This window comes from Anarhichas minor, unplaced genomic scaffold, assembly GCF_050575085.1.
Source record: "Anarhichas minor isolate MPS153535 unplaced genomic scaffold, ASM5057508v1 ptg000026l, whole genome shotgun sequence".
In the NCBI taxonomy this organism is placed as follows: domain Eukaryota; kingdom Metazoa; phylum Chordata; class Actinopteri; order Perciformes; family Anarhichadidae; genus Anarhichas; species Anarhichas minor.
In genome coordinates, this window is record NW_027466472.1 from 6,276,849 (window position 1) to 6,418,535 (window position 141,687).

At 42.3% G+C, this 141,687-nt stretch overlaps 10 protein-coding genes across 26 annotated transcripts; 5 read left to right on the top strand and 5 right to left on the bottom strand.

Annotated features, from left to right (window-relative positions):
- Window positions 1–875: 875 nt before the first annotated feature.
- On the bottom strand, window positions 876–52,373 carry egfem1 (EGF-like and EMI domain containing 1). Its single transcript, XM_076100308.1, has 38 exons — window positions 52,297–52,373; window positions 50,797–50,931; window positions 50,483–50,592; window positions 50,181–50,285; window positions 34,836–34,958; window positions 32,186–32,308; window positions 31,105–31,230; window positions 30,521–30,643; window positions 29,583–29,705; window positions 28,495–28,632; window positions 28,264–28,386; window positions 27,691–27,813; window positions 27,332–27,571; window positions 27,069–27,197; window positions 24,218–24,346; window positions 23,647–23,775; window positions 18,636–18,770; window positions 18,031–18,165; window positions 16,897–17,022; window positions 16,436–16,567; window positions 16,048–16,176; window positions 15,828–15,959; window positions 15,341–15,469; window positions 11,793–11,921; window positions 10,966–11,094; window positions 9,310–9,438; window positions 9,081–9,209; window positions 8,581–8,709; window positions 8,337–8,465; window positions 6,987–7,118; window positions 6,575–6,703; window positions 6,246–6,374; window positions 4,306–4,434; window positions 3,919–4,047; window positions 3,614–3,742; window positions 2,267–2,395; window positions 1,661–1,789; window positions 876–955 (listed from the first exon to the last, which is right to left on the bottom strand). Exons 1-38 carry the CDS (start codon window positions 52,371–52,373, stop codon window positions 876–878), a joined length of 4,863 nt encoding a protein of 1,620 aa, XP_075956423.1.
- LOC142959125 (EH domain-containing protein 2-like) lies at window positions 20,618–23,200 on the top strand. The gene is made up of 6 exons (XM_076100309.1): window positions 20,618–20,838; window positions 20,958–21,134; window positions 21,377–21,474; window positions 21,874–22,286; window positions 22,388–22,552; window positions 22,640–23,200. Exons 1-6 carry the CDS (start codon window positions 20,618–20,620, stop codon window positions 23,198–23,200), a joined length of 1,635 nt encoding a protein of 544 aa, XP_075956424.1.
- Window positions 52,374–53,534: 1,161 nt separating the features above from the next.
- Window positions 53,535–58,201, top strand: mffa (mitochondrial fission factor a). 5 transcript variants are annotated; one of them, XM_076100174.1, is made up of 9 exons: window positions 53,535–53,597; window positions 53,694–53,722; window positions 54,418–54,635; window positions 54,973–55,142; window positions 55,257–55,348; window positions 56,206–56,370; window positions 57,143–57,199; window positions 57,416–57,500; window positions 57,607–58,201. In XM_076100174.1, exons 3-9 carry the CDS (start codon window positions 54,422–54,424, stop codon window positions 57,736–57,738), a joined length of 915 nt encoding a protein of 304 aa, XP_075956289.1. In that variant the 5' UTR covers window positions 53,535–53,597; window positions 53,694–53,722; window positions 54,418–54,421; the 3' UTR covers window positions 57,739–58,201. The 5 variants fall into 5 exon arrangements, with proteins under 5 accessions (XP_075956289.1, XP_075956288.1, XP_075956290.1 ...); XM_076100173.1 differs by having other exon boundaries at window positions 53,536–53,722; XM_076100175.1 differs by having other exon boundaries at window positions 53,536–53,722; window positions 54,456–54,635.
- A 157-nt stretch (window positions 58,202–58,358) lies between these two features.
- dnaaf1 (dynein axonemal assembly factor 1) lies at window positions 58,359–60,779 on the bottom strand. Its single transcript, XM_076100179.1, has 2 exons — window positions 59,828–60,779; window positions 58,359–59,749 (listed from the first exon to the last, which is right to left on the bottom strand). The coding sequence occupies exons 1-2, from the start codon at window positions 60,765–60,767 to the stop codon at window positions 58,833–58,835; spliced, it is 1,857 nt and encodes a 618-aa protein (XP_075956294.1). The 5' UTR covers window positions 60,768–60,779; the 3' UTR covers window positions 58,359–58,832.
- Window positions 60,780–60,931: 152 nt separating this feature from the next.
- Window positions 60,932–63,759, top strand: mrpl44 (mitochondrial ribosomal protein L44). The gene is made up of 4 exons (XM_076100172.1): window positions 60,932–61,235; window positions 62,070–62,538; window positions 62,685–62,863; window positions 63,077–63,759. The coding sequence occupies exons 1-4, from the start codon at window positions 61,060–61,062 to the stop codon at window positions 63,249–63,251; spliced, it is 999 nt and encodes a 332-aa protein (XP_075956287.1). The 5' UTR covers window positions 60,932–61,059; the 3' UTR covers window positions 63,252–63,759.
- A 982-nt stretch (window positions 63,760–64,741) lies between these two features.
- Window positions 64,742–81,315, top strand: agfg1a (ArfGAP with FG repeats 1a). Of its 13 annotated transcripts, XM_076100219.1 has the most exons (16): window positions 68,033–68,082; window positions 68,257–68,349; window positions 69,743–69,836; window positions 71,413–71,528; window positions 72,372–72,537; window positions 72,866–73,028; window positions 74,337–74,450; window positions 75,832–75,903; window positions 77,133–77,348; window positions 77,925–78,105; window positions 78,255–78,323; window positions 78,413–78,492; window positions 79,024–79,131; window positions 79,719–79,871; window positions 80,081–80,175; window positions 80,381–81,315. In XM_076100219.1, exons 3-16 carry the CDS (start codon window positions 69,783–69,785, stop codon window positions 80,438–80,440), a joined length of 1,647 nt encoding a protein of 548 aa, XP_075956334.1. In that variant the 5' UTR covers window positions 68,033–68,082; window positions 68,257–68,349; window positions 69,743–69,782; the 3' UTR covers window positions 80,441–81,315. The 13 variants fall into 13 exon arrangements, with proteins under 13 accessions (XP_075956338.1, XP_075956330.1, XP_075956333.1 ...); XM_076100212.1 differs by lacking the exons at window positions 68,033–68,082; window positions 68,257–68,349 and adding an exon at window positions 64,744–65,108 and having other exon boundaries at window positions 74,340–74,450; XM_076100211.1 differs by lacking the exons at window positions 68,033–68,082; window positions 68,257–68,349 and adding an exon at window positions 64,745–65,108.
- A 109-nt stretch (window positions 81,316–81,424) lies between these two features.
- slc19a3a (solute carrier family 19 member 3a) lies at window positions 81,425–83,978 on the bottom strand. The gene is made up of 7 exons (XM_076100225.1): window positions 83,832–83,978; window positions 83,213–83,448; window positions 82,541–83,102; window positions 82,318–82,396; window positions 81,916–82,108; window positions 81,681–81,822; window positions 81,425–81,580 (listed from the first exon to the last, which is right to left on the bottom strand). Exons 1-7 carry the CDS (start codon window positions 83,976–83,978, stop codon window positions 81,425–81,427), a joined length of 1,515 nt encoding a protein of 504 aa, XP_075956340.1.
- A 1,088-nt stretch (window positions 83,979–85,066) lies between these two features.
- Window positions 85,067–89,102, bottom strand: slc19a3b (solute carrier family 19 member 3b). Its single transcript, XM_076100557.1, has 8 exons — window positions 88,953–89,102; window positions 88,654–88,833; window positions 88,177–88,342; window positions 87,705–88,020; window positions 87,305–87,456; window positions 85,775–85,967; window positions 85,450–85,591; window positions 85,067–85,219 (listed from the first exon to the last, which is right to left on the bottom strand). Exons 1-8 carry the CDS (start codon window positions 89,100–89,102, stop codon window positions 85,067–85,069), a joined length of 1,452 nt encoding a protein of 483 aa, XP_075956672.1.
- Window positions 89,103–89,755: 653 nt separating this feature from the next.
- daw1 (dynein assembly factor with WDR repeat domains 1) lies at window positions 89,756–96,621 on the top strand. Its single transcript, XM_076100558.1, has 13 exons — window positions 89,756–89,795; window positions 90,013–90,085; window positions 90,763–90,907; window positions 91,539–91,597; window positions 91,702–91,824; window positions 91,926–92,025; window positions 92,316–92,423; window positions 93,025–93,131; window positions 93,282–93,384; window positions 93,808–93,922; window positions 94,061–94,137; window positions 95,756–95,918; window positions 96,095–96,621. Exons 1-13 carry the CDS (start codon window positions 89,756–89,758, stop codon window positions 96,127–96,129), a joined length of 1,248 nt encoding a protein of 415 aa, XP_075956673.1. The 3' UTR covers window positions 96,130–96,621.
- A 211-nt stretch (window positions 96,622–96,832) lies between these two features.
- Window positions 96,833–120,879, bottom strand: sphkap (SPHK1 interactor, AKAP domain containing). The gene is made up of 13 exons (XM_076100841.1): window positions 120,845–120,879; window positions 118,746–118,848; window positions 117,429–117,539; window positions 107,951–108,010; window positions 107,499–107,639; window positions 106,545–106,815; window positions 104,353–105,932; window positions 102,575–104,298; window positions 101,035–101,196; window positions 99,953–100,036; window positions 99,137–99,186; window positions 98,255–98,442; window positions 96,833–97,786 (listed from the first exon to the last, which is right to left on the bottom strand). Exons 1-13 carry the CDS (start codon window positions 120,877–120,879, stop codon window positions 97,634–97,636), a joined length of 4,662 nt encoding a protein of 1,553 aa, XP_075956956.1. The 3' UTR covers window positions 96,833–97,633.
- Window positions 120,880–141,687: the final 20,808 nt, after the last annotated feature.

Consider the following 141,687-nt stretch of genomic DNA (forward strand, 5'->3'; position numbering starts at 1 on the left):
AATACAAGGCAAATGTGTGAAATGAAAAGATAATATTTCCGCATGAAATTATAAGTGCTGGAATAAACGCACACATAAGACATATGCAGGTAATACCGTTCCTTCTGTATGATGGAAGTGAATTACATAATAGTTTGAGGATGCGAGAACTGTGCTTTGCATCTTTGCATGTTGATAGATACATTTCTAGAAATTGAGTCAGATGTAATTTGACTTTTTGTGGAAAAATCTCTCTGTCTTCTTATTGAACTATATTTTTGTAGCTAACTTGCCTGCAGTCCCTCCATGTGTAGAGCTCGGTGTTTTATTTTCCAGAAAGAGTAAATATGTTATCCATAACTTTCTAAATCAGTTTTAGAGGTATTTGATTTTAACCAGAAATATGCTTCGTATTGTATTATTATTATTTGGTTAAGCTAACCATTAGGCTTCTCCAGTGACAAGAGAGTATCAGATTCAGTCACATCTTGTCCAAATGCCCTTAAGACGGAAACTTAAACGGCTCATTAAATGTAAAACTGGAAAGCAAATGAACCGCTTTCCATCAGCAATAGTCACAAATGTGATGCAGGTATTTGTGTGTATTGCTAAGAAGTCTTTGTAACCCTGGACTTTAAATCTATGAGAGACAGTCTGGGGAGGGTTAAGGGTTCATGGTCCTTTTGAGGGCCCCTCACATGCCTTGTCCACTGGGTGATGATTACCTCGAGCTCCAGGCTCAGGGATGGAGTGCCAGTTTCTGACAGCTGAGTACCAGTTTCACAAAAACATAGTATTACTAGCATCACCTTTTACCAAGATGATCTGAGTAATGCTTCAACAGAGCCAAGTCCCATGTTCCAACGTCCAGTCAGGACTCTGCACCTCAGCTTGGGTTATGTGGTCGTGCTGCCTGCTCTTCTCTTTCTTTGGGACACAGAAAAGTTCAACGGTGCTGGGGTTTGGTGTAGCAGTGCTGAAAAGGGGAAGAAAAGCAAGAAAGACATCAGCACTATTTGAAAATCAAAAGCAAATGTTCTGGGGTTTTGGAGGAGAAGTAACTGGTACGTAGTCTCCCGTGTGCTTGGCTTTGAGGAGGTAAAACAAAGACAGCCTCGAGCCCGGCTCCATGCTGGGTGCAGATTAAAATAACTGTCAGGAGACAGGAGCAGCTATTGAGGGTGACAGGGTGACACACCGAGTGATGGGGCTCAGCCTCTCGCACTTCATGACACAGTATTTCACTAAAGCTGGTTCAGCTTTACAGCCTGTGACCTTGTGTGTGTGTGTGTGTGTGTCTATTTTGCCTTAGCTTGACAACCCAAGTTGTGTGTGTGTGTGTGTGTTTTAGCATTCACAGCTTTTTAAACGTTTTATTTAACCTTTCTTTCTCCAGTGTAATCCATTGAGATTTGAAATCTATTTCATAAGGGTTCCTGATCTTGATGGCAGCGTGCATAAAAACACAGATAACAGACTTCAAAACAAAACAGATAGTTAAAAAACATCAAAACTTCACATAAAAGTGACAGCAGACTTAAAACCAATTAGGAAATCGCATCTATCAAAGAATATTCATTCCACGTAGGGTCAAGTACATTCAGTGCTCAAATGATCGCTTACTCTAACATGAAATTAAAATGATTTGAATAGGGTTAGCTTAGGTTTAGCTTAGGTTTACCTTCGCTACAGGTGGGGCCCAGCCAGGTGAGCGGGCACAGGCATCGCCCACTCAGCCCATCACAGCGGGCCCTGTGGGAGCACCGACACGGCAGGGAGCAGTCGGGGCCATAACGGTCTCCACCGCAGTCTGAGACAGAAGAGACAGAGTGGTAAGGTGAGAGAGAGGTTTAAAAAAAGGAGACGGTGTGCATGACACACTGAACCGATTACATTTTAAAGAAAACAACATGATGAAATCCCAGACAGAAAGTATCACCTTTTCAAATTTGAATAGTCATTGACACTGTGTTTGATTACCGCCAGTGTATTGCAAGCCCGGCGTAAGGGTTAGTGTGTGTACGATTTAGACTGGTTACAATTACTCAAATGCAACACAGAAGATTGTGTGTGGAAGAGAGAGAATACACTACTACAACTAATCATAATGATAATAATAATTTAGTAACTGTATGTCAGTACTTTATGAACATTTTCTGATAATGTTGTTCACTGTAATCGTGACATGACATTTTCATAACGTTTCATGGCTATGACACTCTTTTTCCGAATTTCTCCTCATTAAATCTGAACATTGAAAACATGTTTCCCTCAAGGCGGACTCTACCTTTTTCACATCTCTGTCCTGTCCTTCCTGGGGGACAGAGGCACCGTCCGGTCGATGGGTCACATGGGGAATCGCCAGCACAGTCACAGGACTGTCCACAGCTCAGTCCAAACCTGCCAGATTCACACCCTGACAAAAAAAACTGTATGGTTGTAGTTAAGAGCACTTTGATTGTCTTAACATACAAAATATAAATTGGATGCATAAAGGCAACTGGCATTCTTTCACATGATCACTTTCCATATAAAGGATAAGTTAACTAACTAAACATTGCCCCATATAATTCAATTCAGACCTGATGATGAATGACTGTGAGGATGAGCAACATATTCTCACTTTTCTATCTTTATGGGCATGTTAAAATGTAACACCACACTCATGCGGTCTTGGAACCTATTGGCTATTGCCTGACGGTCTATCGGCCTATATTTCTGTGGGCCAAGACTTCCTTTTCCATGCACTGCTCATTGTTGACAGTCCCATTCGCAATTCCATTGCGATTGGAGACCGTAATTGGAGTTGAGCGACAACGTGCACGACTGGATTGTATCACAAGCATCCAGTTTACGAGCTAATTCTGATGCCAAAATCTTTTCAATTTTCCTGAAGTTTGTGCACATGAGTGCAGCTCATATGTTTGTGCACGTGTGTGTTAATCAATACAATCACTAAATGAAAGCTCCAAAAATAAGTACATACACACAAAACGGGCGCAAGTGCATGTAGTTAAGAAAACAGATCCACTCGTGTGCACAAGTGCCTGTAGTGCACACAGACAAGAGCCAGGCTTTGTCTCTGGAGCCTGTGGCTGCAGCTGGTCTGCAATGCTCAGTCATACTGTAGCTCCTGCTGGGACTGAAGTGGCCATTTAGGCGCTCACACAGCGGCTGAGAGCCCCGCGAGCAGGCAGGAGGGCACAGGGATGTAACAGGAATGCATTAAGCAGTCGGGGAAACACCTGTCTCTCATCAAATAACCAGGCTGCTTGCCTGCCCACCTACCTACTAGCCTGTCTGTCTGCCTGCCAGACACCACTCTTTTTTTCCTTCTTTTTTTTTGCCGGGAAATCTCTTATTCATGTTGCTCGTATCTGCCCGTGTTGCAGCTGCGCATCCAGGTGGCTGTGTGCACAGATGTGTGAGAATGTGTGCTTGATAGTGTTTCTCTGCTCAAACCCCTATCAAGTACAGATATCTGTTTTCTTTAAAGGGGACTTTGTTTAATTCAATTAAAATCTCTCTGTGAATCTTACATCGATTTTTGACCCACCTTCCCTTTCTGGCAGCCCACTGAACATGCTTAAATGTGGTTTTATGGATTTTAGTAGATAGTCGTGTGTATACTCACGTCTTTGGCATTGTGGGCCATAGTAACCGGGTGGACACACACATTGGCCTGTCACGTGGTCACATGTGTGCCCCACTTTACAGTCACACATGTGAGCACAGTTCACTCCAAAGAACCCCGGTGGGCATTCTAAGAGAGACACAAGACAATGAATTCATGGTTGAGGCTACTTGTTTCAGCGTATGGTTAATAATGGTCATGTAATCATGTTGTATCAAGGTTCATTCAAGTTATTCAAGTGTCAGTGAGGCCACTGGGAACCTTATTACCAAGTGTTTGTGTATTACATGTGAGTGTTTGCATACTGTGTTGGCAGGCGTGGCCATAGAATCCAGCAGCGCATCTGCAGGTGCCAGTAAAACGGTCACATGTCCCATTGTTGAGGCATGGACACTCTTCTGCACAATCCAGCCCATATGTTCCCTGTGAACAGGCTGCACAAACACACACACACACACAAACTAAGTTATACATCTTCATTTCAGCAGAAATCGTATTATAAGAATGTACTGCGAGTATTGTCCATAAATGTAAACTTTAAATGAAGCTGACGAATTGAAGTGCTTTTCTTTTTCTCTTATCAGTTTTGATGTTGGTTATTGTTGTTTTTTGATTTCCTGTGAACAGCACACTGTTTTGTTCAGTTCAGACTATTTTCTGTCGTGTCCATGAAGTTGCCTGTGAAGTTGTACCAGTGTCACAGCGGCGTCCGGTCCAGCCTAGTCCACACTTGCAAGACCCATCGCCGGGGTCACACAGACCCACGTTCTGACAGCTGCACGTGTTCCTGCACTGCAGGCCGTAGCGCCCCCGAGGACATGCTAAAAGAAACATTCAGAGAATATCAGGACAAGACAAAACCTACAGGCCCTTCAGTTCTACTCGGCAATCAGTAACACACACGGACAACACACAGAGCAGTTTGTCCGTCTCTTTCACACACACACACACACACACATCTATACAAGATTGCACTGACCAAATGTATGTTTATTTAAGCAATAGTTCATTAAAAAGATGGCAAAGCAGTCTTAATTTGGCACTGATATAAAAGAGTAATCATGTTTCTCTGGGTAATTTAGATTGGGAAAACAATAAGCAAGCAGTCTTTGATTTTCCTGTTTATTTACTTGCTTCCTTGCCAAATCAAGCGACACGGAACACAGAGAACGAGCTACTTATAGGTTTCTGTAAACATTCAACAAGAGGGACTTAAGAGGCGGTACGTCCAATGCAGGAGACTAAAGGAGAGGACATTTAGCGCAGGCAGTAATGGAAATCCCCGCCTTGCAATCCAGCTGAATTGCTGATAAAAGGGAGTGATTAAGAAAACAGCCCTGTGATCATCAGAGGCCTCACACGGAGGAAATGGAGAATTTGTTACTTAAATATACAGCGAGAAATGTTGAGAAATGCCGCATCGTTTTTAGTGGTTTCTCACTTTCCAGCTGGGCTTCCTATTTCTGAAGAACTCATCAGGGCCAGTGGTTCCCACTGATGCATGTCAGCTACAGTGGTGACTCTTTGTGTACTCAAGAGAAGGATAAAAGATAAAAAGCTAGAAACAAACCATGTTTTATATCTATGATGCATTTTTAAAGTTGAACAATGAATTGTAATTCAGTAGATAGGGATTTATCCTTGCCTTTAAAAGGTGAATACTTTTAACCCTAATGCCTTTACCGTTAATACTACTTTTGTTTCACTTGAATCATTTGCTAATACTCACAATAACTAAGTATCACTACTGCTGCACATCTTAACTACTGACAATCCAACTATATTTAACAGAGTAGATATCATTTCCTGTTTTCTGGTGCATTGTAACAGGTGGTTGGATCTGACTATGCTTGCATGAGGAAATGATGTATACATTTCTGATTTCATCCAGAGGAAGTGGTTGGCCCCAGATCACAAGATATTAAAACAAGCTGGAAACTGATTTAATGACTAATTTAGAGACGCGCATTGTTTATTTAAACCCGAGAATGTCTTAATGCTTGCATGTAATTGCAATTTCTGTTAAATTAACTTCTTTAATGTTATCAACTCGATGAGTAAAGTGAAGAGGATGACTGTAGTCAAAGCTCCCCTATGTAACGCTTTACAGAACAGAAGATGAGTGAATATTAACAATAACATAGATAATACATTTTAGAAAAAATATATAACTGAGCTTTCGCTTGGCTGCCTGCTAGACCAGTCCTTACAATATTATACAATTGGCTTTGGAGACATGAGCCTTTAGGCTACGGCTGCAGCTTTATGTCTCAAATAGTAAGATAAAACCTATAGGCCTACAGCTGTGCAGGTCCTCTAGATTTCCCTTTATACATTTTCAAATATCAAATAATATTTATACTATGTACGTGCTTCTGTATTTGTGTATATTGTGTGTGTGCTATGTGAGAATCTGCCTTGCTGCGAGGTAGTAGTGCAAATATATTTCTTATATAACATACATATATATATATATATATAATTGAGACTAAACTTGACTATTAAAATGATTCATACACTCATAACATGCACCAAATAAACTTGGTAAAATTTTCAGTGATATCATAAACAATAAGGACTGGTGTGTCATAGTTAAAAGCATAAACAAGCAATACATTTGTTTTAGTGTTACCTTGTTGGCAGGACTGTCCCATCCTACCAGGGGCACAGATACACTTCCCATTTGCTGAGTGGCACTGCCCTCCTTCCCCACAGGAGCACAGCTTAGCACAGTCCTTCCCGTAGTACCCACTCGGACAGCCTGCATAAATAAACATGTCTTCATTCACACAAACGTTATGAAGATAAATATCTTCTTTTCATAAGCCAGAATTCTCCAATACAACGAAGAAACTGAAATGACCAACATCCCTAAAACACTAAGTCCCAAAAATGATAATAAAGGGGTGCAGGAGGACTTTCAATGTGGAGTACAGACAGGTGCAAGGTTTCCAGACTCACTTGAGCTGCAGTCAACTCCAATAAAGCCAGGAGGACAGTAACAGATTCCAGTCCTGAAGTCACAGCGACCACCATTGATGCAGCTGCATCTGGACTTGCAGTTTGGCCCAAAAGTCCCCGCTCGACATCCTGGAGATGAACCACAGTCATGAGTCGGAAAGGGAATTGAAAATAAGGGAAAAGGTCAATCGTTGTTATTGGACTGAGGTTTTTAGGGTATTTTACTTGCAGGATACAGCAGACAAGTAACAAGGAAATTATTTGTAAAAATATGAACATTTCACAGTCGATCATAAAAAAATGACTTTGACTTCAATGGAAATCTACAAGTTGGGCCAAATGTATACACAGCTACCACATTTCTCCCACCCAGCTCCCTGTTTTACAACAGAATGGTACATATTGCACTTACGCAGCTCACAGCGTGCCCCGTAGTAACCAGGTAAGCAGCTACATTTCCCCGTCACAGGATGGCACTGCTCTTCATCTCCTGAACATTGGCACAACTTGCTGCAGTTTTGCCCGAACATGCCAGCAGGACAAGCTAAGATGATACATCCACAAATATATCACATATACACAACAGTGGGACTGTTCGTTCAAATTTAGAAAGAAGTGGGCATATGATATGCTGACAGCTCCACAACTACAGTAATGCTAGCTAATGCTAGCTAGCTATAAAGTAGGGTTAGTTGATTAGAACAACTTTTTTATTTTCTTTACATAACTGTAAGCAACGTGTAAATGGTAAGTTAGTGAAAAGTTACAGTAGTTTGTGCGAACAAAGACTTGCGCCATTTTGCTCTCCCTCCTCTGTTACTCTGAACATACTGGGGCATTCGCTATTCACTGGTAACAAAACCAAAACTCCCAACTACCCTCTCCGTTGTCCAAACCCCAATGGACGCAGAGCGACATTCTTTCACACAGCCTTTCTGCATACATCCATATATACTCATCACAATAATGAATGGAGTCCACAGACAATCAGTCATGGCCAACAAGATGAATCTGTGAACCAAACATGTTTTCGGGTGAGACCGCAGTACTCAGTTACTCAGTCAGGCAGCAGCAGGCAGCGTGGGGGACAGATAAGCAAGGGCTCCAGACTAAAGAGGCAATTACAGCGCTGTCATTATGCATGTCTGCCTTCCAAAGGCCCTTATCCGCCGCCGAGGAGACAAAAACAATGCCTTCTGTTTTACTTGGCAACTGGTGTGTAACATTTATCAGATGTCTGGGGAGCGTGTGAGGAGAGGAAGGGAGCTGAGGTGGTGAGGGGGGGAGGTAGAAGTGGTGAAGCTACTTGTATACAGTCTTAAAGGGTATGGTCTACATAATGAAACATTAGCATAAAGCCCTGTGACAGTGAGGGTTTAGTGCCGGTGCAGAGTGCATTTCCCGGAATAGAATAAACGGTAATCTTTCCCAGGAGGACCAGGAGAAAAAAAAGGAAAAGAAATTTTTAATCAGTATTAACGGAATGATTCTTGGTGATCACTTTACTCCCATGGTGCCTTGCCTTCCTGATGGGAGTGGTGCGTTTCAGGATGACAGTGTTTTAGCAACAAAGCCCATATGTCAGCCATGGTTTTAAATGCATGACAGTGATGTTAGCCATGTGCCAAGGCTCTCTCAATCACCAGGCGTGACATTGTGCAAGAATTGAGTTTGCCTTTTACAACTGAGCAAATCAAAATGCTACAAATTAATACGCTTGCAAGACTTATTTTGCCAATTTACGTTTTCTTGTCATTCTTACTTTTCTCGCAGCCAGTCCCTGTGAGTCCAGCTGGGCACCCACATCTCCCCGTCTCATGGTGACAGGACACCCCGGCTTGGCACTGACACCGTTGGGCACAGGAAGCACCGTAGGACCCCGGAAGGCAGGCTGTGTGTCGACATACACGTGCAGGTACACATCAGCCAGTTTTTCTCTCGTGTTCAGCGCTCCTCAATTGCCACTTTCATTCCGTTTCAATTTCCTCGGCTCCTTACACACTCACGTCTGTCACACCTGGCTCCCCTCCAGCCTGGTTCGCACTCACAGCGGCCCGTCGCATGGTGGCAACTTGAACTACGGACACAGTCGCACCTCTGCTCACAGCCCCCTCCAAAGAATCCCTTAGAACAGGCTCCAAAAAATAAAAGACACAAACGTACGCATTCAGACAACACACAACATTAAACTCCGAGAACAACACTTTATGAAATAGATGGCTTTTATGATTATTTACCAGAGGCTAATTGCACCAAGAGTTTTGAGCCAGCAAGATGTATGATTCCAGGAGTGAACCTTCACTTTTGTTATGCTGATGCTACACGAAAATATTTGTAAATGCTGCACAGAGGGAAACTGCTGGATGGCAGGTTGACTATGTATCTATACATCTTAATGGGGCAGGTAAAACACTGGTTACAGATAAAACTGTATGTACTATACCAATAAAAAAAAGCTAAATAAGAACTAATATCCTGTAATACAACAGCATTGATGTGAAGTCACCTGACTGACAGAGCTCTCCTATCCAACCTGGCAGACACACACATCTTCCCGTCACTCTGTCACATCTCCCTCCATTCGTACAGCTGCAGGCTTCAGTGCAGTTCTCTCCATAACGTCCTTCCTCGCACTCTAGGAGAGCGGGAAAGGGTTTAAAGGGTTTGAATAGTTTAAGAGTCGTGTGTTTCCCTTTGCTTCCTCCCGATGTAATACATTGTGCTGTAGGACTTACCTAACTCACAGGCGGCTCCAGTCCAGCCGGGCGGGCAGGAGCAATGGCCAGTCGTTCTATCACAGGAGCCTCCATTTCGACACAGACATTGACCAGAACAGTGTTCCCCATATTGTCCTGCGGGACAGGCTGAACTCACACACATAACACAGTACAGTGTAGTGAGTTAATGACATGAATGGGTTTTAAGAAAATAATGCACACAATTGTATAAAAGTTTCGTATTAATATAAATACTAAGCTTGTATGATATTTGTATCAATGTGAGATTGATTATTAAATAATATTGATCATCCAACAGTATGCACCATGTCCATCTATCTAGCTCAGTACCAGGGGCGGAAGTAGCAAATTATATTTACAATTACTGTAGCAAAATGTTTTTGTGTACTTTAAGGACTACTTTTTTGAGTATTTTTTATTAAGTACTAACACAAGAATTGTACTTCACTACACTTCATGTCACATCCATGACTGAGTAAAAACAAAATTCATATGAAAAGGTCCTGCAGGTGTGTCTGGGTTCGCAGTGTGTGCTCTTTGCAGTGTGTAAAAACTGTGCAGTCTCTAATTTGCTTTGTGTTCGTGGCTGCAGCCGCTGTGGAGTTTGTATTGTTTGCGTGTCCACGTTGTCTGCTTTGGTGATGTTTTTATGTGGTGTCCATAGCTCGTTTTATTTATTGTTGATGATTTTTGTACAATTGGCTGAGTTTTGTCTCTTTCCCGGTTACTTCTTGTCAGGCTACACTAAGGAAGGCAGTTGTATCTTTATGCTATTGATAATCACTTGTATGCACAGACTGCAGAGTGTCTGTCTGTTGGTTTGGAGCGAAAGGGTCTCGCTGATGTTGTTCCACTTGTGTATGAGTTAACATTCAATGCAATCTATTTTGTAACCTATATATTAATGGATAGTGACAGTTATTTTACTTTTTCTACCTCTGCTCAGTGCCCCATGGTCATGTCTATTATCACTTATCATCATTATCGGGTCGGTATGGGTTTGCACATGAGACAGCTGAAAGTCAACAATTAGGAGGGAGCAGCCCACACGCTGTCCGATACACATACTCATATTGATGCTACAAGTAAACCTGTATCTGCAATTATCTTTCATGTTTTTACTGCTGAGGTGTGCATTGTTTTTATTTTTTTATGTGCATATATTTACACCCATGCAAGAAACCGGAAGGGTATTTCTACTGATCTCAACCTTCTGAAATGATCATGTGAATAGTGCCTCTAAAGGATGATACCAGTGTGATTTACAAATTGTGGCTCTTTGACTACAAAGTGTCTGCTTTTTCAGCTTTTGCGGACCGTTTTTGGAAACAGGCAATTCAATTGTAGGTAGCGATTGCTATCCATTGATTTATAAAATGTAGAAATAAACTATCAGACTCTTTAAGACTTGCCCAAGTTGTGTAACATCAAGTTTGTCGAGCCAATTTTAAGAGTCTACTCATCAATATATCTCATGAAAATGGATGAAAACCGCAGATAAAATACATCCAACTTTCCAAAACGCAGTAGTGTGGTTTGTAAGATGGATAGCTGTGATGTAAAGTATAGGTTATTTGTATTACATGAGCTAAGACATGCAAACCCACTGGTATTGCCCTTTAAGAAAACCATGCTGAGTGATTAGCTACTCACACAGTTGGCAGCTGACTCCAGTCCACCCTGCTGCACAGCTGCATCGCCCGGTGACGTGGTCACACCTGGCTCCGTTCTGACACTCACAGGTCTGACTGCACTGCTCCCCAAAATTACCGTCTGGGCATTCTACAAACACAAACCACACATGCATGATAGCAAAATACAAACAGAGGACAGCCAGTGTTGACTTAAAATGCAACTGCAGCTTATATTTGCAGCAAATGTATGACACCAAAGAGCTTAAGGACATTTTGAGACATTTTCATCACACATACTGTAAACGCCTCCTTAATGATGAAAGTCCAAGATGACATTTGGAGTCTTAAGACAGGGGAAAATCCACTAATGACAGAGATGCATCATTAAGTCTTGCGAGTGGCTTTCTGCTGACTCCAGCTGTAGTAGTCAGGACCACAAAATGGCACTGGCAAAAGGAAAGTCTTGAATAAGACTGCAGAATGACAGACTAAGACCTTTAGTGGGGATTTCATTGGCTTCATTAAAACAAACGGCATGAAACTTCAGCATGAGAACATTGATTGGTTAGCTACTAAAGAGTCTTCTCCCTTTCCTAATGTTGATCGCTATAAACACGTGGGTGCATTTATCCAGAATAGACCTCAATTCAACCATGTGTGCCAGAGGGCACTCTTGTCCCTCCTTCCTCCACCCTTACCCATCCCTAAAAAAAGTCATTGGCAATGTCTCATTATAGAGATAATTATCCACAAACACATCATAGTTGTGTTTAAGGAGAGGATGTCGTGATGGGCTGCAGTGAGGACCTCCCTCACACCCCGTTTTAATGATGTGGCTTCCATTACCCAGAATGCAGTGTGGTCCTGCCCAGCCGGCAGTGCATAGGCAGGCTCCTGTGATGTGGTGGCAGCGGGCACCGTTCCTGCACTCGCACATCTGGCCACAGTCAAGACCGTAAAAGCCGTCCGGGCACACTGTGGGCCAAGATAAAACATCCGACTGGTTAGAACTGGCAGCTTCACAGAAGAGGACAGGAAAAGGTCTAGATAGATGCCAACATTTTTATTTTATTTTTTTAGTTCTTTCTCTTCCCTTCCTCATCTCTCAATCGCTCCTCCTACTTTCCCTCTCCGTCTTACCACCTACTGGAAATACCAATATCAAATTGCAGTACCACGCTGCGGCTGTTCATTTGCAGAGCGTCTGCGTTCGTTAAGTGAGCTCATGTCCCACATGTGTGGTGGATCTGGGCCACATCAAAGTCGACGGCGGCTCGGAGGCCGTTCTGTTTTAAGGGGTAGAGGGGGCACAGAAAGCTGGTAATTAGAGCACCTGCTGAGTCAACAGGCCCCACCAAAACAAAGCAAAAGCCAGGTTACTCTGCCCCCCTAACACACATGCACACATACCTACAGTATCACTGCTGATGCAAGGAGATGCCAGTGTAAGAGTCTGTTTGTCATTCCCAAGGAGAGCCAGAGAGATTGTTTAAGTGTGCGTAGAGTCAATTGACACTCAGTAAGTTTGGTAAACACACTGCCTCCCATCCACAAGAACCAAGCCAGAGGCAGCGGGATGAATGAGCCTTTCCACTACTGGGACCTAAATATTGTCTGTAAGCATGACTTCACCAGAGCAGGAAAGAATGACTGTTTATTCACAGCCTATTTTTGATCGCTCAATTTCTCACTGTAGAGATCACATCCCAACTTAAGAATAATAGTTGTGTTTTGCAATAAAAAAGTTCTTCCATTCTGGTTTTTATTCACAGGAGCGCTGCTCTTTGCGCTGACAAAGTTTGAGTGATTGACAGCGGTTGCAGACGTTTCTCTCTGTTTTCTATTGGAGTAGTATGTGAGAAAATCTGGTAAGGGTTTGGGTAGAGTCTGTCCCAATTATTGCAGCAGCCAGCAGTTTTTTTATTTTTATTTAATGTATGCGCTACCTCTTCTTTTTAGGGAAAGCAGTGGACCGTGTTACCAAAGGAAGCCACAAATTGGGAGTGCGACAGAACTGTGTAACTTGGTGGGTTTATGTATTTTAAATGCCACAATACTCGGGGTGTTTCCCTACAGTTTATGCATCATACACTCCTTTCTCCTGCTCCAGTTGATGATGCTGTCCCACTCCTCCTTTTTTTCGCCCTGAAGGCCTCAAATTGTGAAAATCATCCTTCCTGCTCAGCAGTTTCTGGCATGGCCATCGCTGTGTTCCCACGCTGACAGCGTGATGTCTTTGCTTGCCTCTGTAGTGGTTAGGCTGCGATGTTATTAAAGCCAGCCCACTGAGGATGCATTTTAACCCAGCTGTACATTAGGTCTGTGGTAGTACTGTAGCAAAATCGTTTGTCTTCTGTTTATTATTATGATGGCAATCGCTGACACCATGGCAACATCATTCTTTCTTGCGGGAAAGTGTTTCAGGAATGTTTCTCTGAAACATAATTTATTAACAGATGACGCGGGCGCTCAACGCATCTATGATGATAAAAAAAATAAACATAAAACATCTCAGATGAGTGATGCACCCCTTTAATGAGGTCTTTATTCCTGGCACAGTAATCACCTCAACATGTGAAACACTTTTCTTCCTCTTCAAACGCAGCAGACAAAGGAGCACAGAAACTCTACAGTAAATCTTCAGGGGATGTACTGATGCCTCTGAATGGCAAAGTTTATTATTTGTTTATGCCAGCAGGGGGCGACTAGTTCCCATATTAAACACAGAGAAGCAATCTGTCATCTGATATTAGGACAGTGTCTGCAAGTGTTTGTAAGTTAAGACTCTTCCCTCTGAGTCTTTGTTTATTACAGGATTCGGTCCATCACCACACACACACACACACACACTGTGCCATCGCTGAAAGACTCCATCTCCAGACTAAATGAGCTCTTTAAGACAGGCGGATTATTTCCAGATCCCTGGTTGTGTAAGAGCCACTGCTGTCAGCCCATAAAGCAGGTCCAGGGACCACACAGCCGGGGGAGAGCAGACCACAGAAATAGAGCGGATAGAGAGAACATAGAATAGAACTTCCTGGTGCCATTCAGGGTCTATAGACTGGAAGAGGTCAACACAACAGCAACAGAACAACACTGTTTCTTCGACAATAGCGCGGATGTTCAAGTTCTTTTTACTGCGACCAAATGAACTATTTTGATGCAAACATCAAAGCAGCAGACCAGAAAACGGAACACTATTCACGTTAATTAAAGAGGGGGTCTGGTCTACAGGACCCATGTCAGCACAATTGCTTGTTTCCTCTGACAAAGCCCGAGTGAAATGTTTAGCATCAACCACAAGAATGCTCGGTGAAAGTATGCATTTTGCCGTAGCAACAAGCTCTCCGAGTCTTGCACTTGAAACCGTTGTGTGGACGAATATCGCCTGCCTAGAATCCAACACTGAAAAGAGAAAGTCATCTCTTTCCATCTTAATTCTGTGAAACAGATGAACTAAGCGAGATCTGGTCCTTCTCACAGCGCAGGCCTCTTCCTGACTTCTCCTGAAGGAAGAGGCCCAGCAGAAGACTGAGAAACTGGACACCTCTGTTTGAGGAGAAAAGGCCTTCAGAAAACCGAATCTGGTCAGACTGATAGCCTTATTTCCACACGCGACGTCCAATCAGAGTGACGTCTGCGTCTGAGGCCATTAGACTGTTATGGCTAGGGATGTGAAGCTCTGTTCTAGTGTGACACGGCCATGATTTACGATGCCCGTGTACTACGGAGGTGGTATGAATTTCTGGGCCTGGTAGTACACTTGCACTAAATCTTACACTTTGTAATAACATGAGGCCACTTCAAGTCAGAAGACTATAATCAAGAACAAATCTATTACATTAAGACTCTTGCACCGTTGGTATGTTTTGTAGTTTGGTAAAAATATGATGAGAATAATATTAGTTACATGAAAGGTTTCCTGTGGCAGGATGCTTGAAAAGACTGCTCCAAAATGACGAATAAAAATCTCGGGATTTGTGTGGTATTAAAATGGTTTTCATATGACATCACATGGACAATCTGATGATTCGTTAAATCTGTGGGATGATTCGCTCACACTGTGAATCAGAAGACTGTCCTGCAGCGCCCTCTAGTGTATTAAGACTAGTTATACTTGTGGAAGGAAAACAGAAACACACCTTTTAGTGACAGATGCACAGGACTTTCAAAAAATACTCTCTGGTACATTAATATTAACATTGTTGAATTCAATAAAAAGTGCCAAGTGGACCTTAAATCAATCTTTCAAGTCTATAACTATTTATGTTTGGGTTGTTAAAGATTGATTAAAGGTTAAAAAGACTCCAAACATATAGAAAATGTTGTATAGCTTGACTTAAGATACCATCGGGAATAGTACAGTCACTAATCAGAAACAAACTAAATCTTACTTTTTTCACAGTAAGTGCCACCATGTCCAGGTGAACATGTGCAGGCTCCACTCACGTGGTCGCAGAGGGCTCCGTTCTGACACTGGCACTGCTGGACACACCCCTCACCATAACTGCCATTCACACACTCTGAACATGTGAGAGAGGCAGATGAAGAGTGATTTAGCAAAACAATATTGTAAATCTTAAGCATTTAACCGAATGTAGGAATACTATCTTGTGTTATGTCATGTTGTACTAAATATAGCACCTGGAGGTACATCCAGAACTGTAGAAGCTTTACATAAGCTCCTAAAATCTCTAAATATATAGTATATTCCAAGTCCCTGGGAAATGTACAGAAATCATAAAATAAAAATATGTAACGATAAAATATAATATCCAGAAAATTACTTTCAGGATATTGTAGTGACAATCGCCCCATGGTGGCAGTGTGTGCTGAAAAATATCTTATTAAAACTGTGTGACGTTTAAGAAGTTAACTTACTCTTTTCACAGTGGTCTCCGGTGAAGCCGCCCTCGCACGCACAGTGACCGGTGACCGGGTCACAGTCCAGAGAGATCTCTTTGCACTGGCATTCACTGAGACACTCCTGGCCCCAGTAACCAGACTCGCATGCTATGAAGTTCAGCAAATGTTGCGCTCAGAGATATCTTCAATGTTGCATTTAGATTAATTTTTTTATGAGGATAATAACAGTTCTTACATGTTGCACAGTCGTGGCCTCTTTTGCCCGGAGGGCAGATGCAGCGTCCAGTCTGTGGGTCACAAGTAGTATCAGGGTGGCATGAACAGCGCCTTAAGCAGCCTGGTCCATGGAAACCTGGGGGACACTCTGTACACAACATGACATTTATAGGATGCTGCTTTAGTGCTGTTTTTAGATGCTGTTTTTGACTGACACATGGTTTGTAGGAACTGAAAATAATGTAAATGTGTATTGCATATATAAAACAAATCAGTCAATTGCAGTTTAATCACTTGTTCAATCATTGCTACATTTTTGTGTTTCTTTGAGACATACAGATTTGAATTAATGGTCAAAATAGTCCCAAAAATGTTTTTTTCTGTTTCTGGGTTAGATTAAAACTCACCATTTTGGCAGAGGTTCCCCGTGAAGCCTGGTTTGCAGTCGCACACACCAGTCTGCTTGTTGCAGGAGCCTCTGTTCTCACATTTAGGACATGGTGACTGGCACTTCAACCCCCAGAATCCATCAGGGCAGTCTGGGGAGCACCAAGTATCTTTCAGATTAAGTGAGCAGTAAGCCACGTATGTTAGTTATTTCTCATTAAAGTCCTATAGCCACGTATGCTTGGATGTTTTGGCGGAGGAAATGTATTAAATGGCAAGTAAGCCAAACAGCAAAGGAATTGGTTTGGTTTAAAGAGGCAGCAAACAACCCAAAAGTGCTGGTTATTCAGTGGGCTAATACTGAGGTCAGTGAGTGCAAACACCACAACATAATTAGGTTAACATTTTCTGAAATTAAAACACAAATTCAATGGAACATAAAATATATATATTTTTTTAAAAACATACAAAATAAATGTACCTTGGTGACAGGAGTGTCCCGTCTTCCCAGCAGGACAGATGCACTGTCCGGTCACAGGATCACAAGGAGCTCCTCCACAGTCGCAGGTCAGACGACAGCTCTCGCCATAGCTCCGGGATTGGCAGGCTAGCAACACACAACAGATTTAAAACGTTAAAAAGAGCAGCAACAGTTAGACACAAGACCGGATTGTGTAACATTCCAAAAAGAGAACTGCAGAAATACTAAATCATTTTCTGTTTATTTATTCAGCCTCTGCCAATAGCCTCTGCAGTAGTAACTGAAGTAAATTACCCCTGTCATGACCTGGCCTGCAACTTAAGATAAATACAATCCAGAAGATGTGGATTCCTTTTTTTTATTTTTTATTTGGCTTTGACAAACCCAGCAAGCCGAGGCGTGGAATGTGCATTAGTGCTGACATGCTGTAAAACTGCTTTGAGGCTCCTGAACAATATACAGTATCACTTTAGATCACAACACAGAAGGTTGAGCTTTCCATCAAGCAGCCGAGTAAACAGCCAGAGGACACCCTGCAGTGGAGACACACTCGTACTTTTGGTTTGTACAGTTTGCAATAACAAGAACACCTGCACTGACCAGGTGAATTAAAAAAGAAAGCGTAATTTATTTCACCCACTAAATCCACTCAATCCATCAAAGGAGGCAGAGCATGAATAGAAAAGGACAGAATAAAGATAGATTCAAAGGTGAATTGAAAAAGATTGTGACAAAGCTTGAAAACATTCCCGAAACCCATAACTCATAACAATTTGTGGTGACATCAGAAAGGGCACGCATTTACACATGAAGTATGCAAACAATGACCACACATGTAGAAACGTGTCGGTGTACAACCCCACGCACTTCACATATCCACACGTATGCGTAAAATAGGACAATGATCCTTTTCTATAAAGGTTATGGCCACTTGAGAGTGCTGTGGAGTCGAGCTTTGAGGGGGGACGTCATAATTTAACAGGAGTGTGATAAAAATATTGGAAAAGTAAAAAAACAACGATATCTTATTTTAAATGAAATTCTACTTGACTACTTACATTCTTTTACTGTAACTCACTCATAGTTTGATGCACAATGCCCTTTAAATTGCATTAAAGCAGCTCTTTGTCTCACCCAGCTGACATTTATGTCCATGTAGGCCTGCAGGACATCGCTGACTGCATTCTCCGGTCCCGGGGTCACATGACCCTCCACCTGGACAGTCACATGGCTGCTCACAGCCCGCACCAAAGAAGCCAAGCTCACATTCTACAAACACATAATCAAAGTGGGAAGATTAACGGACAATCTCAGCACACACTTCCAAACATTCTGAGACAGGTTATTAGGATTTTGACCGGCGATTGACTTGATTCCGTGATCACAGCAACTTCTTAAACTGCTTTTCCATTGTAGACCATTAAGTCCAACATGCCATTGCAAGGACGCCGCATGGCCCCAAGTGTATTTCCCCTCAGCTGCTGACATTGCTGCAACTGTAGTCCCATTACTGCGCCAGGAAATGCACTTAATGATGTTTGAAGCTGTGAAATGGTCAACACAGTAATATGTCCACTAAATCCACTTGTGGCTGAGAAGTGCAAGTTAGACAGTTGACCTGAAAACTGGATGAAATGTAACTAAACACAAATCATATCCATTCACTTCTTAGAATCTGAAGCGACGTGCTGAGGTGGTAGTTAAATAAATGAGTTGGGTGTTTTGAGAAGCGCTTATACCTTTCTCACACTGCGGGCCGTGGTGTGCAGCCTTACAGACACAGCTCCCTGTTTTGGGGTCACAGCCAGTGGAATGTTCTTGAGCACAGTCGCATTCCTTGGAACAGCCTGCACCGTGCGTCCACCTGGGACAAGCTGAGGGACGGACGAGATCAGTTAGAAAACAGACAAAGGTCGACAATGTTCTCATGTTTGTGTGATCAGTGGTGGGATGTAACAAAGTGAAAGTACATCTGACAGGCCAATATTGTACTTTTACTTTGTGGTTACTAGTTAAATTATTGTAGAGTGAAAAACATGTATCTCCAAATTTGGTGATTTTGAATTTAAATGTTTCTGACTAACTGGAGGATTGAGTGTGTTGAGAAAATTCTCCTACTTCTTAAAGCTAAATAAGCTATTTAAAACCTTGGAGTAGCTGGAAAATGCGTCGTCACAAAGCTCAACACAGGGCTGTTTTCCTTTTAGAGATACATTGTTCTTACAGATTAAACTAGACATCAATATATAAAGTCGTTAAAATTAGCACAACCATACAGCAGTGAAACAAATTTCACACATTTATACAACAGTAATATTAATCTACAAACATATAACAAAACACTAACGGTGACCATTTCATTGCACAATAAGTACTTTTACTTTTACTTAAACAAGGTTTTGAAAGCAGGACTGTTACTTGTAACAGTATTTCTACACTGTGGTGTTGTTACTTTTAAAGGCACAATGAGGAGGATTTGTCGGTTACGATGTGTAAAGACATCTTTCAAAGTTGGCCCCCCCTCCCCAGCCCAACAATACTGGACGAGCACGCCGCCTGACCACAGTTGTTACGATGCTCCCTAGATGGTGAAAGACAACCCCAGATTCACTTCTATTATGGAATGAGCGTTGTCTGATTGGCTCGCTTAGGTTTGCGTTATTTTTCTGTGTTGGGTCCGCCATTTTCCCAGCGTCCTATTGGATCCGTGCTTGCCTTCTGGCACTCGCTACGTTTTTTTTTATAGATGTTGACGCCTAGAAACATCCTGCAAAATAAGAAAAAACAAGCTGAGGGCAGGGTCTCTGCAGATGCAGACACCCTCACACACTTCTAGTGGGTCACAATAAATGAGTGAGAGGGATTATGTCTGTCTATTTTTGAGTCTATACATTGTTTTTTAGGAAAATCCTACTCATCCTTTAAGTAGGATTTGAATAATTTTTCCACCACTGTTTATAATATTTTACAAAAAATATATACATTTTTTCTGAGGTTAAGCAAAGAAAATAAATGATCATAGCAACTTTTGTTTGTTAAAGTGAAGGTGGTGGAAGTTAATTAAGAAAGGAATGTTGAAATGTAACCTCTACTATCAGATTTCATTTTACTATGAGCCAAAACTAACACGCCCAACCACCAAGTTATCACAACATCATACTTCTGCAAGTTTAAGTCACGTGACCTCCTGTTTTACTTGATTTACAGAATTTCATTCAAAATGTTGGCGCATCGTTCATCGTTACTGCTGTATAATTACAAATCGAATTTGAGACCAGGCTCACTATTTGGCAAAGCAATTTCCTACGAACTTTGTTGTGTTGTCTGTAGTGTTTTGCAAACTTTATCACATTAGTAGCAGCATTGAACAAATGGGTGAAAAGTGTTATGTAAGACTTTTAAGACTCAAGCAACCGCCACATAATCACTCGGTGTTTAGAACAATCTGCATGAATTTTGCCAAGATTCTCCCTACTCGGCAACAACAACAAAAGTCTGAACTCCACTCCACCCTGTCCCTCTCGACGTTGGCTTTATGTTAGGTCCAGCTGCAGGCTCTGGTTACACCCTCTCCACCCTCTCAATGTCCCGCTGCAGGATGGAGCAGACAGCTGTGAGAATCTGATAATATTTCTTGTGCACATTCTCCCATCGTTCGGTTTGATCTTAGAAGAGTGAGCAGCCTTTCACACCGAGAAATTAAGAGCAAAGATTCATCACCATGTCCATCCGGAGGCTTAGGAGCAACCCTAAAACACTGGGGGATGTGAATTTAGTGACAGAGGACCTGAAGAATCTTTATTTTAAGAGGCTGCTGCCGATAGAGAAATACTATTCTTTCCATCACTTTCATTCTCCGAGCTATGAGGACGCAGAGTTTGACAGCAAACCAATGGTCTTGGTGATGGGTCAGTACTCAACAGGAAAGACAACTTTCGTCAGGTAAGAATCAGAACATCCACGCTTTTTCAAACTGCAGATTTTTGCATGTATTCTGCTGAATGTATTAAACTGATGTGCTGAGGGGGGATAACATTGTTAATGGTGGTTTTGGACTTCAGGTATCTCATAGAACAAGATTTTCCGGGTAGCAGAGTTGGGCCAGAGCCAACCACTGACTGCTTCACTGCCCTCATGTATGGTGAGGTGGAAGGAGTCATCCCTGGCAATGCCCTCACAGTGGACCCGAAAAAGCCCTTTCGTCACCTTGACCCTTTTGGAAATGCTTTTCTGAACAGGTGATGCTGTAGGAATCACTAGACTGAAAGAGAGAGGGGAAGATATTCCTTTTTTTTCTTCCTTTACTTGGAGATATTTGAACATTTTTACCAATGTCCAGCTTTAATTAGCATAGAAGTACTGAAACAAACATTGCACTGTGAAGCTATTTCATGCTATGCATTCATTAAATAAAGGCTAGTGGGAAATAGTAAAGAGATTGTTTTGAATGCTTTATGTTGAGGCATTTTCTTCTTTGCAGGTTTCAATGCGTTCAGATGCCAAATCAAGTCCTCGAGAGCGTCAGCTTTATCGACACACCGGGCATCTTAACCGCTGCTAAAAGAAAACTGAGCCGAGGTGAGACAGAATACTTTTCTAGCTTCCTTTCAGTAGAATTATTGGGTCTTCTTCTACTTCCATATATTCCGTTTTAGAAAGTTGGAAAGCATTGTCGCTGTCAGGATGATTGACGTTCCTGGTAAGAGGAGAGTCATTGCAGAGGCAATGAAATAATAATATGTCAACACTTGAAGCCAGAAGCACAGCAGATGAAAGTAATATGACTGAGTTGGGAGGAGACGAGCAGTAAGTAACTGGGCAATCTTCGATTTGTTTTATGAATGCATTAATCTGTGGGTGTAACTGAAAGTGAGGGCCACTGGGATATGCATGTTCCTCGAGGTGTTCAGGCAGTGAGGCTTGCCCGATTACGTACGGCCTTAATGAAAACCCAGTGTTTTCGTTCCTTATCCCCAGGCTACGACTTCCCAGCAGTGCTGCGCTGGTTCGCAGAGCGTGTGGATCGAATCATCCTGCTGTTCGATGCACATAAACTAGAGTTCTCTGATGAGCTCACTCAGGCCTTTGGGGCCTTGTGTGGCTATGAGGACAAGTTGCGCGTAGTTCTCAACAAAGCTGACAGGGTGGACTCGCAGCAGCTCATGAGAGTGTACGGCTCCCTCATGTGGTCGCTGGGCAAAGTGTTTCGAACCCCCGAGATCTTGCGGGTTTACATTGGATCTTTCTGGTCAGAGCCCAGGCAGATGTGTGACCACTACCAGCTGTTAGAGCTGGAGGAGGAGGATCTTTTGGCCGACATAAGGAACCTGCCGCGCAATGCTGCCGTGCGCAAGCTGAATGACTTGGTAAAGAGGGCACGCTTAGTAAGGGTAAGAGATCTCATATGTTCAATTCAATCCCATTCTTTACATAAATATTTACAAATTGAGATGCAGTTATGATGATTTTTTTTTTTTATCTCCCCTCTTAGGCTCATGCTCATATTATCAGCTATCTAAAACAGGAGATGCCAACACTTTTCTGCAAAGAAAGCAAAAAGCACAATCTGATTTACCAACTTCCGGTGATTTTCACCAAGATCCAGCAACGGCATCGAGTCCCAGCCGGCGACTTCCCTGACTGCACCAAGATGCAGGTGGAACATTACTTTTTAATTGCTGTGCAAATACCATATTATCAGAATGTTCTGTGAGCTTAACATGTGATTGTTTACCTTTTTCAGGAGAAACTTTTGAGTCAAGATTTCTCAAAGTTCAAGACACTGAAGCCGAGTCTGATGGCTTCCTTGGATAAACTCCTGACCACTGACATAGCAAACCTGGTGCCTTTACTTCAACAACAAGAACTGAGGAAGAAATCCCTCCCTGGTGTGTTGGACGGTGAATTTTTGGGAACATTCAGGCCTGAGCATTACAAAAGAGATCCCTTCAAGGAACTCAAAAGAGACGAGGAGAGCAGTGAGACAGACTTTGACGAGTGGCTGGTGGAGAAATACAAGCCAAAGTACGATGAGATTTTCTTCAACCTCAGTCCAAACGAGGGCAAACTGAGCGGCAGCAAAGTCAAAGAGTGGATGACGACCACCCTTCTGCCCACCTCTGTGCTTGCTCATATCTGGAGGCTGTCTGATGTGGATGGCGATGGCATGCTGGACAATGACGAGTTCGCTTTGGCGGTCCACCTTATTGAGGGAAAACTAGAGGGCCACTGGCTCCCCCGAGAGCTGCCGTCTCACCTGGTGCCACCGTCAAAACGGCTAAGTTCAGCCAGCGATGAAGAGTAAAACATGACACTGAAAGGAGGCTAAGGCTCTGTGTACAGTATTTGTACAATTTGTACATAATTTCCTAAATGTAGCCTAATCTGTTAGTAGCATATTTAAAAAACTAACCAAATGTACAGTGCCTGTTAATGAACCTGAGAAGGTGTTATCCTTTTCATTTCACTTCTACATTCAGTCAAATATCCACCGAAATGATAGAAATACAGCAGCAATGATCTTCAATTAGGTGTAATTTCACTTTAGGTGATACATTTGTTTTGACTTACACATAAGAGTTGCTCATATCTCCCGTAATCCTAATGTGTTCTTTTATCAACGGTATTAAACTTGTAAAGATTACTTGCCAGTATTATTTCATTATTTGGGTTTGCATTATCATCGTCATCATCATCATCATCATCACCACTATGCAGTGGGTATTATGATGAGGTCAGGTTGGTACTCACGCAGGTGGCAGAACCGCCCATATAGTCCCGGAGAGCACAGGCAGCCTCCGTACAGACGATGGCAATGTCCGTTGTTTGGGCAGTTGCACTTGTTTCTGCAGTGCCTCCCAAAATAACTCTTTGGACAACCTGTAAACATGAATAATGCCACTTTAGGATAGGATGCCCACTTCTGGAAAATAAGCTCCTCTGTGAGAAGAGCAACATTTAAACAAGATAAGAGTTAAAGTCAAAGTCATGTGAATCGGGTGCCAACCTGGAATTGTAAGAAGATCTGTGGTAGTGTCAAGAAGTAGTTTGCAAGATTCATTTTTTTTCTCAAATGTGTGCTTTTATCTTGTGAAATACTCTGCTTTGATTCTTTCAGAGAATATTTAAACGAAACAATTTTAGAGGATAAAATCACTTCCATCAGACTTCTCATAACTAACAGACGTAGAGCAATATTGCTTCATATTAAGAAGCAAAAGGAAATTTTAAAAAATGCCTGGGACCACCAACTTAGAACCTGGTTCTTGTATTAACACGTGCGTGTGTTCGCACCTGCCTATAGAAATGTGTGTGTACCAACCATCCTCGCAGAGCAGGCCCTGTACCCCAGGGGGGCAGAAACACTTCCCGGTCAAAGGGTCACACGAGCCTCCATTCTGACAACGGCACAGGCTGTTACAGGCCTGCCCATAGGTCCCCTGTGGACAAGCTGGAGTAGGAGAGGGGAAAGAGCATTGGCACCTCACTTCCTTTTTCACAGAAACACAGACTTATAAATGAGAGAAGAGAAAGTACAGCAGCCAAACCGAGGGTTATTGTTCAAAAGTCAGTCAACACTTCCACCTTCCATCCTGTCTTTCCCCATGATGTGTGCCCTTCTGACTCCCTTACTCCCTCTGGCCTTGTTGACAATTACAACATGAACCAGCTGGCTGTTTTAAGATGTGCTAAAGTGTTACAATCTATCAAGTGAAGGTCTGCTTAAATTCCATGTCAAACTTTCTTCACAGCAGTTTTACATCACTCCACGGGAAGATAAGGCAATTCAAAATAATCCATGGCGGTTACGGCATTACAGATACTGAATACACATTAAGATGAATATATAAATGAAGGAGCAGGAAGAGAGAATAAGATAAACGTTTCAGATAAAAAGTTTAAATGGTGCTGTCTCCCTTGCATCAGACGTGATTCGTACATCTGGAAATGCAACCAAATTTAATGAATGGTGCAGTGGGCGGGGCTATGGGTCTTTGATTCTGCTTCATAATGATGGAAAAAATCCAGGGTGTTGGGGCATGTTGAGGCAACATGAAAAACACAAAGAGCTTTTTAAATAGCTCAAAATGCTTTTATTTCACCCCCAACTATGTGAAAGGTTGACAAGTTGCCTTGGATAGGATTCTAGGCCATTTGCTTTTCTGTTTGGCCTGAATTGAGTTTTTTTTTATCAGGGTTTAGATATAGAATAGTAACATTTTTAACTTGATGTATAGTACTAGCGACATCTAAAGAAGCCTACACTGATTATACAACCATCATTTCTTTTTTTAGTTTTGGAAAAGTGTTCATTTCATGGTCATTATTTTACACAATATCAGTTTTGCTGCGAGTAGATTCACATAGCAATATGCAATAGAATAATATGACTTTTGTTTTGGACTTTGAAGGAAAATGACAACCTTTGATATTATATACATGTAATATGTACTGTTGCTATCCATTCATCAATGGTGGGCGGCTCTGCCTTTTCCTTGTGACAGCCTTTTTGCTTGCTGCCAGATGTGTTTGCACAAGTCTCTTATGATTGATATTTCACTCTTCAAATGTGATGTCACCCATTTATGCAACATCACATCTAAAAGGGCTCGTCTCCAAATACATGTTTAATGCAGTTGAAACTAGTTGAATTCCATTGTGTTGGAATTAGCTCTGCGATGCATCCGCATTACTTCGCCTGCACGTATGCGAACGCTGGTGAGTGGCTTTGAAGTTGAAATTGTATTTCTGGTTGCTGTGTGTTTTTCTTCCATTTTAGCCTGGGATATTCATTGTTATTTGTTTGATCAAAACACCTTTTTTTCCCTGAAAATGCTACCAATGTCCAGATCATCACCTCCAGGTTGTGCATCTAAATACTGCCACCTCAGTAGCCTGTTTCTAAAAGTGATTACGTCTAACGGACTTGTCCCACATGGCTCTCCTCTTATGATTGCCGGCCTGACTCGGGTTCAGACCAAAGACAGCCATTAATCATGGAGCTGGATGGGAACAATGGAGCCTTGCTTTCTAACCCTGTAGTGGACATCCTTGGCCTCAGGCTGTGCTCTTGCTGTGGGCCCTGGCCTCGCTCCAGTAGCAGACAGATTGATTCCCCTGGTGCTCTTGTGTTCTGGAGCCTATAAACAACCCAGCCTCCCACACAGCGGGACCGACAGGTTTTGATACATGGCCCTGGATCAATGCACACAGGGAGCGATCTCATCTCTCTCTAAAACGAGACCACATAGCTATATGGGTAGTTCAGATAGACCTGTGGGGAAATATTTTATATTTTTGTGTGTGTGGGGGGGGGGGTAAATTGATCTGGGCATAAATTATTAATTTTGGTCTCCGTCCATGAACATGTCAGAGGGACAGTTTTTTACGTTCTACAAAATGAGATATTCAGTTCCCCAAACTTTTAAAGAGACAGTTTGCAATCTTTGTGATATAAGCTCATTCACATTCTCGCTAAAAGTTGGATGCAAAAACAATACAACCCATTTACCACTTACATGGTAAATAATAAGCTGCAGCCAATTAGCTTAGCTGAGCAAATGGACTGTACGGGGAAGCAGCTAGCTTGGCTCTGTGGAAAGATACCAGAATATGGCAGATCTTGTTACCTTTGGACAGAGCCATGTTAGCTGTTTCTTCTCAGTTTCCAGTCTTAATGCTAAGCTAAGCTAAACAACATGGTTGTACCTTCATATTTAACAGACAGATATGAGAGTGGTAACAATCCTCGTCACTATACAGCTGTATCTAGAGCCAGAGTTTGGTTTGTCAGTTCTGGGCTTCTGTAAAAACATGGCGGCCGACTCCTAGAAGAGGACCCGCTCCGTATGTAGATATATCAGCTCATTCTATTGTAACAAAAACATGAAAAACAATTCTTACTTTTAGGTGGTTATACACTGAAGAAAACATGCTTTTTAATACTGTATTCAATTTCTGCCAATAGATCCCCCAAATACTACACACTGTACCTTTTTAAGTGTATAGTTACTTTAAGAAGAAACACTATATTCAAGCATTTTGAGCGGAGTGGTGAAGGCGAGGTTGTGTAGAGTTTAGCCCACTGCAGTGCTTGTGAAGAATTTGTGTTGTAAAGAAAATATGTAACACACAACACACAGATGTACCTGTAGAATGTCCAATTAACTTACTCTTGTTGCAGATGATCCCAGTCCATCCAGCTGAACATTCACATCGATCTTTGATTTCACCACACTTTCCGTTCACACAGTCTTCACAGCTCACACTGCAGTCATCCCCAAACGAGCCATCTAGACACACTGAAAAAGAAACATTCAACTGAAAATAAGTTTTTCTTTTCCTTCCTGGTCTAAAGATTTAATAAAGTAATTAAATAATTAGATTTCTCACCAAGCATTCATCTGAGTGTCATCACTCATGCTCTTTACTGTACCTATGCTGCTGTCCAGTCTGAGCTCTCCTCGACGCTCCCTCTGGATCTCATATTCTTTTTCACTGTCACCACCATCGCTACCATCCTCATCACTGTCATAACGGGAGCGCAAGGCTGCTGTGTACTGCAGGAGTTGAGGAGCCTTGCGGTACAGCAGGTCTGGTAATCTGTGGACCTCCAGCTGTTCGTCCTCTTCTCCATCCTCATCACCTTCTTCTTCCAGTTCGCTGCCATACAGAGCTAAAAAACACACAGAACAAAGTTAGTCAAACAATTTTAGATGGCTGAATGAATTGTGTTTTACTTGTCCATGAACAACTATTCGAGCCAAGAATAACTACAATACTAATGTCACTCACAAACGCAGGAGTGCTGGTCCTGATCCAAGCGGAAGCCCCGATCACAGAAACACTCGTATGTTCCCAGGGTGTTGATACAGTCGTGTTCACAGTCGGACGTCTCTGCTAGACACTCATCAATGTCTGACAGAAGAATACACAAACAACACACAGCTAAGAGAATGAAAGGGTCACAATGATAGCAAAACCCAACTGAAGCCATTGTCATCGGATGGAGGTTTGAACACAACAGGTTTTTATAGTTGGTGAATACATTCGATGGCAGACTGGTATTGCAGATCAACTTCAGACAGTCCTTGTAATTTTTATCCAATCAGATAAATACACTTCACTTCAGCGTACTCAATTGATTTAACTTATTCCACGCATCTGGCAGTTCTACTAGTTTGTGTAAAGGTCGCTCCTTTTGTGAACAAAATGTTCTGTTTTCTGCTATGAAATGGCCTTGAATTCCTTACTTAATTCCTGAGCAATCGGTTAGTAAGCGACCACTGAGAATTTGTATCCTGCACAATCGTGCCATAACACAAAGAACAACTAAAAAGGCTCACGCTAACAATCTAGCCCTCTTACCATCGCAGTGACAGCCGTCTGGATTCAGTCTGTGGCCAGCTCTGCAGCTGCACTCGTAGCCACCCGGGTTGTTTCTACAGAAGTGACGGCAGCAGGACTCCCCACTGACACACTCATCGCTGTCTGAGAAAGGCACGCAGTGGTATAGAGTTGGTTTCAACAGACGGCCAGAAAGACAGAAGCAGAGAGTCACAAAGTGAATGAAAATGAAAGAGGAAGAGGAGTTCTTACCTACACAGGTCTTCCTGTCCCGGTCCAGCTGGTAACCGTGGTTGCAGGAGCACAGAGGGCCATTGGTGGTGTGCTCGCAGTGATGAGAGCAACCTCCATTGTTCTTCTCACAGCTGTTCACGATCTCCATCTCAATGCCTGGAGGAGATGGGACCAAAGCCACAATTAAAGTGCAGAGCTGAAACATCAGGACAGTGTTTATGGGGCCGTTAGGACAAATTTTTTTTTTGTTCCAGCTGCAATAGAGGAAAAACAAAAACCTTCTTAACCACAGTTATAGTAGTTTAAATTACAAAGGAATTATGTCTGCTTTTTTAAGCACACTTACTGCCATGAATTTAGAATGGACATTTTCAATGTATTAAGTGAGGAGTATAATTATCATTGCCATCCCAAAATATCCTAAAACTCTTGATGTTTAGTAGGAAAGGAGAATTCATGCATTTCAAGTGTGCTCTTTGTGCAACATTTGCTGTACAAATAAGTTGAAATTGCAACTGGTCAGCAATGACATGAGATGATTGGCGGTGTGCTTCTTCATGGTTATGGTTATTACCAGATGCGACGCTTGTATTGCTTTCATCTTGTGAGTCATGATAGCAGAATGTGATCCTGGAGACACCTACTGCATCAGGAAACTAGCACAGGGACGGGTTTGAGTACTTTGCTAGGTGTCTATATTTCTGTCTGTCTGTGGGAAGATTTTGTGTACGATGCAGTCTCGAAACTTTGCAGATGTGCAGTTTAGATCAAAATGAAGGTCTAGTTCAAGATGGATGTGGTTAGAGTAAGAGCTCCGGAGGTATGGGGGTAAGAAGTGGGGAAGGGGCCATTAGCCCCCCCATTGTCCTGATTTGGCGTCGCGGCTGGTGTGATCTTATTTTTGGTTTTGTTTATATCGTGTTGCATCCACACCATTGAATACATGCATTCCAGTTTCCTTCCTTTCTTATTTACAAGATAAGTAAGTTTTCGGATCAAAGATATAAGTTATTTGAGGGATTTGCTCATTTGCACAAGGTAATGTGTTAAACAGTAAAGCTGCAATTTGTGGAAGACTAATTTTAATTTCGATGGCCTTTACTTACGGTAGCACTGTTTGCCGTCAGCACCAAGTTCAAAGCCCAGACGACACACACAGCTGAAGGAGCCCAGCATGTTGAGACAGCCGTGGGAACACTTGGCATGGCCTGAACTGCACTCATCAATGTCTGTAGGAGACACGAAAACACAAAACAAAAATCACATGTGCATAAAAAAGGCATGATGGCAAAGTTCATATCATAGATCTATCTGTTTTCCAAAGTTGCACAACACAAGAATATATCTCTAGGTCATAGTGAGACATATCCCAGAGCATTTCAGAGTTGATGTATGTCTCCTTGTCCTCTTTCACTAGAATTAAGTAACCTAACCCTGTTGGCTAAATCGCAATTTACTCTCAGGACCAGAAGAGCCTGGGTTATTATGGTTCATACTGCAACAGAAACACACATTTTGAAACAAAGCACTGACGCAAATAGGTCATACATCAACTCAGAGCTACAAATATTAGAGGTCTCAGGCCCTTAGGGTCAGGTAGTGTTGCCTGTAAGGGGCTGAGATAAAGAGAAATGTAACATTGTCTTTGTTTGGAGCTGGTTTTCTTACACTAGAGGCTAATAAACCAAACACACGCACTGTTAAGCGAGCATAAGGCTACAAAACAATGTTCCCGTGAAAAAAATCTTCAAAACAATGTAGCGAATACTTCCTCCAGCTGGAAGGCTCTGTCAGGTCTCAGATTTCTCTGGCTTCTCTTTTTCCTCACAGGTGGAGCAGGATAAATGTTAGCAAGAAAAGTTTCCAGCATCAGCCTCTCAAATCAATACGGGTCTGTTGTAGTGCGTATTTGCTTTCAAACAGAGGTTTAGCGTGGCTGTAACTTATGGAAAAACTGTAGCAGATTCCTGGGAAAGGTATTTTTGAGCCTGTTTTTTGTGTGTGCATACAGTCTGGGTGTGTGTGAGAGAGTGTGATTCCTCACCTTCACAGTTCTTGCCATCTCCAGCCAGAGTAAAACCAGGTCGGCAGCTGCAGTGAACCCGGCCGTCCCCTGAAAGACACAGCTGGGAGCAGCCTCCATTCCTGTCCTCGCAGGGGTCCCTCACTGACACACAAAAATATACACAAAAATGAAGGCAAGTCAGCCCAGCAGGTGATTCTCTGACCTTGCTGGTTAGTTCATGAGCACAGAATTAACATGTAAGTCTAACTCCTGCACGTGCAGCTTCTTATTCAGAAACATTACAAAAGTGAGTCTGGTTATGATATCTGAAAGATCCCTAAAACCAACAAAAACATTGTCGAATCCAAGAGGAGTAATCTGAATTCCTGCGCTTCTGTTTCCAAAGCTGCTTCTCAAATTCCTTTTCCACTCTACATCTCCCTACCTTGCACACGAGCTGTAGCAACAAAAATCTTATTTTTGCTGTAATTTGATACAATTTGCTACATGAGAAGCACCTAACTCATTTCAGAAAGGTAACCTACTCTAATGAAACCCAGTTGGTCCAGCGATTTCTGATCTATTCTCACATTATGAGAACATCTATTGGCAAAAGGACTCACGTTCGCAGTGTCTCCCATCTCTCTTCAGCTGATAGTTCTTTCGGCAGTCACATTTGTAGTGATCGTTCCCCATGTCCACACACTTGTGCTCACATCCACCATTCAATACCGAACAAGAGTTCACAGCTTAAACGATAGACGGAGACAAGAACACAGATGGTAAATAAGCAAAAACACACATCGGCTCTGGTGCCCAATTACAGAATTAATTGACGAAACTCTGTTATAGGATAGTTAAAATCTGAACTCACACAGTACAACAGGTACAACTGCATTTGTTGGCACTCTAAAATGTCTTTCACACTTCAAACTCTGCAGCTGTTAAATTATGGAACTCTTGAGTAAAGGCTGGAAACTGGAAAATGATATTCAAGCAGTACCCCTGGTCACTCTAATTATCTTTCCATCCCATTACTCCTGTGATTTAATGATGTGCCAAATATGAATATTAGCCGTGTGCCTTCTGGGTGCTTTAAACACAGACACGATGACACAGACGGGCTGTAAAACTGAGAGAACGGCTGGCTTCTGACATTGATGATTTAAACAGATACAATTAGCTATCCCGCTGCCTCCATCCTGCACAGAGCTGCAGTCAAAAAATAAGAGTATTAAGAATGAAAAATAAGACCACAAGCAACAGAAGACTTCTGAATTCAAGTAGCAAATTCTCTCGTTACCTTCAGGTTTTATGGTGCTAAAATGGGGGGAAAGTGCTTTACCGCCTTTATTTCCCCTTTCAAGTCTGAATTTCCCACTAGACACTGAGATTAATCATGGAAGCCAAGCACTCCTAAGGTTCTGCTGCATTAATTCAAATACAGAGATGGGGAAATTTGTCCAGGTGATCTCACACACTGTGCTGACACTGGCAGAGTTGGTAGTTGTGGTTCTAAAACATGAATATTCTATAATCTTTGTATAACATACATATATAAGAATAGCGTCAATCTTTTCATTTAACTCTTGACAAGAAAGCCAATGAGCATATGTCTCAAAACTATTCCTCTACGGAGCAACTATCTAACCACAGAAGAACTCCACTCCACAAGTGCAATAAATACTTCTGTTTAGTACTTACCAATGCAGGTCCGACCGTCAGTGTGCATGCGGAAGCCTTCGCTGCACTCACAGTGATAAGAGCCTGGTGTGTCGACACACGTTTGCTGGCATCCTCCATTGAGTTCCTCACACTCATTTACATCTGAACACACACACATATACATAACCATACACAGACAAATGCACATTAAGAAAACTATTTATTCTCAGAACAGATTGAACAGATTGAGAGCTTCAGTCAATAGTAGGAAAATACTGCGGAAATGAATGGAAGCTTAAATTGAGCTGCTATTGAGAAACAAGGCATTTATTGTCATGTATCGTCTCATAGTGCCAAATAGTTGAAAATGAAAAATAAATTTTTGGTATTACAGATTTAAAGAGTTGTAATCGTAACAATTTGACCAGATCTCAAATATATTCTCTTTTTTATATTTTGCAGACATCTACTTTTGAGTATTACGTGTGTACAGTTCAGCTGTCAAGTTTAGAACCTACTGTCACCACTTCCCATTTTAATAGCGAGGGAAAATACAGAAACCTGACTTTGAAAAGTTCAGTGTGCCTTACCACAGTGACCTTGTGTCCTGGCTCCTCTAGAATAAATATGCACATGTTTAATGTCTTTGGGTTGAATGACGAATGGCTTATCACGCTGTTCGTGCAGTAGCATGCGTGCAATCAATTTCCTGCACAGGAGAGACTTGCATATGGCTGAACGTGTGTCAGACTGAAGCTTGTGTTCCACAGAGACAGAAACAAGCTGAGAAGACAACATACCTGAACACTCTACTGAAGGACAATCAGGCTTTAACACACATCTGGACAACACATCACAAATCCTCCCATACCCTCTTCCAGTTGTCATCTCTGACTCTGGCTTTTTTTTCGGTTTGCACTGATGACAGAGGAGATGTGTGCAAGGAGGGGAAAACAATGTTGCAATTTCCCTTTTTTTATGCAGGTGTTGAACACTAAACATGTGGTTCAGTTTAGTTGAGCATGCATCGCTCCTCATAGGTTAAAGGACTTTACTAAGTAGTGCAGATATTATAAATCATTTTTAAATAGTTTGCGTGGGCTCGTCTTTCTCTGCACTTTCATCACTCTGACAGCCCCGTGGGAACAGCCGTCTCCAAAATGATCTTGACTATTTTAATTAGCTGGTTTCCAATAATAGGAGCTACAGGGGGGGGGGGGGGGGGGGGTCAAAGTGGAGGCCTTTCACCAGTAAAACAATCCTTTTTGTATTCTGCACATAGATTAGTTAGATAAGGGTTTAAGGCATTTATATCCTTTTGCCCAATTTATTTAGACATCTGCACTAAATGAATAATCACCATGCAACCCGCGATGGAGAATAACATGTTCATGAACCGTCCTGCCATTGTACTTTAACACATTGGCAGCTATTGTAGAGGATGCCTTACACACAAAACAATAGACGCTGGGGGGAGTTTTGTAAAGGTTAATATACTTATTGGTCTCCTCGTGGGAGAGGATTTCAATGGCAGACACACAATGGCTGCTTTTCAGTGTTGGGTGAGGTGGTGTGTGGGGCAGCAGCGGCAGGAGTTGTGATGTCGGAGGTCGAGGGGCACGAGGTCTGAATGATATGGTGTGACACCGTCTGGCTGTTAGCCGAGCTGCTGAGTTAGCATCTACAACTAGACAATAAAACAGACTAAACATTTGGGAGCGCTGCTTTGGTGGGCATGCAGAAAAAAAGTGAACAGGTGGTCTTTAGAATGAACGCCACAGGAACTGAATTTACCAAAAACAAAAGTGGATCAGAGGCACTCTGATGTGAGAGCCAGCATTGTAGTGTCATAGGGTTTGATGTGTGTGTTTACTTTAGTGATTAGTATGACCAATATGATCAAATTACAAATTTGATCCCGTTTTCATCTGAATTAAGGTTAAAAACAGCAGTGCAGAGAGGCAACTCAGGGGACTCTAAATGTCAAAGGAAGTGATCTTACACATCTGTTTTCAGAATGGTTAACTAACATTGAAAGTTCCAAAATTTAAAAAAATATAAAAATAAAACCTTCTAAAAACAACTCCTTCACAGGTTTATTTTTCTTCAGCACTTCAAATGTAAACTTGCTGTTTTTCCCCATAAATAAGACCACACATACAATTCACACAACAGCCTGTAAAATAACAACTTCACAGCTGCTGAAGCTGCTTCCGTTTGTCTTCTCCACTGGTTAGGTCTCAGACTTTAAATTATTACGAGATGACAATATCCTGTCTTAAGGGTTAAAGGTCAGGGGCACTTGTTCACACCTGTAGCTCTCAAGAACAAATGGGCCTCAGTGCCCAACACTAACTCAGCATATTTCTGTCAGATGATACGGCCAAACTGAGAAAGCCTGCTGTCTGAGAATAGAAGCTTATTAGAAAGCTGCCTGTGTGGTTGGTTCAGCCCTTTACAGCCTGTAGTCTAGCCGGTTAAGTAAGTCTTAAATTGGCCAACTTAGGCAAGATATTTCAAATTTAATGACCTGACCTTTCTGCACCATCATAAGGACCATTAAATTCATTCAAAAAGATGACTTTGATGTATTATCCAAGCACATGTTCACTTTACACATCTAGAAAATATGGCAATCAACACACCAGTGTTATTGTTCTTATTATGTACGTAGCGTGCCAGCTCTTACCATGGCATGCCTTGCCATCTGGCCCCAGTCGACTGCCTTCAGGACACTTGCAGTAGTAGCTGCCGATGGTGTTGCAACAGTACCCCTCACAGATGCCTTCATCCACTTCACATTCGTTAACGTCTGAAAGAAAAGGATTAAAAGGACAGACTTACTAACATAATGCTCAGTTTACAAAAAAAGAAAGGTTTCCTTTCAGCTAGATTTTCTCGCTCTTTGAGGAGTCCCTTCATGTGTTGTTTAGTTCTTTCTCTTTTCAGCAGAAAGAAAATCAATAAAACTTTTACAACCTTCACTTTTACTCATCACTTTGTGCAGCATGACCCACTTTGTGCAGCATGACCTCTCGACACAATCTCTGTGACAGATATGCTTTGATGTCAGGGAGCTCCCAGAAGTAAAAAAACGGAACTGTCGTTAGCGAGTCTGTTGCCAATCTTTAAGAATCAATGAGTTCCTGGAGGCTAATAAAAGAAACAGCCAAAGCTATAACTTCCATCTTCCCACATGTTGCGAGATTAAGAGTTTTCTCCAGTCCCCAGAATCTTCTACCTTTTCACTTCATCGCATCGACAAAGTCTCATGTTGACTCGCTCTGTAAAGCATAAAAACGATTTTCATGGGCTTGCTATTGACGTCCCATGTTCTTACTTGTCTCTGAGGGTGAAATGGTTTCCAGGTTTGTTCCTTTTTTAGCTCTTGTACTCCAGCAAAAACCCTCAGGTGCCTTGTTCTTGTGCTGTATAATGATGCCTGTTAGCTGTGCATCACGGCCAAACACATCAGGTCTTCAAACACATCAGACTTTTTTATACTTGTAAAAGTGCTAGTATGATCAATCTGTGACATATGAGACATCAATATGGCTACCAATATCGCTTTCATATTAGACTGATCACTGGCTAAAAATCTATAACAGGAAAGATTTGTTGTTGGTTTCTGCAAAAATGTAGTTTTAGAAATTAATTTTAGTTTTCTGAGTAAATATTTGCAGCCGTCAAAGAAAGAAAAGCATTGATGCTAATTGTAGAGCTAAACAGAATATACTTATTTGTTAATTATGTGGTGTGAAATTCAATCTATCAAAACACTCCATATGGTTTATTCTATCTTTTCACACATTAAGTTAAAAAAAATAATGATGATTTTGTCAACTTTACCAAAATCGTTCTGGACCAACTATGATAAAAATGCATGCATCCCTTATATTGTTTCATACTTCTGCTATAAGTAGAAATGGTGTGTGTATTAGCAAGGAGTAAGAGGAATCCCTGATGCCTGCAGATGGGTGTCAATGAGTACTTTATTATAAATAATTTTCATTATAAAGTATTATCTTGAGTGGAAAGCAAGAGCAAATGCAAAATGTTCCTGTACACAGTATTTCATCTAATGTCAAAGGATCTTTGCACAAACTTTTGCCCGATCTTTGAAAAAACTGATCAAACTGCTGCTATTGCTTCACGGCAACAACATAGCCAAACCTTTCACAGATGATACAGTGTTGTATGTTTGGTTGAGAAAAAGGAAATGGTAATGCGTGGACTTTGCGTTTGCATGATAACCCCCTGTCAACGAGGAAGACGAAGGAGAGAGAGAGGAAAAGAAAAGTGATTAAGATGCGTCCCCCATCTGTTAAAAGACTTAATGGGACCCCTTAGCTGTGTGTTGAGCAATAGTTTGTTTATCTTTGAATAACAGGAAATTTCAGAAGCGCAACTTGGAGAAACAATTCGGAAAGAAAAGGACAGGAGTCAGCTGGAGTTATAGCTTAACAGTAACACAATGTTTGCCAGCTTGCCTATGTAGATGAAGAGCACATGAGAAGTCCAGGTCTGCAGATGGTTACTGAAATTCACTCACAGTTGCCTATGGCTTTTCTTTAATAAACAGGGAATCATAACCAAGCTTGTAACTTAGATTTTTAATATTTGTTTAGGATTTGTGGGCATACTAGTAGCAGTATATTGTCCCATTCCCTCAATCCCCTGACGTTTAAGCATTTATACAAGGGATAATCTAAAACACATACAGTTAAATGGACTACTAATAAGCAAAAGCCAACGTAGATGTGCTCGAAAGAAAACCGTTTCAACAGTTTCAACATAAACGAGTAGACTCAGAGGAGCATAGCCGGTATTCTCCTGTCGGTCTATTCAGGGAATTGTCAGTTATTCTTACACTGTATTTGATCTGTTTCACAAGACATGAAGACACTGGTGGAGCGTGGATACCTTGGCCAGTATTTTAAATAGATATGGGTAATAAACAGCCCCTACTGCTCAGATAGAATGTCCCTGTCTCCATATGTGTGCACATGAATAATCATGCACAAAAAATACATTAACATAAAATGTCTCACAACTGTAGCAGTCCATTAGGGCAAAATTGTGTCCAGCTGAACATGTGACGTGCATTATCGAGTCTCTCTTCAGATTGTTTTAATTGATGGGACGCGAAACACGGTAGTTTGGAAGAGTGCTGCTGAATTATTACAACCAAAGTATTTCAAACAAAGTATTTCCTATTTATCTTCCCAATGGAGAGGAAGAGATATGAACGCATTTGTTACAGTAGGTGAAACAAACCATAAAGGAAGAACAGCAGCTGAGATAAACAAGCTCACAGAACAAATGTTTCTCTTCTACAGTAGTTAGTAAAGGGTAATAGTAGTTTGTTTCCAGATCTACAATTCTTGTAAAAAATAAAGTTTGCAGCAGGTAAAGCATCAGCACTGTTGGTAAGAAGAAAAGAAACAAAGTACCACTATTAACACTGCAATATATACGTTGATGTTTTCTTATGTGGGATTGTTGGTAATGTGGCCCTCAAGGGCAATATGTAGAATTCCGCAGGACCTCAGAAACTAAGGATGGGTCGCCATGTTTCTTTTTTCAGGCCACACCCACGCTTAGTTTCTAAGGGCAGGCAGTGTTATCTGGGTCACTTGGAGTTGCAGACTTTTTCTTTCAGGAATTTCTACAGATGATGATCTATTGGGCAGATTTTTTACAGATTTAGGCCTAGCTGTCCAATCTTAATTGTCTTCCTAGGTTGTTATATGGCCTTGTTAAGATTATATGCATGCACTTTTTGTAATGTGCATTTTTTTCCTTATGAATAATTAAATGCCAGGGTGACATTGCTCACTGCAGTTGGCTACATTGCCCCGCCTTGGCCTTTGCAAGCCTTTACTTACTAGTAGTCCAGAGTTCAGCACATTCTCCTTGGGGGATGTAAGTAACTGTCCGTCTAAACCTGAAAAATGTGCACACACACACACACACACACACACACACACACACATACGTAGCTGCACACGGAGAAACAACCCTGCTCTGCAATCTTCATTAACTCATAGGGAAGTGTCATGGCCCCATAACCTCGCTGCTCTGCCCCCGGACACATCCCCGCTTTGATCCAGCACCTCCTTACAGCCCTAATGAGCCTCCCATCTCAGCTCAGGGTCATTTGCTATCATCATCAAGATGCCGAGCAGAGAGAGAAACCAAATGTCAACAAACATTGATTCAAGCCCTGTCATGGCATTGAAGACGGTTCTGGGTAACATGATGTTGACAAGGCAGAAAGTCACATGTTGCTTAAAGAGTGTAAAGTTAGCGATGCCTAGCATGTGGTGACCAAACTGCACTGCCAGAACTCGTCATCATTCCAAAAAATACTTTCTCTATCTGCACATATTCAATGACTGAAGACATTTTAATTCCTACAAAAAAATGATATTTCCTTGGCAAAAAGAGCCATACCTTGCAAATTGGATTTCATTTTTCTCTAACAACGGAAAAAGATGATGGAAAAGGGATAAACCCAAATAAGAACAGCAAAACATCTCTTCAGACTAACATGTCAAAAACTCTGTGTTAAACCTTCCCCTCATGCATACATCACCTCCATGGCCTTGAGTGGTTTATATCTTTATTAATCCAGTATATCTCAACGCACATGTGCATGTAAACAGCCCTTTGCTGTCTCTCAGAACCCAAAGACAATCCCATAAACTGAGACCCACACAAAGTTGAGGGGCTGTATTCATGGAAGCCATCCTATTTGACTTTGAATCTGAACAGTCTTACTCTTCCCCCATGAGTGTATGAAGATAACCATTTCTGCCTTGGATCAGCTGTTGCGCATTGGGATGCATTACACAGGCCGCCCACCCACATGCACATAAGCATGCATGCAATTATTTCTATGTCTCCAAAAACCTGCACAATATCACTCGGGGGGCCTTATAACCTCCAAGACAAAATGTCTAAAAAATATAACATTATCAAAACAAGTCAGGCTTTTTTCTCAATGCATCTTTATCAAAGATGCTTTTATTGCTACGATTTTTTGGGGTAAACATTCCTTCCATGATTCTCTTTCTGTCTAACGTACATGGTCAAGGACAACAGATCATGATATCATGGAAACCCGAAAGAAAACAAACGTATTACAATGAAGTATTGTTTTAGCATATAAGCAACAAATCAGTTATTTGAAAAATGTTATAAAGCACTGTGACCCTCCCCCTGGGTCCAAGTCCCCTGATACCCAAACACCTGCTGCCTTTTCCTCGATATTCACCAGTCCCGACCTCCTCGTGTGGCCTCTGAGCCTCTTACCTACAAATTTGAATGATCAATCTTCGTCTCGCTGATGGACTGACAGGATAGATGACACACAACACTTACCTTAGCACAGAGTCATTCTTCTATACATTCTGGGAACACATCTGTATACCTTTGAAAGTATTGTACACTCCTTCTTTCTCCTTCACCTTTTAAATCAGTTTTTCTCTGACAGTTTTTTTGTGCCATCTTATGAAAATAATTTCTTGCATTCAGCTTCATAATCCTATCATATCTTTCAAATTCATAGTTCAGAAACAAATGGAAAATGTTGGTCTCCTGATAGTGGTGGAATGGTGGTGATAATGGTTTCCCATCAAGTTACAGACATCTGCTTGAATGTTCTTGTGTTCTCCACAGACAAACATCGGCCACCGAGTCCCGATCCCTGCTTATCTCATTAGGTGTTATTGACATTACTTATCCTCTACAGTACAGTACCTCCCCTGTCCAATTTCTCCAAGGACCAACGCACTTCCTGACACTTAAAAAAACGTACTATTTGAAGTATTTTGACCTAAAATGAATCAACAAAACTTCAACCATGTGTCCATTCCCTCCCTGATGTTAAAAACATGAGGCAAAGAAAGTCCAGATCAATAACTGAATTAGCAGGCCTCAGCTGCATGGCATGTATCTCAACGCTGTTCAGTAAATGTGGAGGGCTTGGATCTCAGACCTCAGTGGTCGGAAGTTATACTCAAATCTGAAGTGATTTACAGTTTCTTCCTCACTAGATGGAAATTCAGTCTCTGGCAGGAATGATTTGTATTTCCTACATTTTTTAAGTCTCTATTCCCACATTTCTATTGTAACAAATGGTCACAGAAAAGGAATGCAACTTACCAAACAACGTGTTTATGTTTAAGAGGAAAGTCTGCAATGCTCATCTCAACAAATTGATTTTGCAAGCTTTTTTATTCAACGGAAGATGACACATTAGTAAAAGTAGATGAGATATTTGATACTGCACCATCCACTCTTCAAATAAACCAAAGGGGTACATATGATAATGTAACAGGAAACATGCATTTTTGCAGCAGAGCCAGCTAATAAGACTGTACAATCAGTGTGGTTTGGCTGTAATATTTTAAAGCAGAGTTGTTCCACCTGATGATTTGACAGGCTCACTCCCATCTGTCATTTCCTTTACGCAATCAGTTATTTTTCTGGCTTGTGATGCATTCATTATTTTAATCTGCAAGATAAAAATGCAGGGCAACAGAACTGATTTTTTTATTATGATTATTTATTATTCATTGGCTCTGTACAACTAGAACTAGAACTATTGCATTGCTGCAGCTGCATTGGTGTGATGTGTGCATTTACTGTTTTTTTGTCTTTGCAATTGTCTTGGGGAGCACTAAGTGGCACGCAAAAGGTTGTATGTGTCTAAATATTTAATCAACCAGTGCTCTCAGTTCATGTCTCTCATGTCACTGTAATACGAATGTGGGTCATTTGGGGATGGCAGTGTTGGTTTGCCAGTCAGTCCACCACTTTTCAGATTCCACATTAAAATGTCTCAATAAAAACTGGATGGTTTACCATAGCTGTGCTTTCATGGTAAACCATCCAGTTTTTATTAAGAAATTTCCCAGAGGAAATATAATGACTTTGGCAATCCCATGACTTTTCCTCTAACACCACCACAGAGGTGGATGGATCTTGGGAGGTTTGGGGTAAAATGTTAGGGTAGTAAAATGTAGTAATTTGGTACAAACATTTGTCATGAACACTGTCAACACTTTGGTGCTTTAGTGCCACCATGAGGTTGACATCACAATTTGCCCAGTTTTTTGGGTTTATGATTTATTTATTAGAGAGAATTCATTACTTTCACTTCTTGACATTTGGATACATTTACCGCGCTACTTTTACTTATTAATTTTTTTATGCGTTCATGATCTAACTTCAACAATGTTTATATCTATCAACTCATATTTCAACTTTTTTTTGCAGAGGAAAGAAAGGTCCATCAAAGGTTGTGGAAAAAAACACAAGATCCTGTGAACTAGACCAAAGGTCAAAGGTTGTTCATAGACAGCAGAGGAGCTTTAAGGAACCTGTCACAGAGAGGAAAGTGAGCTTCAACAATCAGCTCAGTAGTAAATAAAGACGAGACAAAGGTGGGATTGTGTTCAAGATGTTGCATTGAATGACATGGACAGCTAGCTTGAGAAAGGGATACAATCAATCAAGGCCTTCAACGCTGAGGAAGAATACCAGTTGTCACTGGGTTCTCATTCAAGCACAGAATAATAGAGTAAAGAAACATAGAGCTAGTGTTTGAGTCAATTTTTTTGATCAAGATGGGAAATTGCTTTGTGAAAACTGCATGTATTTTATCACTCTTTTCTCACCGCAGTATCTATGTCTGTCGTGTACATGTTGGACCACATGGACGCATGCTTGTAGCTCCTCACCCCAGCAGCTCATATGTTTTCCATTTTGTTCCTTCAACACAGAATTCATGCCCTAATATAATGGGGATTTTCAGAGACTGTATAGTTTACGCTTGAATCAGATGGGACAGTGTTAGTGGTACACCGTTTTACTACTTGCTGAGTACGTATTTCTTATCTTGTGTCTTTATATAGCGTTCATAAGATCTCATTTGTTTCCGAAACAAATGAGTTGAATGTTGACAGCTGGGTGCTGTTCTGTTTTTGTGAGCAGACATTTTAAACCAGTGGATCCAGGTTGCACACTTAGCCCATCAACTGAAGTACAAGCATCACTTGACATGATAACTTAATTACAGATGGAGATTTTCAATCATCGATCCTACACAGAACTGCAGTGATCACCACACCATGGTATATTCTTTCGTATGGAAAATGTATAATAATACAATGAACTGCAAACTTCATGAACTGATAAATAACGGTGAACAACATGACTTCCTGTAGACACGAGAGGTTTGCACACTGTGGTATTCAAATTAGTCTGCACTGTTATTAATCACATTCTTAAGTTTTGAGAACCTGCTTCGTCGCCATGAGAGTGTATCCTACCAGATTTAAGTTATTAATGATCAGATGTGTTCTGAAAGAGCACCGACACCTGCCCTAAAAGTCTAACTTTTTGCCCTCTGTCTCCATGAAAGCATCTGTCAACTTCTACATCTGGAAAAGCCATCCTGTTCGGTTCACCGGTCGATAGGATAGAAAATGTGTTTCACAGAAAGGATGAAACGTGGCTGAAGATTTAAATACCTTATGTTCAGCAGATAATGGGACTTCTTGGCATTTCACAGCAACCAAAGGCTGATTTTAGTTTTGCGCTTAGAAAGATTGTTTTAAAAAAAAAAGATTTCAATCTTGGACTAGACTTAATCCATGACTATAAATTTAACCATGAATCAACATTTAAATCAATTCTGAGAAACATCCTGTAACACAGCTTCAATGCTATTTGCCAGTGTCATAAATTTGACTATTAACCAGTTCCAATGATGCATACTGAAGGTGCCTGCTAAAGCAATAATTCACCCCAAAATGAAAGCCTTCTACAAAACAAAAAAGAGGAAACGCATTATATTCCAAAAAGAGCAAACACTGACAATAAAGAAACTCCAAAAAGCTCATATTGAAAAGTAATCATAGTCACTCCCTTTTTCTGTGTCCAGCCAGCTACACTATGGGTCCATGGTTGTACTGACATGATGAAAGTCAAAAGAAGTTTAGATTTTCTTTATCTATCTTGCTCAAATGTCATTATCAGTGCATTTTAGTGAGGAAGATCGATCCCTACCAGTGACCTCCCTTGTTTCCTAATGCTAACACTACATGGGCAAAGACAAATTCAAGTAAAATCCTTTAATCTGAGCTTCCTCCACTGCTGCTGTAGGAATCTCACAGCGAGCTTTGGGAGCACATGGCCAATCACACAGACCATTAGCTCTAACCCGCTCAGCATTAGCCTGGTAAACAATGGCGCCTTGATGCATTTGGAGAGATGAGGGTGTGCTTGTTTAGTGTGTGAGAACTTCGCTGACATATGGCAGCCATTAGGGCTTTAATGAGGTTCTTCCTCTGATAGGTATTCTAAGCATGTAGCACTTGCATTGCCCAGTCTGTCCTCCTGCCAGCCATGCAAACTCCAAGCCTGTGTCTTGGCAGATGATTCCTACATCCACACAGTTAATGGCAGACTTGAGGAATGAAATCAGAAAGGTGAGGTACACGGGGCTTAAAGAAAGCAACAAATGACAAGTGAATCCTGCCATCTTAGTCGCATGTTGTTGTTTTTCAGACAGACCTATGTTTATCTCAAGGAAGAGTTCCACAAAATGTTACTGTTCAACTTCTTTGTTATCCACTGAGTTATGACACATCCACATCCTGTATCCGGGACATCCTCAACCTGACTGTGTGTGGTGGATACACTGTTGATCACAAAACGTTAGTGTTCAGCTTCTTGTTAATAATGAAAAGAATAATGATACTGAAAGTGGAACAGCTGTGGCTGACATTGCATGTGGAAAAATGTCCTTCTTTCTTCTTGGTTGGAACAATAAGCCACCTGGCCTTCCAGAGGAAAAGTTTGTGCTGAAAAATCTGTCTACCTTTCAGCATGGCAAATGGTCCTCAAAACAAGCCTCGGTGGCCTTAAAATACTCTTTTTATTTTTCCATGTCCATTTTCTAACTAACACTCAAATATAGGCTCTAGTGGTTCAGTCCCCATTACTGGTAGATTTGATATATTCTGCCAGAAGCTGTAGCAGCTTTTAAGTTTTCAACAGCTGATCATTACCATAAACGATTGCCTTGAGTAATTTCTTCACAATGTATTTGCTCATGTGCATTTTTGGGTGTCCAAAGAAAATGTCTGAGGAAAAAAGTGCTGATTATTCTGTGATTAAATTCATATTACACCAGTCCAGCCAACTTTAAAGGGATCTGTTCCTCTCTGACGGCTTACAGTGTTAATATAGTTTTCAGTGAACCTTTTCAGTAACCTCTAATAAACAGAACGGGAGAGCTGCTAGCCTAAGCAAAGGCCGACCTGTCAGAGGTAATCATGAGGTCTGTGCTGCAGTTCTTTATGCAAATAAAGATCATCATGACATGCACACACCAAAAGCTTCAGTGCGACAGCAGCTTTAGCAACTACATTTTAGTTAAAGAAATCTTTGAAAAGAGACCAAAACTAACAATAAGGCCTGCCATCATATATGGTCCCCATCATAATTTAATTCAAAACACAATCTGCTGCACACTTTTGACAAAATGTTTAACCTTTAATCTGTTAACTGCCTTTTGATTAGTGTCCAGTGTCTAGGATTAAACAGTGTTAAGACCAAGAGAGTTTGGTGCATACATGTTATTGCAAACAAGATTATATCCTCACCTCATTTGCTGACAATGACTTAGCCCGAAACAATAACAATCCCATAAATGTGCCCTTTTGTCTAACAGCCAGAGAAATACTGAGGAAAATAGATGTTTAATTGGCTCATCTTACTCACAAATCAAAAAATGCTTATAATAGACCTGGACCTTTGCAGTGGAACTAACTGAATGGAAAGACTGGAAGAGGGGATAAACTCTATGCATGGTATGTTAGTTAACTTACGGTGGAAGGATCATTCCAGACCTGTAAAAGACATCATTGTTCCCTGAAGTTGTGAGAACAACCACAGGAGTTACAGAGACATCGTCTTTCCCATCCTGTTTTTTATACCTTATTTGGCACCAAAATGGATCTCTAGATGTATTCATTTTGTGTGCTTTAAAAAAAAAAATCTTGACTGCGTCTTTGAGTTTAATTACTTCCAGAAAGGAAAAGAAATGAAAGAAAATATGGTTTCTTTCCATTTTGAATTCTTTCACAGGCTCCAAAGTTCAGTGCAGGAGCAACCGTAGCAGTAAAATTAATACAGGGCAGATTTTCCCTCTCTCCAATAGAGTCACATGCAGGGATGTATGATGTTACTGCAGGCGTGTGAAAGCAGCGGAATAGATGGGATCGAACACTAGCTGACAATTCATATAGGAGGACATTACTAGATGGGTTTTTTTCCAGAGTTTTACCAAAATGCGAATATGTTTGAGCCATACCCAACCCACATTTGATTACTTTTAAACTAGAAACAAAAGCGTACAAATGGAAAATGCTATTCATCAAGTATTTTGCCCCCCCAGCTTCAAAACGAGGGAGATGTTGTAGTCTAACAAAGCTGTTTGCAATGTTTAGAGCATGTTATTCTTCACAGGAACACAAACATAACACAAAGGAACATGAGCAGGAATCCCCCGAGGATTTAAAATGTAGAGCTGTGAGTCAGCATCTTTTTCCCCATGTGTTTTAATCACCTCCTTCTCGCCACCTCTAACCGCTAGCAAGGAGCCCCTCACTCTCCATGTGGCCACCCCTGAGTCCTTACCACATCTCAGTCTACTATAAACTGTGATACGGTCACAGATAGCTGCTGTTGTATTAAAAGCATTACATGTTGAGTTTAACGCAGGCAACTTTCAAGAAGGACATACGTTCAATAATTTACCCAAAAGAAGCAAACATATATTGTCATTTCTCCCCAAAAATTCCAGACCTGCCCTACTGCAAATGCGAGGAGCAACCAATGAATGCTACTCTCTGCAACTCTATCACATTGGCACACAAATAAGCACAACTTCATACACATATACACATGTGTGCAGAGGTTTACATATATGGACATACACAAAGACAGGTGTGTTTAAGCTAATTGGGAAGGAAACCAAGCGTGCATGGGAGACAGCCCACGGTCCTGGGGATTAAACGCTCGAGTTCATATGAAGAAAGACTATTCCCATGTGAGAAAATGTGATTTATATTTCACCTGTAAAGCTTTCTGCAGAGTTCCCCAGAGTGAACACTTGGTGATAACACTGTCCATAGAATTTTTATTGCTAAAGATAATTTCTAAAACACTAAATTCTGTTTTAACGTTGGATGTGTGTGTGTGTATAGGTGTGTGCATGTTCGAAAGAGAAAGGTAAAGTCTTGTTGTTCCACATATTTCCCCAAAAGTCAAAATAGTATTAGAATTATGTAGTTACTTCTAACATCTAATACTTCTACTTTCCCCCAATATCTGCCTACGTTCTTAGTTGTCTCATTATATAGCTAAAACCTCCAGTACAACAGGATCCAGTCTTAGGAAATGTCCATAATCATTGTACTATAAAGTACTCTGAAAACAGCCAGGCTTTTTTTTTTTTATTGAGCACCAGATGGTTTCTGTCTTCACACTGTTATGTGCCTGCGCTCTCTTAATTTCATGCAGACCTATGCATCCATTTAACCAAAGCAAAGCCTAATCCAAGTCTTAATAGAGTGAGACAGAGTGGCATTCACAAGCAGGAGTAAATTAAACTATTACATAGCAGGCTCCAGTGTCTCGGCACATGCTTGGGCTGTGTCCAGGCTGTTTATTACCTTGCAGTGTCAACACCATGGCCTTGGTGTCAGCGGCTGACATACATTTCCATAGTGGGTGCCTTCTGTCTCATATCAGAGATTGGAAGCAGGTGGACGGTCGGCCCCCACAACACACAATGGGCTCTACCACCACAATTTGGCAGCGATACCAAAGAGAGCAACATTCAAGAAGCCAATCGACAATGAGTGCTGAAAAGAAGGGAGGGGGAGCAAAGCACGGATTGTCGCTTGAAATATTACCAGAAGCAGACTTTTCTTTAACACATCTCTCGGTGTACACTCTCCTTCTACTGAAGTCAAGCTGGAGTAAATTGCGCTGAGAGGGCGAGGCTGGTATTTTGAATCTGCAGCAACCCCTGTCATCCTTCATCCTTATTTATGATTTGTCTAGCATCTGAAGCCCTATAAGTGTTGATAGTGATAGTGAGTGATCATCTGCCACACAGTGATCCCAAAAAATATTATGTTCTCTGTAACAAACGCATTTCATGTCCTTAATTGCAGTTTAGGCCAAGCATCATGTCACATCTGCCTCAGAAAGAAACACATTCCTTGAACTGGTAGTAAATGAGTTTTTGGCCACTTGGGGGCATCGGATATCAGCTGTTAGTCAAACATTGATATATTATCACCTCTTAAGTTAATATGAGAAACTTGCCCATTTATACTTCCAGATGTTACAGAGAAACATTGGTATTCATTTGGAATCATGTTTCTGTCCATCTGTCAAATGTTCGTCCAATATTCACTTTTTTAGCTTTAGCTTTAGTCTCCATCAACTGTTGTATGTTCACCAGCTATTAGCTCACCTTTTTTTGTGTAATATAGAGCTGGGTAGTCTACAGCAGGTTTTAGAGCTTTTATCTGCCTGCTGAGAATAGAAACCAGGGTTGATGGGAGCATTGGGAATGAACGAAAACAGTGAGCTGAAAGACGCAACGATGAACTGAGTCCACTGCAAATTCTCTGCGGAATTGTCACTATGAGCAGCATCCGTCACATTCAGAAAATCAACCAGGCGAAGCAGACAACAGACAGAGATGCTCTTGCATGCTCAACAGGCTTTGCATGCAGAAGGAAAGGATAAGCAAATGCAGGAAACACCATAGTACATCTGATGAAGCCTTGAGAATCATCTTCATGACCAAACATCAAGTCCAGTTTGCTTTAGGACAAATATAGAGGTCAACATTCCTGCCTCTCTACTGTATCTGCTTCTTCTCTATCGTGCATGAATCACAGAGAGGACAGTAATAAGTCTGTCACTGTGGAATGTTAAAGCTCACAACGCAAATCTAATAATGAAGAGGATTCCCTGGTGAAACCCTGGTGGCTCAGTGTGTACACACAGATATCCAGGTTCCCTGTTTGAGCTAGAGTTGCAGTTTATCTTGGTAATTATGTTAAGCTGGAATGTGGCTATATCCACAGTACTCACAGCAGATCCTGCTGGTCATTTTGTCCATCGAGGAGTAAATCAAGGTTTTTGGAAATGGCCCTTTTATATATATTATTCATGATGAGAACATACAGCAAAAATACCTTAACACTGAACACTCAAGCCCTAAGCCCGCAACACAGGATTATTAGTGCATGTCTCTGCATAAAGCAGAGGTTCAGTGAAGGAACCAAGCTGAACACAGGAGCTTGGCTCCTTGTATAATGATTCTGGCAGAGTGAGGATAAATCTGTCTCGAGAGATGTGATGAGGAAAAACGTTTCACAAAAAGAGAAGAGCGGTATGACTTCGAAGCAAGGGATGTGTAGAAGAGGAAGAGAACCTAGAGGAATTCTGATTAGATCAAATATCTCAATCTGTTCCCTATTTGCCACTCCAATGTGTGAAAACCAAAGAGCCCATGTCAAAACAAACGCAATGGAGAGCTGCCTTTGACAAACAACAACACGTTCCTGTGAAAGAGGAAGAACTGCTTAACACCCCTGGCAGGCAGGTCCTTTCTTCTATAGGAAAGAGAAGGAATCAAACAGGAGACCCTCTCCAGTGGGTGTGTGTTTGTAAGCATGTGGGGGGTTGGAACCAAATATCCTCTGGTCACCATTCTGTCTCAGCGGGACTCCTCCGAAACGTTAACAACCATCCTCCTGTTTGCGCGTTGACGTAGACCGCAGGGGTTTGGACAGTAGAAAGAACAGACGTGACGGTGACGAGATAATGCTCAGAGACCAGAGGGATCATCGGGTTTTGTGGAAACCTTCTGGAAGTGTTTACCTTTTAATGAGGACAGACACAAGGTTCCCTCTCTGAGGCTCAAGGCCGTTCAGTTGGTAAAATGAGCATATTTAGAAGCCTGTGGTTATGGGGCAATAATGTACAAATTGTTTTTCTGTCCTCATTGATGTCCTCAAATTCTTTAACACAGAAATGTCCCGTCATTTTTCTCATTTTTTAAATCCTCTTAGCAGTTGCCAGTCAACTAATGGAGACTCCAGGATTTACTGCTTCCATACAGTCTGGCACATAGCCCCTCGTAAAACAGCAAATTGTCATTGAGCTATACAGTGTTAATTAGTTAGATTTAGGGGTGCTGGTAGGTGGATTTTGCTACTGTTCGGAGGAGCCAGGCTAGCTGTTTCCTCCTGTCTTTATGCTAAGATAAGCTAACCAGCTGCTGGCTTTGGCCTCATATTTACTGTACAGATGTGAGAGTCGTATCAGTCTTTTCATCTAACTCTCCACCTGAATGTCAATAAGTGTATTTCCCTATTCTCAAAACAATCCCTTTAAGTTGCTTATAATGACAATAAAACTAATTTGAGAAATCCAATGCAGTAAAGAAACGTTGGGTAACTCTTCATAAATTGAAATATTGCCATCATGTGTGACAAAATGCAATCTAACCTTTTAAATATTTTAACCATACTAAACCAGAACCGCATATACTGTCATTAGCATACCATTTTTATAGAGTGGAGGCTCAGCTGGGTTAGCCACAGCACTCCAGGCTCAAGCCTTCAAAGGAAACCATTTCTCCCAGAAAGCACTTCTTCTACCTCTACCCAGAGACCCCACAGAGCAGCCTCATCCAATCACGGCAACACTACAGGCTCATTCTGCTTTTGCAAAGTGAAAGCATAAGGTCTGAACTGGGCCTATTAAAGCTTTAACAACATGTTGTCCTGTAAGGATGTAAGTCAGTTCATTCTGTCACAAAGCTGCACTCAGCTTGTTACTACTTTGAACGGCTGCAATGCGAGGAGCGGAGTATGAAGGTTTATAAACATGACCAACTTTTTTAATCAGGTAGGAATTAACTCACCATATTGGCATCGCGTCCCTTTGAAGCCCAGTGGACATTGACATATCCGGTCTTCGGTCTTTGCACATTGGCCTCCATTGAAACATGTGTTGACGCCACAAACCCCTGCGGATATACCACATATCATACACCAATGTGTCCATATATGGATGATGGAGATCTCTGGTCAGCTACATTCCAGCCTAGTATTTCCAGTTCAATTACTGTACTGAATATAAAATTGATGAATACACAACTGCTTCATAGCAATATCAAAACTAGCCCTATGTGACATGCAGCATGTTCATAATGCTATTACTTACTATGCAGACAGCCCATGTCTTCACCCTCCTGAGTCCAGCCAGGGCAGCACTTATAAACTATGTGCAAATCTGCGCTGTACACCTGCCGGTACACTGTGTAGTAAGCTGTCCTGAAAAAGAGAAGTTCTGTTATAGTCACAGGATTTTCTGGAAGTTACAATATATGTTTATATTAACTATTTATTGTGTATGTGTAAAACACTCCATCAAGACTTAGTCCACTCCAGCTGTGCTGATGAGTGAGATGTCGTCATGGAATAGCAAAGATCACAAACAAAGTGTTTGTGCGTTTGAAAAAGTATGTTTGCTCTCACCTTCTCTCATAGTTCATACACCATCTGTGGTTGGTGCAGCCCTGCTTCCACACCTTAACCATGCGGGAAAAGGCCTGGACACAAGGCTGACGGGCCCCCAGCATGGACATCTCCTGGTCAGCACAAACATTTGGCCTGTGCATGGGGGGGGAAAAAAGAGAACGCATTGACAAACGGGTTCAAGTAATGTGACCAAGCAAGCGATTTACTTAAAACAAATATAATTTATTAAACTAAGGTTAAGCAATGACATCAGAGCATGTGCTGTGGAGGAAAAGGTGCAAAAGCAAAAGGTGACCCTCGTCTGACAACTGTCCCATGTCGGACAATTGACTACTGAGGTTTGCCAAAACGGTGGGAGGGGCGTCACAATATTGTGAAAATGTATTTAATGCCTTTGAGTGTAATGCAAACGACAATGAGGTGGACAGATGTAATTAAAATTGTGTTAGACTTGTAATTGAAGAAATAAAAACATGATATAGTGTTGTAAAGTTCAAAAGCAGCATGTGAGTATTGGCTACTTCATTTTCCATTGTTTTATACAGTATATTTTTGAGGTGGGTACAAGTTGACTGAGTTTAGAGGTGGGCTGTAAAGCTTCCAATATTGATGTGAGCCTGCTGTATGTGTGCCAACAAACATGAACCCCCACATGTTCTACACATGTTCAGTTGCATGGACTTCAGCTCATCACAGACACATTGTTTGTCAAACAATTATACAGCTTCCTGTTTGGTGCAATGTGCTTGATTAAGGTCCAGAAAAAAAAGAACAGTCTACAGGACCCTAACAGCACCCCATAAACAACCAATTAACTTCCACAGGAAATTAATTTTTTCCTCCAGAATTGTTTGCATGTTCATGTGCCTGAATGCATGTAGCCTACTGATGTGTGCAAGTGCATTACACAGCACAGAGGTTTGTACTGTACAGTACTCTGTCAGAAGCAGACTTCATCCAACTGCATTGTCAGTGCAGGTATCCTAAACTATCAAGAGATGTCCTCCTCCACAAACCATCTGGCTTCAATACACAGCAGCCTGAAGTTAATTAGAGGAAGTCTTCTGTTTCTCCTGTAATAAAAACGATTCTTTTAATCATGTCTAGCACAGTCTATTTATATTGGGAAACCTCTGTTAGAGCACTACAAAGAAAAATCACAACCCATTGGAAGTTATTTGGCAGAATCACGTTACAATAGAAACATATCCATCCTCATAGGGGACTTGAAAGAGCGACGCCTAGTGGGCATTGAGGAGAGTAAACAATAAAGTAACAGAATTACAGACAAGTTAAATAATTTGCAAAACGTGGACAATGTATAGAACTGTCTTTGTAAAATGAAATTAAAGGAAAAAAGCAGGCTATGACGCGTTGCTTCCGTCTTAGTTTAAAGCAATAATGCGTAAAACTCTCACTCACCTGACCGTTCAATACAAGTTAAGTGCAGGTCAAATTAAAAACTGGAAATTATATAAATCAAAAAGCGTCACTTACATGCCAAGTTGCAGCTCCAAAGATGATGCGATGTGCATAGTGCTGAATAATAGCACACACAAAATATCTGGGAACATAGTTTCAGCCAGTTACAGACACGGAGAGAAGTTCTCAATCGGCGCAGCCTCTGTGTCCTTCAAATGAAGAGTATCCTGACATTTATGGAAGTCCGTCTTAGGACATGACTCAAGCTGATGTTTTTTTTTATATATATATATTTCCCGAGATCCAGACGTGGTTTCCCGTCACTGGTGAAGCAGAGGGACGACTTGTCTCATGTCAATCGCAGCCTTTGAATGGCTCCAAGTAAACGCACCACCCACAGTCACTGAGGGGCCACCTCCAAAAACAAAAAACTGATGACATTGACCTGTGCATTCACCGTTAACACACCCAGACATGTTTTTATAATATCCCAAATATGCCAAATACATGATGTGAAAGTTGCATCTGAAAAACAATTCTCGCCAGAAGTTATCTGAATATGTCGTATTTAGATATTATGTTCATGGAAATGGGAGTGAATTAAGCATTGTGGAAAAACTGGCTCAAATAATGTGACATGTCAAAGCAAGCAATTTACTTAAAAACAAATATAATTGATTAAACTAAGGTTAACAAAACCAACAAATTGAGTGGGTACAGCGATGACAGCAGAGCATGGATGTGTGTGCTGTGGAGTTAAAGGTGCAAATGCGAAAAAGAATGACGGTCGGCTGGCGACCCTCCCATGTCAGACAATTGACTGCTAAGGTTTGCCAAAGCAGCTCAAAGACAGTGGGAGGGGCATCACAGTATTGTGAAAATATAAGTATCACCTTTGACTGTAATGTTTTCCAATATGCGCATACCACAGTGACAAAAGAGATCTGAGGACAGGATTGGACATGATTTTAGTATTTTTAAAAGTTTTCTATTGCATATACGTATAAATCAATACATATTCAACATGCATAATTCATTTATGATATGCATTCTACATTAAATATTAGATTACATTAAGACTAAATGTATTGATACCACTCAAGTCTCACCGAAGCAAAAGGAAGTACAACAAACAAATGTATAGTATAAGTAACAATAAAAAGTATATAAAATGAGGCATGATGAAAGATGTAAATACATACAACACATTTACAGTAAAACAACTGTTGAGAATGGCAAACATTCACCCCCATTGGTGTTGCGACGTCACTTCCGCCTGAGATTTGGTACTTCCTCTTTAGAGGGCAGGCAGCGGAAAAAGAGAGGAGGCGCCTCTCTCGTATCAACACTGGAGATGCATGACAGCTATACAATGTGTAATACTTGCACTTAACTGTACCAATTTGATTATATTTAGACGTGTTTAATTCCTTTAAGATTTAATGAGTAACGTTACGTTCTTCTTGGGAAAGGTTAGACATCCGTAGCGACAAACAAAACGGTAAGAAACCAAAACTACCCCGCTAGCTTGAAATGGCGATAGTGTTGTCTAACGTTAGCCTCAGAACTGTGTTGACTTAACTTAGATCTCCCAGCAGTTACTTAAATATTAGAGCTAGACATTAGCAGTTTACTAATTACTGTGAATATTGGTTCATGTTTTAAGGGGGTTGCCTAATCAAATAACTAGCTACTGTATCAGCTTCACTATTAGACAGTAGTATACACCATTGTTGATATTAGCATTATGTTAGCATTCATGTTAAATATACTATATAACGTTATGCTTTAATGGGTGCAGCAGCTGTATAAGCTATTATTTGACTACAGTCAAGACTGCTGTCTAATTGGTTCCTTTAGCCTCCCGTTGTGTCCGTGTTCAAAGTCAGAAGGCACCAAGTTATCATATGATAGTGTCACGAGAACATTTCCAGCTCTTAATCTTGCCCACAGCTCATCAGCTGCACCAATATTATCTGAGGAGATCATTTAAGAGATGTTCGTCTTGTGATCTAGTAACTGTAGGTTAATGGGATGTGCCAGCAGGTGTGCTGCATGATGAGTTAAACCGGTGTGAAACAATAACAACACATGGATCTCTCCTGTTGGCATGTTGTTATGGTGTCTTCCCTTTGTGACCTTTTTTTCGGGGCGAACAATTAGCTTGTGTGTTGCTGAACAAATCATTCCTCGCAGCAAAATGAACGGGGCAGCATTCCCTTCCCCCATGGCAGAGATGGCAGAGATGAACCGTATCCAGTATGAGCTGGACTACACCGAAGGGATCAGCCAGAGGATGCGCATCCCTGAGATGCTCAAAGTGGCTCCTCACGGCCGCGATGACCCTAATCTTGGATCTCAGGAGGTCCCCCACAGTGTCATAATGCAAGTCCCAGAGAGAATCGTGATGTCAGGTCAGTATGCTGGCAAGCATTCTGTCAATGTAGGGCTGTGTTTTTTGTCTTTTATTACTTTTAAACTATGTACGTCATTGGTGCTTGCCAGCTGACTGTAATATAGCTATTATGTGGTTTTGATATGACTGTTGACAGATACTAGCTGGACTATCAGTGACTCAGGACTTTGTCATGTGAAATATTTAAGACCTAAAATGAAACTAAAAGTCTTTAGGCACAACACATGTGAAGATAGAAGTCATTATTCAACCTCGGCATTCAAATCTCAGGAGATTGTTTGAATCAAGTGAAGTAGAAAATGCATCAATCTCTAACTCGCACCTTCCTTTATCAGGAGACAGTAATGACACCCAGTTCCCCAGACCCAGGGACCTGGACCTAATCCAGTCAACACCACTAGAAATACTATCACTGAAGACTCCACCCAGAGTCCTCACCCTCAGTGATCGGCCCCTGGACTTCCTGGAAGAGGAGCAGCAGGCGGCTCCAGACAGCGAGGAAGTGGTGAGCGATGAGGCAATAAATAGTCTTTTACCAGGACACTGAATGAAATACAAAGACTTTCCTTACACTAAACCATAACCTGAATAAATCAGTTGTCATTTTTTTTTTTTGTAGTTGCGGCCCCAAACACGAGTACGCCGGGAACGTTCAGCCAGTGAGAATGCAGCTGCCCGTCAAAGCAGTCAGCTGATGCGCAACGATTCTGCGTGAGTATTGGTCTGGATAAGCCATCATTAGCTTGGTACCAGCTCCATCTTGTCTTCTACATGCATGCACTTGCATCTTTCTTTTGGGTCTATGTTTCCTGTGTCCCTTTGTCTTCGTGACATAGCTGGTTGTCTGTTGTCACTACCACTGTAAGCCGTTCTGCTGCAAGAGCTTTGGAGCCTTCAGCGTCAATACTTAAAGCAGCTGTTTTTGTCACTGGAACTAATCCATTAACACCATGACTTTAAACATTTACGTACTCATCAGTTTTGATTTGATAATTTCCAAATTTTTTGAAGTATTAAATTATTTCAGGATTACTAGAAAATTGTCGAAAATATTAATATTTAGTGTATAAACTATGTGCCCTGCGATAGTCTGGGGACCTGTCCAGGGTGTACACTGCCTTTGCCCAATGTCAGCTGGGATTGGCTCCAGCCCCCCCCCCCCCCCCCCACCAGACACTTCATGTCCCCATCACTAAATGCATGTGACGTCCTGGTACTGTTGCTAAGGTCACCACCAGAACAAGACGGTGGTCCTGAGTGAGATCATTATCTTTTCAGTGCCTTTCGTTCTCATCTCTGTTTCTGTTTTTTGTTTGGTGTGTTCTATGTTAGTAAAGCACCGTGTCTCACTGTGTGAGTGGTTGGCAGGTTAAATGCCATTATTGCAACATTACTTTTACTTACTTTCACTCAGTTGCAATTTTTTACAAAGTCAGTAAAGTTGAGGACAGTTTCTTTTCCTTATTTCTCTCCTTCTCCCTCTCCTTCCTCCTTCCTTCCTTTCCTCTGTTGTCTTGTTCTTCCCTTGTCCACTGAATTCGCTGCTCTTAATGGTGGGCATTGGGCAGTGCGACCTTGTCCCCCCCAGCCACTGTCCACCCTTGCCCCACTCTCACCGTGACTGAAGAAGAACACAGCCTGTACAGCGCTAGCGGTGTTTTATCTTTCCTCCAGTCCACTACACGTCGGGCCTACCAGCAGGTCCTGGAGGTCTTGGACGAGAACCCTCGCAGGTGACCTCTCAATCATCCGGTCGTTTTTTTGCCTGAATAGAAACTTGGCTTACTAGATTTTGGTCAGAGAGGGCAAGAGAGTGCTGCAGGAATGAGTCCTCAAACCCGGAAATGAGTCCGCGTTTTTACATTTCTGGTTCCTCCATTAATCCAATGGAAAAATCCTGTTGGCGTTTTGTCGAGGGAACCAGTGCAATTCTGACTTCCTAGTTGGCCTACAAAAATACGTCCTCCCTGCAGCACTCTATACTGACCGCTTCAGTTGTTTTGACTTCCTCAACGTCTCATTAACTTTGATTTCTCCTGTTCATACAGGAAGGGGTGGTGTTTCCTAAATGTTGTTTTGGCCCTTAGTTATGTTGGAAGGTCAGAAGTGTTTTGTAAGGTAGATTCAAGCCTTACATGCCTATTTGTAACATTCAGTAACAATATTAATACAGCATGTATTAATCAAAATGTAAAGAGTTTGGAGCTGAATTGAACGTACCGTCAGGTGGAAGTAGCGATGGGAGTTGAACCCCTTGTTGAAGTTGTACTAGGCCTTGTCTACCATTGTCAATTTAGATTTGATTTTGGAAGAAAGTTAATGATGATGAAAGTGTCAATTAAGACATTGTGCTAAGAAGGATTAGCCTGTTGGCTTCTAGGAGAACTCAAAACAGTGTAGTTTTGCGAAGGACATGGAAGGTGTGTGCATGCATGCCATCAGTTTATGTTGCTCTATCTCTCTTATTTTCCCTTCTCCCAACCCTGTCTTTCCCAACCTCTATAGCAAACCATCCCTGCGAGGGGGGTCGGCCTCAAGCACCAACCCCCTGCATGACTCCAGGTAACTTCACCTGGCACTCTACCTTCATTCGGATCCTTTGTCCTTTTCTCTCCATCCTTTCCTACCTTTCATTCTCATTTCCGGGTCAAGAAACAAGATTACGCCCTGGTGGAAAAATCCATTGAAATTAGCGATATATATCTAAAAACCCTTAATGTAAACAATACACTCTCTTGTGGTTGAATTGATTCTCAGACTGACTGTTCTCTCTTCCAGGCTTGCACTATCAACATATGAAGCCACACTGGATGCGGGGTCTGATGACATGACTGTGGTCGATGCAACAACGCTTCGACGTCAGGTTAGTGCTAAATAAATACACTATCTCCATTTTGTTGCAAGAGAGCTAATTGTGGAATCTCTGTCACTGAGGAAACATATTTTTTTTTTTAATTATTTATCTCTAGCTCATCAAGTTGAACCGTAGACTGCAGCATTTGGAAGAGGAGAACAAGGAGCGAGCGAAGCGAGAGATGATCCTGTACTCAGTCACTGTAGCCTTCTGGCTCGTCAACACCTGGGTGTGGTTGCGACGTTGAAAGCCGGCCTGTGTTTCTGCCGTCACCGTGACAGAAGAACGTACTGTCCCTTACTCTGTGTCAAATGTTAGCTAACCGCTGCACTTAGTCCCTGTGGGAGGAAGACCGTGTAACTTGTGTACAAGGCCGGTTGACCACGGGGCTTATGGTTTTGATTTGGTTTATTTAATACATGTAAAGTTTTATTTTTTTACTCTTTACTTCATCTTGTCTCACGTTTGTCATTTTTTTTTGTTTTTATTACAAACCTTCTTGCTCAACGCTAAGCATGACTTGTTGTAAATATTTGTCTGTGTCACTCAGAGTTTTGAATAGACGCCATCCAGTCATAAAGTAAAGCATAGTTTACCAAAATGGGGAAAATGGAGCTGCAGTGTGGAGATGCAACATGTTGAATATTTATTGGGGAAAGAATAATATGTGACTCGAACTGGGAAATGTAATAAAATTTACTAAAATCATACATATGACGTGTCGTCCCTGATTTATTTATTTTTATACATGAGGTGAAATGTAAACATCAGCATAGTTTGGCTGTTACTTGAAGAACGGCCATGTCTCTCACATTTGGCACAGTTTTTATTTTCACGGGTTATATATATTTTTTATCATAATTTCTGCTGAACGCTGATGTTTCATTTTTCATAAACTAATACTGTAGATTCATGTCTTTAGATGCACTGTGTAACTAGTGTGCAATTGATTAAGAAATCATTTAAATCTAGTCCTTAACATCTGTGTTATCCTAATATGGTATAAAGATATTATTGCCACTCAATGAAAATATAAAACAAAACAGATCATTCAAGATTTATTCTGTTTTCACACAGTATTACAATTAACAACCAAATGAACAAGATGGCTTTGAAATTCTTTAACATAAACTTGCTCGACAATGAATAACATTTCACTAAACAATAACCGCTAAATATAATTTATTTTTAAATTATTGCTGTGCCCTGATTGGGCTGCTGATGGTCTCACACAGCCGGTCTATCGCCTGCCAGCATTTGGACACTTCATTTGAACACGTGTCCTGTGAGACTATAGTTCGGCACTTCAGTTGATCAAAAATGCTCTAAACCTTGAAAGCATCATTCAAGCTCCTCGATCAGGCAGCGGGGGGGAGAAGACGTGCGCTTTGGTTTGAACTTTCCCGCCGGTTCAAAAATACGTGGCTCAAGAGTATCCCCATCTTCTGGATACACCAATGACGAAGAATTGCTGCAGACCCCGGTTGATTTGTTGCAGCCGCTCATTAAAAACAATGAATTTCTATCTGAACCAACGGTTGGGAAGCCCTCGCTCTGATTCCCGATTGTATCATCCTCACCACTGCCTCCTGATATGACCTCGATTGTAGGTTTGTAAACTTGCTGAGAAGAGAACATTGCTGTGAAGTTGTCTGTGTCCACATCCTCCAGATCAGGCAGGTCATCAATACGCAGTGAGCGATGTGGTGGAAGGTGAATGGTTTCCAGCTGGTCTGCATCCTCCAGCTCTGTGACCAGTGGTCCGGGACCATGTGCTGCTACGACCTCGTCTGCTTCAGGAGGACCTGCCCTGAGCAGAGGAGGCTGTTTCTCTTCAAAGGGCTCGCTCATGTTTGCCTGCTCTCTCACCGCTTCATTTATAATAACCTGTTGTTTGTCATCTTCTGTGTTTTCTGTCTCTAGCATCTTTCCCGCTGTACTTTCTTGTTCTTGTGCTGAGTGCTCTGGATTCACAACCTCTTTCTCTTCTGTCACAGGCTGCTTTACCTGTGATTTCTCCTGGTCATCCTTCTCTAACTGATCCTCCTGGAAACCATCACCTGGCTGCTCTGCTTCTAGATTGTCACAGTTTGGCTGATGTCCGTTGGGTTCCTGTGCTGTGCTGTGCAAGAACTCTTCGTGGGCATCCAGGCAGTCCTTCACAAAGGCTTGGATCATCTCTCCTTTTGGTGAAGTCGGAAACTGGGTGTCATTTTCCTCACATGGAGTCTCTGGAGTGGTGGAAGCCTCAGTTGCCCCTGAAATAGAGCAGATTATAGGCTACCATTTAAAAATAATCCACATTGTATGTGCAGTAGGGTGGTAAAAGTGTTTACCTGTCTCCTGTAGCTCTCGAAGGTGTCGTTTCTCCTGGCCTGTCTTCCGAATCTTTGCCATGGCATCCAAGCTGTCCTGAATTTTCCTCCTCTCTTGTGTTTCCCATTGCTCCCTCTCTTTCCTCTCAGCTTCCAGCCCTCCCACTGCCCATGCCTCTGCACACGCCCTGTCTTTGGGGAACACGGGGCGATCGTCCAGGTAGGTGAGCTGCTTGAGACGCACAATCATGGTCTTCCTGTAGTTTGGGATTTGTCTCACCACCTCATTTCCTATTAGATTCAGCAGGCGCAGCTCTGGCATGGCTTCAAGTACCAGCAGGATCTCCGGGTACTTCAACAGATTGTCAGACATGTCCAGCGCACTGAGTGCCAGACACTGACTCAGATGCTCCACATCTTCCACAGTCTCCAGCTTGTTATGGGCGATCTGCAGAGTGCTCAAGTCGGGGAGGCAGGAGATGTTCTCGATGACGTGTATGTAGTTGTTGGAGACATTTAGGGTGGCGAGCTTTTTCAGAGGTTCTAGGTTTTCCAGCTTGTAAATGAGGTTCTGCTGAAGGAACAAGCAGCGCAGATCAGTCTGGGCATCAAGATTTGCAATGCGTTGGAGCCCGTTGCTTTCCAGCCAGAGACACTTCAGTCCTGTGTACTCCTCCAGGTTCTCAATGGTGGAGAAACCTTTGAAATGCAGGTACAGTGTGTCATTCAGGGAAGGTGTTGAGTAAAGGTTATTCTGCTTACAGTTGTCTTTAAGGAACTTCTTGGTCATTCGTGGCCAGGACTGTTTTTCCCTTCCCTCTTGAAGTGGGCTTTGCAGTATTTTGTTATTATTTTCTTGAGCTCCATCCTTTATCACGGCCTCCACTTCATCTTTGACAGAGGAAGTTATTTCGGCATTTCCACATTCCATTGGAGTCGCTGTCACCACTTTATCTTCCATCTTTTCCTCGACTTCAGGACAGGACGTCGTCAAATTGACAGGCAGGATAATTATAAATAATATATACCTGTTCTGTATATGTTTTCTATTAATTTGTTAGATGTGTAGTCCCGTAAAATCCACTCGGAAGTCCGCTGTGTTGCCTAACGTTAGTAAACGTTTATGTTTGTTTCCATAGTAACGCGCCTTCGGCCGTTACATGGGAACGGTCTGGCTGGCCGGATGTTGTTTTATGTTCCGTGTCGAGAGTCGGACAGTTTAAGCTGTTGCACATCTGCTGCCAGTAGCCACCATGGCGTCCGGATACATACTAAATCGTGGTGTGCTAACGTTAGGAATTCACTGTCAGCGTGTTTGCAGAACCGTGTCATTATCACAGGTTAGAGAGAAGAAGCGGTGGATGAAAGCGTACACGTACCTCATGGCCAAGAAGTTAAAGCTTGAAGGACCTCCACCACCGAAGCCACGGTGAGGATAACCGTGAACGATGCTAACACAAGAGTGGAATAGAGAGCATCTCAAGGCCATTAATGTAATGGTTGTATTGGTCAGCGTGTGTATTCATCTTAGCCAATCGAGTAGGCTGGATATATAGGATAGCATAATTACACTACACACATTTTGCGGATGGACCTGATTTGCGGTGGGGGTTGAAGCTTTATGAGTGCAACTGTATGTGTATATGAATGGATGTATGTATATGTGTGTGTATATATATATATATATATATATATATATATATATATATATATATATATTTTTTTTTTTTTTTTTTTTTTTTTTTTTTTTATTATTTGTATCTTTTATTATTTTATTTTATTTATTTATTAGTTTATTTTTAACATATCCAACTGTCTCACTGAGCTTTCTGTTATTATTGCCTTTTTTTCTGCTTTGTCTGTCAAAGCACTTTGTGAACTCTGTTTTTGAAGGTGCTATATAAATAAAGTTAGTATTGTCGATGCAGACTTGTGCGTGTAGTAACAATGTCCACAGTTTTAAAGTGAACCCAGTGGCGAAGCTGTCAATCATGGTTCCTTTGCACAGGTGCTGCTTCTCATTTATCACCATTTGAAACAAAAGAGTTTAAGCCGTAATCCTCAAAGACACTTTTCTCCTGATAGTACTAAAACTATTAATTCTAGTGTACAGTAAGTATGAATGTCTCTCAGCTCTTATACATACATAGGGATTATTTGGATATCCTCAACAGCACACACCAGAAGTAAGAACAAGGTTGTAATCTTTCCTTTTAGAGGAAGTCTGGACTCGGAGTAATCTTTATGTTTGCCTTTCTTTCAGCTCTCAGAAGCCTCACTGGGATTACCATGCTGAGGTCCAGGCGTTCAGCAGCCGCCTCCACGAGAACTTCTCCCCGGAGCTACTGAAAACAGCCTTCATCAACCCCTGTTACCTGCAGGCGGAGCTAAGGAGGAGACAGGGGTTAGGCGTGGACTCTGAGATTACCGCTCTCGTTCTGAAAGATAATATTCAGCTCAGTGAAAGGGGAGTGAGTTTCACTAAAAGCTTCCTGAGCGACTGGTGCAGGGCCAGCTTCCCGATCCTGCCGAGAGACGGGGTGGAGAGTGTCGTAAGGCACCTCGCCAGTTCAGCGGTCGTGACCGATGTAGCAAGAAATCTTGGCATTGAAGACCTAACCATGAGTGCAGACTGTCCTGTTCCCGATGATGTGCTTCATTCAACGTTCATGGCAGTAATTGGAGCTCTAACGGAAAGCAGTGGGGCAGAGAAAACCGGATTGTTCCTCAGGGTAAGAGACTTGCAGCAGAGTGTAATGGGGACTCAATATTCTGTTTAAAGTGACGAGAATTTGTCCTTCAGACTCTTTGAGTTGACGCTGCTTGTACAGCAGTATCATATTTTCTCTTCTTTTTCTTCTCCCCCCCCCCTCCAAAGGATTTCCTGGGCACTCAGCTGATCGGGAAGGACCTGTTTGATATGTGGACAGTTGTCGACCCCATGGGACTGTTGGTGGAGGAGCTTACTAAGAGGAGCGTTCCACTGCCAGAGCCTCGCCTCATCAGATCTGCTGGAGCCAGTACTGTCCTGCCACTATACTTTGTTGGCTTGTACAGGTATGTGTGCTGCTGTGGATGCCCAAATTCATTGCCCAAATAACAGTAATTGAAGATTTACTGTAAAAACAATTTAAAAAAGGATCGCAGTCAGAGCTTACATGTCCTAAAAATCAAGTTACTTCTATATTACACATGATGGTTAAGAGTGTTTTGTGTATAATATGAATAGTATAATTATTTTTTGGTATTTGTCTGCGTGTGTTAAATCAGCGACAAGAAGCTTCTGGCTCAGGGTCCAGGAGAGACGCTTGTAGCAGCCGAGGAAGAAGCAGCTCGCGTGGCCCTCCGGATACTCTACGGCTACACCGAGAACCACAGACCCCTTGACTTCTCTCCACTACAGCAGCATCAGCAGCCATTAATTCAATCAATCAGCAGCAATTAATGAAGTGTCAATACTTCTACAGAAGCGGGAAATAATTTCAGAGGTCAGTTGGACAGGAAAGTAGCGCGAATCTACTTAAGAGATAATTTGAGATAAAGCACATCTTTGTGTTTGTGGATTACAGACTTGCTACGGATTGTAGGGAGAAAGTTAAGGTAAATAAGGTCGCCATCTACCTTATTAGATATTAGTGTAACTGTGCACTTATCAGGATTGTTTCTTTTGTGTATATTAAAATCAGTTCCCCCAGACAAAGGAGAGCAAAATAAACCTTATTGTCCACGTTAATAATGTGACTATGATGTAAGATCCAGGTTTTAATTGTATCATATATTTTAAATAATTTTGATAACATTCAAGACCACAGCTTACCTTGACGAATAACTTATAGATTCAGCAGTCCATGACATACAATGACCCTGATATCTGGTTGTATAAATGCTGTTTGGTTTACTTGGTCTTCTGTTATATGTTTTTCATCTGTAATAAAAAGTCATACTTATGTCTACACCATGACTTTGTTCATTCACATTTTTGGGAACATGAATGTTATTCCATATTATTGTGTGTGCTCTTATGAAAGGTGGATATTTGTGGATGTAAACTTGATATTTAATTGTGATACATTACTTAAGTTTCATCTGTAGGTTCTTGCTTAAGGATTTGAAGAAGAATTTCAATTATTTTTTAAATAAGTCATCTTTTTTGAATGTTTAATGGCAAGTGTCTTTTACACATCTACATGGACCTTAATTAAGAGTGACAGTGTAAAAAATGGTGAATTGTCTCTGTAAAGGCCTAACCTGACCAGCACTCATACTTTCAAGCAGAAGAGGAGAGACATTTTGTACTATTTCATGATTTTCTTCATTAACAAGTCCACTGTCTTTACATGCACGTAAGCATTAGAAAGAAACACACCACCACAATTCCATATCCCTCATTGTTATTAGACCGTGCCCCGTCGTGTTGCAGTGACAGTGCTAATCCGCATGGTGGCGCTCATGTTTTAAAGAAAGACTAGTAGTAGTCTGTCATGACCACAACCCTAAGCGATCTCATTCAAGAGACAAGATAGTTCATGTCCCTTTCTAACCTTCGTAATTCCTCGGTCGAGCCACCTCGTGCGCTCTTAATTTACTGTTGTGTTTTCAAAATAACTTAATTATCTATATAAATAAAGTTATTATCTGATAACCACCGATAAAGTAATATACAGTAACTACCAACCACAGGAATATAAATACAATGGCATTGACGCCGGTAAAAAATGAGTAATATGTAGTACAAACAACATCGGAGCGACGTTGTTGTAGACTACTAGGTACAAATTACGGTTCCTAAAATAGAAGTGACTCAACAAACTAGACTCTAAAAAATATGTTAGAATCATCGTAGGACACAGTGAATACAAACACACCCCTGAACCAAAAAGAAGCGGTTGCATGAATAACGGGATTTACGCGAAGGCGGAAGTCGACGGTAGAAACCATCTTCTTCCGTTAGTCTATCGATCCAACGCCTCAAACTCCTTGTTCGAGGAGACGCAAGCCCCCCCCTAACACAGAGCCACCTACCCATTCCCTCTCTGTCTTACGCACGGGCCGGCGACCGTTAACAAAAGCTAAAACTCTAGCGGACCCTCCAGCCTAACCCCAGGTTTTATTAATCCTGCTGTGTAAACTTAACCATGGCGGCTAGTGCAAAACGAAAACAAGAGGAGAAACACCTAAAGATGCTGAGAGAAATGACGAGTTTGCCTCCCAACAGAAAGTGCTTTGACTGCGACCAGCGCGGCCCAACCTATGCCAACATGACCGTGGGCTCCTTCGTGTGCACCTCTTGCTCCGGCATCCTGTGAGTATCATGTCGCTGAGTGACCTTAGCTTTAGACATGGCGTACACGATATAACGTTTTTTTACGCTTCAGCCACATTTGGCAACCAAAGCTAGTTAGCCTGCTAGCCCTGAGCTAACGCTAGACCGGTATCGAGGACCGTTTTCTGCCGTGAGTTTCGCTGTTTTGACATTGTCTTGTCTTGCTGAGTTGGGCGGGGTACGTTGCATCGAGGTGATGGTGTTCAGCACAGTAAGCTGACATTGCAACTACGACTAGATGCTAGCTAACGTCGGCTTCTTATGTTAGCAAATTAACTTATCTGACACAAGCTAGGTCAGATAAGCCAGCAGCCAGCTGCTGCTAACGGTACCAGTTGCTGGCAACGTGTCGGGCGACCACCACCTTTTAACTGAGCTAGCGTTAGTTAATTGACTATGCTATGGTTTATGTCCCACATACAAAGACAGATGAATAACGTTTTAAATTGTAGCTAACAATTTTTGTTATTATACTCTACAGACCCATACCGAAATTTTAAATGATGGTAGACATCTGGGTGTGGGTAAACCACATCATTCTGAGATGCGACGGGTAATGCAGTACCGGTGTTCATGCCATCATCCGTTGTATTTGGTGAGATTTAGAAGTATTACACTATTCTCTCTCTAAGAAATGCACACTGGCAAATATCAGCAAGACTTTCACTCGTTTTAAAACTGGCCACCCCCAAAAACCTTCTGTGCGAATACACACATAGTATACTTCCTACACCAGTTTAATAACCTAACAGCAGCATTGATGGCTTCAGTGTAGCTGGATGTTTTGACTTTAGATGGCGTTTGCCTGACTTCAAGCTCTGCTGCGCAGTTGTGTAACTAAGCATCTGTAGTTTGGGATTAGTGAAGCATTCCCTTACTTTTTCCAAAGATAGCCCACGTCAATAAAGCTGCGTGAAGTTGCATGTTGATACAATTAGGAAATACTCTGCAGTTTTCATTTGTTGAATATTTAATTCACCCAAGAGTTAACAAAAATAGGATTACCAGATATATATATATGTGATATACATCGTTATCGAGATATGAAATTACCTATATCGGGATATATTTTTTGGCCGTACTGCCCAACCCTACACTCGTACATCAAGTGCTAAAAGCTACACAGCCCAGTTTTCCATTGGTACACCAGTCTAACACGAAGGACTTTTGATCTAGTTCACAAACATAGCATCATAGTTATAGTTTTGTCTCAATCAGTAATTCTGTTCCTCTCTTTCCCATCTTTGCTAACACATAGTTTATCTCGGTTTGTAAACATGAGTTATCTTTACTTATTATAGCCTTGGGTAGTGATAACATTTGAGAAGAGCAAGATGGCCTTGGGCTATAGCTTGTAAATCAATAAGCTGTTCATCCGTCGGCTCCTTGCACTGGTGTTTCTTAATGCTTTATGGAAATCATCCTGCCATTCATTACATGTCAATAATGGTTATTCTAATCATTTTGCAGGGCAAAGGGAAAGTATTTGTTGCTCACTGATGACCGTATAGTTTAATTTGTCGACAGCGGGAGACGACGTCATCGACACACTCCTCTGCTCTTTGTCCCACAGACCTTGCCTAGATACAGCCCTCGTGTGACTTGGTTTGTGACCTTAATCTGTACAAACAGTTTTAGCTGAATGTGAAGGTTATTTACTGAAGCATTGAAAAGAATGAGATTCATTTTTATGTTTGCTGATAGGCATAGTTTGCCCTCCATTTCCCTTCACTGGTGGGTCTGCGGGGACTCCACTGAGACTGTCCCATCTGCTCACCCTATGCTTTTAGTTTGTAATGTCAGTTATTTGAGTTTTTGAATAGCTTGAGATTACATTTCCTCCCCTCTTTCTCTCTCTCTCCTGCTGTCTTTTTTCACTCAATTTTTACGAAGACAAAACATGTGTGGAATCTTAGTGGCGGAAATATTTTCAGTAGAAGAGTCTGGGGTTTGAAAGGATTGCCATCTGTCTGATGTATGCAGGAAGCTCGGTGTGATTGTAAGCTCAGGAAGTGGTGTGTCCCCACCGTGCTGCTACATCAGCAGCATGCGTTGTTCTGTGTGCCACAGGAAGTGACAGAGGTCACTGTCTGCCTCTCTCTCTTCTTTAATTGTAGAGAGGCAAAGACTTTGTGAGAGAGCGCCTAAGTGTTCACACTCAGTCTTGGTGTAGTGTTGTGGTTACTGTCTTGACTTGACTGAGTTATGTTGCTGATTCAAACAGTCTTTTAAGTTCATTTGATCGGTAGAGACTTTGCTGAGGCAATCGTAGAAGTGATTTTTAATTTAAGGAAGCTGTTGTTTCCCCTTTCTCCTTTCATTTGACTTGTGGGCAGTAATATAATTAACTGCCTCATAACAACCTCATAACAACCCCCCCCCCCCCCCCCCCCCCATAGTTGTGGTTGTTTAATGGGTGGAGTTGGAATCTGCTCTGTAAACACATTCCTGATGAAGGTGGAGGCCTTCCCAGGAGGAACGGCACTCACAATGTCTCTTTCTGGAGAATTGCCCGTGGCAGGAAGTAACCCCACTTGGCCTATGTGTTCTTGACTACGCAGGGCTCCAACTGTGACGTGACAGAGGTGGGCCTGGATAATATTCATCAATGGCAAGTTAGCAGTTATAACTTTAATTCTAAGCGTGTTTGGATTTCCCGTGCCCCTGACATTTGATTTCTTAATCTATTGCAGGGTCTGAAGCTCTGTTGGCTGACAAATTAACAATAGTTTATTTTGGCAAATGCTGATTTGATAGGGAGCTCATGAAATAATTGGCATTTTCTTTGATCAAATTTACAACAAGGAGGATTCACCTAAAAACTAATGTATAGACTCAAACAAAAAGCGACTTGGTTCCAGATCGTGAGCACACATCCAAGAGGAAGCTACGGAAATGTAAAACAGCTCGCTGAAAAAACCTGCACGTGCACAAAGATCGCTCAGAAACCAGGGTGAGTCTGTGGTTGGTTTTTTACCCCCTCGGGGGGCAATGCGCTGCTGGCGTTGAGCCTCAACTGACAAACCCCGACTCATTCTGCCTTTAATTGTGGAAGACGGTGTGAAAGACTTTCTGGACTTGAAGCTGCAGAGTGAAGGACGATGCATCGCCTCTTCTCTCTTTTCAGACTTGACGTTGCCAGTTTCTCTCACCCTGGAGCCAGTATGCAAATGAGCAGAGTTCTCCCGGCTGAGCTGCTCTGATGAAAAGTAGCGACTAGGTCATAATTATTTGATTGTGCAATATGTGCTACTGTTCTCTGATACACTATGCTACCAATAGACATGATCTGGGGATTGATGATCAGTGGTTTATTTCATCTTTGTGTTAGACATTGCTGATGTGGACTGTATCGTGATGAAAGGTTGGAATGAGACCCTGATTATAGCGTCGCAAATCCTTTTGGACAGTTGGGTAGAGATGCTGTCATCATATTTAGACCTTAAGGGCTATGGAGCTTTCTCCCTGTATGTGACCTAGTTTCATCATCACACTATCTGATCAGTTACCTACCTCATGGTGCAGGAAAACACATTGAAGCTTCAAGAAATGTAGTAGTTGCATTAAGCTGTTTTCTGTTAGGTTAGTAGCATTATTTTGGTCGTAGCTTTCTTTTCTGAAAGTTTGACCAGCATGACATAACTGGCACAAGTCGATAAAGTCTTCCCCCTAAAATAGCCGTAGTAGTTCCCATGGATCTACTTCACGCTAAGGTAGGAACATAAGGACCGCTCCTGTCATTGTATCCACCTGTTTTCTGTCTTGTAGTTTTGTTTGAAACACCTTGCGGAACAGTCATCTGATTGGTGGATGTGTAAACAATGGGTGGACATGAGAACGTGTTCTGTAACGAGGGTAACAACGGTGAATAATTTAGCAGTCTTGTCTAGTATTTCACTGCCTTTAGGAGCTGACTGCTTTATGTGTAACGTTGTGTTTGTAATTGGGACTCTGTGGATCTTGTTTCCTAGAGCAGTGGTTATTAAAACGGGTGCCCTGGGGTGCTTTGAGATATCGGGAAAGTCTTTTCCTTGTCCTGAAGAATACGGTGCTCAGCAGTTACACTCTGGTCACAGTTAAAACATTCTGTTTTGCATGCTAAATGCTAATTAGCATGCAAACAAAACAGGTGGCGACCTTGAAGCCAGCACTACATTAGTTTTCACTTACTGCCGGGCTTACTGGAGCTTAATATAAAAGCCTAAAGATGGCTTTTTTTTTCCTCTGTTACAGTCACCGGGCTTATTTTAATTTGGGCTGTTGTGGCATGAGCTGTGAGGAAATGAGCGCGGCTTGTGGGCTAATGGGTGTTACTCCATAATGGCAGCTTCTATATTCGGGGACATCACTCGTTCTTTTACTGCACTGACAAACCGCAGTTCAGTCAGTGACAGCTAGGACAGAGTTTCACCCACTTCCTTTGTTCTGTTTTACGCCCGTTTTTTTGTCTGTCAGTATTTTCCTTTGTCATTTCTCTGTAATGCTGTCGTCACACCAGCCAGTTAGCTTGTTGCTAATTAAATAACACCCTCCTGACTGTGTCCTAATGAGGTCGTCATGTATGTACAGTGTCTTCAAATTAATCTGACCAGTTTCTATTTCTTCACCTACAGACGAGGACTGAATCCACCTCACAGAGTCAAGTCCATCTCAATGACAACCTTCACGCAACTGGAAATAGAGTTCCTACAGAAACATGCCAATGAGGTAGGCATTGTCTCAATTCATCATGCAAGTGTTGGCCCTTCACAAGCAAGACTATAGATGGCCCCGACCCATAAACACATTTATTTATAGATATATATATGTATATATTACTATTTTATGATTTTTGGGCTCCATACTTAGTTATATCTAAATTATAAATAACTCCTATTCCTGTTTTGAATTTAATTGTTTTTAAAATACTATATATGTTTTTAAAAGCAATGGTTTAGGCAGAGTATTGATGAAAGTAGCTCCTTGCAGTAATAAAACCCTAAAGAAACCTATTCCTACCTGAGGGCCACCGTAGTTCTCCGACACGCTTGGAAAGGGAGGGGTGAGCGGAGGGTCGCGTTGTTGCAACCTCACCACTAGATTAAATCTCTCACACTGTTCCTTTAATTGAACTTTGCCTTTATACATTGCAGTCAATTTCAATGAGCTATTTTACTCGATTACCAAAACATTTCAAGCATTTTAAGGATACATACTTAGTTTTGAACAGTGAAAACATTTTGTAAGGCAAATGCAGTATTACTGGCCTCGTTCTTTATTTACAGTAATATATATTTAACAGAAATGGCATAAAATGTGATAAATGTCATAACATGACATGGCAGTTTTTGTAATAACACAACAGAATAAATGGATAGATGAAATTATATGAATGGTTAGAGGTTACAGTCTATATGTTTGTCATTGTCCAATCCATCATAATCCGAGTAGCACCGCATATTTGTATTGCACAGAGGACCGAAAATGCATCATCATCCACGAGCCATTTCTGGTGAATGGAGTATGAAATAGAGCGATGCCACATGGGAAGCTCAGCCTATTAAAAGCTGTTGCAGACATGCAGGAGACTCAAGGTTGGAGCTGATGCACACGTCCTTCAAGGCTGCTATATAAACACTACTGGCCGTTTTGTCTTTCCACAGAGAGCACTCGACACATAAATTTATATTTTGAGCAGTTGCCGTTTTCAAAATCCTATTGATTAAAAAGAAAAGGTGAGCCTGTACGTGCTGTGAGTTTGTGCACCAAACCCAGCTAAAGAAATATCCGCAGCAGAGGTTTACAACATAAGAGCCCCGCTGCCTCTTGAAGATCTATTGCTTCATCCACAGGGCAGCAACCAACACTGAGTGCACACACGCATGAAGCCTATAAATCTCTCTCTACAGGATTAGGCAAATACTTTAGGAATGCTATCCAAGGCCAGGGAGAGGTGAGACTTAGACTGATTTCACTATTATCAAGTATTCTTTCCAGACTTGGGGCCAACTCATGTTAACACGTGGAAGACGTCTGTCTGTGCGGTGCACATGAATGGACAGTCGTCTGCAGTAGACCTGGTCTAATTTGCACATGGTTACAGTTTCTATATATCAGTGAATGCTCTTTTGAACTTGGCTTAAAGGTGATTAACTATATAACTTTGTTTGCAGGTGGCTTATCTTTCATTTGCTACTACTTCACTTCAGCTTAACCATTTTGAATGGCTAATTATTAAAGGTTGACGTTTTTACGACAAATGTTCCACCTAAAATACCATGTCCCGTTCCCCCGTGTGTTCCAGGTATGTAAACGGATGTGGCTCGGCCTTTATGACGACAGAACCACCTCAATACCAGACTTCAGAGAACCACAGAAGGTCAAGGAGTTCCTTCAAGAGAAATATGAGAAGAAGAGATGGTAAGTTACAAGCTGGCAGTGCGAGATATAAACAATCCTCTGCCAATGTGCGCTGCGCAGACACTTTTCTTCGTGTTGTTCTCCTCTCTGGCTTGTAAAAGCCTCACAGGCGGCTCATCGCAGTTAGCCTCGGGCAAGCCACCGCACACCCTTCTTTAAATGCACACAGTGTAGGTCGTTACAGTCAAGCTGCTTCATGTGCAATTCCTAGTTGTTCCATGAAGTTGTATGTTTCATTTTGTTCAAATATGTATGAGGTTATGCGTAGTTGTTACTGGTGCATTGTGACCGTTGGGTGAAATGAGGAATGAGCAATTATTTCAGACAAATACAACGAACGGCGGACAAACAAGTGCCTGTCGTATTGATACTTGCAGATTAGGGTTTAGTCATAAAAAGTAAATGTTTACTTAGTAAGACTTGGTTTATGCAGGTAGACTGTTCCCACATGAAACTGAGATGCATCATTTGAGTTTGCAATTACTCAGTCAACTATTAGATTATTACAAATGTTAGTTTAGATGGCAGTACTTCTGTCATCAGAGTTAATAACTCTTTGAAGTCAGATCAAAGGGAGCTGAGCTTGTCTCAACATGCCTACACTCGCTGCAGACGGGCGTTTCCTCTCACGTAGGCCGCTCTGTAGCACGTGGCCTGTGTGCTAGCTGTGAAAAGCATTGTACCCAAATAAAAACTTTCTGTTATCACATTTGGATTGGCAAAATGCTTGTTTTGCCAAAAGGCTGTGATACCATTATTTTGATAATGTCACATTGTTTTAACTGTAATCATATTAGCCCAGTAGCATGTAGTGTAATGTAATGCATGTAATGCGTTTCCTAGGTACGTACCTCCTGAGCAGGCCAAAGTAGTTGCCTCCGTCCATGCTTCCATCTCCGGCTCCTCGAACAGCAGCACCAGCAGCACCCCGGAGGTTAGACCACTGAAATCCCTGCTGGGGGAGTCGGCCCCCTCCCTCCACCTCAACAAGAACACCCCACCTAACCAGGTGAGAGTTATGTGATGCACATGCATATGAGGAAGTTGTTGGCTCACCCATGAAGGACTGGCAAGGTTTAACGAAGTACTTACTAAAACAACTTTGATAATTTTTTATCCATTTTATTGGTTATCAATGAGCAAATGTACCTACTGGGATAGATTTCATGCTTTTATATGAACGAAGACACAGACTGACAAATACTCTGCCTCTTAAATGGTTTATTCCTTGTCTTCCTTAGTCTTCATGTTGTTCAAGGACTCATACACTTAGTGCATAGTGATCAGCACATAACTGCAGTTTTATTTTTTAAATATCCATCTGTTGTCTCCACCAGTCTCCAGTGGTGAGCCGTGGACAAACCCATCAGCAGCAGTTCCATGACAAAAGGTTCGACCTCCTCAGTGACTTGGGTGGAGACATCTTCGCTGCCCCGCCCAACATGAACGCAGGCGCCGGCTCCAGTTTTGCTAACTTTGCACATTTCAACAGCCACACAAGTAAGGAACAGACAACTAATTGATTGATTGAATAACTCAAGGCAATAAGTGGATGCAGGGTGGGATTGACACATTTTAGATGAACCTAATTTAAATCTGTGTGTATGTTTGCCTATTTCTGTGGAGAACTGTGTGACAAAACGGGAATTCTAGACATGTGTTGGATCTAAGATCAGCACGCGAACCGTTCCGTTCTTTAGGTGCATAAATACTGAAATCCATCTCACCTGACTTAGAAAGTGCTTATAGGCCACAAAGAGGAGATTTCCTCTTTGACCGGAGAGATCAGCTGGGGTTATAAACTGACAGCATGTCTGACATGTACTGTGGAGCCAGACCAGCCGGTGCTTTGTAAACCCAAAGGAGGATTTTGAATTGTATTCTGAAGGCAACCGGTAACCCAGAAAGGCTTTGAGGTTGCACGGTCTGATCGTTTTGTCCTGGTTAGAACTCGTGCAGCTGAGTTGTAGACACTTTGAAATGTATGGATTGATTATATAAATAGTATTAGAGGTGGAATGTGTAATACCTTGCCACATGCTCCAAACAAAACTGGGGCAGAATTTCACCTCTACTACCAGGTCCACTCAATATACATTTACTTGTTATCAGTTATTAAAAAGAAAAGCAAACTACCAACAACCGGACAGAAATATGCAAAATGCGACGAAACTCTGAGAACCAGTCAAATAACACCGCTCTCTGATAATCTTCACGTGTGGCGACGGCCTTTCTTGTGTTTACTGTGCCACAAAGATGCTGTGTGGTCCGTGTACGTGTTGATAGATTGTTTATTGGATTAAATCCAATAAAGTGGCAGAAACGACAAAAACGACTCGTATTTCCGCTTTGTCCGCTGTAGGCGACTACTTTGCAGGGAGAGCAGCTGTCCGCTGCCTTCAGCTAGCGACTGAGAAGCATCTAGAATTCAGCCAGCGCCAACCTGCTGTGGGAGGCTGCGCTAGCAGAATTGAAGCTAACTGGTAGCTGCTTACTAAAGGTCCATCTCCACTGGAGCTCTCGTCCGCTCTCCTGGCGGGGGAACCCACAGTGTCTAATGGGAGAGGGGGAACAACAGACTATCTTTCCGGCATTTTAAATCCGCGTTGCATTTTATTGTCACGTGACGCCACTCTCATGATTATCTCTCATATTTAGCACTCAATCCATTGTATTTGTGTTGTAGTCTGTCATCCATGCCTTTTGTCATTACATGTATGAATCCATTCTATTATCTCATCCATTGTTTTCCTCTCATTGTGTTTTTTTTTGTTCCACCTGTCTGTCCTCGTCCTGACACCACCTCAGCAGCACAGAATGCCAACGCAGACTTTGCTAATTTTGATGCATTTGGGAGCACCTCTGGGTCGACAGGTGGTTTCCCCTCCGCTCCCCAAGCCCCATTCCACCCCTCAAATACAGGTAGAGCACGTTCCCTTCACTGGACAAGTGGCACACATCCAAATCACATTGCTTTATGTGCACACAACTATTGACAATGTACATATAGTATAACACACAGAGTAATAAATAGGGATATGGAGCAAGAGATTGCAAGTGTGGAAGACAACTGTGCGCCAGATGGTCACTGTACTTTTCAAATAGACCAAATAAAGTTTCATGACCAAGAATAGAAGCAAAAGTTTACATTTATAAATTCCTTCCAGGCAAATACAAAAAACAATACATTTTTCTGTCTTCCAAAACAGACGTTGTCCTTGGCTGCAGTTGAACACATGACCTTATGTTAACATGGTATGTGCCATAGGCCAGAATTTCAGAGGTAATGGAGCACGAGGCATTTTGCACGCCATTGCAGACTCATTAGAAACATTTACTCTCAGCGCCACATGTAGCATATCTCTATTTTGAAAGCTCTTTTTTACATTGATAACTGTTTGGGTTCATACAGGTTACCAACTGTGTGAGAAATCAGAGGCAAAGTGATGGTTGTACACCAGAGCAGTGAACACTTCCTACACTTTAAAAGTGAGTGTTCGGTGATTGGAGGAATATATCTCTTGAATATGCAAATTATTTTCCTTTTTATGAGATAAAATCGTCATAAAACACGTAAAGATCACTGTGCTCTCATTAGGCAGAGGATTAAAGTAATACACGTTGTGCAAAACACCAACACGTGTTACTGCTGGGAATATTATATGATTTACATATTACTGTATATATGGGGGCCTTAACATTAGTATTAATATAGGCTGCTGTGGTTTTGCACAGTGTAATTTAGTTGAATCTATGCTTGGCTCCTAAGGCTTGCATTTTAATCACGTACGTTGTGTTCTTAAAATATATTCTACCACATACTGTTGTCCTTGTCTTACCTGTGTTTGTCATGCTGGTCTATATTTTCCCTTCTCTCTCACATACATACAAAAAAAGTGACTGTTCCTTAAACACACACACCCCTCCTTAGCCTCAGGACAATGTTGAGTGCTATAGTGCCCTCTGCTGGTGTACATTGATAACTTCCTCTGTGAGAAGCTGGACAGTGATCTTTTTAGTATGCCTATTGCTTGATGCATAAAGCTCCCATCACTCCAGTGGCTCTGTGAGATAATCCCTTTCTCACAGACACTGAATCACTCTGCTATCTGGCCTAAACTGTCGGTTCTGTTTCATGTGTGTCTTTCACCCTTTTGCTTCAGCAGCACTTGATTTGCTTTGACTTCACGCTCTTCACTTTTTATCTCTGGTTTAGTTGACACCGTTTCTTTTGTTTCTCCGCCCTGTCTTCCATTGCTCATTGCCCCATTTCCTCCCTCCCTCTTTGATTTTTGGCTGCCAGCGTTCACTGCTCTTTCATCCAGCCGCAGTATGGGTGAGTTTGCCACTGGTCTGCCTCTTCAGGTTGCACACAGTAAGTCTCTCTCTCTCTCTCTTTCTCTGGGATTGCCCTCTTAACAGTTTTCCACCATCTAATATAGCCACTCTGTTCCTTCTCTCTCTGGATGTGATGTGTGTCTCACTGGAGCTCTTCTTGTGTTTGGAACTCTGAATCGCTGTTGACAACCTCACTGGTTGAAAACAGGGATACAAGGCTTTGATTGTTGCTGACATTATTGTGAACCACTGTGCAGTTTAGACCAAATTGAAGCACATGACAAAGTAACGATGCGAAAGAGAAGAGACATGATAACAACAGGATAGAACACAATAACAATGTGCCCTTGATGACGATAATGATGAGTAACTTAGTACATTTTCAGTATGTAAGAAATAATACATGAAGAAACATGATAACCAATGATTCCTTTATGAGGAGAGTTTCTTCAGAAAAGGGATTTTGGGTTTAAGTGTTCGGCTAACAGCCTAAATACCAGGTGTGCGTGTTAAGGTTGAGAATGAACTGGTGTGATGGCTCAACATTGCCGTCCCTCCCCTTCAGGATCACAATAATAACCGCTCTTGATTTTCATCTGCAAGCCTTCGTAGATCCCTTTTTTTTTTTAAAGAAGGAGAAGTACCTTGAATCGGCATTGTTGTCAAACATAAACATACAGTGTGAATAAAATGACACACAGGTATGTAGAGCGGTAAAATCCTAAGCCATTCTTGAATAGGCTTCTGTGTTTTTTGTCTTTGCTCTTAAAAATCGATGACTACCGTGTTACTGTTGTTTGGTAACAATCTTCGATGTGGTTGAAAGTGATGGCCTTCTCAATACCGAGCCCAGTAATGCCTACAGGGTGGTGGGCAGACCAAAGATCTTTGACCTTTAACTTGTTTTCCATGCCACTGTTTACACGTTTTGGGTTGTTTTTTATCTGCGACTCCCTTTGTTCACAGTATGGTGCTGAGCTCAGATGTAACCGAGACACTCAAGAAAGAGGCTGTTCTGTGCATCTTGTGCCTCAATAATGTTACACGTCCCTTAGGTTCATAGGCTAATGGAGAACCAGCATAGTGCAGTGTTGCAGAGGCCATGTTTTTAGAAGTGTTGCTACCCATCCTATAGATGATGAAGGTAACCCAGCCCGGCTTCACCCTCCATGCTGATCCCGTCTCCCGCTCCGCCCTGTTAATGCTGTCACTCACAACCAGCAGTCGAGACCCCCTTTTGACTTGTAATCTCTCTCTTTCATGCAGGTAGCGCCTCAGGTGGACTAGCAAATGCCAATTTTGCAAATTTTGCCAGCTGCCCCAAATCGTGTAGCGCTGACTTTGGATCCTTCAGTTGCTCCTCCCAGAGTAACTCCACAGGAGCCGGCAGAGATGCTGTACAGAGCACTAGCCTCCCTGCCGATAGATACGCAGCCCTGGCTGACCTGGATAACGGGTTTAGCTCTGCCAAAACAGAGCAAGGTAAACTTCTCCTGCCTAGCCTGTTTCATAGGTCCTCATTGTAGGGATAGAGGTTAACCAAAAAAACACAACTAACAACATGAAATCAGGCGCATCGCTTTAAGTCTTCTTCCCAGTGCAGGGACAGACATAGTCTCTCTCAAAACAGGGCCGATTGATTTTCTAGCAAACATCGGAATTTTAATCACTTACTTTTTGGCTTAACCGAGGCTTGGATGTATTTTTTTTTATGGCCTCTCCTTCCCCCCCCCCCCCAAATCAGCCTGCTGGCCTCAGTACTGCTGAGCCAGCCTGTGTAAAGACAACAGGCCACTGCAAATGATGGAAATCCCTTCTTGCTGTGAAGAATGCTATTTGTATTGGTTTCATTTCACTTGGTCAGAATTCTGGCACTCGGGCATCTGTGAATTATACTGGTTTTAGTTTACAAACTGTATGTATGTGCTAACATTTATGTATTCCTCATTGTTTTTAATAGGTTGAATATGGCAGATATCTCCGGAAATTTGAGTTTTCCTCCTCGATGAGTTGAGGTGGACTGAACCCGACTCTGCTGTCCTGTGCTCTTTATTCCAGGAGGTGGGATTCCTGTTGGGGTGAGCTCAGCCGCGGCGGCAGGAGTATCTGGTTTTCCTCAGAAGCAGTCAGCGATGTCAGCAGGGGGGGACCGCTATGCTGCTCTAGCTGAGCTTGATACTGTCTTTGGCCCCTCGGTCCCTGCCACCAGTGTTTACAACCCCACCAGCACCTCACAAGGGTGAGACGCTAAACACACACACACACCACAGTAAGCCCCCTGCTATAGTGGGAACCAAACGCCTAAATCTACCAAATACAGTTTTTAAAATAATTTATTAATGTATGTTCATGTCGGTGCATCTAATTGAAGACATTCATTTTTTTCAGAATACATGATCGACTATCTGGCAACTTCACAAACAAACACTTTTATCCAAAGCAACCTACAAACATACAGTGAGCACACTCCCAGCACACAGGATTGTTTTTGGTCTTCTCTTTGTGCTTCCGTGATGAGCTTATGTGTTGACTGTGTTCCACTGCAGGGGTATGTTTGGCCCAGAGACTGGGATGTCAACCGCACACGCACAGCAGGCGCTGCCTGGCATGGCTCAAGGTTTTGGTGGTGAGTGAACCTACAGGGTTGTTTGTGCTAATTGTTCTCCCTAATTTAAATCCGTAATGATTTATAAAGTCGGAAGTAATGTTTAAAACACGGGGCAGTCCCAGGGTGAGCTCCAGTGTACTCTAGGTAAATATAGAGTGTTTCAGTGTTTTGTACTCTTGTGGGAGGACTTGAGATGTCAAGAGCAGGTTGCAGATGTGATCAGAGAGGGTGGATCACTAATCAGTGAAAAATCATCATGGTATTTCACACATGGATACATGTTGTGTTTGAAAAGATGTGGACTGTATGTGCTCTAAAATTACAACAGTTTTTCCCCCCGAAATGTCACCATCTTACTGCCATGAGTTTTGTTGAAAGACACTAAGGCTGAAAAGATCACCAACAGGGCATCATTTATGTGGGAGCGGTATAAACATGCTGAGGCGTCCTCCATGGATCAATGCTTATGTTTTTAATATGTTTAGGTTGTGCACTTTATTGTTCTGTTTCACACTTGTTTGGTGACTTGATGCCTCTCTCTCCCAACAGCTCAGTCAACTAATCCGTTTGTAGCTGCGCCAGCAACGGCTCCCACCAACCCGTTCCAGAGCAACGGCAGAGCAGCTAATATGGCGGCAGCGGCTGCAGCAGCAGCAGGTGTGTGTGTGTGTGTGTCTGGGCGGTGTACTATATGTGCTACACATACACAATCAACATATTCAGTTAATGCAGTAGTATTATGGTTTCCACAACATTTTCCTTTTAACAGTAAGAAAGAGGCGTACACGCTTTTTTAAAGACATTAAAAAATGGTAGTGCACCGTAATAATCTAGACTTTCATTAGCTTGGTACTGTCATAAAATGGTTAATTCAATGAATAAACCCAGGAAACTTTACTGTGACTCATGTCGTTGACTTCTGCATGTGTTTCAACTGTACAAACACGTGCACCTTGAGATTCTGAAAATCACTCATTTAAGTTTACTTCAAGTATATTGCTTTCTAACAAACTGCTGATATTAACATCTTAGTATTTGTATGATTGTGTTTTCTGCTGATGTGTGCCAGCTCCTGTGTGATGTCACATTTTATAGGCAAGTGTTACGTGCTGTGAAATCATAATTATTTGAATAAATGGAAGTAATAGGTGCAAACCATTTTTTTCATCCCTGTTATTTAGTTGTATGCCTGTAGATGTCTTGTCCAGGCTTGTTTAACCAGTGCCTGTCCTGCTGTGTTGCAGCATCATTTGGCACGGGCTCCATGAGTATGCCAGCTGGATTTGGGAATACTGCAGCCTTCAACCTCCCCACCAGCTTTAGTGGAACGTTCCAGCAACCCTTTCCTGGCCAGGCTCCCTTTCCTCAGCCTCCTGCGTACCCCCAGCAACCCAACGGTGTGTGTGTGTCTGAGTGTCGATCGTCTGCATCAATAATGCTCAAATTCAAGTTTGCATGTGCATCTGACTGAATGATTGTCACATCACTGCACTTACATCCCTTAAAAATGTCCGTTTGGAGTCATGCCATTCTATTCAATGAGGTTTGCTCACCTGAACCCAAGTGAAGAAGTCGTCTTCTAAATCACGACGTACATTTCTTTCAGGTGGAGGATTTGCATCCTTTGGTCAGGCCAAGCCTGTTGTGACTCCTTTCGGGCAGCAAATGGCCGGACCTATGCTCTCTAGCAACCCGTTCCTGGTTAGTGAGATACAGAAGAATGAAGGGACTTCGGTCCCATGAGCCAAGACTATTGTTGATAGAGAATAAGCTGTTACATTATTCCTCATTTGTAGTTCATCATTGATTTTATATTGATGGATAGTGGATTTATTCTGTCCCTCTCAATGCTAAGTAGTGATAAGTATGATTTCTGATGCGTTGGTGTACCTCCTTTTCCTTGTAGGGTGCGGGTCCATCTGCGCAATATCCAGCAGGAGGCTCTTCAACGAATCCCTTCTTATAGCGATCCGTCCAATCCGCTCCACCACAGGGTCAACAACTGGCGCGCTTGCACTTATTGCACTGTATGTTTCACAAGTAGCTTTAAACACAATGTTTGTAAGGATTTGTATTTTGTATCGCAGTTTGTCACAAATGGAACAATACGACAGACAGTCATGCTGACGCTATCATTGGCTACAAATCAAAGTGATGGTATGTGCAGAGGGAGAGGCTGATCCCCTCGTCTCTATTTAACCTGTGAACTGGCCTGGCCTCTACTGAACCACAATGTATAATCAAACTGGCTGAAAACTAAGTTATTGCATACACTATATCCCATTCATCATGCTGCAACTCTGTACATATTAATTTTCTTTTTGGAAATTAGCGCTTTGTGCATATCAGTATTTGTATCTTACACATAAGATTTGTTAAGACAGAACTGTTGCTTGGATAAGTTGGTTGGTACCGCCACTTACTGTATTTGTGAAGAACCAAACTGTTTATGTGTGCAGGTTCCTTTTTAGGTTCCTTTTTAGGTTAACTGTTCTCACTGATGAAAAAAAAAAAAAAAACGCCTATTCTGTTTGCAAGAGATGAAAAGAGTGACTGCTCCATCCGGGATGTGTCCCGTGTCCTGCTGACAGACGCCCAGGTCACACAGCTCCTGAACTACAGTCAGTCCATAAGTGAATAAAAGGAATGGCTAATGAGGTGAAAACCACTTGCATTGGGTATTAGAGAATTTTAAGTTAATGTGTAAATATATACAGTATATATAAATATCTATAAAAATGAATTTTAAGTAAGAAGAAATGACCAAACCATTCATTTATATTGATGTATGGAAAATCTTGTATATTTGTTTTGTATATATTAAAGACAAAAAGATTTATATTCATGGTGTTGCAGTCAGTAATTTGAAGCTTTTGTGCTTTTATTGTGTGTTCACTTGGACACAGTGGAGACCAAAAGCACAAGTGATTATCTCAGCTGGTAGTCGTATTTAGAATCTGTGTTCCTCAGAGTCTGGAGGTTCTTGTTTGACCGGAGGGGCGGACTCGTGGGACTTGTTGCTTCTCTGCATTCTCCAAATGGTAAACAGTCCCCGAAGTGAAAAAACAACCGCTATGAGTGAGAAGTAGCTGGCGTATATGGTGAACTGCAAAAATAAAAGCGTTTAACGGTGATGAGTGGACATACAAACAGTTCTGCGACATTTACAGAAGACCCGAATGACATTTTCTGATCAGACTCCTCACCTGAGGAATGATGCCGAGGCCCAGTCCTCCACTGTCGACCACAACAGAAGTGATGATCGTCTGCAGAGCCAAGGCTCCAAAGTTGTTTGCGCCGAAGACCAGGGCATATCTTTCCAGTGTCAGGTCAGCCGCAATCTGGTACCTAATAATGAGTATTGTTTATTTAAGTGCACTTTTCCCTGCTCTGCCTTCAATAAAATTGGTCAGAATAATGGTAAAATAACCCCTTTCTTACATGGCTATTGTTATCAGCAGCATGTACAGGCACTTGAAAATGACATAACCACCGTAGCAGACCCAGATGTTGCCGGTGAAGGTCATGAGGAAGAGTGCTGCTGCCCCAAGTCCAGAGAAACCACCCAGGGCCAGCTCTCCCCACTGGTCCCATCTCACCTCAGTGAAGCCTATACCGTACGCTGTTGCTGCACCTGCGAACACATTGATTTAGGATTATTGTAGTAGAGATGACGATTGATTGAGCACTGAGAATATGGGTTCGATATTTATCACCAAAAGCTGTCAAGTCATTTCCCGGTTTCTAATCAAATCTATACTTTGAACATGGTGTAATAGAAGAGTTTCCTTTCGTAGGCCGTATTCTGTACTGGAAACCTTAAATGACTATATTTTTGCTTACCCAACAGGTTGGACACTGCCTCCACGCCTCCATTGTAGATGCTGAAGTTCTGAGAAGGCTGCACATCCTCCCACAGCACCTGCAGGGTACATTGCAATGATCCTTTAGGTGATTGTAAGGTATTTAATACCCAAGTTGAAGTGATCACTTGATATGTGCAAACAAAGCAGGTGTGTGGCTTTTTCATTTAAACCTTTTTGTTAATGATGTCTTCACAACTGACCTGAACGTAGTTGACAGTCAGGTTATAGCCGCAGGTGGCCATTGCCCACCACACTGACCAGTAGAGCAGCTGTCTGGAGGAATAGCACTGGAGGAAGTCCCTCCACAGCTGGAGGAGGACTTGGCTGCAGCTCTCTGCGCCAACTGACTCCTCAAGGTCCTCAGCCTTGGGCCCTTTCTCATCCGGTCCTGGTGTTGCTTCATCCTCTGTTTCCTCTTTCTCCACCTTCTCATCTCTCATTTTTTCCAGTGATGCTTTTGCTCTGCTTGTGTGTTCTGTTGCATCCCCAGACCCATACACGTGCCTCTTTGTTCCCCCCGTTGCTATTTTCTGTCCAGTACGTCTGCGGTGAAAGAACATGCTCTGCCGTGGCATTGGCAGGAGGCAGGACACGAGAAGAGCGACGGCAGTGAGGACCAGAGTAAGTATCAAGATGTTGTTAAATGACATGAGTTCGAAGCTGACGAGCAGCTGGCCCAGCACAGAGCCCACTGTGTACCCCAGGAGCTGGACACTGCGGCTGTAAGAGGTGGCCTTCCGATACCTCTTCAGATCCACAACACTGTAAAAAAAAAAGCAAATTCTAAATGTCATGTCTGTCCCGACAATGCGGCATTCAAACCCCTGACAGTGCTGGTGCCTTGATCTGTCCTTTGAGCTACAATATATGACCTGTAGATGTAGGAGAAGTAGGCCACCTCGCTGGCTGTCACCACCCCGTAGAAGAACTGCATGGCCTGCATGGCTGGTACACTTTTCAGCCAGAGTAGCAGCGCTGTGGTGATGAAGAGGGTGACACACTGGAACACCACCACAGGCTTGTAACGCAGCCAGTCAGTCAGCAGGAACACCGGCACCAGCACAGATAGGTACGAGTACGTCCACACCGGCAAAATTTGATTGTTTACCTGACGAGGAAAAACCAACAGATAAAGAGCTTTTGCGTGAGAGACAGGATCTGTCTTTCCTCATAGCAATAAGCAATAAAACAAAGGTTTTATCATCTTGATTGGATTTTTACCACTCAAGTCATAAAGATAGTATTTATGTCTTTAGTGTAATTCACCAACTTGGTTATTTTGTAATCATTAAACATGTTTAAACAGTTTCTTCAAGCACCAAAAGGTCAGTAAATTAAGCATTTTAGGCTTGGGTGTCAAAGCCTCAAAGCCGACTAGGCAAACTGAAATAGTGTACTTACTCAGCCACGATTACTCTTTTGACTGTCTGATTTACATTATTGTATATTTCTGATTCATGAATTGCTAAAGTAACTTATTTGTGTTATTACCTGTTCTGTTGTCAGATTCTTGTCTGGTCCTGTCAAATATAGGATAAGGAAAGGCTCCAGGGGTTTAACTGTGCTGAAGAATCCATAAATGCACAGCAGAGTAGTGGGATACCTCCAGTCTGTCCTCCACCTCCTCACTGCCTCCATCTTCTGCCGTTCTTCGTCTCAGGTGTGTATGTATCTATATGTTCCTCTGCGTGCTACTCTTCCTATCTTGCCTAGTTGACGGAAACCCTTGTGGTTGCCCAAGTATTGAGCTTGCTTGGTCAATCAACAACCCGGTCAAAGAGCAGCACAACCTTGGTTAATTTCCAGCTCAAGCCGAGAAACACGTGTCACAAATCAAACAGGAAACCAGACAATTCTCAGGACCTGAACTTTAATGTACTACTATGTACTAATCGGTAATAATTGCAGCTTTATTGAGCTGTCTGGCTTACTCAGTAGATCCTTGTAGAGATAACTAATTGTAAAGGTAATATCAAAAATACCCATGGGGTCATTTCACAACTAAAGACACCAATTTGGAGGCTATTACACGCTCAGTTTTACACTCATTAAAGAACTGTTATACTGTTGAAGTACAGGCTTAATATGAGGCTTAGTCCAGGTTTAGCATTATTAAGCCTGGACCCCACTCTAGACCCCCTGTGGTAAATATGAGTACATTTTTCACCCCAAATCTATCCCCAGAGAAGGTAGGATAGCAGTTATGAAATATATGTTGGCACTGAATAAGTATTATTGTGTTTATTGTTATATGTGTATCATTAGCCTTTTGGAGAACCAAGGCTATGAAGGTGTTAAATGGACTGCATTTATAAAGCGCTTTTGTAATCTTAGCGACCACTCAAAGCCCTTCGCAACACAAGCCAGCATTCACCCATTCACACACAAATCCACACACACACACTCATACACTGGTGGCAGAAGCTGCCATACAAGCTGCCACCTGCTCATCAGGGGCGATGAGTAATCCCAGGCACACTCACAGCAATCTTTGCCCAAGGACATTGTGACATAGAGACTCCAAGGGCCAAGGATCGCACCACCAACCTCCCGATTAGTGGTTGACCGCTTTGTGCTTAAATCACACGTGGCCCCCCCCCCCCCATTTGAAATAGTCTAGAGCCACCACTGTTAAAGTATTATTATTTAATTCATCATAAACAAATGGATCAATCACCTTCTCATTTAATAGTATCAAGACAACACAAACAGTCTGTTGACCTGGGTCAGAAGCGCTCAGCAGAGATCACCTCCACACTGGACTCTTGCTCCTTGGTTTCCGTGTGCTCAGGATTGCCTCGGTTTATACAGGCGGTGTAGGTCCCCCGAATCAGAAAGAGCACAGAGATGATGGCGTAGTAGCTGCCGTAGATGATGAACTGCAGAGAAAGCCCTCAGTCATCCTCGACATCATTGTTTTAGTCCATTCTATCGATCAATCTGCATTAAACCTGTCTGCATGTAATAGTGAATGATAACCACCGGGTGTCGCCCTCTCCTCACAATCCAGTGTTTGTTATCCAGCCGCTTACATTCTTGATTTCAGAGTGACTTCCCTGTGTTCTGCCATTTCATTTCATTGATAAATGAATACTGTGTCTGCACATACCTGTGTCACAATGTCCAGTCCCAGGGCAGCTTCATCAATAACTATAAATGTTACAATCGTCTGCAGTGAAAGGGCTACAAAAGTGTTGATCCCGAATGTCAAGGCATAGCACTCCCTGGAGAGGTTGGACGCAATCTGAAATCTAAAATGAAGAAGTGCTTATCATTTCTGAGAGAACTGTGCTGTATGCTTGAACTGTCATAAGCAATGCAGAATAGAGCTGACAAAAGTAATCACATTTCTTGACAGACAATTCATATTTTGGGTCACTTTTCCAGCAAAAGTGATTTGAGGAGTTGAGTATATGTTATTTCAGTGAACTTACGTTGTGATGGTGATAAGAAACATATAGCAGGACTTGAATACGACATAAGCACCATAACATGCCCAGATACTGCTGGTGAGCGCCATCAGGAACACAGCACCCGTCCCGATGGCTGAGAACAACCCTAACGCCAGCTCTCCCCACACGTCCCAGGTCACCTTGATGTGGGCCACGGAGAAGGCTGCTGCAGCACCTGGCACCGTGAAAAAGAAGGATGAAGTGATTAATCCGTCATTCCAGTGGACACAGCCTCCGCTGAGCCTGTGCATCCTTGTTGTGATTCCTTCATTAATCCTAACAACATTTCTTTCCTTGAACAAATGGCAATGCAGCTTCTAAACGAAGCTTAAATGCACTTTGCTGGCCTCCGCAGCCCCTGCCTATTATGATGAACCACTTTCACCCAGCTCTTGGAATCAACTATGAGCAATAATCCGAGAATCTATTACCGCTCTATCTCCTTAATTGAAGCAATTACTCTTCTTCTTCTCATGCTGAGCCAGGTTGGGTGGAAGCCAACAGGACCATGATGCTGCTATTCCCTTTCAAAATCAATACACATTTTCCATTTAATCAGGTATCCCGTACAACCAAGAATAGCTTGGTTGTTTTCTTTTAATTGCAAGTTGTTATATGTCGATGTGCCATCAGCCTTTAATAACCTTGTTAAATTGTATTTTGTTCTATATGTTGCGGTTGTGCTGCAGTGTCCTGCTAGCTGTGTTAATTGAACTCCTGGTTCAATCAGTCATCCCCTGCTTCTATGAAACTCTTCTTCTGTGAGATTAAAGGGTCCCAAAGCAACCTTCCCTCTTTCATTACATGTTGTGCACGTTATTCTTAGAAAAGTTAAATCTTTAGTTTATGTGTGGTTTATCCTGTTTCCACAATACCATTTTTGCAAGCTTGTATTTGTTTAAAGCTGGTGATATTTATGTTTCTGTTATTGTCACCAAATCACATGTCAAGACCAAAACCAACAATGCATTAGTCCGTCAGTACTTTATGAGTTCCCAAACCTGTGACCCACAGCCTATTCTTTTCTATTGAAAAATTGGGTTAAAAAAAGGGAAACAAATATATCGTTTTATCTTTTAAAAATGACATATTTTCATAAAACAGCTGGGCGCTGGAGCTTAGTCAAAGAGGAGTATGTAGTGCTTTACATATCATCCAGTGCAACAGTGGAGCTTATTGATGAGTTTCAATCGTTTTTGGGCAACAATGGAGGTCCACGGCACAGAGGAACAAGATTTATCAGTGCTCGGCTTCACAACAATAATTATTAGTTGGATAAATTCATTGTAAATTGTGTTCTTTTCATGGGATGTGTTGATATTAACACAAATCTAGAACATCACCTGAATTAGACTGAAGTAGCTCAAGTATGATTTTATCAGAAATGGGAACCACAAAATGTTTTTTGTCTTTCTGTATGATTTTCTCTCTCACGCGCGCACACACACACACACACACACACACACACACACACACACACACACACACACACACACACACAACCAGTCTTACCCACAAGGGAGCACGTAGCCTCTACACCTCCGTTGTAGATGGATGATGTGGCAGATGGTTCTATATGGTCCCACATTAGCTGGATGTAGTTGAAAACCTGCACGTAGCCAGCTGTGGCAAGAGCCCACCACAGGGACCAGTAGATTAAATTCCTGCATGGAGGTAATTAATAAAACAGATTGTAACCGCGATTGTAATTAGAAGGATATCCTATAATCTAAAAATCAGTACTGCTATACGACTACATCATAGAAAAACACCACAGTGAATAATCGTCTCATTTGTTCAATTGCTTTAACAAAATACATTAAACTGTGGTCCAGGACAAAATGTGCAATAGGTGTGTGCTCATCAGATCAGTACTTAAAGTGTGACGTGTATTGATGAGTAAAGTAAATGCCTGGAAGAATAGGACTCCCTGACGCTTTGCCAAAGTAGATTGCCCGCAGTGGCCACGTTTTTCCTGCTGCACCAGCCAGCACTGCCATTATGCTCCATCTTCTCCTTCACTGAGCCAGCTTCGTCCTTCTCCACCACTGGCTCCTCAGGCCCGTCCAGTCCCAGAGGCCCCTCCTGCTGGGACTGCGGGACCACAGCTGCTGCCTTTTCCCCTTTGAAGAACAGGCTCCTCTGGGGCATAGGCAACCAGAAGGAGATGAGAAAAGCCACGCTTACATTCCCCAGAGTGATAGCATTGATGTAGAAGTAGTCTATTCCTGTCGATTACAGTTCAAACTGTGTCAGTGTTTGTTCAAATTGCTTAAGCCTTTTTGAAATTGGAGATTTTCTGTCTTGAAGAGTGTTCTTCATGTTAATAAAGAGACTTAATCATTTTTTCTTTCATTGCTTTATTATAGGCTAGGATGCCCTACCTGCCAGGGAGACCAGCACTTGGCCCAAGCTGGCACCAAATGTATATCCAGCCAGCATTGCACTTCGCAGGTAACCGGTGGCTCTTTGGTAATTCTCAACTGGAATCACACTGTAAATGTAGGAAAAGTAGGCCACCTCTGTGGAAGTCACTACAGCATAGTTGACCTGTTGGTGGGATGGAACAGTTTTAAAGAGAGTGCTGCCTATTATGAAGCCCCTTGTACCAGTAATGCATAACATAATGCAATCTATCTTTAGAAGTTCTTCTTTAGTTATACTGTCTGTTAACAGTGGGAGGATAGTATTTAGCATTATCTAAATAAAATATATATATATATATTTTTAAACTTTAAGTGCATTCCAGCATCCCAAGTGCTGCAGCTTTTGATTATTCAGAATACAACTTTACTGTTGCATAAAGAACATTTATACTATTCAACTCTTTTCAAACCTATTTAATACATTTTTCAGTGGACCTGAAGGAAGACCATAGCAGGCAGACCCGGGGCAAAGCAGAGCAGGACATAGTTGGTGACCAGGAAGAGCCCCTGCACCACAATGAGGGGCTTGTGCCTCAGGAAGTCAGTCAGGAGGAAGACGGGGAAAAGGAAGGCGAGGTAGGAGTACGTCCAGATAGGGAACAGGTAGTTTGTCACCTGCAAGAAACTACAATCGTGATCCAGACACAGTTTCTGCCTCTCATCCAAAATAAAGATAATGGCTCCTAATAAAAATGATGTTCATAACAGTATATGTATTTGTCTGCCAAGCTTACCACTTCTCCAGAGATGTTCTTGTTTGGTCCAATTAGGTATGGTGTGAGGAAGGGCTCTGCTACTCTGCAGTTAGCAAAAAACCCATAGAGTGACAGGACAGCAGTAGGGTAAGCCCAGCTGGACGCCCTCAGTTTGGCACAAATGCCCATGTTCTTACCTCTGCAGAATTTCCAAGAGAGATCGTCTTTTGTTTTTATTTCCAGGAGCGTTGCCTGAGCACCTTGTTCTGTGGTGGAAGTCGGGCTTCCTGGACTTTCCCTCAGTTCATTGACCATAGGCTATCAGTGTTCATAGTAGCTAGAATATACACTCTTATATCTTTATGATCTGCATGTGTCACAGTTTATGAGCAATAGACTTCAACCTGTTAGGAAAAAGGATTGCTGAGAGGTACAAGGTATCGAGCAGCCGGACTGAAATTGGCATGAAAAAGTCATGCTGCTTAGTAACGTCAGCACATATTCCTCGTATATTACCTAGTAGGCATAACATAGCTTCATCACTGGCTACTCACAAAAAACTCAAGAAATTCTGGCAAGAGCTGGAATGATAAGGGGGCCCAACTTTTTCAAGGGGCCCCCTTTACAATACTTCATCTCCTTGTGCAATGCACCCAGGATGTGCAAATAAGAGAGCCAAGTTGACATTCGAGTTCTGGAAACGTTTCCCCTATGATCGTACTGCGCATGCGTTGTGAATGCACGCGGCATGCGCCTCGAGTCTGTCGTCCTGGAAACGGTTTGTTGTTAGCTGATGTCAGAGGGGACAGGTCGATTTGAAGTTGCCTGAAAAACATCGAAACATGAAACTCAAGCGGTTCCTTCTCAGATACTATCCGCCGGGTAATACGACTACTTTTAACGTGTCCTAATTACGTCCTCTTTAAGGGAATGTGCCACTGATATAGAGGAATGTTTTCAACTTTGACAACTACTGTGCTAACACTAGCGGCAAAACTATATTGTTGGTTAATAAGCGTTAAGCCTAGCTAAGCTAGTCTATTCAATTCTGCCGGCACGAGAGGCCTTTCCTGGTTCAATTGGTTTGTTCTGCTCGCAGGTATAATCTTGGAATATGAGAAAGGAGGATATTTGAGGACCAAATCGATCGACCTGTTGGATTTGACTCCAGAGTGCGTGAGTTGTATCCAGTCATGTTAGCGAGCTGCACTGTGGTTAAACGGATTACTTTGTGATCGTTACATATTGCCCGATCTGTCACCTCAGCACTCAATATGAGGTCAATGATGGGGTTCATCACCAAACCACCCAACCAACATACATGTCCACTGTTCTGAATTTGCACTATTTAGCCTAACCATGTTGCATCTGGGGTTAAGTTAGTAACGCTAGTTGTAGGTAAGTTATAGGTTTAAAACAAACAAACAAGTGACTTACCACGATATGGTTTATATATTATTTTATGTTTCTGATACTCATGTAACATTTTTTTAAATGAGAAAGTTGTTTTAGAAACCACATTACAAATCATTTGTCCCTTGAGGATAAGAAAGGCTCATACTGGCACTTATGAACGTACTAAAATCAAAAAGAGTAAGAGTAGTGTTTCTCCCCTGCATATATTTGGGTAAAGAGCTTAGTGAATTTAATGCCTGTTAAGCTTTATTTAATCTTCAACAGTCAACAGCTACCGAACATATTTGACCTCTAAGATTTACTAACATTATTATTATAATTATTATTTTGTACGTATTTTTTCCTCATGTTATCGCTTTTTAAACTATCCTTATCAGGGGATCTTAAGTTTAAAAATGTGAAAAGAATAAACATATTTTTCCCCACCTTGCAGAACAAACCCAGATGAGTTGTTGGCCGAAATCAGGCAATCGGAGCCTCTGATCACCGAGTCCAGGGCTGTTCAGGTCAAACAGCTGATCCTTCGACTTCAGCAGAAACATGGCCAGCAGGACCGCCACAGGTTCTGTTTCTTTAAGGTCAGCCACTGGACTCATACTTACATTACTGGCCAAATATAAATAAATCAACACAATGACATGACATCTAGATTCAATAAAATATCAGATTTAGCTACTAAGATGAACGGATGAATGGATTTTTGTTTTACTCTATTACACACAGGCAGCTTAAAGTATTTTTTGGCAACATCAGCTTATTACAGCAGTGTATTACTTCCCTGATCGTTGCTCTTTATGAGTGTTATTTACATCCGTGGTAAGTGTGACTAGTAAAATTAGCAATTGCTCCAAAAAGACACTAGAGAGCAGCAGTGGTTAGGTTATTGAGTCTTAGAATTAGAAGCCAAGTAAGCATGCCAACAGTCTAATAAGATGATAAAAACAGGTGGTTCGTGGGTGTCTTAGTGAATACACAAGACATAATTGGTAAGAGATTAGGGTTTGTTATGTGGCTGTAGGTCAGAGGATATGGAGGTTTTCTGTTCGTGTCTAAAACTGGTGACTCAGAGAGAAAATCCTTTCCCGTTAAGTCAAAGTCAGAGTAATTAAATATGGGTATTACATGGGTAATCTTAAAGATGAATGAAGTAAATAACTATATTGCCTCGGAGGTTTTAGCTAATCTCTCTCTGATCTTTTTTTTTTGTAGAGGCTTAAGGCGCACATACTGCCGCTGACCAACGTTGCCTTTGATAAATCCGGGTCACGGTAGGTTTATCTGCACCACACAAAATTCTCTCACTTTGTAATAAAGGAAAAGCTATGTATGTATCCATGCATTTTTCTCTCCTCTCCTCTCTAACACTCTGCAGGTTTATAACTGGGAGCTATGACAGGACTTGTAGAGTTTGGGACACAGCCTCAGGCACAGATCTGCACACGCTAGAGGGTCACAGGAACGTGGTTTATGCAATCGCATTCAACAACCCCTATGGGTAAAATCAGCTGCTGCAGCAAATCTCTCATAGCATCTGAGACTATTGCTCTATTTGACGCTCAGTTTTCCTTGTTTTACTTTATCTTTCTGAAAACTTAGAGACAAGATTGCCACCGGCTCTTTTGATAAGACCTGTAAACTGTGGTGTGCTGAGACGGGCAAATGTTTTTATACCTTTTGCGGACACACGGCAGAAATAGTATGTATGACCATCTGTTTTAACTGAAAAAGATATTCCAGTACTGTTTGTTTTTAGTCAACTGTTGTCGCATAAGCTATAGGCTACTGTACAAAGTCAGTATTTATGCACACTTTTACACTGCCTTTTAGGAAGGCCCGAGGCCAACTGAGCATTTCAATTGCATAGTTTAATTGTTGTACTAGTATTACATTCTAGTGCTTAGATAGTAAATTAGTCGCACATCCTTTTTTAGCTCTGTAGCTGCATCCAGCACTAGCAACTGTTAAAGAGAGTTTTGTACCATGCAGGTGTGCCTGGCATTCAACCCCCAGAGTACACAGGTAGCCACAGGGAGCATGGATGCCACTGCCAGGCTGTGGGATGTGGAGACTGGGGAGGAGGTGGCCACTCTGACTGTGAGTAATCTTTTCTTCACTTACTCCATCCCAATGCCTCCCTTGCTCCTTCCCCCCCCCCCCCGATATCCGATATTATTAATGCATTCATTAACAGTTCATTCACTTCCAAGAGTAATTATTCCTAAATTGAGTGTTGTTACCCCCGCTGATGGTCAGAGTACTTTCCACCCCCACATATCCACTCATGATCTGATGGTGAGTGTAACTGCAACCCTTTAATAATAATAAGTAGTGAGCTCTCTTTGATGTGCAGACTGCACGTGGGTCTGTGGTGTGACTGGTGGGCTCTGGCTCAGTGAGAAGCAACTCTCTGCAGCTCTCTCTGTTCTGTTAGTGCTACTCACCACGAAGAATCCATAATGCTGAGAGCAGTCAATTCAGCATATAATCTTAAACACATGCTCATTGTTATTTATTTATTTCAAGAGTTGAAGAATCTACCTTTAAGGCTTAAGTCTGTATTATTTTTGATATATGATATTGTGTATTTCATGTGCATATTCATCCATAGAGGAAGAGAAAGAGAAGGATTGTATGTCAGAGGAATGATTGTAACAGTGAGGGATGACGCTGTCTTTTTCTTCTCCATTTCATCCAGGGTCACACTGCAGAGGTCCTCTCTCTGTGCTTCAACACGGTGGGAAATCAGCTGGTCACTGGCTCCTTTGACCACACCGTTGCTATATGGGATGTTGCTTCAGGAAGGTCAGACGCGATAATTGTTATTGCAATGTATGAATCGATTTCTGAATGTGTGTCGTTATTCATACTGTACAGGAAACACATAACACAAATAGATTCTGCGCATATGAGTGCACAACTGACTCATTGCTGCTTTTTTTCTGTTTTTCTCAGACGTGTCCACGCTTTGGTTGGTCACGGGGGGGAAATCTGCAATGTTCAGTTCAACTGGGATTGTTCCCTCATAGTCACAGGCTCCATGGACAAAACCTGCAAGGTAAGCTATCATCAGCCTAAACACTGAGTGTTTTATTACTCTTCCAAATACAATTATTTTGCCAAAAATGTCTCTTTCTGCCTGCAATTACTTAGCAAGAGTTTGTTATTCATTCATTATATTCATTAACATTTTAAACTATTACAAAACAAGAGACGTGAGATTTATTTCCCACTCTGTCTCTCCCCACCCTTTCTCTAAGGTTTCCATCATTTAAAGGAGAAAAATGTAATCCTAATATGTTAATTATACCACGATGAGTCATGCTCTGACAAATTATCCACCTCACTGTATTCCTCTCGGGGAGATGGTTAAAGTAAAACCACTTAATACAGCTTCCAGCTGTTTGCAAGTCGTTTTATGAGACTGTGAATGTTTTTCAGTCTCATAAAAGGGTTTTGTGTTATATGTGTGTATTTGCAGTTGTGGGAGGCAGTCAGTGGGACGTGTGTGGCCACCCTAGTTGGACACACAGAAGAGGTGCTAGATGTGTGTTTTGATCTAAGGGGCCAGCTCATTGCTACTGCCTCTGCTGATGGTGAGACCAACAACCCACTTACTAACAGTGTACATTACCAGTAAAACAATATATACGTGTGTATATATATATATATATGTATATAAAAAAGTAGAGTGCATGTACACAAATATCCCTGCCCGTCCCCGTCTCTGTCAGGTACAGCGAGAGTGTTCAGTGCAACCACACATCAGTGTCTTGTGACCCTTGAGGGCCATGATGGAGAGATCTCCAAGGTAAGTACTTCTCATTTTAAGAAATATATAAAAAATGAGTGTATTTCTTACATTCTGTAACTATGTATGTATCCCGTAGGATTAGTTCTAGTGTATCTCCTTTAAGCTATCGAGCTAGCCGTATGGTAACAAAATCTTTGCTTGTGTTTTTAGCTTGTCATAGTGGAACAGAGTAGCACAGAAGTGAGTGAGGACCTATAGGCTCTTTATATGTAGTTGCTTGTCAGGGCTGTGAGTAGGACATTGCCTCTACTTGCCTTGTTAACATTGGGTAAATGTGATGCTGAAGTAGAGGGACAGTAGTTCAGGCTTCAGGCTGTTTAGTGCTTACTGTCGCATGGTAAAACTCTGCAAGTAGGACATAGGACTGTAGTAATCCTTCTGCTGATCTCACTAATTGAATCTGTAGCTTCTGAGCTAGATGTTTTCTGGGTAGCTCTCCATGAGAAATTACAAAAAACAATTGTAATCGCACATCCTCAAAAATAACTTGTACTGTTGTTAAAACATTGCCTGGCATTAGCTGAGTCCAACAAACACATACTCTGGCATTAGTTGTGTGTATGGTCTTTTTTTTTATACCCTGCACTGAACTTGTACTTTAGTGATTTTACCCATGTACCATTTTCCTTGCCTTGCTTTTCACAAGTGTGTGCGCGTCCTGCAGGTTCTGGCCCAGAGGGTTTCTATGTACAAGGGGCTTAGAGGTTACCTCTGTTTACTGAAACATCAGGCAGTCAGTAATACGTAGGCAGGGTGGAGGCACATTAGGACACTAATCTCTCCCTAACAGGACACCTCTCCCTCTCTGCTTCTTAACCATGATGTTTTTATGCCTCCGCGACGGCCATGGCCAGAGGCATTACTGGTTGTCAGCCAGTGCCTCCCATTCTTGTGAACGCATTATCTCAGAAACGCCTTGAAGACATTTCGTCCATCAGGATGTACACAAAGGTCAAGGTCACTTTTTTCGTCCTACTATCCTCTGACTTTTTCAGATTGATTTTTTTTAGATACATTACAATGATTTTTTCAACAAACTATACTATGCCTTATTTTGTCATACTACACTATGATTTTTTTTGACATACTATATTAGTATGCAATAGTGTTTTTTGTTTCCTCTTTCCTGATGCTTGAATTTCTCTCCATTTTGTGTTCTTTTGATAGCTTCCACTTTTATCTTCCATCTTTGTCAGCTCCTTCTCTTGTCATTTTCCATTTCCTGTCTAGGGTCACTCCTTGGTGCTCAGTTCAGAGTTTTAATCAAAACATACTTTACTCTTATGGCCATCTAGTGCCAGCTTCATTTAATTATCTCTTCCTGTACCTCACTATGGGGATAGAAACCCATTCAGGTAACAATAAACCCAGGCTCCAACACAATCAGCTTCAGCCATGATTTTTGTAAAGCTCTACTGTAAAAACTAAGTAGTGCCACTGGTGTCTTTATCCTCCAAGTATTAAAAGTTAAATGACCTATGTGGAATAATGTTGCAGATGTGTTAAGTGTTCTCAACTCACTCATTTCCCCATCGCTTGTCGCTCATTATCCTACGCTCATGTAGCACACACACACACCTCTCAATAAAACGTACTCTCGTGCCTCTCTTGGCAGATCTGTTTCAGCCCCCAAGGTAGCAGGATCCTGACTGCCGGCTCAGACAAGACAGCTCGTCTGTGGGACGTTCAATCTGGAGTCTGCCTACAAGTCCTGGAGGGGCACACCGACGAGATCTTCTCCTGCGTCTTCAACTACGAGGGTGACACTATCATTACAGGTATACACTCACACACACTACATCTGATAACCATGCACTGGTAAAACGCAGCCTTGGGCAGCGAATAAACTGCTTCTGGCCAGCCGTCAGAAATGCTTAGATACCCATTTTAGATGAAAAGCTTGCAGCTGTGTCCTTCTGCGCAGCCAGCTGTTCTTGTTTGTGCTCTCCTGCAGGCAGCAAGGATAACACATGCCGAATCTGGTACTGACCCGTCCCTTGACCCCTGAGAGGATCAGACGGGCATACACATGGACACAACAGCTCACCATGTACACCACTGTGTATATTTATAAAATACCTACTTCAAAATCTGAAGTCACTTTGAGGTAAAAGTCCGGTTTCTGACATCTGTGTAAGGTTAAAGTGGCTCATCCTCTCTTGATTATACAATGTGTCTATCTGATGTTCCTCCTGTTACTCAATCAGTTTGAAGCTTCATTTGTTCCCTGACCCGACAGTTAACAGTAGTTTAGTCTAAAACTACGTTTTTGGAATAGTTCCGACATTTTGGAACAATTCTTGGACAAAGCTAGAAGGCTATTAGTTTAGCTTCAGCTATCTGAGCTGCAAACATCCCAAATGTTTTACTGTTCATGTTCATGTTCGGCTCATCTTCATGAGCCCATTATCAGCTAACAAATTCGTCTGATACTTTTGTTTCCGTGATGTATACGAAGCAGTATTTTCTGAAAGCACAATAAAATGCCAAATGTTTTTTTAGTAGCTTCAAGTTCATCTCGCTGCTTGTTTATCCACATCAGTATTACATTGGTTGTAAACAGTGTTCAGTTCCCTTCCTGCTGAATGTTACAAATAGATCAAGCCCGCTTGTATTTCACATCACAGAAATTTATTGATGTCAAAAGATAAATACATTCAGTTCTACCGTGACAGTTTACAGCTGAATTGTGTGCTTTCACCCCCCTCCCCCCTCCAACACTAGAGAACCACTCAGTGCAGAAATAAACAGACCTAATTCACGTACAAATTCAACATTACAAACCTCACTCTGTCTTCCTGACATAGTAAAAGCTAAAGAGAGCAGTCCACTACTCCCAGGTGCAGAAGATCCAAATCTACAGTATGTACAGTACAGCTATCCAAAATAATCAGTTCCCGAGTAACATGAAGAAGATAACATACTTACTTTGAACTGAATTTCAAGGTCACAACAGAGATGGTACGTCGGCCGATGAACACAACAAAGATATGGCCATCAGAAGAAGGTGAAAGAACTTTTTCTGGGCTTATGTTGATATAAAAGGTATGAGCATGTTGAGTTGTGTGGAGAATTTAACCTGATATATCTATACTATACCTACAGTTTGCTTTGTTTCTGTATGTGTCGCACTAGAGAGGTGATTCTGAAAATAAATATACTTATCATTTGGTTGTGAGAATCTGTAATAAAAAAAATAAAAAAACCTGTATAGCTACAGTGTTTGTGTGCGTCTCACTAGAGAGGTGATTCTGGAGACGAAAACATGCTTTTGTTAAAGGGAGACTTGTCCATTCATGGCTGCCAAAAGATACTAAACACAACTTCAATGGACAGATTGAGGTGTAGAAGTTTCTCAAGTATGTTGATCGTGTTGTGCTTTCAACTTGCAGTAGGAGACGGGATCTGGCAGACAAGTTAGGAACATGTGCGATGTTAGAAGTGTGAGCGAATACGTGTCTTTTTGTTTGCAGTAAGTGGAAGCTACAGGGCCCTACATCGTCTCCAGCAGCCAATCAAACAGGCTGGACAGAGACCGGCCCTCCTCTTCCTCTTTCTCATGTAGCTCACAGAACTGGACCACAGCGTTGAACAAGTCTGCAATCCGCCACGCCTTCTGAGACATCAGCTGGACCACCCTCTGGAACTGAGAGAAGACACACGGGATTCATTTTAGGTTACATCAGAGACTCACTTTAACTTCAACAGTTACTGTACAATGATTGTAAGACAGCACAACTAAACAGTCTTAATCTGTGATAACTGTCATAAAAAAGTCACATAGTAATGTAATAAAAAATATAATAGAACAGTATGGCATAAATGTCCCAAAAAAAATCATGAAAAAGTCAGTGTAGCATGTCAAACATAATTCATAAAAAATATAGTATGCCATAAAAATGTAATTTAAAAGTGACATTACAAAGTCATATTTATGTAAAAAGAATGCATTAATGTAGGGTTCATCATTTTGCATGTGCATTGGGGATGTGGGCTCATGACCTCAGTAGGAATAAACTGTACAGTACAGCCCTGAAACAGGGTTAGAATAATCAAACAAAACATTATTTGAAAATGATTGATTGATGATGATTGATCCGACAGCTGTGCCTACCTTTGTGACCCTCTTCTCTTTGGACTTCCTGAAGTAGAGAGCAGGAAGGCCCAGCTCGGAGGCAGCGATCCACTGCAGGGCCATTCTCAGCTCGGAGTCCACGCACTCGGGCTCGAGGTCGCAGTTCACCACCAACAGCACCCTGAGGTTGCTGCTGCCGCCTGCTGCTGTCCTCTGTGAACCGCCCTCTGAAAAATCAAAAGGTGACAGGAATGCACTACTGTTTTTCTTCTCTCGCATAAAGGGACAACTACAGCATTTTGTTGTCATAATTTTTACGACAATGAATGAACCTGATGTTTGTGTGTTTATTGTCTTATAAAGGTTGAATTGTTTTGTTTTTTTGTGTTTCCTCTTACTTTATTGTGCTTGTTTCATTTCTAGTTATTCATTTTTGTTTGTATTGTATGCTAGGACCCTTCGAAAACGAGGGTTCAATTAACGTGTACAATAACACCATCAATGTTGAATATCTACACCATCAAAGCAACGCACAGACATTTCATTCTATTCTATTCTTGCTTGAACACCAAAAGCCAACGTGCCAAACCTTTGCATGAAATATGCTTTTCACCAAATATAAAAAGGCTCAGTTTTGCTTTAAAATAATCTTTGTTGGAGCGCAAGTCATTCAACAAAAATTGATTTTGTGTTCAGACACTTCTGAAACGATGGGCCCTTCTTGATTTTTGATGTCCATCCTTAATTCAGAGAGAAGAATTGGCCTCTAATCAAGCACATTCATTTGAGGGATTAATCCCGATCATGCTGTACATGGAGTCACTCAACCGCTCTTGGTTAGTAGACAGATGTTACAGCTGATGTGAATAATTAAGAAGTTGATAACATTGCGATGACATGAGAATCCATCGCTACACTTACCGAAGACATTTTCCTTTGTTCCTGCTAGATGTCCTTTCTCTGTCTGCTCACTGTGAGGGGAAAAAAACAACAATTGGAAGTTACAGTAGACTATACAGACAGTATCACGAAACAAATAGTTCAATATTTTGGGAACTTATTCACTTTCTTGCTAAGAGGAAGAGAATAACTCTTATGTCAGTACGGTAAATATGAAACAACGGCTAACAGCTGGTTAGTTTAGCATAAAGACTGGAAACAGTGGGAATCAACTAATCTGTCTCTGTCCAAAGGTTTAACAAAATCCGGCATATCTAAAACTCACCAATTAACACGTTAGATTTTGTTTGTTTAATTCGTACAAAAAACGAAATGTAAAAACGACACATTAGGGGTTTACAGGGAGCTTTATGTGTCGGACTATTGCACCTAACTTGCAGCAAAAAAGCCATATGTTTCCCAAAATATCTAATGCTATTTAATATTCCTTTATTAATGTAAATTGTTAATCTGATTGTGTTTTAAGATGTGTTTTTAAAGAGTTGAGAGATGGATATAGATACAGTAAAATAGAAGAAATGCAGCAGACTGGAGAGGCTTTGATGTCTATTAAACAGAACATGATTATCTCCGCTAAATGACAGAATATGTAATTGGCTATAATCTGTCATGTGCAGCCTGTCACAGTCACATGACACCTGATTGCTGCGCTCTGGGTGAGAAAATGAGAAAATAAAATATAATATCTACAGACTCTGTCGTATTAGAAAAAAATGTCATTATGGGCATCAGAGAGACACATTAACGTCAGCAGCGGCCTGTGACAGCGACAGTTACCCGATTACTGTGATCTGAGCGGGCACGTCAGAAAAAGCATCCAGGTCTGCCTGGCCTAGGCTTGACGCGCTGCTGGTCCCGTTCCTGTTAACCAATAAAAACAACAGACGGCGTCATTTAAACGTTATCTCAAGACGTCCAACCACTGACGCGTGAAGAGGACAATAACCAGGCGCAGCGATGCAGGACATGTTGTTAATTAGCTGGTGATTAACATATAAATTGCAGCTGCAGCGGAATCGGACCTTTAGGGTGGGGGGGGGGGGAGCTGGCGATTTTTCGTCCAGCAGCAAGCCTGTCTGGTAATGAGGATGAGCAGACTTGGAGGTAGTTTAGGGCGGATAGGGTGGACAGGCGGGGCTGGCAGCCGAGCCCTCGTTTCACAACATAGATCGGGGAAATGAGGTGAAGTTCAAATAAGCAGGTAGATGGAAAGGTTGCAAGAAGCAGCGAGTGTTATGGTGGTGCAGGCGACTACTGCGGCTAATTAAGCATAAAGCACATAACTAACATAATTGCCACGCTGAGCAGTTTCCCCTTTCCTCATCTTAATCCACGCGTCAGTGTCTTCAGAAAAAAATGCATATAATATAATAATAATATGCAATTTATAGTCGGTATTTGTCATGTAATTTGGTCCATAATCACAATGTTTTTAACGTAAAGTGAAAACAGGGCAATTTAGACTGTTAGCTTATTTCAACTAGCATCACAGAGCTGTGACTCAAATTTGAAAAAGTTGGCAAAACAAATGAGAATTTGATGAAGTAGAGAACGGTGTAGCAAATGTTCTGAACGGGGTTTTGATGCCAGAGGTAACCGCCCGGTGCCACTGCCGCCTACTGCTGCATGTAGTCGTGCAGGCGACGTCTAGTCCTGTATGCGAGCTATGGAGAGGGCTTCGTGGAGTCAGCTCTCTGCCATATACTGCCTCAGCAGGTGTGGATATTGCAGCAGCAGCGGGGAGTAAATTGGCATTGGCACAGGAGAGCACAGGTGTCAGTAGCAATGGGCCAATGAGAGTGGGGTGAGGGTGGGAGCAGCAGCGTTTGGAGCAGTATCAATGAGCAACGGTTACTGACCCCTCGCTCAGCTGGATAAAACTACTGGTCTCCTCGTGGGGGTCATCCTCGGGGGTTATATGGGACCAGCTCCCCATGCTCTCTTCACTGCTAGCGCTCATTGAACGCTTGTCGCTCTTCACTACTGCAGCCACCGCCACAGTTGGCCTGTCCCTCTCACTGCTGGGGAGAGCAAACCGCAAGATGGTTGGGAATGACCATCGAATAGTTTTTGCACAATGTCTGCTGCAATGTTTGGTTACTTTGGCCCCAATGTTGTTCCTCTCTGTTCACTGTTCACGTAAAGGAAATGCATTCTGAGGAGTGAAAGCAGTATCGGGACAGTTTCGGCTTTAGAAATCATAGATACAGTGCAGGAACTTCATACAAATGACAAGCCTTTGGAACTTAAAAATAACTACGCACCACATAAAAATTAAGCGAATTAATTTTAATATTTTTAATGCATCAGCCAGCTGCACTCCCCGAGGTTTTTCCGTTCCTCAGGCAACTGATTCAATTAAGTCATAATCAGATAATCGGGGGATGCCATCCTTGTCAATTCTAGAGGGAAATCCGGTGGGATTGACTGGGCGAGTAAATGAGTTCCACTCTTACACAAGGGACAAGCGGATTCACTCCACTCGTTCCTGGATTACATGTATTGTAAAGTGAATAGGAGCGTGTCTTGTGACTCCTGAGGCCCTGGAGCCTTTCAGCTGTTTCCCTCTGATTCACTATCGAAAGAAGTCTTATTTTGAGGATCTGAATGTCGTTAAAACACTCAGTTAAAAGACAACAGATCGCAAATGATTCCCCACATATGAATATTACATTTCTACTTTCCTCTACATATTCTGCACATTAGCACCTCTTTCCACTAATCCAATTTCAGCAGGTTCATTACCTTCAGAATATCCACTAAAATGTCTTCCGGTGTCTACGCTCTCCTGCCTTCTCTGAAAAGCCACTCAGACATTTGAGTTTCTAGAGTTAGAGTGAATTTTACTTGTTTGAATTAAAAATGCAAGACTGACCATGTCTAATATATATGAATCATAAGGGCTACATACTCTTAGTACAATTGAACTGACTTCATATAAACACCATTTTTCAGCTAACCTGCTGCCAAACAACTTCTATCGAGCAACCTTTAATCTAAAGTGACACCAAAAGTCTTTGCTATTTTAGTTGTGTCAACGTAGTCTAAATAGCTATTGAGAGTCTTGTGGTTTTAGTGGGTAAGCCAAGTGTGAGTGCAGCTTGTACCGATCAAGGTGAGTCGAACAGCCCCACAGTGGATAAAAGATGAAGCTACTAAAAGCTTTCTGCACACACAGTTCACGACCCAGACGGTGTGATTTACAGCCTATCCAAAGGTTTGTCAAACCTCACACACTGCTAAAAATAGATCACTTTTCACAGTGAATGGACCGTCTGCGTACCTGCCACTCGTTAAAAATAACGTGTGGTTCCTTATTTCTCACTGCTACTCTTGTCAGACATATTGATCTCTAGTTTTCTCATCTACAGTGTGATGATTATAAAAAACGTGCACTACCTGTTGCCCGTAGCTCTCTCTGTTCGCTTGGTGGCCGACACTTCTGGGGGCGTTTCCTGAGGTCCTCCTACTCTCCTTTCAGGGTTTAAAAGAGTCTCTTCATCCCTCTGATCTCCCTCGATGTGGATCAGCGGCACATCTCTGGGGCCCCTCATACGGGGTGCGCTGCCGTCACTAGTCCCGGACCCTACTCCAATACCAGTTTGCTCCTGACTGGACCTACTTCGACCACAAGTTAGATGAGACTGTTTGAACCCCCTCCTTCTTTCACCAACAGGCATATACGGCTGTGAGAGTGACCCAGGTGTACCCCCAGCTACATCTTGCTGCCCCCCCAAGGCAGACTTCCCAATATCCACAATGTCAGCCGCCAGGCGATTGGCAAACTGCTGCACGTGGGGCTGAGAGTCTCCCGCGGCCTCCAGCTCGATACTGTCCTCTGGATCAGCAATGATCTTGTTCTTTCTCATCAAGGACTCGATGGAGCTCGACCAGGTCTCATTAATCAGCATGTCTGTAATCTGGTCAGTCCTACCCCTTTGATAGAGGCAGGAGTCCGACTTACACAGTCCTGTGGCTGACACTGAGTTGGTGTGGAAGATATTCAGGGTTTCTCCGTGCACATTGCGGGCAAATCCGTCAAAAGAATTGGCTTTTATTGGTGAGTTGACAGTCAGTCTCGAGTCGGAGGAGCGCCGGTCTGGGACAGAGGACTGTCGTATACAGAAGGGTGTTCTAGGAGAAGGTGGGAACAGGCTGTTGCTCCACTCCTTAGTCTTGGCGATGCCATACTCTCTGTTTTCCTTGTCCATGTCCCGAAGCATGAACCTGTAGAACTCCTCTGTGATACTCTCCGTGCTCGACTGTTTGGACAGGCAGGATGACGTCCTGACATTAAGGTGACCGTTTTTCTTTGATGCAGCCTGTTGTACAGCTGCAGTCAAAATGCTGCTGGCATTTTTCCCTGCATAGTAGTCCAGCAGAAGGTCAAAGCCCCTGCCCTCGGTCTCCATCTGGTTTACCATGAACCGTGAAAACTCATCTGTGATGCTCTCACAGCTGGACTGCTTAGAGATTGAGCTACCACGGCTCAAGTTCTGACCTAACCGACTGCCAGGGCCCAATGTGTTGGGTGTGCCTGTGGGGTCTGCGTCTTCTTCTGGAATGCTCTCATAACTAGAGGCCTTCCCACGGCTCCACCTCTCGCACTGCAGCCTGCTGCGTGGCTGGCCTGTTTTAGAGGTGTCCACCACGTTAAGCTCAGGGCAGTTCATGATCCTGGCCGTGACTTCAGAGGCAAAGAGGGCAAATGGGTCCTGTGGCTCATCTAGGTTTACCGATTCGTCCACCACCCGGTTCACCAGCCGCTCCATCAGCTCTGGTTGCTCCTCCGTCTTCCTCTTGATCTCACTGAGGCGCGGTGCCCGGTGTTTCTTGGAGGCAGCATTGCTGCTCTGAGCTTCTTTCCTCCTGAGCACTGTGCGGCAAGCAGGGATCAAGTAGGCTTCTGGCCCTTCGGTAGATGTCCCTTTTAGGGCACAGAACCAAGGTTGTTTCCCAGTGTTGTTTTCAAGGCAGATGGCGGCCAGCTCTGTGGCCATAGACACGACTGTAGCAGCCAAATCATCGGCATAGCAAGTAATAGGTGTCCTGGACTCTGAATCCATTCTCCAAGAAAGCAGAGAACTGCAAGAGTTGAGGGAGGACTGGGGTGTGAGGGAGGACTGGGGTGTGAGGGAGGACTGGGGTGTGAGGGAGGACTGGGGTGTGATGGAGGCCCGTCTGCTGTCACTGCCCGTCACTACACGTCCCCTCCTGTCTGTGCTATGAACTTGGATTTCACTCAAAGGTTCTCTGATGGCACCACCGCCCTGCTGGATCTGCTGGTGTTCAGAGAAGTCCTTGGCAGGCAAATAGGTGGATTTAGACTGACTTTGTCTGCATGACGACTGCTGTTGTTTCTCTTTATCTGTGCCGTGTAGGATGCTGCACTGGTTCCAACTATTAGTGGACTGGCCTAGGCCAACTAAGCACTGTAATTCACTTAAGGGATCCTTGCTCTCCTTGGTGGTAGAAGGCTCCCTGGCACAAGTATTACCCTCTTGTGTCTCGTAGGACCCTTGGTCACCTCTAGAGATATGACAGATTTTCTTCTGTGTCAGACAAAGGATATCAAACAGCAAATTGTTAACACTGTCCTGCAGAAACACCTGAAGGCCCGGTGCATCTTTTCCATTACCCTCCAGTTCCTTTTTCTTTTTTGCTTTCTCTAGAGCATGTGTGAATAGGCTGTCTGCCACCTCATTTATTAAGTCATCCACTTCTCTTTCATCCATGTAGGATTGTTTTGGACAAGTAATACCATCTACTATCTTGTTATGCGTGGCCTCCAGCAGGTGGGCTATACTCCTGTAGCCCTGCGGCTGAGTCAGAACCTCAGCTGCTTCCCTGTGTAGGACCTCAGCAATGTTGGCCCGAAACGCTTCGACGCTGGTACCTTCTGCTACACTGCAGTGCAGTGTGATGGCTGCAGAGGCTTTGGCAGCCGACATCAGACCACAGGATGCCGTGTGGACTTCAGCGGAACCTGCGTCAGAATCACCGCACTCCCCTGACTCCTCGGTTAGTTCCACAGCCGCTACAGCACCAGCTACCTGAGCCATGCCACATATGGCTGAGGAGAAGGAGTAGTCACCTCGCTCCTCTCGTTCCGGCAGCTCCTCCTCCTCCGCGTCTTCCTCTGAGGCCGATTCCATGGCAAGCTGTTCTGTCAGCAGTGGGTTGGTAATGGTGCCAATGACACTGGCAGCACAGGCCAAAGCCACCTCTACATGTTTGGATGGGTGTCCTCCACTGTGGTGGGGGATTTCAGCCTGTGTTCTATTCCCTGGCAGCTCTTGGGCTTTGGCAGTGATATCCTGGTCAGGCACATGAGACACCTGGGTCTCTGGCCATTCTGCCGCTCCGTCTGAACTGTCTGGGCTTTGAACTATCACAATCTTGGGGAGTTCAAAAGAGCAAGTGCGCTGCTGGGAAGGTTCTTTGGTCTTTGAAAGACGAGTAGCATTGGAGGTACGACCAGAGAGGGACAAGCTTACAGCAGCTTCGGAGACAAAGGAGGTTTCGTCTTGAGAGAGGCGTATGAAGGCGTCTTGCAGTACCGATTCGGCCAGATTGGTGGCGTAGTGACCAGCTGATTCCTTAGTATGGAGGCTTGCTCGCTGATTCCTGTCTTTTTTCAGCTCTGCATCCTCCCTGTTCTGATAATGGGCCAGCTGTCCCCTCTGACATGCAAGTCTGACACCATGTTTCTGCGCAACCTCTACCAAGCTTTCTGCCAGGTCACCACTCTCTGGTTCTGTGAGGAGACAGAGAAAAACAGAGAACGGCAGGGAATGAAACATGTCCACACTGATTAGAAAGCAGCTCTATCAGTTCCAAAGTGTCACAGAAAGCAAACCCGTGGAAAATTAGAGCTGGGTTTTGTCTCGTTTGTCCCGTTCAATTTCCCCCTGCACATTTCATTCATCACTGGGGTAACACATGGGCAATAAATACAAACTGCTTTCTTGTTTATACATTCTCAGTCACGATAAAAATCTTTCAACGTATCTTACTTTGACAAGAAAGTATTTTGCTGGCCTTAAAATTCCACATTATCTCTAATTAATGCAGTAGGAGGACTCCCACTGTTATCATCAACCAATGGGCTAAGGCCTAACTAACAATGAGCCAGTGATGTTTCAACACTACCATTGTAAACACTACAGTTATAAGAACCATAACAAAGCACTAGTATCCACTTGGATATGGATAGTTTTCAAGTTTAAATTACTTTACCACATCAAAACAAGTTTTGGAACAGCCACTTCATGCTGAACAGTATGTGGTCAAAGCTGTGTAGTCGAGATACCGACCAACAAACATGGCTGCAAACAAAACCCTCTATGGTGGAGGTAATGAGGCTCACCATTTCTGAAGCCGTCGTCCTCGCTGTCATCACCGAGGTGTTCTGAGGCAGTGAGGAAGTCTTCTTCTATGGATGAGATGGAGCGATTCGTGTCGTCGTCGACCCGCTGCCTGGCTGCTCGGCCCTGCTGAAGCTGCCGCTCCTTCCCCCACTGCAGACCGATCAGGAACTTGTTGATCTCAAAGATGATGTTGCCAGGTTGGGTGGAGCGTCTCTGCCCTGAACACTGAACCAGGCACACACCTGTATTTCTCTGCTGCTGCTGCCCACCCTGAATGGAACATGTACAGATACCTGTTATACATGCGCACACAAATAAATACACACACACACAGTCACAAAATATGAGATATATAATATCAAACATCTTGAACCTTCTGACTCAATGAGTTTATGGTGCTCTCATGCCTGTTTTTCTTTCTTTTAATCAATACAGGATACTATTAACTATAATTGTAAACTCATTGGATCTCCTCATGCAAGTTTAATAGTCTGTGCAGGCTCCTCAGGCCGTGTATTGATTCTTCAATGGCTTTATTCAATGATGTATTTGGTGAGCTTCAGAAAGTCTATGTGATGATCACTGGCTGTAAGGGAACACTGCATTTAAATAAAAATAAAGGCAGTAAAGGATTTTATTTAGTAGCTATTGTTTTTTTTATGTCTGTTTCAAGTTTAAAATGATTCTGAAATAAATCGTTTTCATATAAGTCATCCATTCTGGATGTTTTTCTGTCTAACATGCAGTTCTATGTTTTCATTGGAGTGAATGGGGGAGAGTTACTAGATTAAATGAGGTTCCTCCAGTGGATTTGTCCGAGCACAAAAGGTTAAAATCTAATCACACAGAATTGCGTTAAAGAACAGCTTGCACTTGCTGCCTCGCACTCCCGGTCAGTTAATTCAAAGGATGAAAATACTTGCAAGGGTTTATAGTGAACACCGCAAACTCACCTGAGAGGGGGCGAGTGGGTGTGTTTGGCAAGTATCTGAGGCTTCTAGGCCACCGAGCAGTAGGATCTCGTTTTCTTTCGGCTGGTGGACAGTCAGCAATTCGACAAGCTTTGGCAGGTCTGGAGACACTGAGGCCAATTTCTGCAGGAGTTACCGAGCACAGGGACAGAGAGGATAAAAGCGACTTCAAAACTTAACATAATGCGATCTCTGTTGTTTTAAATTCAGAGGCACATAATTATAAAATTGAGAAGTCTCGAGCCATGTGCAATTCTGTCACCACCAGCTGCAAAAAGGCTGCATATTATCGAAACAAAACAACTCCCTAATTCTGGGTAATGATTCTGAATCCATGGCAACTGAGCCAATGATTATATGCGAAATACAGAGAACAGAGTTCCTGGGAGACGAAAAAGCGGTCAGGAAAGAAAAGGGACGAGGATTCTGCTCACCTTGATGCTTTTGTCGTCACGATAGTCCGATTTTTGAGGGTCCAGATTTACAAAACAGATCTGAGAGAGACAAATAGAGAAGAAAAACATATTAGAGTGACAGTGACAGTGGGAGTGGGGAAATTATGACAGAGCTAAATAATATCCCAGATGTTAGATGCGAGAGTGCTGTAAAAGGGAAAGTCACTGCACTGCACAAATCCTACAAACCAGACAGAATGATAGCTTTCCTCTAAGTGACTCAACTACAGCAGCTGTCTGTCGCATCTGAATAACCACTGTCAGGCACTTTCTCTCATTGGCAGAGCCCTTTCTAAAAAGACCCTCTTGTCTCTCAGGGGCTTCTAGCAGCAGTGATTTTTTCTTTCTGTCTCCATCTCTCCTTTTTCTGCTTTTCTATTCCTCCGTCTCCACTCCTTCATTGTGCCTCTGTCACACCCTCTGCCTCCTTCTCTTTTCATCTCACCATCCTCTCGCCTCTGCTGGCTGCACATTTAATGGTGTGTGATGGAGTCCTCATGTCAGTGCTGGGAGTCTGGGACTGTCCGCCGGCTGCCGTTTGATTGTACGGCGCACAGCCTCTGATCTGAATTGGCAGAGCCGAGTCAGTCCTGTGTAGCTAAATGGATGAAGCGCGTCACCGACAGCATTTGAGGGGCGGGGGGGGGGGGGGGGGGGGGAGGTTGGGTGAGTTAGTTCCCACTAACTCGCACATACTCAGCATGTGTATGCATGTAAATATGACATATTTGAGTCTTGATTATATACTGTATGTCTAACTTAATGCTACCATACTTGTCATTACTAATCAAACCAAATGTGAGTCACTGATGCAGTCTCGGTCTTTTCATTGCAAAACATGCACAGGTGGGATGCTGCAGTCTCCTTTTTAGCTCTGCCGTCTCCATATCCGCTCTGCCTGCTGCTATCCCTCCACCCCACTTCTCTCCTCTATAGACCTGCGAAAAATATATATAGTTTCAAAATCAGTCTCCAGTCTTGACACACACTGCTGTCTGAAATAAGTTCCCTGGAGCTGCGCTTCCACTCATTGGGCGAGGCTTCTGAAGAGCCTCAGCGCTTGTGAGATAGCGTATACTTTCCATGATTTTCATCTTTTTTCCCCATTTATCTGTGTTACATTAAACACGATGTATTCCCTGAAAGTCATGTCAAGGTTTAGGTATAGATCCAGCATCACTGTGGTGTAGATTCAGAACTATTTCTTCTTTTAGAATCATGTCATGTTTTCAGTCTGTTTTCTCACTGCAGTTCTGAAAGTGAAGCAAAAGAACTGCTGCATTAAATAGGTCAATATACTCGTGAGTTTATATTTCAAAATAAGGCTATAATTCGGTGACACGTTGCATATTTCCCGTACTTTCGAATGACAGTCTGGGTTTGCTCTATCAAAAAGCTGAGATTAAGAAGGAACGATACCAGGGAACAACAACAACTGTCTAAAGTCAGTTTGAGTGTCCTTCAGCTGAAACGGTAATGCGCTGTATTCTGAACAGGTCAATTTCCCCCTCATCTCCGATCTGGTGTCCTCCAGTAAAAACGGAATATTTCCAAACTATTGGGTTTAATGTGAGGAAAATTGCCACTTGTCAAAAATAGGAAGCCAATGACAGATGACATTAAAAGGATATTTGAAAAAGGTTTTCCGGCCTCACCCTGATCAAACCTCATCTGCCCTTCATGGATTGCATGTGTCACCTACAGCACTTATCGGAATACCAAGAGGCTTGCTCCTTTGTCTAGTCAGTGTGGAGCACAAACAGTTTGTTTATTTGCTCGTCTGTTGTGTGATGAGGACCATTTTGTCCGATTAGCTGTTAAATGTCAATGGCATACGCAACAGGACCCGAGATGAATCTACACCATTTACTGATGGACAATAGCTTTATTGTGCCACTTGCTGACCCTAGTTCGATAGACAATATGGCCATTGAATTCGGTTTTTAGTAATTTTGCAGAGTTCTTACATGCTATTGTTTGTGTTGCTGATAACATGCATAGAATAATGTTTTTTAATTAGATTTTTGTTCTGTATCTGGATGCAGATATATGCCCTTTATCTAAATGGTGATGCGCTATGAACAAAGAATGACCTCATGGCTTTTCCCTACACTAGAATGCACAAAAAAAAGCAAAGGCTATAATTTGGTATTTAGTGGTTCATTTTCAATTTCTATCCAATACCACAACATATAAGTAAGATGTTTGGCACCTCGGCAATATTCACTTGTCCTAATATTGGAAGTCATTCCGGAAAAGCAGCAAAGACACCTTCCCCCGCCTGCCAACACATCGCCTGCACATAACACACAGTTTGAGGAGAAGCGAGGCGAATGATCCACGAGTTTGTCCTTGAGAAGGGTTGCAGCAATTTAACCCCATCAGACGGTGAGAGCCGAGAGGTGGTTGTTCTAAATTTGGGAAGCAGAGGACCTTGTGGTCATTTCTGAGTCCATGTGCGAGACGAGCCCAGGGACACGCTCCCATTCCATCAGGTTTTCACAGACAGACTGGACGACGTCCACTTGTGCGCCAGCCTGTCTCTGAAGGGCTGACCACGTAAACAACAGTGAGGGTGAAAGGAAAACAAATATACAGACAGAGACGGTAAAAGTAATAATTTGATGTGTGGATAAACCGATACCATGGAAGTCTAGTGATACACTCAAGGGCTTGAGTAGTGTTCCAAAAGAGGGAGACAGTCATAACACGTTAAGAAGAAGTTGTGTTGACTGATACATCACTGATTTTCCTTCTTTTTTTAAGTTTAGTTAACTATAACTACATAGTTACACCTGCAGTAACAGATTGTTTGGCCATTTTAGATCAATATTCACTCTCTGTGTTTTGTCTCCACCAACTCCTGAGAAACATATCTGGCATTTCAGCTGCTAAATGCTCCACTATGTTGACTAGCTCGTCGCTAACGTTGTCTGTTTGCTGTGTGGTGTTGAGCAGGTAGAGCATGGATGTACTCTTTCGCGCTTTGTTACTACTATGGGAGTGGTGAGAGTGAACCAATATGGCAACATTGTGGGCAGGAAAACCAAAACAATTAACTAAAAGAGTCCTGGGTACATCATTACAAGCTATCCTTTCACATTAAAGTAATCATGTGATTCACTGTTAACATAAAAGTATTGATTATACACATTTAAAAGGTTAGGTATTGTGGTCGAGGCTGAAAAAATGTTTGTTAGATGACATCCATCCAACCAAACATCCTCACTATCACTTTTTGCAGCAGCACAAGTTAATGATAATCTGTACTTTGCTACAGAATACATAAATAATATATATTCTATTTTAAGCTGTTCAAACAACCAATCCAATACACACAGCTTTATGTGGCGTCAACAGTCCGGCTGCAGCAGAGGTCTGGGTGTCTGTCTCTGCATCTTTTTTGCTTCACTAGGCGCGTAACTCTTACAGCTGTGCTCAACATCGGCCCCGACAAACAAACTCAGGGTGACTCTGACCACCTGTGCTGATGGACCAAACGAAAGCCAGATAGTCCTGGGTTTCATCCAGTATTGATGCAGAAATGGACTGCAGATAAATCCTGACACTGTGGACGTTGAATTACCTCAAAAACTTGAATAGAATGTCAGTATTCAGCCATTTCTCTTTATGCATAAATCCAGTTTGGCCTTGGATGTACAAAACTGTCAGGCAGGCAGATTGCTCTCTTTCTTCTAGCACACATACAACTGGAGCTTATGCAGCTACTTCGCCACAGTTCCAATACATCACTATGTGCACAGACTTCGGTCAATACAGCAAACCATTACAAACATCTGAGTCTCCTTTGTCCATGAAAGCTTTATTCTTCCTCAGCAGCACTTTGTCTCTTTGCTCACTACTCTGATCCTCCCACACACACTTGGTCCTTCCGTCTTCCTTTTTAACTGTGGCTCTTTTTTGCTCTTTTTATTGACTTGAATTACAGTAGTTTTGCTACACTGCACATTTAGTCCTTTATATACGCTATGCTTGTTTTGTGTGGTCTTTCTTGCCCAAAGCAATGAAATATGGCTACTTTAAAGACTAAAGAAAACATAAGTAAACTAATATCCCCCCACAGCCCCCGTGATGCTCTACTGGTGCTGCATTGAAAGTGTCCCTAATGCTGTTACAAAACTACGGGTTCATTCTCACTCTGAGGTCACGAAACTAAATATAGCTCCCCCTATTGTAAAGTGTTTTGACATATCTCAGAGGTTGGCAACTATAATTATAATCCATTTGAAGTTTAATTTAATCCAAATGAAGTTCAAGGGGGAGGACGACAACATTAAGGCTCAGTGACTCGGCCGTATTCATTTCGCGATGCAACCCACAAGCTATACAGCGCTGGTGTAGAGACCAGACAAGCATGCTAATCACACATACTGGTGACTGTAAACAGCCTCATTTTGTGTTCATAAATGTGGGTGTGTGCTGAAAAAAATGCACAACATCAGCTGTTTACGGAGCACAACATGAACTATCATATGATGATTTACCTCCGACTGAGCTGCTTCCAATCTATCTATTTTACCACTGAATGTAAAAAACTTTGAGCACGCACGCACGCACACACACACATACATTTTAGTTGTATATAAGGTAAGAGATATTCACTTTAAATAACACATAATAACTATTATTACCTAGCTCTTTAGAAGAGAGCTTCTACTTTTAAGCAAGTAGGTCTCTTTATTTGAGCACAACCTTGTACCGAAGACTGCAGTTTCTCATAATGTCAGATGGACTGTGAGTAAAAGGAAGAAGAAAGAAAGAGGGTTTGTCTTCCTGCTCTGATCCTGTTGTAATTCAGCGCTCCAGCCGCAGCTGATGGCATATTTATTCTGTTCTCCCTCTCTCTGGGCCAGGAAGGGGCCAGGTCAGGACACAACCCGCTACCCGAGTGGGAAGTGTTTGAATCGGGTGATGAATGGATCACTCTCCTTCAGGAATGAACGGTGTTGAGGAGGGATACTGCAGGTTTACTACACCACATTTTCTGCTTTTGAAACAAATTGGCTCACACTTCTTACAAAAACTGCAATCTTTAACTGTCACGTACGGTACGGTACATCAATAAAAGTAAATGCAACATGTAATTTAGATGCACAGAGATTACGTAACTATTTGCCTTGCAAAGAAAAAAAAAATAAATATATAAGGTGCTGTCTTCCTTTTCAAAATGCTCACTCTGTAACATCTCTCAGGGGTGTGATGAAATTCGGTGTGACTATCGCAGCAACGTGAGACTTCTCTGTGACTTCATGCATTAAAACATGAGTGAGCGATCAAAGGTGACAACATGATGCAGCCAGAGGTGGATGATGGAGCGCAACACAGGAAATCAAAAGCTTTTATCTTTTATTTAGCTCACAGTTTTGGGCCTTCTGCTTTAAGTCCTGAATAAGTAAACGTATATCGTTTTTTACCCTCAAACAGACATTTCTTTGAAAACTCAACCTAATACTCATTTTGGATTAATTAATTTAATCAGAGTAAGCTGTTTTTAACATTTAAGCAACCCCCCCGAACTCCACTCAATATTAAAGCTAAAGAAGTCAACAAGGGAAAACAATAAAATGCCTCTACACCTGTTTTTCTATTCGGATCAGCGTTCATTGTCTCACCATCTTATCTTTCACTTTTTTTTCCACACTCCCTGTACAGTTCAGGACAGGACAGAATCATTTATTTCTCGCACAGTGTTATCTATCGTACGGTCCTGTTTGATTGATTACTTGCATAAAAAGCCCAACGTAGAAATTGAGAGACAGGAGAGCGATCCGTCACGTCAGAGTCAGAGCGATGCTGTGGGCGGATGAGCCGCATCTGTTTGCAATCGCATTGAAGTTCCCCTCTGATTCATAGAAAACATGCACGGAGTCAAGAAAACAAACAAGCATTGTCTTGTTGAAACAAAAACTGGGTTTTTTTTTATGTGAAGATGAAGCTGCTTTGCTTTTACCTTTCACAAAACACAATGAAGATTAAACTGCACAATCCCAGACTCGGGTACGAGTTTGTCATGTACTGCAGAGACGAGCAGGGATGTTTTCAAGCATCTTTGTTTTCAAGATGTCGGCTGTCACAAACCGCTTTTCTAGGAAAAAATGAGGAGGAGGAAAAGAGTCATGGTGCACATGCGTAGATCCGCTTTACAGGACTCTATTTGATGGTCAGCGGGGCATGTTGGACTAATGTGCGGACCATTTACCTTTTACCTTCCGAAAATCCACTAAACTTTAATGAATGAGTACTGTATTGCCAAAACTTGTATCAGTAAATACCGGGAGCCGTCTCAGATATGAATATTACTGAACATCTTTGATCAATCTCACAGCTGTTGGAGACCTGTGTACGTCTTGTCCTAGATAATACAGCTGGTGTCTGGGGGTTTCAGGAACATTTAATGCTCACACTTACGAAGTGCGACGTGAGTGTGTGAGAACGGTGCTTTTTTGTTAAAATACTGTTATTCCTGTTTCCTTGGTAATGATTATCAAACATGTTTTGGGGAGCGATATGTATTTATTCTGCCGGCTACAATCCATGACTGAAGAATTAAAAATAAAAAGCAACTCTTCCTCAAGTGATGACTTTCTGGCGAGGACAAACTGCAGGAAGTTTGAATGGCATCCTTTAGGTTATTATTAGGCTATCACTGAAGCGAGGGTGAACGTGTCATTCATTTTAAGACATGAGAGAACAGATTGTGCATTTAATTACTGTCTTTAATGAGGCCCATCTAGTGTGGACAAATTTAGCTGAATGTTATCTTCTATAAAAAAAAAAAAATGCTGGACTTGATGCAGCGTTAAAATATTTCATTTTGTGTTTATTTAGAGAATCAAACGGCTGTTGTCCCTCCCAACGAAAGCCTGCCTTTGAGCCACTGACAGACGTAAATCCTGAATGCATTTCATGCTTAACTTGCAATTTACAATGAGTGAGTGATCAAAGGTGACACATCAGAATTGAGCGGCAGAGAGGATTAAGCATGTGTGTCCTCTACAGCTAAAAGCCTCTCTATTTGTTTGCTTTCTCCCCCGATGCATTTTCTAGGCCCAAAGTCCTTGCGTAAACGAAACACAATGTCCTTATTAATCCAAACACGTTCTTTATCCAGAATATCCTCGTCAAACGTCAAATTCTGTTTAGAGGGAAATACGGACGAGAAATTTGTTTTGACAATTATCCCCCTTCTTTTCATTTCAAAACGTCATTCCTTATGTTTTTAAAAGCCAATTACATTATGGTATCTTCTGTGTTGTGTAATTTGCCACTTCTTAAAATGTTGCATATTCCTTATTAACAGTTGTGATACACGACAACAACTTATAGAGTTTTGGCAAATTGTGTAGATCAATGTTCAAGACTGAAGACACTATGATTAAAAACTATATGTAGCAGCAACTTAAGGGTTACAAAATCTAATTACAGGTTGAGAAAGAATCTGCCCCTCAAATAATTATAATTTTCTGACTGTCGTGGTGTTTAAAGATTTGTATCTCTGCTACATCTATCCCAGCATGCACTGAACAGAGGGCAAGGAGATTGGGGAAACAAAGAGAGAGGCCTACATGTCAAATTGAAAGCCTAAACTGTGGAACCGCACCAACCATCAGGCATTAAAAATCTCACCCGAGTGTGAGATTTGGCTCAAACGCTGGTGCCTCATTGGATGAGAGCCACGAGGGAGTTCCTTTGACACACCAGCTATGACGTCACCAAGGCCACTGGAGCACACCTCCACCCTTAGCCTTAAAACAATATTAGTAGCCAAAAAAGCCCTTTAGGTTACAGTTCTAACCTCGCCGGACGAGCAACAGAATGTTTTTTGTGTTCACACACACTTGGATCCTGAAGGAGAAACGGGTAACTTTCCCCGTGCTCCCCCACTTTAACCTGCAGAAGAATGATCACGGAATTCCTTCAAGTTGACATTCGCTGATGTCCCCGCTGCCACAAGTAGAGCAGTGCGCCGCTCAACCCGCCAGTCATTGGCTGGAGAAACTCAACCCGAAAAAGTCCCACGAAACACACGCCGATCGCTACGAAACGATCTCAAGTAAGAGGCTATTGTCTGGTCATAGTGTGTTTTTGTCACCTTGTTTGCTTGTTTTAAGTTTAACTGTACTGTTACCGTGTACGTTACGGGCCGCCGAGTCCACGTAACTGTTGTGCTTGTTTCTGCTGTAATAGTGCTGTTCCACACTGCTGCGCTTTGTCGTCTTTCAGCCAGCTACCGTGAGTAAGGTCGGTAAACTGTATCTTGTCAGTTAGAAGTCCTTCTCTGACTCAGGCTCTTTTTTTAAAGATAAATACACAGTCCATATATATCTTACATGCATTGATCTCTCTACGTCCAGTGGAAGCCTGCCTTTTGTTTGTTGCTATAGAGAATCGTGGAATCGGAGCTCCACTCAAGGTGGCTTTTTTCATTCACCACATACGAGCTCAACTCAGAGTGAATAAACTCTGATCAGCTGTTCTGCAAATCAAAACTCAGAGTTTCCCATCTCAGGGTTAGTCCACTCAGAGTTCAGGGTTAGGCTCAGAGTCTGTTAAACGTGCTTTCTGAAAGGTTTAACTTTGTAAGGGCATGTGAAGTTGAGTTGACGTACCCGTCATGCTGAGAGTCCAGCAAGAGTGCACTTTTCAAACTATGGAAATCCTCGAGAGTTTGTGTTACAGCAGAGATGATGTTTTTTGTTTTTTTAAATCTGTGATAAAATCAACAACAGACGCCGCAAGCCGCTTCACTTAATAAATTGCCTGCTGAGACTAAATTGAGCTTTTAACAATCTTTCAGCAGTTTGAAATTGCATAGTTTATAACATCTACTCGAAGAAACTCTTCTGGTATGTCGCAAGCAGCAAAGTGATTGTGAGAAATTCAATTATTTAAATGTTCTTTTCCAAGTCATTTTCAAGAAGGCAAAACACAAATCAAATCCGACTTTTGTTCACAGAACCCATCTCTCAGCTAGAGGAATTATGATACAAAATTTGTGAACGAAGGAATAGTAATTTCCCTTCAATCAAACTCATGAGCAAGCACTTAAAGACTTAACACCAGACTCTCTTGTCAAAAGCTCAAAATGGTTGCTTCTGCAACGCTGGTTGGGTGATCAGGTGCACGACTAATTACAGTCATTGTATTACCTTAAATCGTGTCCATTTTCTCAACACATAGGAAGTGACACTCCAAACCTTAAGAACAACAGCTGCCTACAAAACAGCAGCAAGGGAGCAACAACAACCAGCTGCATGAGCATCATGACGCCACCTAGAGCAAGCAGCTTGGAGAAAGTGCACTTTCTGGATGTCAAATTCAAACATTTACCTCGCTGTCGTTTGAGGCCACAGACACGCCTCCTGCTCCAGCTTTGAGACTCGACACTAGAGACGTCGTGTGCGAATGTGTCATCGTTCCACAGTAAGCTACTCACCATGGTGCAGCTGCCCTCCGTGTCGTCGTCCAGCAGGCCCACTCTGCACAGAGCTTTCTCATTCCTCCGCCAATACTCCGGCGAGTCCAGCACACTGTTACTGCACAGGACCTGCAGCACACAGAGAAAGCCTTGCTCAGGTACAGCAGCGCTGTGAAAATCCCACCGCACAGACACACACACACGGAGCACGTGACACACACACACACACTGTCGCACATTCACTTTCATCTGCACTCTCCCCCCCTCTGTTGTTGGGATCAATTGACCTTAATTTCAGGAGAAGTGGCACAGGATCAACAGTCTGTCCTTTAACCAGACACTGCACAGTATAAATACAACAGGTATTGCCTTCTCCCTGGAGGGATATTTCAATGAAGCCCTCGGGGTGAAACCTAGACTCATTGAGCTGCCCTTGTCAGTGATTTGTCAATTGTCCTTGTTCTATGGACTGACATACTCTCATTAAAAACTGTTGAGTTTGTTGTTTCAATAACCCAATTACAATGCCAATTTGTTCACACAGGTGAAATTAAAGATTGCCCTCATGCTTATCACAGTGCTTGGGTCGGACCATATGATGTGTTTATAGTTATTTATTTGAAGATAACCGATGTACAGCCAATAAAAGATTAAAATCACATGCTGTATATAAAATAGTTCTTAAGCAAACACTTTGACATATGATGACTATTACGTGCGTGTTCTCACTGTGTATTTTTAGTGACAAACCCCCCCCCCCCTTCAGGAACAGACCATCTGTGCAGGCCCTCGGCCAGGTGAAGGTGACGCAGCCTCAGCTGATCTCACAGAGAGCGATCATATCAAAAGGCTGCTGGCACGGGAGAGCGGGGCCCGGGGTTCAATTATAAGAAAGACATCACCAGGTGACTCCGCTGGACACTCGAGTGGAAGTCAGTTGAGATCGTGAGCGGTGTAGGCTAATTAGGGACACACCTGCACGCACACGCGTAGTAAGAGACGCATACAAATAGACCTACACACAATTTTAAAAAGGAAATTCAATCTAGCCTCTACCTCAGCCCACTGATCTGTGCCATTTCCCCTCCTGTCTCGTTGGCACTGGGAGATGATAAATCCACTGTGTTGACCCCAGGGCTTAGCTGTTCCTCTTATTGCACAATCCCTATAGCGCAGGCACCCCAGGGGAGGAAATTAAAATACCTTGCACTGAAGATAAACTGACAGGGAGGCAGATATGAGGGACGGGTATACAGGCATATGAACAGAGAAAAAGAAGAAGGGGTCACACAGCAGAGGGACACACAGGGAGATAGATTTTGCATCCTTTTTTACCTTCTTGCAGGCGCTGATGGATGAAGCCACGGTGCTCTCCGGGCTTCCTCCCTCCACCTCCACAGCCTCTGAGCCTTCAAACATGGCCGACGACTGGAAGTTGCTGCAAGGCAAAGAGGGCACAGAGTTGACTTTGTCAGAGCAAGTTCTTGTCAAGTGCTCAACACTTCCCTTTAAAAATGAAATACAAATAAAAGTCTTGGATCAGCCCACTGCCTGTCACATTTGTTCATACTGTACAGATGTGGCAGTCATCCAACAAATTAACCAGCCATTGTCGGACTGGTGAATAATGTCAACATTCTGAGCCAAACGCTTAATCCCTTCACTTACATTATTCCCAGCTTCTTTTAAGCTACAATAGAAAAATTGTTTCTTTATGGATTTCTATGATGTCTTCTCTCTGCGTAAATACGCTCGTGGCACAGACTCCATTGCATGAATGCAAAACTCACTGACCCCCTTAGCGAGTTGCAGCTATTAGTGTCAATCTAAGCATTAAAGTATCAAAGATTCATGGCCACTTTGCCAAATCGTGAAAATTGACTTTGACAGCAACGGCGCCAGAGGATATAGCCGAACAAACGGGGAAACACATGTTTCCCTCATCTGGTGCTTGAAACTAAATGATTATAAACAATCTGTAGTGATGGGAGCGTCTGTCAGCCTACGGCGTGCCTTAACACGACATCGCAAACTCAAGATCCCAGGAAGGCATCATTATCCTCCGTGCATGCGTTCACTGAGATAAGGTAAATCAAAGCGTATCTGGAATGGCATTAATGGGGATCAATTTAGAAAATTAAGGAGGATAGGGAGGAATATTTAAATAGTAGCAGCTTTTTTTCCCTATAATCCACATATTTCAAAGCAAATTAAAAAGCATTATATTTTGAAAGGCCCCCAGGGATGACACAACCCTATCTATTTGCAGTTAATGAACATGCCTGCATAAATAATTGTGTCACAATAAAAGTGATGATGCCCTACTGGAGATAAGTGGATATGATGTGCTTTTGAATGTGCTGCTGTATCTGCCAGACACGCATCAAAAAACCCATCAAACACACATGTGCGCGCACACACACACACACGTTGGATGCATGCATAAAATTAAAAGATTACGACACTGCAAAAAATGGGACACTATAAAAAAAAAGAAACAGCACAGGCCTACTGGCCTGTCTGTGTTCTTCGTGCAAATTATGAGTGATTTCCGCACGAAATAGAAGAAGACCAGCGGGATAAGATTCGTCATGCACGACCTCATTTTTAATCTTTGCGCTTTACGACCTTTCCATCACGACTCGGTAATGATTGACAGGTCGTAGCGCTCTCGCGCTGCCAGGGCCCCCAGGTACCCAGCAGACATCCGCCTGCAGTTGAAGACGCAATTAACACATGAAATGTCTGTCTCTCAATGACTGCCCCCGGTCCGCTGTTGTAATTTACTGTGAAAGCTTGTGTGGGCCATGTAAGTGGCGCACAAACAAGCAACTTTTGGTGGCAGCCCTCGGATTCCACTGCACAAAATGATCCATGTGGCAGGTTTAGGTCCTGAAGACTGCAGAAACCTTTTGACCAAGTGTTTACATTTCTATTTTAAACGCGACTGCTGTGCACTTTTTTCTTGCCATACATCTATCAGTCAGGCCAGGCGAGCTGAAACATGTTGTTGACTGCACAAACACTGACAGTGGACTGTGAAAGCGGATTTACTGCATCACTCTGCGTGGATGTTGTTCTCCAGCACTGAACACAAAGTGACACACTTTGCACAGTCAAAAGATCACCACGCTTTGATCCAATGCAACATCAAACATCACGATCACCTCAGTGGTTTTGTAAAAAAAATAAAAAATACTGTACTATATTTCAAAAAGGTGTTGCAGTTAATCCATATGTGATATTTATAGGATAATATTAAAGTGGCAACACATATGCAACAAAAACACTATGAAGTAGATATTCATGAACAGCAGACGTACAATGTAAGTACCCAAAGACATTTGACATGTTCAATTCGTTTGGGAATAAATGCGCCTGTGACCATCGACATTTTTTCTTTTTAAATCCCGGCAGGATAAACAGTCTCTTACCTCGGCGTTTTCAGAAGGCACTCTGCGCCTGCCATTCTGTCAAAAATAAAGCCAAACTGTCCTCAACCGGTGTGATTATTTCCTGTGTGTGGACAGCGGGACAGGGAGACGTCCAGCGGAGCGCGTCGACGCGTAATCGTCCCGGGGACACTGTCGGGTCCAGATGCGCAGCAGCCCCGACCGAGCACCGACGGAATCTCGTACTTGTTTCCACCGTTGCTGGGAGGAGGACCGTGGTGAACTGAGCCCCCTGGTATCAGCAAGCAGCAGCACGCCACCGACCGTCCTGCGCTCCTCTCCGCCAAATGCCGAGTGCACGCGCAGGAGCCCCGCATGGATCGAAACGTAATGAGCGGCACGACGCAGTCGAGGGGGTATGGATATGGTCAGTGCGCGCGCATGCAGATGCGTATGAGTATAAACAGACTCACGCGCACATGTACGTACTAGTTTCCCTACCAATGCAAGGCGAATTAGTCTATGGATCACTTAAGACTGATGTAGGTACCACTGAAACAAAGTAGTGACACAGGGGATTAATAAAGGTTAAATAAACAGTAATGACATATCTCCATCACATCTGGAACACATGCTTGATCAAGATGAGACCCAGGCTTAGATAGGACACTATCAGACATCATCCTAACTTCCAGCTGCATGTGCAATGCTGTTCAGGTGCTCTACCTCAAACACAAGGTCATTGCAGCAGATTTCACAGTTGACCGGCCTTTTGCCCTCAACGAGCTCACAGCGGCACGACATCCCTCAACACATTTCAAGTGCTTATTTTCCAGCAAAAAGTAGACGTGCCTGTTGTTACCGTACGTGTGACCATAGGGGACTAACTCAGACACTTTCAATGAGCGGTCTCCATGGAAATATCAAAGTCTTCAGTGCATCTTCTTCGGTATAATTACAGAGTGGATTAGAACGTTTAGTCACATTGTCCTGTGGTAGCTGTCTGTGACAGTAATAAACATGTTAACACATTGGAACATGTACCGTGCCATTTACAGAGCCAAGCGTATACTGGATTAAGCCCATTCCAATATTACAACAACATTGATGTCAGATAATTAACTTGCCTTTAACTTGGATCAGATCCTTTTCTAATAAACGTAAAGGCATTGCAGTTTCTATATTATGGCAAGTTGCTTGCCAGCTGACTTGCACACCAAATATGATATATTTGTGATAAGTTAAAAATGAGCTGTCATGCTGATGTATTGGGCTCTTTATACGTTTACAAAATTGTACGTTATATGGAATATTGTTTGAACTTATTTTGATCGCTTACAACTGCATTCATTTACTTATTCTGATCACATGGGTCTACAAATTATGCTTTGTAGATTTGTACGGTGGCCAAAGTGTACATCTTCACTCTGCTGAAAGGATCATTTCTGCCAAAGGGAGGATGCTTATTTTCAGCGTGCCCTCAATCTCAAAGAAGATAGATTTGTACACGCTGTTACCAGCTACCATGCTATTTATCTCCCTCTGGATGCCATTTGCTTTCATTCAACTCCTAACAATGTTATACTCCAATTTCTGCAATTTCCCAGCGTACTATGCAACCCACAAGGAGCGTATGCTTACAAAACACTTGCTGGGCCTCGCCTAAAATAAGAAACATTGCAATGAAATACCTTTTACCAATAATATATATTTGAGCATTGTTTATTATGAAACATATTCACAAGGCTTTCATAGAGGACCATAAATAGCTCAGCCAGTTTCCGACAAACCTCTCATTATAGATTCTGATATAAATAGCAGAAGCCCATTAGCCAGCACTTTTCACCAACTGTCAATGCCCTCCGTGGTTATGGACTGTACCTTCTAGTTTCATGCTTCTCAGCAGAGGAAAGCAGTTTCTCCAGCTGAATGTTTTCTAAAAAAAGGTTACAATGAGCTGCTAAGAAAGTGAAATGTTTTCCACTCAATGATAAAGCAAAATACCCGTTTTAACATTTAAAAAATGTATATGTGTGTTACTCATACAGCTACATGTTATCCCGCCAAAACAAACAAACAAAGGAGAACTTAAACTATGAGCAAGGGGGGAAAAAAGCTTCAAACGCACCACAGCCAGACTTCTTGCATATGAGTGTAAACAACATATTTACAGTATGTAACACACTGAGTCATTCACATTCACACAGTCTGCGAACCCTTTTTAGACAAACTGAATGGAGTGCACTAAAAATGTAAAAAAAAAGCCAATTAAATTGGCCATATTAATTATGAGTTATGAGGCTGAAAGGTATTTTGGTTTTGGCAGAACAGAAACTCCCACATCATCTCTCAGATTGTTGCTGTTTGTTGTTTGCGCATGAGTGACCTTAAAGGGTGACCCAAATACAATATCACCATAATCCCCTTCATCACCTGCACGGTCTGAATATAGAGAGCAAAGAGCAGGAGCTGCAGCAGCATCACCACAAAGCCAGAGTTTTATGGGATGATGTGCTGGGTTTTATGCTGTTGTACAGATTTGTGTTTTTTAACATCCTACAAGCACTTTTAATTGCAACAACCAATAAGAAAAATGTGCATGAGTCACGCTATGATAAGGAAGAAATAGTGACATTTGTTTGATTTTACATGGACACGGCCAATACCAGTTACTGCACCTACAGTAGAATATACTGTATGTGATTGGGCTAAATTGATTGACTTTAATGCGGTCACTACAGCTGAGCTCACGAGAAGCTTTCTGACCGTGTGCGTCACAACTCACAGATCCATGTTGCCTGTTAAACGCATTGAATTTATGGCATGCGTTTTCAGAATGAACCCAGACTCATAATATAAAGTGTATGACTGAGCGTATGCTTCAAACCAAGTGCTTGTTGAATCATCTCACAGCATCTGAAACACCTTTCCTGATGACAATAGAGGAGACCACGGCCGCTTTCTGCAGAGATCAGCCTGTGAAAGTAAGCAGGGTTAGAACTTCTCCTCAGAGCTCTCTCGTCATTCTTTACACAATAACTTCTGTCACTTTTTGCGTGCGCAGCGAAGTGCAACGTCATGAATGCCTTTTGACGAGAGACAGTCCGAATGTCTGCCTTGCTATCTTCACTCGTTTGATTTGTTGCGTCTGGCAGGCTTTTAGCTTCATCTTCGAGGTGGAACCAGCACATGCAGATCACATTTTAATACCGGACGTAAATGCAGTCACGATGTGACGTCATCACTCACAGGTGTCAGATCGACAGACCTATAGACATGTCACAAAAGGAGTTCCTCCCATTCTGGCAACTTCCTTTTGTTTTCTAACAGAACGTTGAAGTCCCCTGACAGCTCTGCGTGGCGTTCGTGCATCTAGCCGTCAGGCTCAGCGTGCGCTCCAGCAAAACAGGCGCAGGGCTTCAAACTGGTTTCGAACAGTCGTAAACAGTCGCATAGCAACAGCGAGTCAGTTTTTGTTATTCTTCAAAAGGAGCCAACAGACTGACAATAAACACCCGGTAACAGCTTACTAATAACACACACACACTCGATCACAAACTGGCGGACACGAAGCTGCACAGATGTTGAATACCAAACACCAACAGCAGTCAAACTTCATTGATGTTTAGTCCAACACGTAACCACACACACACACACACACACACACACACACACACACACACACACACACACACACACACACACACACACACACACACACACACACACACACACACACACACACACACACACACACACACACACACGCTCTTATCCTCCTTTGAGTCCTTGAGTGTTTCCCCACCCTTCGCTCTTCACACCACTTCCTCTCACTCTCTTCTTCTCCTTATCATGTCCTTTCATTTTTTCTTCTACTCTCTTCTTCTTCATCCTCTCCGTTGCCCCTCCACACATCTTAATCCAAAGGCTTTTCAAGGGGAGAACTAATCCATTGCACACATTCTTAAAATAAAAAGATGGAAGGGCGAGTAAAGTGGAGATGAAAGCGCGGACTGCTCTCATCAGCAGAGAGGAGAGGAGACATCTGAGGGAGCTGAAGAGAATAAAACCCAAATGAAGAGAGAATCAGCTGGAGTGCAGACACTCTCTCGCTGTCAAAGACCCCGTCTCAGCGGGGCTATTTTTAATTTAGTTAAAAAATAACAAAACCAAAACACGACACGTGAGAGGAGGAGACGTGATGATGTACCCGAGTGACGTGAGAAGATAATTATAGAACATCAGGAGTGCAAAGGCTTCAACTTTGCAGCTGGGGCAGTAAACAGGTCTTATCAAAATGAAAAGAAGTCAGAGAGCATGTAAGTCTACTTGAGATTCACCGCTAATAAACTCTGAAGGAACCCCGGTCAAATTCAGATATTGAAGAGGAAAAAAATGGATATTCAGAGTGACTGCAGTCTGAAAAGTATTGTGCATGAGAATAAAACTGAGCGTTACATTATAGGGTGATGGAGACAATCCTGTCTTCTGGCTGGCATTAAGTGAAGCATCAACTGGCTTTATGTTAAGCCACGATTTGCCTCAGTCGGAATTGTGGAGAAGTAGAGACGAGGAGGGATCAACCCGCCCACATTTATTTAAGAATTTGAATCAAAACATTTTAAACGAATCTTTAAGAAGTTAAAAAGCTGTAAATGTTTCAGTAAAATAATCAAAATGTCATTTTTAACTGAGCACTTCAAGCCATAATACTTTGATGGATTTTCATGAAATCAAATGTTTTGGATAATATTCATGGGTGCCATGTTTTTCAGAAGTAGCCAGTCAATGTATCTACAACCTGAAAATGACATTTTTACTGTATATAGTAGTTCTCATTGTTAGTAGCGGAGTCCGCCGTTCCCGCACACCTTCTGTTACAGGCAGCAGTTGACTTGTATCTTCTTAAAACACGTATGTAATGTTACCTGACGTAAAAGAAAACTGATTATTTCCATTTGAGGAAAGTTACAGGTAATTAGCTCATCGCGTAAAATGAAAATAGACAGAGCCAATGAGGAAATGTATGTATAGTGCCCCTAAGCCCCCGGTAGTGTTTGATACTTTAAATTAGGACCCATTGCAAACATTTGATCTGTTCTACTCTATTTTATCTATTATAACTACACAGGCTGTAATTGGGTGCTTTTGATTATATTTTTTTTTAAAGTGGTAATTATAACAGAAAACAAGCACACAACGTCAATAGTAACAAATTGATTGACGAAGGCATGACAAATTGGAAAGATAGAATAAAGCATATGTGAGATATGACAAAAAAAAGTATACCTCAGGAGTCTGCAGGGACACCAGTTGGTAGAGAGTCAAAGCAGCTAGAGTCTATATTTTATGCATCGAGCAACGATGTGAAAACAATGGCGGCAGCAAGCAGCTGTTTTACTGAAAACGCTCTGAAAACTCTCGACCCGCTCAGCACCGAAGAGCCGACAGACAAAGTAAGAGACTACCTGGTGAACATAGTGGAGCATTTAGCAGCTAAAGAGCCAGACATTTCCCTCTGGAGCAGGTGGAGACCAAATCAGAGCTAAAAGAAGGTGAATATTGGATTTATATTCATCAGGAAGAAACACAAACGCAACTCCACATGAATGATAATGTAATGTAATTATTTCACGTCTCAATGTTGTGTTTGGAACTTGTTTCTGCTGCCCAAAAGAGGCCAAAGATGGCAGTTATTGCAGGTGGTTTGAGCAGATGATTTTAGCGCGGGGCTTTAGCCTGGATGCGATACCAGATTTTTAATATAGGCTTCATGGCTTCTCAAGAAATAAACAAAACAGACGCCTACTGTACATGACAACTGGACGGTGCAAGGTAGCTGTGAACAGGAAATGCAGTATTTGCTGGCTGAGAGTGAGTTCTTAGAAGCAATTAGAAGTAATGGCCTTGTTAATTAATCAGAGTAATCACAGCCCCCGCTCACCTCAGTTATTACAGATTTATTTTTGTTTAACCTTTCCATCAATCTTCCTTTCCACATGTGCTCTCGTCATAATGGAAACCTATGATTGCAGGAATTGATCATTATAGCCGCGTGAAAAGGTTAATGATGGACAGAGTCATTGGTTCTGCCTCACAGTGACATCATCAGGGCATCGGTTGTCTTTCCAGTATACATATGGAACAAAAATGAAGTAAAGAGGACCACAAATAACTTTTTCAATATGTGTGATTGAATTCTAATCGAAAGCTTTTTTTTTTTGTTCTTTTCATCTTTGTTGCCTTGCTCATCAAAACCACCATTACCGTCAGATTCATAATGAAATGTTTATCATTTGCTGCACATTTCCAGTTATAGAGACAGCTTCTGAAAAGCTGTGGTCTCTGTACTGAGAGAAGAACTAACTTTTTCACAGACGCCATCAGCATAATAAATGTCTCAAGAGACATTTCTGCTGACTGTTTTGCTGTGTTTGTATATTAATACTGATCCAGCATTCAACTCTGTAGGATTTTTGAGTTGATTGTGAGTTTTTCTTCAGTTAATGTCTCGACTCGGTAAAAGTAAATGAAGTAAACTTGCCGAGTAAAAAACCATTGTGGCGCCATTGGAAATAATGGGCATTAATGGCACAGCGGCCCCGTTGCAGCATTCTGTGGAAAAAGGACCAGTAGCATTGTTAGCGCACGAGCCGCCAGCTTAGCCGTCGCCATGTTGAGAGCCATAGAGAGGCAATGGACTTGCTCTCAATCTTGTATAAAGCACCTTTGAATCATGCGTTTACTGTGCTCATAAGTGTCTTGGAAATTGGAAGTTATTCAGCATGAAAATGAATAATCGGCTGATGAAATCTTAGTCGACTTGGACCAAAACAACCAATTGGATTACTAACTATCGCTATCAAACATCTGATTGACCCGGTGACCCCAGGAGGTCCTTTGAGTGGGTCCCCATTCGAATTTGTGGTTTTGACAAGTTAAAGTGTTAACTCTTGTTTGGTGTTATATCAATAAACACGATTATAATCATGGTTATATTGGACACGATGCAACTTGACCACAATCAACCCGATTCCACGGGAAGGCGTATAAATATTTAAAAATTTTAAGGACATTCCATGTGTCATAATAATGCATTTCAAGTTATTTTAAGCCACGTTGTTACCGTGAAACGGCCGCAGTTAGGTTTGAGCGACAAAAACAAGAACAAAATTACGGTTCGGTTTGTAGTTTCCCGCCCCAACCGACGTTGACTCATATCACTTGATGCAACCTAACAAACTTCGACCAGCGCCCTGGAGCCACAAGAGGCTTTATGGAACTTTTTTCACATACATGTATGGATTGGTATTCCCCAAGACCTGTAAACAGACTTTGACTTTATATTAATGTTGGTGATTCAACAATACCTGGTAGCCCCCAAACTCTCTGTCAAACGCTGACATTTTGCCCATAAATGTTTAAAGAGAGAACCTGCATATTGCTACAGTCACACACCCATGCTTGGTTTAATGCGTTATGATTTCCAGATACAATATCATTTTCCACCTGCTTTGGCCTTTCAATATTGTATTAGGATGCAATAAAGCAGATGGGTTGTTGACTGAAAACTCATCTTTTCAAATATGTCACATTAACATATCTCCTTTGTTCTCATTGAATTTTCTCTTTTAAAAATTCTATTTCTAACTGCTGCTGATTTTAGCAGCATTTTCTTAATTTCGTAGGAATTGTCACAACACTAATCTAAATCTCATACACAGTGTTGAAAGGGTAGATGATAGATGAAGTAAGAGTGTCGTACAGTGCACCGTATTATCGAGATTGGATGATCAGGATGTATGGAGGGTTTGAGGGAAGGACCGGTGGCGCTGGTGAAGGGAAGGTTGTAGGAAGGATTGATGAAGGCTATAGTGGGAGATGGAGGACAGGAGAGGTGGTGAGCTGCATTGTACTAGAGTAGGAGTTGGTGGCGGTGACAGATTGTGGTTCCGGTCGGCTGCTGGGAGGATGCCTGCAGGTTTGGACCAGACTCAGCCAGTGGCCTTGTTTGAGCCAAGTCAGGGACAAGCCTGCTGGGTAATAATGTAATGAGTTGTATTTAATGCTGATGAGATGATCAGTACATGCATATTTATGTACATGGGGAAAAGCTCCTTCAGGTAGCGTAGCCTTAGCCTTGGTGGACACAGTATCTGAACACAATGCAATGTACAGAAGAAGCTGGAACAGATGACACAATGTCTCCTCGAGGTTTTATATTGAGTATTTGACTGCAACGTCGCTGTAGTTTTAAGACTTCACTGTCCGGTAACTAAGCTGCAAAGCTCTTTGAAAACCTGAGCAGCAGGTTAAATTGATTTCCTGAAGACTCGGTATGATCTCTCCCTCTCTATGTGGATATCCGTCTCTCTTTCTCTTTGCCAGTGTGTGTCCCACTCTCACTCCCTTCTCCTTCATTCTCTCTATCCATCACTTTGCTCTCCCTTGGCAGTTGATTAGCATCTGTCCACTCTAATCTTCCCCGCATGGCGGACAAATGGCCTCCATGACTTTTTTTTTTAGACCCTTTAATCTTGTGGGTAGAAAAACAGATGCAGGCAAAGATGAGCACACACATACAATAATACACAGTTGCGTTGGGCATATCAATTGTAGGGGCAATTGGCCCTAAATATGGATGTTGATAAGACCGAGGTTTTTTACTTGATCACAAATAAACCCTGGAATAAATTATTCGTTCCACATTTAATCATGTTTGAAATTGTATATTTATACTGTATGTGATAAACCTCTTTGGTCATTATTGGTCTGAGTATGGCTGTATGGATACAAACAGAGGAAGAATTAATGTCAGTGTTTATAAAATAACTTCATTAACACACAGAACAAATGGACTACCAGGTGCTTTGACTCTACAATTCACTTATTGCTTCTTACGGAAAATGGACTCGGTGAAAGTCAAGGCCACGCCATAATTAGCGGAGCACTATGCACCTTAACAGCACTGAGGATTGTTGGGAGACAAAGGGCTCTCTTTAACAGGTAACTATGACATCTGTGGTAGCGTTTAATAAGCAGCGTAAAAGAAGGAAGTGTTTTACTAATTATGGGACTGTAAACCGCCATGCACTCAACATCAGGGAAATGTGGCACTACTGGAGATAATTACTGTGGAGTACTGAGCCTCTCTGAGCTTACAGTACAGGAAACAAGTCCTAGTGATCCAATCATCACGATGCTCCGTCTTGCAATTGCTCTCCGATGGTTTAGAAATACCTTTAAGATTAAATACATATATTGAGTGTTTTTCAGTACTGAATAGTCTGCCCTTATTTGTGCGCCTTTGTATCATGTACATAAATGATTGTGCAGCATACATTATTTTTTAGCCATGCTAGAGGGTTGGTGATACTAATAACATTCGGTGTATCCCTAGTGCAACCGCACTGCCTGCACTGTTATATTTACGTCCTTGACTATGACAGTAGCGTTAAATTCAAAGCACTGGTCTGAACAAGTACAGCCGAACAAAGCTGCTAGTCTGTCTAATAAATAGACGTGGAGATGATCACTGCTCATGAAATTCAAGGTGTTTTTATGGCTGGATATGTTGCTTTTTTCACGTCTCTCCACATCTCGCACTGTGCCTCTGCGTAAAATCATACAAAAACAAAAACACAAAAATAAAATGTGCCTTTGATTGACGCCGATGTCCTTGGCACTGATGTTAAATTGCAGTTTCTCGATACTGGAAGGCACTCAATAAAAATAGCACCGGGATGCTGTTAAGCTGCCAAATTGGAAGTCCCAGATAACCTAAACATGTGACAAAAAATGGGTGACGGCAAAAATCCAAGACCTGAATCAACTGTTACTCGGAGGGAAGAAACGTCACCCTTAAGCTACATAAATTTGTAACAGTTCCACGCACGTTGCTGGGAATAAGACAAGTGACAACAAAACCTTTCAGCTTTGTTAGAAGAGGTAATTGGAAGGGAATTTAATGGAGCATCAGAAGGCACAGGACAAAGGGATGTGGGTGTAGTCGGGTCGCAGTGAGGGTGAAAGCAAGAACTGGATCTGGATCGACAAGATAATTATCAGACTCAAGGTAATCCTTTCATGTCTGAGGACTTCATGGTCCAGCCTCAAAGGACAATGACTTCAGATTAAACTGTGTTCGCTCTGTCTCACTTTTCCAACATGCGCACACACTTAAGACGTATACATAAGAGTAGGTGTGCACACTGAAATTTGATCAACCATTCTCTGGAAAGGAAATGACCTCTGGCAGATCAATATCATGGACCTTATTTATGAAACACACTCAATTACCTGTGGAGTGTGGACTGAGAAAAAGGACACAGGACTCCATCGTCAGACGTCGGTCGGAAACTTGATTCATAATTCATCTCCACCTGTCAAATCTGTGCTCGCTTAAGACCACAGCGAATGGGGCAGCTTTAATGCCTGCTGCCTTCTTAGTGCAGAACAACAACTGGCTATGAGTGAATTATGACTGGTCTGGAAGAGGTGTGCGTTAATGGTAAAGATTTTCCACAGTTTAACAAACCGTGAAGAAATGGAAAAGCTATGAATGGCACGGGGAGGAGGGTAAACAATGTGATCAATGCTCGCTCTTTGGCGGGCTAAATTTAGCCCCGCTTTACACTCCGTCCCACAAGCCCGGCTTATCAGTATCATTTATCAAAATCTGCTGCGGTAATAAAAAAATAAAAAAAAGGGCCTTTCTGGCTGCTCAGGAGGCATGAAATCACCTGGTGAGGGCGGGGATAACACACATGATTAAACTCTGAGTGGGAATGTTAATATAAGGAAAAACGTCTGTCCTTAAAGCAGGAGAGAGCGAAAGCTCCTGCTGCTGACTCATTCTCTCTTTCTGTCCCCCCTCCTCACTGCTTCATCACACAGCCAACCTCTTTCCTCTGCACCATTTGTTTTTGCCATTTTTTTTTTCTTATGTTCCAGTCTGAAACAGCCTGGTAATGCGCTTTCATGTTTCAGTAAACACTTACTGGCTATACAATATTCTTCATCCCTGCCACAGAAGTGGGATGAGGCTAAACTTTGGGTACCTTTTTTTTTATTATTATTATGACAACATTCCTCCTGCTGTAGTTCGTACGGTCAGGAATGGGGCTAGTCATCGAGCAAGATTCAAAACATAGTGAATATCAGCGATCAGCTGTTTTATGCTCCAACAAAAAGGTTACCCAGGATGTGTCAAGTAACGACTACTTTGTGGAGAAAAGGAAATAACAGGGATGAAAAAGCCACATCAGACCGGGGATTATCGGTCATAAATTTGACGTCCTTCATCCTTAAAAACATAAATACAGTGGAATTATAACACACACTCAGTGGTGCAGGTTATTGTCTGTGAAAAATACATTATTTTCTGCAAATATTTCAATTAGACTTTTTCATTAGGAATACAAAATTAGGGAAACTGAAAACCTTGAAAAAAAATAAAAAAAGAATAATAAATTTCAAAAATTTTGCTCCCAATGACCTTCATCTCTATGTGGATCTTTGGTGGGCGAGCGAGCATTGATCACAAAAGTTCCATATATAAATATATACCAAATAGATTATGCAAATAGTTTAAAACCTTGCATTATTCAGGTGGACTGAAGCTTCACCGGCCACACTGGGGATTATGGATAACGTCACGGGGCCCGTCAATAGCTGTGGCCCCACATGATCATGTTTTCACTGACTTTTCCTTTAGAGATACTGGATGAGGTTGGGTTTCTTTTTAGTGTAACAATGCACCACAAAAAGACAAATGAACACACTTTTTTTTATTGTTTTAGCCACCGCCAGAGTTGTCCCTTGTAATCGATTCTGTTTGTTATTTTCATGCACAGGATCTCAAGGTGCCGTCGGAGGACGGGTATCCAGTTTTGGGGAACTCAGAATTGCGTCTCTGCTCTTTGCAGACAATGTGGTTCTGTTGGCCCATCAGACCGAGAGGGTAAAATGGAGCATGAGATGGACAGGTAGTGAGGTTGCATTGTATCGGGCTGTTGTGGTGAAGAGGGAGTTGAGTGAGGGCAGTCCATCGACGTTCCGACCCTCACCTATGGTCATGAGCTTTTGGCTCGTGACTGACAGAATGAGATCGCGGATACAAACGTCCAAAATGAGCTTTCTATGTAGGGTAGCTGGGCTCAGCCTTAGAAATAGGGCGAGGAGTTCCTTTACCCGGGGAAAAGCTCGGAGAAGAGTCGCTGCTCCTTCGCGTCAAAAGCGGCCAGCTGAGGTGGTTCTGACATCTGATCAAGATGCCTCTTGTACGCCTCCCTTTAGAGGTTTTTCCATGCACATGCGACTGTTAAAAGGCACCGGGTTAGACCCAGAACACGCTGGAGAAATTAAATATCTGGTCTGATCCTGGGAATGCCTCAGGAAGAGCTGGGAAACGTTGCTGGGGGAGAGGGATGTGTGGATTGCCTGCTCAGCCTGCTGCCCCGTGACCAATTTCAGATGCTCCTTTTTTATCATAAAGCCGTGAGAAAACCCCCGACAGTGAAACAGTCGGTGTTTGCTTGAAAAAAAACAACTTAACTGAATGCCTGATGACTCCATCAGCAGAGTGCGTGTTCAGCCCAGTGGAAAGACTGCCAACGCTGAATGAAAATACTCTCTGTACACACTGGTGTTTAGATAGGATGGCCCTCCTCCACCTCTCCTCTGCTCTGCCTGCTTCCTTCTTATCCCCGCTGGAGGCGACTTAGTGCTCCTAATCAGCAATAATTTGAAAGGTCGTGAATGAGATGACTGTGGGAGAGGTTCGTCTCAGTCAATTGGTGCACTGAGCTGGCACTTTCTGAGCTGTGGTTTAAACTAAATTGGCTCGAGACCTTCCTTGCACTGTACCCTTTTGTTCTTGTGACTTTGTTATGACCGTGTTTTGAAGCTTTTATTATAAAGACAAGTGGGAGGACCATAATTCAGATTTTCTCATCAAACCAGGTCTTCATGTCTTAATTAGTGTCAAAGGTCCTTTTCTACACATTGATAAATGGCTGAATTCTATTTAGCCGCTTCAGTTTCAGAGTCCTGGTATTGTGCCAGCTGGCTCACCGCGACGCTGTCATGACTTACTGTGAACAGAACAGAGCAACTGTTAATGTTACCTCAGCTTTTCTTACAATAAGTCAAAATGTTTGTTGTGGAAAAAGGCCTATGGATCCTTTGAAACTCAATTTTAGATTTGGCTGAAATTAGCCACATACGCTAATATTTGGTGTTGAGGCTGTCAATCGAGGAGACACGTCCACATAATACAGCTTATAAAGTTATATATCCTATTGAAGGAATAGTTTGACATTTTGGGTAATACACTCGTTGGCTTTGTTGCCGAGAGTTCGATGAAAAGATCGGTACCACTCTCATATAGAGTGGTACCAAACCTCTCATCTAACTCTTCAGCTGCAGGGAAGCTCCTTTTGTTTGTTTGATCAAACTAATTACTAGTCACTAAAACATTGAAACAATTCTCAAACTTTGTTGACACTGCATTTTTTAGAGAGCTTTAAACTGGTAAAACAAAACAAAATGCCAACGTGTGCAGAGCGGTCTCACAGCCAGTCTGTGTGCAGAGCGATGCGGGGACAGATGGCTCCAGCCAGATTTAATCAGGCGTCCTACTGTCGACAACCACAACGTTGACTCCTCGAGTACAGATACAACAGTGTCCATCTGATCGCTACAACCACACAGCATCTGCTGAGGCATTCTGCTCCTTGTGTTGTTATGTGTGGGGCTCTATATATATGTTTATGTAGTGTGTGCATATATTCGTTTTGCTTATGCATGGGAGTATAGTGTATCTACAGTATGCTTATATTGGTGCATTGCATATGTTCCTCCCTGCTCTCCTAGTTAAATACAAGTCTTATTGCATCACCAGCAGGGACCTACATGCAGATACAAATGATACATTAAAATCTCCAATCAATGACGGGTTTAGAAACAGTCAAACTTACAGAGCGAGAGAGAGAGAGAGTGAAATGAACGAAACTTCAGTATTTCATAACAGCACTACAATGAAGTTAATGAACCTATTACAATGAAAACAAAACAACAAAAACAATACTGACTCCTCTGCTCATCCCCAAGCAAAGCACCCTATTTACCCCAACACACATTTCTAAGCAAATTTTGGCTCATTCTGCACCAAATATGACACGGTTGAGAAAAGAAAAATGTCCATTAGTGTGACACTGTCATTGAATGAGTGGCAAAGATAACCAATAATATATTCCTGTGCTAGCGTTAATATAATACAAGTATACTTTTAGACCTGTTTTCACAAGTATCTGTGTCAGTCAGTGAGCCCGTTCGTCCATCCCGGGTCTTCCTCCATCGGACCAGATCAGCCTCTTGCCTTCCCAACCTCACCCTGGTGAGCTTCGCTTCTCTCAAACAGGTGCCCAGACAGGCAGTTTGTCACAGATGAGTGAGGATTACAAATGAGGGCACTTGAAACAGTACTCCACTGGCCTGACAAGGCCCCTGGTGAGAGTAAATGTAATACAATGTCAACATTACTCGCTTCAGCCTCCAAGTCTGGATTTTTTTTGCCCTTCAGGACACTGCATCACACTGTTATCACAGCTTTTCTACGGACACATAAATCACGCTCATCCCAGTTGCATCCGATCTGTGGCTCCAGTTTCCAAAACTGTAACAGGTTTTCCTTGAACCTGGTGGCAAACGGAGAGGTGTGATGTTGGCACAACACTCACAGCAGCCTTTTTTACCTCTCACCATCGGCTTGAAAAGTCAAAGTCACTCTTTTTGTCCTTCTGCTGAAAATCAATGTTGTTTTTTTTCTCCTTCACTGAAGAAAACATTTTCACAGTAGACGGTACATATGAAAATCAAGAGCTAAAAGAAGCACAACCTCTCCAACCATCTCTACTGCTAAATATCTAAACACCTAACCTTTCATGCATCTATTAGAGCTCCCCGCTTCATTTACTCAGACAGGCGGATGAAAAACATGAAAGAAAGGGGAAAACAGGATTGGCGACGCAGGAAGGACATAAGAAGCTGAGAGCAAAGAGGCCACATGAAGCCAGAGCTCGGCGAGGGCAGCATGGGCGGAAGGCACGGGCCCATTTAGCATTGTTCTGCTTAATGGTGAGCTCGTTCAAGAGGGGAAAGAGACAGAGAGATAATCATTGCTGATTTACACCTGCTGTTAGAAGCTCAATCTTTCCTCTGATTAGTCTACTTCAGACGTAACGCCCTGAGCACTGATTACATGCTTACAGCCCCAGACACCTGCACACCGAGCAACACGCAACAACTGCATCCCTGCTTAGCATACTTGCATGAAGATCTCTTGATTTGACGCTGTTTTGGGAGTTTCTGACGAGGCGCAGCAAGATCACTGCCCTCAACTGCTGACTGCTCCTATAGAACAACAAGCTGGAGCATCATGCCATAGGGGATCACTTCTGAGTACACGTCTCGTTCTGTTCAGCTTTGAGGCCGGACCGTGTAGATCGCTGAGAATATGCTCAAATGTTTGTGTGCCAAATGCTTGAATTCACGCTGCATGCACAAAAAGAGTGCTGACTCCAGTCTAGCTGGTGGCATTACAGCAGACACAGCTCATGTTGATGTTGTCTAATAGGCAGTCCCACAGGTAAGACTTTCACACGCTATAAAATATGGGCTCACGCAAATGCAACACAACAGTTGTTGCACACAATGTTTAAGACACAAGACAGAGATTAAGTGCACTGGATGGCTATGTCAGTCAGTCTGCCCACTTTGGTCCAAAAGTCCAAACAACTGTTGGATGGATTGCCATGAAAAATTTGGTAAACAGATTCATGTTCCCCTTAGGATGAGTTGCTAGGATGTTGGCATTCCCTTAGCTTCATCAGGACAATTGTTTCATTTATCCAATACTTTGGTTTATGACCAAATACCTGCAAAACTGACACTCATCAGCATCGCGTTATTATGAATCCCACTATTTGTATTGGCAAGACCCGCATGTGCAGCATTCAAGCGCCAGGATTGGCCAGGCGTCCATGCTTGCCGAGTTATTGGCAACCTGATTTGTTAAGGTCCTATGCCCTGACCAATGGGCTATCCTGACCCTAACTACTTGAGGTCTATGTCTAACCTTAACCAATCGTCTCCGCCTAAACCAGCTAAGCAGGGCGGGATATTTCCAAGACGACTAGTGGGACTCATAATTACGCATCAACCTCAGCTGTGCTTTGCATTTAGTGCCAATTAGCAAATGTTAGCATGCTAGCACACTAAACTAAGATAGTGAAAATGGTCAACTTTAGGAGTATACCCACCAACATCAGTACATTTGCATTGACAGTGGGAGCCTGTTAGCATGTCAACGTTAGCATTTAGCCCAAAGCACCACTGTGCATACAACTTCAGCTGCTGGCGTGGCTGTAGACTACATCGTGTCTACACAGCAGGTGTAGCGTGAACGCCACCTTAGTGTCTGTCAACACTAAATGCATTCTGGCAAAGTACTGAGTGTACTTTTTGGCAGCCATCAGAGCCCTAAACACTGTAGTTTGTTTCCCGTCATTCATTGTTGTAATCATCATTACTCACTACTGTATCTTAATAGCTGCAGAAATCGGACATGTTGGCTGTATTTCAGAGGATACAGAGAGAAGATAAGAAAAGATAACAAAATGTAGCTTAATGTAAAGTTTAGTACTTTGTCACAGGTCAAATTTACTTTCCATATCCTAACAGAATTTAATAGAGTTTAAATGTTTAGTCCCAGGATATACCCATCATTAGAAATAACAGCATTCATGATGTGTTAGTAGACAAATCTTTTTCTGAACGATGATTTATGAAGATGGATTATATTTACAGTTACTGCAGACACACCACCACTGATTACAGCCGCAATACTGTGCATCTGCCCAAAACTTGTCCACACGCATAAAGACCGCCGATGACAAATGAACCGCATTCAAGGAACTGTGCATGTGTACACATCCAAGATGTCGCTCTCCCAAAGTACATTTTGACCTACAATTATCTTCCGCCCTACTTCAGCCCTCCCCCGAGTGACTTTAGCCAGACTGATGCGAGTGCATCTGAAGCAGGTGTTTGTGACGCCCTTCATCATTTATCACTGCTGTCCTTCTAAGCCCAGCGCTCCCCTGAAGTTTGATCTGCACACCTGCGTAATGCTGCCGTTAGCGATGTTCATTTTCACCCTCTTCCTTACTATTCATTATATCATAGTCTTTTTCTGGATTTTCCTATGTGGCCAATGTGAACAACAACAAAAAAGCTGGGGGGGAAACATTAACATTGCCATTTCCCCAGAAAGTGAAAATAAATCACCAACCGAGGCACAACCCACAGAACATTATATCAACCTACTGCCGATGTTAAGCTCCAAACAACAAAACATCCCTTCCTGCTCCTACGCCTTCCCTCTAATACAACATAAAAAAACACAATGCCCCCCCCCCCCCCCCCCCCCCTCTCTTTCCACCATCTGTCCCATTTGTTCTTCCGACCGACTTCGACGTTGTGGCACCTGTTACGGCACAGGTCGTGCTGCTGAGACATCAGTGCAGTGGCTGATGAGGTGTTTCTCAGAGACCTGTGCTTTCTCAGCAGCCTGGCATCCATTAGTGCTTTATGGCCAGCTCTCTGCATCAGCAGTCCCAGTGCATGCATAACTTTTTTTTGCCTTTTCATTTTGCTACCTCTCCCTCTCTATCCCGAGTCCCTTAGGGACACCGGCTCGGGACGTGATGATAAATTGCTGCAATTAAGTGTCATAATCATCCCGAGACCGGAGACAGCCGTTAGTGGGGTGGAGCAACAAAGTGTGCCCCCGTTTGGTGGGGAGGGGAAATGTTTTAGTGACGCAAGGGATATAATGATAGGTTTAGACAATGTAAACTCAAACCTAATGACCCCTATAGACCGTACAGTGGAAAACAGGAATGCAACAAAAATAGAAAAATTTAAAAACAGAACGAATAGCATTTCGTTTTTCGGTGACGTTCGAAATAACGTTTGAAGAAGTTTCACAACTCATAAATTTAAGATTGAATTCATTAAATCTTCTAATAGGGGTATAAAATGGCATTCCTTTTAAAGTAGCATAATTACACTACAGGGTTGAGTTGTTTTATTCAATATTTTTTACATGCAGTTTGCAAAAGTGTTGTAGTCCTCTGATAGCTTGTTTTCGGCTAGGTTAGGTATTTCTTTTATTCCTGTTCTTCCTCGCCCCGTGACACATTATGTGAATCATAGACGTCAGTTATTCTTCCCGTGTCTTTGAGCTTTTGGGATATGAATTAAGAGGAAATACAGCCAGTAACACCTGAAACAGGACAACAGGATAAAATAAAGTTAGCTTAGCGTTGGTTCAAACATTACAAAGTGTGTCGTGGTTGTTGTGATCCATCATGCATTTTCCAAAAAGCTCTGAAAAAAAAAAAAAGAGAAGTCACCTGTTGCAGAGGCTGGTTCTGTGAAAGGAACTAATGGACTTCATAATTTCCACAAGGTATCACAGGGCAAGTAAAAAATTATAGTCGACACATTTTATAGCTCTTTCTAAATAATTTTGTCAACAAAATATGAAGCACTTTTAAGCTGCTGAGATAATAAAGTGTTAGCGCGTACGAGTTTAATCCACTCAACCCGATGGTGTCGATCGATACACGTCAACAACATGGCATCAACAAAAGGAAGTGGAGTTCTTACAGCTCAGTGAAGGTCCGCAGCACAGTGAAGAGCGATGGCAGCATCTTCAGTCCGACTCTCCGTCTACGCTCCCAAGTTATCAGTCCAGGTTCTTCACCTAAAATACACAAAGATAGCTGAATGGATTAAAGAGCTGATACAATCACACACATACATACACACACACACACACACACACACACACACACACACTATGTCAGTGTCAGGAGGGAGGAACAGATGGCTGGGTTCCTCCGCATCATCTGGCAGGTGTTTTGAGATGTAAGCAATATAAAGCTCAGCAGTGGGTCTTCACCACAGACACACACACCACAACTAAAGTATAAAAGTTCAGAGAATAAATTCACCCGGACCTTCCAGCAATCTTCCGGCCCGTACAGAAAGTGCACTAGCGTTTCCTGTAACCCCGCTTCCGATGGTATCGAAGCGGACCCATGTAGACAAACAGGTCCGGCATCTTTCTCTGCTCCAGTTTGTCGGTATTATTCCAGATTATAAAGTCACCGCACAGTGGTCGTCACAGTGCGGTGATGAGGTCAAGGCATATTGTAATGAGGTTGCCGCACACATTAATTGAGTTATAGGGCATTTTATTGAGGTCAAAGCACACAATGATGAAGTCATTAGACGAGTGTTGATGCTTGAATTAATCCAATATATACACACGCACGCATTAATTGCTTCCTGTAACCCAGTAAGATCCTCTTGATGATTGCTGAAGACGAAGGCAACATGAATGCATTGTATGCAACAACAACATGTATTAGTATAACACAACTTAACAGGCAACTTTGGCTTCTTGTAAACATGACAATGAGAGCCCCTTAATCTTAAAGAAGTCATTTGAACCAAAATGTCTTTCTAACCTTAACAAAGTACTTATTTTAACCCAAATAGGACATTTCCCTAAACCTAACCAAACCTCATTGCATTAGCACATCATGAAACAGATTGCTTTTTTTTTCAGTGACAATTGAAAACAGACTATCGCACAATTAACATTGCCGATCCAGGTACAAAGCAAACAAACTGCTTTTTATCACAAAGAATATCCTCATATCCACTTCACCAACACTGTGTGAAGGTGTTACGAGGCATCCACACGCTTTCAGCAGCAAACCACCAGCGCTGCAGCACACACATCTGTAACAAACATCTCAGCCTCATCAGATAACGCAATCGGCTCACAGACAGACGGGCGCTGATTGGGCCCTTCAGCCGGTCTCTTCAAGCCAATCTACAGTAACAGCATGACAACAAAAAAAAAAAACATTTAACTGGTATATCCATGCACAGCTGGGAGGGAAATAACAATTGATTGGCGTTGTTTTATTGATCACTGCTGGAAATTCTTCATTTTAGTCGTGTTGTTGCTCAAGAACACTTGAGAATAAAAGGGCCCCTTTAGTTGAATCCCTGCATGTAGTTTGAAGAGCCTCTTCAAGCAGACACACAACACTCACATATCATCACCTTTCAAGTTACCAGTATCACAACTTGATGGGCTTTGAGTGTGAACATATCAGAGTCTGCGTATTTCTATGCGTTTTGTCTAATAAATAGTGTTCATGTTTGAAATAGAACTGCAGTGACAGCTTTCGACAGCGTGTTCTATTTTGGGAAATCATACGATTATCATTTAAGAAAAAAAGGATTAGGTTAAAAATGATTTATTTTGCTGCAAGGAGTTTTTTGTATTTATTAATAATTCTTTTAGGCTACCCGGTAGAAAGCACAGTGCACAGTGGCTGATTTAGTTAATCTAAAGATAACATGCTGATTCTTTTTATTCCTCATCGACTAATCGATAAATTAAAGATTAGGTTGAATTTCAGTCGACCCAAGATAGTCTTTGGTTGACTACAGCACGAAGGTCAAATATTGACAAATGTACGCTGACTATTTAACTCAGGAACGTAACGAACACTTATTTTAACCCAAATCATGGTCTTTTCTTAAACTTAACCAAGTAATTTTGTTTGAATTCACAACATCAACCATCTGCATCTGTATGTGACGAGTTGGCAACGAGAACGGGGCATTAAATTACCTTAAAAGTGGTGTGCTATTTATACGCCTTCCCATCTCGACCAACATGCTGAGGTAAATATCGGGCTCTTCAGCAGCTAAATGTGCAGCTAGTCTCTTAG

Coding starts and splice junctions, on each gene's coding strand:
- LOC142959125 (XM_076100309.1), top strand. CDS start 20,618: ATGTCCATCCGGAGGCTTAGGAGCAACCCTAAAACACTGGGGGATGTG. Junction 20,839..20,957: donor GGAAAGACAACTTTCGTCAG/GTAAGAATCAGA, acceptor TTTGGACTTCAG/GTATCTCATAGAACAAGATT. Junction 22,553..22,639: donor CTGACTGCACCAAGATGCAG/GTGGAACATTAC, acceptor TACCTTTTTCAG/GAGAAACTTTTGAGTCAAGA.
- egfem1 (XM_076100308.1), bottom strand. CDS start 52,373: ATGTTCCCAGATATTTTGTGTGTGCTATTATTCAGCACTATGCACATC. Junction 23,776..24,217: donor GGGCCTGCTCTGCGAGGATG/GTTGGTACACAC, acceptor TCATGTTTACAG/GTTGTCCAAAGAGTTATTTT. Junction 8,710..9,080: donor AGGAGAGCTCTGTCAGTCAG/GTGACTTCACAT, acceptor TATTTTTTGGAG/CCTGTTCTAAGGGATTCTTT.
- mffa (XM_076100174.1), top strand. CDS start 54,422: ATGAACGGGGCAGCATTCCCTTCCCCCATGGCAGAGATGGCAGAGATG. Junction 55,349..56,205: donor CTGATGCGCAACGATTCTGC/GTGAGTATTGGT, acceptor GGCATTGGGCAG/TGCGACCTTGTCCCCCCCAG. Junction 57,200..57,415: donor AACCCCCTGCATGACTCCAG/GTAACTTCACCT, acceptor TCTCTCTTCCAG/GCTTGCACTATCAACATATG.
- dnaaf1 (XM_076100179.1), bottom strand. CDS start 60,767: ATGGAAGATAAAGTGGTGACAGCGACTCCAATGGAATGTGGAAATGCC. Junction 59,750..59,827: donor TCGAGAGCTACAGGAGACAG/GTAAACACTTTT, acceptor GCTCTATTTCAG/GGGCAACTGAGGCTTCCACC.
- mrpl44 (XM_076100172.1), top strand. CDS start 61,060: ATGGCGTCCGGATACATACTAAATCGTGGTGTGCTAACGTTAGGAATT. Junction 61,236..62,069: donor CCTCCACCACCGAAGCCACG/GTGAGGATAACC, acceptor CCTTTCTTTCAG/CTCTCAGAAGCCTCACTGGG. Junction 62,539..62,684: donor AAACCGGATTGTTCCTCAGG/GTAAGAGACTTG, acceptor CCCCCTCCAAAG/GATTTCCTGGGCACTCAGCT.
- agfg1a (XM_076100211.1), top strand. CDS start 64,942: ATGGCGGCTAGTGCAAAACGAAAACAAGAGGAGAAACACCTAAAGATG. Junction 71,529..72,371: donor AAATATGAGAAGAAGAGATG/GTAAGTTACAAG, acceptor TGCGTTTCCTAG/GTACGTACCTCCTGAGCAGG. Junction 78,324..78,412: donor AAGCAACCTACAAACATACA/GTGAGCACACTC, acceptor GTTCCACTGCAG/GGGTATGTTTGGCCCAGAGA.
- slc19a3a (XM_076100225.1), bottom strand. CDS start 83,978: ATGGAGGCAGTGAGGAGGTGGAGGACAGACTGGAGGTATCCCACTACT. Junction 82,397..82,540: donor TGACTGTCAACTACGTTCAG/GTCAGTTGTGAA, acceptor TGTACCCTGCAG/GTGCTGTGGGAGGATGTGCA. Junction 81,823..81,915: donor CTGCTGATAACAATAGCCAT/GTAAGAAAGGGG, acceptor ACTCATTATTAG/GTACCAGATTGCGGCTGACC.
- slc19a3b (XM_076100557.1), bottom strand. CDS start 89,102: ATGGGCATTTGTGCCAAACTGAGGGCGTCCAGCTGGGCTTACCCTACT. Junction 85,968..87,304: donor GGCTACGTGCTCCCTTGTGG/GTAAGACTGGTT, acceptor TCACGGTGCCAG/GTGCTGCAGCAGCCTTCTCC. Junction 85,592..85,774: donor TTTCTTATCACCATCACAAC/GTAAGTTCACTG, acceptor TCTTCATTTTAG/ATTTCAGATTGCGTCCAACC.
- daw1 (XM_076100558.1), top strand. CDS start 89,756: ATGAAACTCAAGCGGTTCCTTCTCAGATACTATCCGCCGG. Junction 93,385..93,807: donor CCATGGACAAAACCTGCAAG/GTAAGCTATCAT, acceptor GTGTATTTGCAG/TTGTGGGAGGCAGTCAGTGG. Junction 94,138..95,755: donor ATGATGGAGAGATCTCCAAG/GTAAGTACTTCT, acceptor CTCTCTTGGCAG/ATCTGTTTCAGCCCCCAAGG.
- sphkap (XM_076100841.1), bottom strand. CDS start 120,879: ATGGCAGGCGCAGAGTGCCTTCTGAAAACGCCGAG. Junction 104,299..104,352: donor CGGGCAGTGACAGCAGACGG/GCCTCCATCACA, acceptor CTCACACCCCAG/TCCTCCCTCACACCCCAGTC. Junction 99,187..99,952: donor GCTCAGATCACAGTAATCGG/GTAACTGTCGCT, acceptor TTCCCCTCACAG/TGAGCAGACAGAGAAAGGAC.